Genomic DNA, 127,479 nt, shown 5'->3' with positions numbered 1-127,479 from the left:
TTTGGTGGGGGGGCTGGGCAGGGGACTCCCTTTATGGTGTGTTTTCCCATCCAACAGCCAGCATCTACTGAGTCTCCTTTTGCAGAGGACTGCCCTCCAAGACACATCCCCCATCCTAAGTTTTTCAGCAGCTCTCTTGCCCCTGTTTTCATAACTCTAAGGCATAACTTACCAGAGTCCCCTGCAGGTTAAGCCTGAGATCACTTTCTGTGGGATTTTGCCTGAGCTCATACCCTTGCTTGGCTTCCTCCACTTCTCTGTTCAGTCTTCCCCCACTCTGTTGCCAATTTCCTCTAGAGAACCTCCTTCATAGAAACTATCTCTGAATCCTCATCTCACATGTCTGCTTCAAAGGACCGGGACCCAACACATTGCTGTGGGATTCCCGCAGGAAAATAAACAAGCACCTCTAAAGATAAACTCAAGAAAATAATTGCAATATGTACAAGGGAAAAAATTCATCTAAGACAGTCTGCAGAAACAATAAGCTGTATTAATGCAACCAAGAACTTCATGTAGTAGAAAAATAACTTGACAAAATGTATAAATTATCCAGGATACAGATGGAGAGAACCAAAAATGGAAAGTTTGACAGAGAGTTTAATATATACAGGGATGTAATGATAAGGTTTGACATAGATCTAACAGTAGTTCCTAAGAAGAGAGAAGAAAGAAATGGAAAGGGACTCTCTGAGGCAATATGTATAAGGAGTTCACAGAAATTATGAAATACAAGCAAACATACAATTCCTAAGTAGAGTAAATAAAAATTAAATCCACATGAAAGAAAGGTTGCACAACACAAAAGTAGAGAAAACATCTTGAAAGCAACCGGAGAGAAAAGACAGATAACCTGTAAAGAAACAAGAATTAAACTACTAGGAATATATTATCAATAGTAACAGCAGATACCAGAAGATGGCAAGATAATGTCTTCGAAGGGAAAAATAACTGTCAACATAAAGTAAATTAACTAAAATATTACTCAGGAAGGAGGATAAAATAAAGACATTTTTAGTTGATAACTGTGAGATTTCATAATATAATAAATTTTCACTGAAGAAAGAAATTGACCTCAGAAGGAAGAAGTGAGAGGCAAGAAACAAGGTGGAATAAACCAACAATGGGTAACATATGTGGGCTCAACTAAATTAGCATCAACTCTAAAAAAAATAACAATCCCCGTAACAAAAATGGTTAATTTGGAAACATGGGTGCTTAAAAGCAAGATTAAATTTAGAAGCAATGACATGTGAGTAGAATGCAGAGATGAGAGCTAATGCATTCTACCAATTAGATATTGTCTGAGAGGAGAGTAAAGATACCACTTATCTTTATCCTCTGCACATAATATATGAACATTACAGATTTATCTACTTGAAGCATAATGACTTAAGCTATTCTTACTTCTGGAAAAGAGGCCTCGTCCTAGATCCCAAGGGCAGGTTCTTGGATTTTGTGCAGGAAAGAATTCAGGGTGAGTCACAGTGTACAATAAAGTTAAAATAGCTTGTTAGAAACTACTCCAATACAGAGTAGAGTGTCCTCAGAAAGCAAGAGGAGGAATGCCCCTACCTCAAATGTAACTCTTGCTTATATCGGATATTACAGATAAGAACAGTGTACTTTATTATAAACGCTTGTGATTAGCTTGTGACAGACTGTTAGTATTGTTTTCTCTTTTGTAATTATTAATTTCAGGAAGAATTTATGAGTGTACTATTATCTTTAGAGCCAAAGTTATTTTTTATTTATTTATTTTTTGAGACGGAGTCTAGCTCTGTCACCCAGGCTGGAGTGCAGTGGCGCAATCTCGGCTCACTGCAAGGCAAGAACCTCCTGGGTTGATGCCATTCTCCTGCCTCAGCCTCCTGAGTAGCTGGGACTACAGGCGCCCACCACCACGCCCGGCTAATTTTTTATATTTTTTGTAGAGACAGGGTTTCACCATGTTAGCCACGACGGTCTCAATCTCCTGACCTCGTGATCCACCCACCTTGGCCTCCCGAAGTGCTGGGATTACAGGCATGAGCCACTGCTCCAGGCCGAGCAAAACTTATTTTAAACTGAGAGTGCCTTTTTCCATTAACTCGTTTCTTCAACCAGAAGCATCTTGTGATCAAGACTGCCTAACTTTCTGGGAATGTAACCCAGCAGGTATTGCTTTCTCCAGACTTTATTCAAGATGGGGTCACTCTGGTTTAGACGTCTCTGACATTCTCACTGTACAATTACAATAAAAGGAGATTTTGAAAAATCATCATTTATCCAATAGGAAGAGAGAAGAAAGGACACAAAGTAAAATACAGGAAGTAGAAAAACAGAATGATATGTGTGGGCCAGCTAATCAGGTGATAGTGGCAGCGACAAAATAGACAATTGGGTGGGAGGAAGCATTGTTATTTGTAAACAGGGTTGTTACACCATGATAAAAGGAGCTATTCATTAGAAAAATACGTTAATTCTAAATCTGTATATGCACCTGACAATATATAAATTACAATAATATGAAAAGCAAAAACTGACACAATTACCAGGAGAAAGTGACAAGTCTACAATCATGATTATAAACTCTAGAACAGTTCCTTCAGTAATTGATAGAACAGATAAAAAATGAGTCAAGAGGTGATTTGAACAACAGTTCACATACTTGATTTCTATATTGCACATAAAGAAACATTATTTGAAGTACAGAAAGAATATATACAGTCATACTCCACATAACAACATTTTGGTCAATGATAGATTGCATATTTGAAGATGGTTTCATAAGATTAGAATACGGCTGAAAAATTACTATCACCTAGTGACACCTTGTGACACTGAAGCCATTGTAACATCATAACACAAGGCATTACTGACCTGTTTGTGGTGATACTGGTGTAAACCTACTGCACTGCCAGTCCTATAAAAGTATAGCACATACAATTATGTACAGTACATAATAGTTGATAGTGATAATAAATGACTTGCTGGTTTATATATTTACTATACTTTTTATAGTTACTTCAAAGTGTACTTCTTCTTATTAAAAAAAAAAAAAGCTAATTGTAAAATATCCTTAGGCAATTCCTTCAGAACTTCCTTCTTATTCCAGAAGCAGCCATTGTTATCATAGAAGATGACATGGGTGTTATTGCTCCTAAAGACCTTCCAATGGGTCTTCCAGTGGGGCACGATGTGGAGGTGGCAGACAGTTATATTGATGCTCCTGATGCTGTGTAGGCCTAGGCTAATGTGTGTGTTTTTGTCTTAGTTTTTAGCCAAAAAGTTTTAAAAGTAAAATAAATTTTAAAATAGGAAAAGCTTTTACAGGTATAAAGAAAGAAAATAGTTTTGTATAGCTATACAATGTGTTTTAAATATCATTGCAAAAGAGTCAAAAAGTTAAAAAAAGATTGAAACGTTTGTAAAAGTAAAAAAGTCAGCTAAGATTAATTTACTATTGAAGAAACAATTTCAAAAATAAATTTAGTACAGCCTAAATGTACAGTGTTTATAAAGTCTGCAGTAGTATACAATAATGTCCTAGGCTTTCACATTCACTCATCACTCACTCACTGACTCACCCAGAGCAAATCCAGTCCTGCAAGCTCCATTCATGATAAGTGCCCTAAAGAGGTCTACCGTTTTTTATCTTTTATACTGTATTTTTACTGTACTTTTTCTATTTTAGATATGTTTACATACATTAGTACTTACCATTGTGTTACAATTACCTACAGTATTCAGTATAATAATATGCTGTACAGATTTGTAGCCTAGGAGAAATAGACTATACCATATAGCTTAGGTGTGTAAGACGCTACACTATCTAGGTTTGTGGAAGATCACTCTACGATGTTCACACAATTAGAAAATCACCTACGGATGAATTTCTCAGAATGTATCTCTATTGTTAAGTAAAGCATGACTGTATAAAAGTTGACTTCGTATTAGGCTACAAAGCAAATCTTAACAAGTGCCACAGAATTTATATATCTTGCAGAAGCACATTTTCTTACCATAACAAAATTAAAAATTAAACCGAGGTAATTAAGAGTCCATATACTTGGAGATTTAAAAGTACACTTTTAAAACTTCAATTGTCAAAGAAATCTTTTTTTTTTTTTTCCCCCTAGAGTCTGCATCTCACTCTGTCACCCAGCCTGGAGTGCACTGGTGTGATCATAGTTCACTGCCACTTTGAACTCCTGGGCTCAAGTGATCCTCCTGCTTCAGTCCCCCAAGTAGCTAGGACTACAGGCATACCACCACACCTGGCTAATTTTTAAGGTTTTTTTTGTAGAGACATGGTCTTTCTATGTTGCTCAGGCTGGTCTCAAACTCCTGGACTCAAATGATCCTCCCACCTTGACCTCTCAAAGTGCTGAGATTACCGGTGTGAGCCACCATGCCCAACCTCAAAGAAGAAATCTTAATTATGATAAAAACATACTTCATGTTTTACAAAAACACTGCACGTCAAAACACAGAATAAAGTTGAAGCAATCCTTAGATGAATTTTATAGTGTATATTCACATATTACAGATGAGGAAATATTAAAAATGGGTTATCTAAACATCAAAATCAGGAGTGAAAAAAATGTAAACCCAACGAAAGCGGCTTACAAAAAAAAATAAAGAGCAAATAATAATAACAGTGAAAAAAAACAGACTCAACAGGGTAGATCAAGAAATTATAGCACAACATGATAACTTATGAGGAAAGTATGTGCAAGTTTCCTCCTGTGCGCAGCGGCTTCCTAGAGTCCTTCGTGCCGAGTCCTGTCTCCCTGTCTAACCCCACTTCCTTCTACTCTTCCTCTCTCTCTCCTCTTCTCTTTCTTTTCCTCAAACATGCCAACCTCCTTCCACCTATTTAAGACCTTTGCACTTGCTCTTTTCTCTGCCTGGAGCACTCTGCTCTGTTTTTGCATTCATCCCAAACTTCTTTGTTGCATTCACATTTGCATCAAAAAAGTGTTTACTGAAAATCAGTGATGTTCCTGACAGTAGGCATACAGCAGTGAACAGAATAAACAAAAATATCTGTAATTATGGAATGTATGTTCTAGTAGCTGGCAAATTTTCACTCAGTAAGGTCTTCCCTGACCGCCAATATCAATGTCAATGTTACTTATTTTCCTGTTTTCCTATTTATTATGTTTCTTTGCACTAGTGCGCCACATCTTTGAGAGAAGAGACCTTGTCTATCTTGTTTGTCACTTTACTCTGAGGGCATGGAATGATACCTAAAACAATTATGTGTTCAAGAGCTATTAGGTGAAAGAATGAATGCATGAATAGGGGATTCATGGAAGGTGTCTCCTCAATTATATTTGAGGAAAACATTTGCCTGAAGCAAAGGGGTGTGTGTGTGTGTGTGTGTGTGTGTGTGTCACCAAGCAGAACAAAGATGCTGTGTAAACTCAAGAGAATGGATACTGTGGCATTAGAATGAGAGGTTAGATGGGCAGGCAGGGACCAGATGCAAATAGTCTGGTTGCTATGCAAAAAGAGTGGACATTTCATCTTACAAATAACAGTGCGCATGATGGCCATTTGTTTCAACACAAGATGGGAAATTTAAATCTCCTTTGGGGATTTAATTTTAAAAGTAAAGAATGTTTCTATTTGGTTTGAAAACAACAACTCTTTGGTTGTAATTATTTTTATGAGCTCAGTTTTAGTTAACATATAATATATAACTGCAAACACTATACAGTTGATAAAGGACATTTCATTAATAATCAACTTTACATGGTGCTTTATTGGAACACTGAAATAGGTGTAGATCAAGCACTGGAACTTAGTTATGTACAAACTTAGAATGTATTTTCCCATAACTGGTGTCAAGTTTACTTTCAGTGTGCCCACTTGTGCCATCATCACCATCAACATCAGATCTCACATGGATTGCATGGCTCTTATATTCAAGACACTGTTCTAATCCATTTAATTTTCTCAAAAACTCTCGGTGCAGGGACAATGAGTTGCTCTAAGTCCCATAGCTAGCACATGGAGTAAGCAGGATTCAAAATGTGGTAGTTCAGCTCTGCAGCCTGTGCTCTTAACCCTTATTCCCCACTGCTTCCGTCCTTCCTGAATTCCATCCCACCCACTGAGTTTTGTCACCTAATCTTATGGAAACATGTACTCTGCAGATTTAGGTCATCTTCCCATGCCCTCCTTCTCCGCCTCACTGATTTTCTTTGCCTACCTCCAATCCTGTTCCTCCTCACAAGCTTCTGCCACTGATGCCATCCCTGGTCTGACCCCTGGAATGGAAGGTCCTGGTGAAAGACAAAAGTCATAGTCGGGTGCTTTCAAAGGGATGGGAGTCTGTGTTCTCAATCAGATTCAGTCTGTCAGTTGTCTCTAGGGATGTGGGATCTTCATGTAGGTGGCATATGGAATTTTCTAATCAATGTTTATCTTCCCCTGACCCCTCATCAGTGGTGCACACACCTTCCTCTGTGTACATTCTCCTGAGCAATCTGAGTGGCTCCTGTCCCTCTGTTCAACTCTTGGCTCTCTCATGTGGAATCCTGAGAACTAGCCTCCGTGAACTCTGGGAACTGGGATATAGTGGCCCTCAGCTCTCATCTTCATAGGAACACTGTGATACTCTCATGCTCTGCTGGCTTCTGGCATCAGAGGATCTCCTCGGCAGTGGGGTTTCTGCCTTCACGAGTCTCCAGATGAAAAGTCAGTGGCATTCTCCAATTTTTAGAACCCTTCATATTTTAGAATATATAAATCTAGTGCCTCCTTCAATCTAGGGGTTGGGGGAGAAGTTAAATGCTTTAGAAATTGTGTTCTCAAGAAAGTGATCGCAAGACTCCACCTCAAAAAAAAAAGAAGAAAGTGACAATTTTTACCCTTCAGGGTGCTGTGAGAACCCACCATTTTATGAACGCAATGGTGGGTATCTCATACTACGGGAGTGGGGAACAGTAGACATTGTTCATGTTAAAAGGTGAACTCCCAGTGCATTTTGTTCTCAGCTATTAGTTTAGCAAGTCCTACACAAAAGCAGTAACACCAGGGAGCTGGAAAGAATCTAAGTTGGTACATCACATCCCATTGTCCACATCAACACACTCATGACATAAAACCTTGCAAAGAAAGTGATATCAACACCACTTGAATCAGTATAAGGAATTACAAGGACTTTATAGAGTTTAAGTGACTTCTGACAATAAGCACTTCTATGTATTAGCTCAAATATGTTAAGATTTAAACCATCACTTAAAATTCAAGAACAATATGACCTAGGCCTTTTATTTTGGTAATAAGATATATAGTTTACTTCTGAATGATTAATATTTCTACTAAATGTCAAAAGCCAAAAGCTACAAATTTTTCTTAGATAATACACATTTTTAGGTCTTTATATTAAATCAAATAATAAATTTTTAGCCATACTTTGTATCAATCCTAATCATATTCCTGACTACCAATATGAATGTTAATCTTACTTATTTTCAGTATTATATATTACATAAATATAGTGTGATGATCCAGTAATTATTTCTTTAACACTTGGCTTATATTAAGCCTATTTTCCAATATGAGAAATACAGTTGGAACTACCTACCTCATTAGGGTCATAATAAACTGTACATAACAATATATTTAAAGCCAAGGACAGGCACTTAGTACATGGTAGTTATCATTCTGTCCTCAGTACTGAAATTTTTGCATAATTCTTTGTCTTCCATTCAAAATTCTTTGAATTTTTCAAAAAATTCTTATCAGAAAATAACACAGCATGTCCTGTGCATTATATAGTTATTCATTCTAAAAGTACTGTGTTTTCAAGGGTCTGGTCATTGACCAGGTCAAAATTGTATTGCTTGTGGCCAAATATGTTTCTACCCACTTATTCTTGTCTTATCCTTGCTGATTGGTGGCACTTGTCAATAAATATTGGCAGTAAAGTCTTTGAGAGTGATGTCTCCTAGTCTCCTAGATACTGTTTAATGTAGATTTCAAGCCCTATTCTTGGAAAAAAATCCCTCAAAAAGATTTCAGATCTCCAAAGCGGTATCTCCAGCTTTCCCTAGCTTCACTTAAAATGTGCTTTACTGACGGGTTAGCCACTCACCTCCACACACTGTTAGACATTCTACCTCCTTTCAGCCATATTTTTTTTCTGAAATTTTGTGATTTTCAATATTGCTATAATAATAGTGAAGCTCACATTTTCATAGCTTTTCTTCTGCACTGTTGCTCCCTCTAGTGCTGAGTTGAGAGACTGGATATTCGTAAGACAATGTAAAAATTTTCCTAATTTAACTAATAGAAAAGTTAACTGTGGAAAAAAAAATATGTTATTAACACATTGAAAGTATTTCTACATGCCAGGGCTAGGGTACTATTCGTTACCATATCTCCAGCAGCCAGTGCAGCATTGACTCCTAACAAATATGCTTTGAACCAAACTGCTGAAAGAATACATAGGATGGAAAAAAAATTAAGACTCTATCTCTATCTTAACTTTTTTAATTCAAGATGTGCCTTTTATAGTGACACCTAAAGTTTTAGAAAGATCTTATCATAGAACAGCATTATTTAGCTAGCTATGAAAAATGAAATAATGCCAGGCACAGTGGCTCACACCTGTAATCCTAGCACTTTGGGAGACCGAGGCAGGCAGAACACAAAGTCAGGAGCTCAAGACCAGCCTGCCCAACATGGTGAAACCCTGTCTCTACTAAAAATACAAAAATTAGCCGGGCGTGGTGGCATGCGCCTGTAATCCCAGCTACTCAGGAGGCTGAGGCAGGAGAACTGCTTGAACCTGGGAGGCAGAGGTTGCAGTGAGCCGAGATCGCGCCACTGTACTCCAGCCTGGGTGACAGAGTGAGACTCCATCTCAAAAGAAAAAGAAAAATGAAATAAGTAATTCTTCAGAATATTTGTCGTAAGAATAAGGTATGTGATTCAAATATATGTAGAAAGAAGCAACTTAGCAGTTTCTAACTTAGCGGGAATTCTGACATTTGGACGTTGTGAACACAGACTTTTGAGGAATTCTTCTGCATACCACAAGCTAGAGCTACTAAACTTCTGTGAATCCCACAGTCTGTTGTTGGGGATAGCTGCTGGCAAAGCTTACTTCACTCAATGCGATCTACCGAATCAGAGTTATCTTCAACTCTTGTCTCAATAGTCAGCCATTTGCTTCCAGTATTGTCTTTACTTTTCACCTCTCCTGCTTAATGCTCCCAAATCCAAACAGCTCCATTTTACAGCTGAGCATACTTTACTCACTTTACTCTTTAACCTGCAGGTTGTTGGCTAGGATCCTCTCTACAATACTCACTTCAGATTTGGAGCAGGATTCTCCATTTAAAGCAACAGGGGCAGGAAGACATCCACGTTTTGCATGACAGGTCATATACTATTCAATATGTTATAAGATACCTATATACATCTAACAGGCATTCTATTGATTTTTATAATACAGTCTACAGAAAGTAAATTTAACAAAATTGCCTTCGCTGGTGAGAAAACATAGATTCCCCAGTGACTTTCAACTATGCCCTCAAGGGCCATGTCAAAATCCCTGAAAGTGGATGGTCATAAAATTTTCGTGTTAATCCATGGGTTTTCAATAGTTGAGAAGTATGGGTCTAATTTAGAGGGGACTGTCTAAAGAGGTATGAAGGTTTAAGTCTATGACCTTATTAAACTCTAAGACTGATTGCTCACAATTACACAATCCAGCTACCAAAAAGTAATTTCAGAATAACTCAATATCTTTACTTTTATTTCACAAACACTGTGAAGTTTATACATAGACCTCTCTTCTTTTCCATCTTTCTTTCCTCCATTCCACAGTCTTTCATATTATTTGTCCTGCGCCTGTCACTTTTTTCCTTATTCTGCAAAGCTCAGAAGAACCCAGATGGCAAAAAGCAGAACTATTCACAGAAGGTGAAGGAAAGAAGACTTGGCAGATTGGTAGACAGTTAGAATCTCTTAGGTCAGCAAAAGTTAAAAAAAAAAAAAAGGTTAAGAACACACACACATATTTGCACATATGTTAAAATGTTTTGACCCATCACATAAATGTGTGTGAATTGGGGGTGAGGACAAAAAAAAGATGGAAAGACGCATTTCTGTCTCTTACACGATGGAGGAAACAAAATACCTCTGGTCATTTCTATTCTGATTATTCACTGAATGTTTAAATAAGGTTTAAAGAGACTCTCAATGCCTCTCTAAATTATGGAAGCAAGTAGCTGATTCTTAGCTTTCTTGTAAATTTCACAAAGACTCCTTTGAGGGAAAGCTACAGTCTCCTAGAAGCTGTTAACTTGCTTTAAACCAATTGCATTAAACCAATTGCATGAGCAATTGGTTTAGAGTTAGGAAATTTTATTATCGCTTTAACCACAGGAGTATGCAAAAAGATAAGACAAGATTCTAGTGTAATACAGATTCCTACCTAGCAGGCTAGTAACCTATATAGAAGAATTAGATAAGATTATTTCCAGTGTTAAATAATGCAAAATTTCAAAAATATTGCTGAAGCACATTTGGGAATCCCATACTTACCTGTGCCTCACTGTTGTTTAGACAGTTAACACTTCATCAAATGTGCTTCCTGGATTGCAAGTCCAACTATCATATTAGTTGATGCTGGATAATTTTGGTTTACTAATGCACCATTCTATGCTAGCATAAGGAGCCCTACATTTCTTAGGATGCAAGCAACTGGTTTGGAAAGGATAATTTTCCTATTTATAAGAATATAGTAATAAAACACAGTGAATGTTTGTCTTAGAGAATTTGTCTTTTCCAATGCACAGGACAAAGAATCTTTCCCACTGTTATCTTTGAGATCCTTCTTCAGAATGTGGTTTCTACCTAGAATTCTGCTGCTACTTTCCTGTGGCTTCTGATTCTTGAAATTGCTTGCCATATAACCAAGAGAAGGAAAGCGTATCAGTTAGGATTTGGTTCAGCTTCATAGAACAGAGACCCTACTATGGAAGCTTAAATGCGCAGGTTTATGCTCTCAAGTTTAATGAAGATTAGAGAATGCAGCTGGGGCCTGATACAGTGGCTTCCTAGAGTCGTAGGGGCCCACAGAGATCTCTGAGCTCTCCCATCCACAGTGCTTACAAATGCATTGCATCTGCATCTTAAGCAGCAGGAAGGAGGAAGTAGCAGAGAGGCCAAAGGGCACCCTCCAGCTGTCTTTTATGAAAATTTCTCAGAAGTTACACACTTCCACTTCCACTTCATTGATGGTGCTGAATAAGATCAAGGCATAAGGAAAGAGAAAGATATAGGGGCAGACAAACAACAGTCTCTGTAGCAGAACATGACGATGACACAGCATATCATCTTTTCTGATTTTAAAGCAATCAACTTAGTATTTAAATTCAATCACTCAAGATTTTCCTTTGTATCTTTACTTTTCCTCCCTTTTCTTAAAGTAAACTTAAATTTCCAGAGAACTTACATATTATGCTGCAATCAGAAGAAGGGTCTCTGCCTTAGCTATAGTGTTGCTGATCACAGCAAGACTTTTTATTGCCATCATGAGGCCGGTATTACTGCTGAGTCTATGCTTTCTCTGTGGTCCTTGGTCGTGAAGTTCATACACTCCAAATCCTACTCATTCCAACCTCAGGTCTCTTTAGGGCCTCCAATCTTCTGCCGTTTGTAAGGTTGGAGATTCTGCCCTTGCCCATGGTTAGGATAGGACAGGCTATGCTGCAGAGAAAAGAAAAGAAAAGAAAAGAAAAGAAAAGAAAAGAAAAGAAAAGAGAAAAGAAAGGGAGGGAGGGAGGGGAGGGGAGGGGAGGGAAGGGAAGGGAAAGGAAGGGAAGGGAAGGGAGACTATCCCCAAATCTTAGTGATTGAACACACAAAAGTTTATTTCTAACTCACACTGCATGTCTGTCGAGGTTTCTGGAAGCCTCTGTATAGTCACTCAGAAGCCTAGTCACTGTGCATAGTCACTCAGTTGGTTTGTAGAACCTTCCTCAGCATGGCCTCTGCTGTAGTGGGGTCTTTGAGTGACTATGCAGTCACTCAGAGGCCATGCTGAGGAAGATTCTGCCAACCAACTTGTAGTCATCTTATCTAGACCATGTGGTCTTCTCTGTCACTATGGTAGGGGAAGAGAGACTGGAGAATCACCTTGGGTTTTTGCTATCAGCTCGCTAATTGATACAGCATCACTTCCTGCCAGGGATTGAATGTTTGTGTCCCCCAACATTCATATGTTGGAACCCTCCCCCCTAAAGTGATAATATTTAGAAGTGAGGACTATGGAGGCTAATTATATCTAGATGAGGCCACGAAGCTGGGGTCCTCATGATGGGATTGATGTCTTTATAAGAAGAGACCAGAGCCAACTTCCTCTCTGCCTCTGCCATGTGAGGATACAGCAGAATGGTGGCCATCTGCAAACCAGAAAGAGGGCTCTCACCAGACACCAAATATGCTTGCACCTTGATCTTGGACCTTCCAGCCTGAGAACTGTGAGAAATAAATGCTTGTTGTTCAAGCCACCAATATACAGTATTCTATTATAGCAGCCAAACTGACTAAGACACTTCCAATCTCATTTTATTGATCAAATTAAGATATGGTCCACCTAATTGCAAGAGTAGAGGAAAATGTTTCTTTCAATGCCTGTGAAGAAAGAAGAAAGGAGTAATGGATAGAATTGATAATGTCTATCTATCTCTCGAGCTGACTATGACTCTGTAAGTCCACCCTCAGGCCCCTCAGTCTAGTCAACTCACTCGATCACTGCTGATCTACCTGTAAGGCACAGTGTTTGACATGGAACTTCTCTGTGAAGTTTGTGGTCTCCTAGGCCACTTTCCAGAGTCCAGAAAATGGTTAACATTTGCTCTTTAATACTTTCAAATGTATCTGGGATTTCAATTCTTTCTTTCCAGGAGTGGGTAGGAAAGGATGTTTCTTAGAAACCAGCTTGTTCTAACCTCTCAATACATCACCTCTATTTTCTTCTTTCATTTGGTCAAACTCATCTCTCTCTTTTCCTGTGGGTAATATAACTTATTCTTTGGTGTCATGTCGTATATACAATAATCTTCTTCAAGTCACAATGGCTCAGTCATGTCAGAATTCACTTACCTTTTTTCTCTCAATAGAGCCTTGCTCTCACAAATGAAAGCTATGTTTTCGAGATTATTTGTTTCTGCTATAGATTTATAAGTCTCATTTAGAATTTTAATTAGCTTATTTGCTGTACACTGTCCTATCTACCCAACCCTCGAGGGTGGTGCATATAGAAAGCTGTTTTTAGCACTTGGAGGATAACAATAAATGCAAAGATAGGGGGAGGGTGCAAATAATTTAAAAATTTTAAGTCTATTATACCAATATATCTACAAAGTTAGGAAAACTACTATTATATCAGGTATAATATCTGGAAAACTTTAAGCACAAGTACACTCATTTCATTTACACTGTGATTCTTTGTGATTCTTCATCCTTTAAATTATGTGCATGATTAGGGAACCATGCACTTCCTAATCAGCTTTGATTATCTCATTAGATTTTTTTATTATTTACTCTTTAGAGAGAGACTTGATTTAAGAGCCAGACTATATAAAGAGAAAGGGCATTCCTAAACTCCAAAACGCCATTTACAAATTACAAGGCAAATCTCGTGGACTTTGACAGTGGAGCTATTCTACAATTCAGAGTGAAGAGTGCTCAGAGAACATGGCATTAGTAATGCTATCAACTCGATAGGAAGGCAAGATGCAGGTGGGGTGGAGGAAGAAGTTAGACTCAAGGGGTCCTACTCCTTTTCTCAAGATTGAAATATTTTAAAGTGTTCTTGAGATAGTAAAAAAAAAAAAAAAAAAGTAAGCATGTCAATAAGGGAGCCAAAGCAGATCCTCTTGGTGCTCCGACAGGAGATCGTTTCATAGAAATAGATACCGTTTTGCCATCACAATGCATTTACTGCAAAGGAGAATGATATTAAAGCATGTGTAAGAAGAGAGTACTAGAGATAGCCCCAGCCACCCCACATGCCTTTGCCCACTGCTATGGTCTGAATGTCTGTAATCCTAACCTCCCAATGTGACGGTGTTAGAAGGTAGGGCCTTTTGGAGTGATTAGGATATAAAGATGGAGCCCTCATGAATGGGAGTAGTGCCCTTGTAAAATAAACCCCAGAGAGCTACTCATCCCTTCTACCATGTAAGAACTCAGCAAGAAGGTGCCATCTATAAACCGGAAAGTAGACCCCCACCAGACACTGGATCTACCTGTACCTTGATCTTGGAATTCCCAATCTCCCGAAATGTGAGAAATACATTTCTGGCCTTTATAAGATACCTAGTTTACAGTATTTTGTTACCGCAGTTCAAATGACTATGAGACCCACATTCCTGGCTGAAATGGGATATTTCCAGAAGTTTCCTCATGCTGTCAGTAATGGACACAGTGTACCACCAATATATCCTTCATGAATAAAAAATTTATTTTCCTAACTGCTGGAAGGATTCCCAGCAGATAGCCCAGCTATCCATTCTGTTTAGTGAGTTCCTCTGCTGAAGAGTCCCAGCTCCCCGATGGTCATGATTTCTTCCAAGCGTGGTCTATATTCACTGATTGATTCAGGGACATAAATATCTGTCCCTTTGCCCTAAGTTGAGACAACTCTAAAGGGCTATCTGTCCCAGTTTCAGAACTCCCCATGGAGTCAGTTGAGGCCTCTGTTGAGACTATGTTGCAGCCCAATTTATTCCTCTGCCCAATCCTGTCTCCTGTCTTGCTTTTCCATTCCACACATACTGATTCCAAGCGCATTTCCAAAGGAACTTCCTGCTCTGCAATCTCTGAGTCTGCTTCATAGGGAACTAACCATGCAATATTACCAGAAGCATAGTACCAGTACCAATAGTACCAGAAGTGGAGTCAAGAAAGCAGACATTAAAATGGACTTTTGAAGTTGAATTACCCACCACTCAGCTGGTAATGAGGATTTCAGCACTGGTAATAGTTGAAACACAGATGGTCCCTGCACTTGATCTTAGCCAAAAGGCTGAGAAGTAATACAGATAGTCCCTGGCATAAAGTCTCCATGCTACTGCTAAAACTCATCGATGGTGAACTGCAATGATATTTTGGTGAAAGAAAGTACACTAGCATGTGTGATGTTTCTGGTATTTGAAAAATACTGGGTAAGTAATAGCTATAAGGACAGAACAATTGGATGCTATATTCTATGGGCACTTTAGGAAAAAATTAAATGATGAGGGTGATTAATAGGCAATTAAAAGTTAAGTTTGTTAGCCAGGGTACCTCCTTTGTACCACGCAAAATATATTTTGATCTTCTACAGTTAGTGGGCAATAAAAGCTGAAGACCAAGCCCAGCACATAGTAAGAGTAGTGGAACTTCAGGTTCTGCTGCTATGCCTGCTGTGCCAAGATCAGGCCTTGCATGGGAAAGAATGGGGTCCTGACTCACGGAATCGTGACATCCAAAATCCTTGAATCCCCAGATTCCCCTTCTTTGAGAGCCTCAGAAGTGGTCTACTCCTTTCTATTAAAAGTCTGAATTTCCCCTTTACTTGAAGATAATGCAGACAGGTCATCCCTTGCAGCACAGTAGAAGCTACAACCAGGATCTCCGCAACTTCCCCTCCTTGTCACTGGGACAATAATGGCCCTGCTGGAACATGATGGAACATCCTGATAAAGAAGAAAACGGACTCTACCCCAAAGGAGCTGTAGGACCTAGCCAACATATACTGGCAGAGGCTGGGAAAATTCACATGGTGCTGGATTCTGAGAGTGCTAGATCAAGAGGGGTAGAACATAAATTTGAATAAGAGAGAGCATTCTCCTGACATACATGCTTTCAAATTCTGGCAAAGACCTAAGGAGATGGTGTAAACATGATGTTAAGATGGTTCCTAGAAGCATAGGAAAAGTGATGGCCCAAAGTACACGAGGTAAAAATAGACTTAGAATTATTAGTTCCCATAGAACTATATAAATGGTATGGCTACCTATAAAAATAATAAATTCCATGCAACTGGAATAACTGAATATTACAAAATTCAGATTACATAGTTATTTGCATAACAATGTTTTATTCTCTGTCAGTAGATTTGAAGCTGTTTGAGGTCAGAGACCATATATTTTGTTCAGAACTCCACACCCAGTGCTTACCAGAAATTAATAGACTTCTAAATATCAGCTAAGCAAATAAATTAAGGAATGTAATTAAGAGAAATTATATTTCACATAAGTAGACTAGAGATATGCAAGATATCTTTGAGATATTTTTCCACCTCTGACATTTTAATTTTTAAATCTTGATTCCACAAAATTTTTCTATAGTGTTAGTCAACATCTCAGAGCATTTAAAGAGAATGCTTTTGCTTTTTAAAAGGCCTTTTGCTAAACCAGTTCTTCCTTTGTCTTTTTTGGGGGCATAATTATTTTGGGTACAATATTACAGGATGGTTTTTAAAGGAGCCAAAATAACATAGGTTTGAGTTGGCCTGAGGAGAGCTCTTATCTGTAGAAAGTCATCAAAAACCTGATCTAAAAAGAACATACTGACAGTCTTTTGGTTATTGTCCTCTTTCAGTTCTTCTTGTGGTGATGGGAATGGCTAAAATTTTACACAAGTGATGACGGGAGGTACACACAGTGTTAGCCCTTGAGTGGTTATAACAGCAAAGACAGAAGACAGGAGGGAGACACTGGTTATTGTCCAATAGTTTTTGACACCTACGTTTATCCTCTACTAAGGAATTTTTTTTGTCTTGCCACATTACTTCTGGCAATAAAAACCCACTAATGACAATAAAGAGTAAGTCTAAAAAGCTCCCTCCATTTTGAGAAAGTTTCTGGAAAGGGCAATAAGGAAGAAGCATTAGTTGAGGCTTGTCTCAAAATAACTGAAGTGTTGCTACTGGTTGGTTCTTTTTCCTTTCACATTCCTCTTTACAAAATAAGGTTTATGTTCATTGATCAAAGTATTTCTTTTCTCTAAACCCAAGAATTTTCAAGTTGTTAGATTGTTTTCCTCAATTCATTTGTTTCCATTACATTCTCCATATGAAAAACTCATTATACTTTTTGCTACCGTGGGAATGTCTTATTGCTTAAAACAGATGTTAATGACAATTTGATTAGAATGAGATGTCAGAAAAGTCAAAGTGACTGTGGGAAAGAGTGTTAACACTCTCTGGGGTTAAGAAAATATCTCCATGTTGTATTGACACACTTGGAGGACTAATGTCACAATTCTTTTTTTGGTTATTTGTTCATGTGAAACAGATTTGTAAGCCAACCTCGAAGGTTTCTCCACTCAAGAGACATTTTCCTAAATGATTAGTTTTGAAATTTTTCTGGAGAGGAATAGTAAAAATATTCTTCCTAGTTATCCCACACTATTTCTCCCCGCTCACCCCCACCCCACCTCCTTGTATCAACAACTGAAGTACCAGGTGGTCTCTGTACTTGCTCTAGCATGAAGGTGTGGAATAAAGAAGGGGGAGAACCCAGATGGGGCTGAATGAAATACCTGCTCAGGACATAGATTCTGTTTTGTCTTCTGAGATGTTGTTAATTATGCTATATCAGAGGCCCTTATTTCCAATCAGTGTGTGACTCTTGTGAACTATAACTCATTTGCTCCATCTCTGCTCAATTACCTAGGGCCTCTACTGTGGACTTCAGATGGGATGCAGGGGTTTCTATTCTTGCTTTAGCTTGATGTATTCATGGATTCTTTCCTTGCACTGTTCTCTTGCCTTCTGACTGCATTAGCCAGCTTCTCTTCAAAGTGAAGGATGTTGGTGATGCTTCTTAGGATCTTATCAGTTCCTCTTTTGTCCTCAGTACTGCTCTTGGATGAGGGTGCTGGGAAAAAAATGTCGCAGCATCAGAAACTTCAATTTCTGTTATTAAAAAAAAAAGAATTTGAAATGTGTGTCCTGATGTCATTCTCTATTCCTTCATTGGTTTCTTCTGGTGAATTCTTAGCTTTGCTTAACGTGGTTATTATTGTTGCCTACTTTCATTGGGTACTGGGGAGATTTTAGGCCACTATAGCACTATGCTATCCTAACTTGCAAATGTTTCCGCTTAACACATAGCATGCAAGAAATCTGAACTTTGTGGGGAGACTTAACTAGGGGATGCAGAAAGAACCAGGACCCATTGATAATCTATCTGGACAGATTATCTTCTTTAATAAGATGACAAACTGAGGTGACTAAGTCCATGTCTTGTTAATCACTGATCCTTAAATAAAAGAGGAAACATAAGAGCAAGTTTGTATGCTAGGTGTTTGACATGCTCCTCTTCAGCAACATATTTTGGCACACTTCAGTCAAATCTATACTATGTAAGCAAGGAAAAATAAAAATATGAGCAATTATTATTTGAGCTTAGGCAATGAATAAACTAGATGTAATTAGCAGCCTTAGCTATTTCCTTTGGTTAAATTCATGAAAAAGTTTCCTGATGTTTCTTTTTAAAATTAGCTTGCTTCATTTGGATTTCCAAAGAATTCGAATGTGATTCATAATTTAAAAGTCTGATTTTAAACACACACACACACACACACACACACATACATACAGCCATGCATCACATAACAAGAGGAATACATTCTGAGAAATGCATCATTAGGCAATTTCACCATTGTGTGAACATTATCAAGTGCACTTACACAAATGTAAACGATACAGCCTACTACAAGCCTAGGTTATACGGTGTAGTGTATTGCTCCTAGGCTACTACACGGCACAGCGTGTTGTTCTATCAAATATTGTAGGCAATATTAAGTTTTGTGTATCTAAACATATTTAAACATAGAAAAGGTACAATCATCGATGATCTTTTATATCATAGAAATATGATATAAAAGATTAAAATGTTACACCTGTAGAGGGCACTTACCATGAATGAACTTTGGAGGACTGGAAGTTACTTTGAATGAGTCTGTGAGTGGTGAATGAATGTGAAGGCCTAGGACATTACTGTACGCTGCTGTAGACATTATAAACATTGTACACTTAGGCCACACTAAATTTTAAAAAAACACCCTTTCTTCAATAATAAATTAACCTCAGCTTACTTTAAATTTTTGTTTTATAAAGTTTTTAATTTTTTACCTTTTAAAATTCTTTTGTAATAACACTTAAAACACAAACACATTGTACAGCTGTACAAAAATATTTTCTTCCTTTATATCCTCTTTCTATAAGCTTTTTTATTAAAAATATTTTTGTTTCTGTTTTTACTTTTAAAACTTTTTGTTAAAAACTGGGACACAAAAATGCACATTAGGCTAGGCCTACACAGGGTCAGGATCATCAATATCACTGTTTTCCACTTCCACATCTTGTCCCACTGGAAGGTCTTCAGAGGCAATAACATGCATGGAGCTGTCACCTCCTGTGACAACAATGCCTTTTTCTGGAATACCTCCTGAAGGACCCGCCTGAGACTGTCTACATTTAACTTTCCTTTTTAACAAGTAGAAAGAATATGCTCTAAAATAATGATAAAAAGTACAGTGTGTATATATATATATATAAATATATATATATAAAACAGTAACATAGTTGTTTATGATCATTATCAAGTATTATGTATTATACATAATTATATGTGCTATACTTTTATACTATCAACAGCACAGTAGGTTTGCTTATACCAGCACTACCACAAACATGTGAGTAATGCATTGTACTACAATGTTAGGACAGCTACAGAGTCACAAGGTGATAGAAAATGTTCAGCTCCATTGTATTCTTATAGGACTACCATCTTATATGTGGTCCATCATTGACCGAAAAATTGTTAGGTGGTACCTGAGTGTATACATACACAGAGACAGAGACATTTTGAAACTAGGATTAAAAAGTAAGCCTCTATACAGTCCTTCACTTCTTTAAAAGATAAATTCTATCTAGATTCCTTGCTTAATGCCAGGAAAAATATCTATATATATAAAGAATTCAACCCATAAAATTAAATTAGAAAATTATTGGCGTACTTAACTTGTATCATCTCTTTTAAAAATTCTGAAGATCTTTCAGTATTTAAAAAATTTTTTCAAGTCAATGAGAGGATAGGATTGACAGGAGGAAATATAAGGAATTAGCTTTGCATTTTGAGTATCTATTTATTTATTAAACATTTTGTATATAGAAGGTATTTAAGGTTTAGTTTCTCCAAAGATACCTATAATTATCTCATATGGAATGTTCCATTCTGCTTTGTTCTTATTTGTCAACAAATAAATTATTCACTTAAAAATATATGTATGTATATTTTAGCACCTACTATCTTTTCCATTTTCAAATATGCACAACAAAAATTCCAAGCCAAAAACACAACAAACAAGAAGTTATATGATCTGCATAAGTGATATAAAATACACATATTACAGCTGAATTTATGAAATGGTTGCTTTCAGGCACATTACTCTTAAAATAATGACTCAATTTCGAAGTAGATGCTGATTCTCCTTTCATAGATTGTGTCTTTCGGGTTTCAGGTAGTCAGTGATGGTAAATGTCAACTAACATCTTTTTCAAAATTACATGTCCTTTGTGAACTTTCTTAATAATTAGAAATTAAGTATTTAATTTTTCAAAAGATAGGCACTTTTGTCTTTTGGAGCTCCCTATTGCCTAAAATTATGACAAAATATAAAAACACTACCAAACAATAATATATAAATAGTTGCAAATTTCTACTATACAACAAATGACCAAAAAAACTATAAGAAACAGTGCATTATGTATGACTGAAGACTGCCCAATTACAATTTCCTGTATATATTTCATATAGACCTAAGCTGTGATTTCCTACAATTCACCCTAACCCTAGCAACTGGTGGTCTGGCAGCTTCCTGCCTCTTGCAGACTGTGGCATAGACTGGTGGGTCCTTTAGTGGTGGCAAGAGCAGTGAGTGTGAACACTTCTCTACCACCGCCGAAGACTTGCAGGATTTTTCTGTCTTTATATACACCTTTAGGCATTCTGTATACTGCCATTTAAAGAGAAGTGTTAGTTACACTGCATGTGAGAAGGGTTACAAAAGAGAGAGCGTGTTGCTTGCTGTCTTTCACACTTAATCCCATGTGAAATAGAATCTTCACTGCTTATACTTCTCACACACTACCTAGGACCAGTGCAGAAAATAGAAATAAAAAGTGGAGCTCTATCAGATCCATGCTGGATTATTTTACTGCAACTATTAATAATAATGCTTAATTGGAAAATAAAAACTGAGACAAATGCTAAGCCAGACAGGAGATTAGGACAGATGGTATAATCTGAGATTTTCTGGGCAAACTAGAATATATGGCCTTTACCTCTTAGTTAACATTATTATCATGGCCTCTCCTCAGCCATTTAATATGCACCTGAAAACTATTTCGTAGGCTAGGGGCAATACCCTGTGTGTAGTCTTTTGCTTCTTGGTTATAGAATGTGGGTTTCAGACTGTCCTTCAGCCTTTGAGATGAAAAGATCACTGTATGTAAAAGGACTCTGCACTGGACTAGTGTTTATGTCCCTCAAATTCGTACATTGAAATCCTAACTCCCAAAGTGATGGTATTAAAAGATGGGGCTTTTGGGAGATGATTAGGTCTTAAGGACAGAGACCTTATGAACAGGACTAGACTAGTGTCCTCATAAAAAAGGCCTCAGAGAGCTTGATCACCCCTTTTGCCATGTGAGGACACAGCAAGAGGGCACCATCAATGAATCAGAAAGCAGGCTCTTGCCAGATGTCAAATCTGCTGGCACCTTGATGGTAGAATTCCCAGCTTCCAGAACTTTAAGAAATAAATTTCTGCTTTTTATAAGCTATCCAGTTTATGGTATTTTGTTGTAGGCATCAGAGCAGCCTCAGGTCCCTCAGGGAATAGAACCAGGAATTAAGGGCACATTAATTCTCTCTCTCTCTCTTACAGAAACACACACACACACACACACACACACACTTTTTCATCTTTCTGTGTGTTGGGTTTATTTCCCCCACCTGTGAACCAGTTCTTTTCACATGGCCATATGGTTGAGTCATAGCCTGTGGCTGCTGTACTACGAAAGCAAAAAATCTTCTCGCCTAATTTATTTTTTATGTCTTTTTATTGATACATAATATTTGTACATATTTATGGGGTGCACATGATATTTTGTTACATGCATAAAGTGTGTAGTGATCAAGTCACAGTATTTAGGGTATCCATGGCCTTGAGTATTTATCCTTTCTATGTGTTGGGAACACTTCAAATCCTCTCTTTTAGTTATTTTTAAATATACATTATGTTATTGTTAACTATAGTCACCCTACTCTACTGTTGGACTTTAGAACTTATTCCTTCTATCGAACTATATGTTCTTACCCATTAACCGAGCTCTCTTCATTTGCCCCTCCCACCCTTACATCCTCCCTGCCTCTGGTATCTATCTTTCTACCCTCTACCTCATGAAATCGACTTTTTGCATTTGTCTTTCTGTCCCTAGTTTATTTTACTTAACCTAATGACCTGCAGTTCCCTCCATATTTTTGCTAATGACATAGTTTTATTGTTCTTATAGCTGAATAATATTCAATTGTGCATATATACCACATTTTCCTTATTCATTCATATGTTGGTGGATGCTTGGGTTGATTCTGTATCTTTGCTATTGTAAATAGTGCTGCAATAAACATGAGGACGCAGGTATCCCTTTGGTATGTTGATATCCTTTCCTTTGTATAAATACCCAGTAGTGGGATTGTGGGATCATATGGTAGTTCTAGTTTTAGTTTCTTCAGAAATCTCCACACCGTTTTCCATACTGGTTGTAGTAATTTACATTCCCACCAACAGTGTATAAGAGTTCCCTTTTCTCTGCATCCTTGCCAACATCTGTTATTTTTTTTGTCTCTTTAATATCCATTCTAAATGGGGTAAAATGACATCTCATTGTGGTTTTGATTTGCTTTTTCCTAATGATTAGTGATGCTGAGCATTTTTTTTCATCTGTCTGTTGGCCATTTGTATGTCTTCTTTTGAGAAATGTCTATTTATTTTCTTTGCCCACTTTTCTTTTTTCAAGACATGGTCTCATTCTGTCACCCAGGCTGGAGTGCAGTGGCACAATCATGGCTCACTGCAGCCTCCATCTCCCAGGATCAAGCAATCCTGCCACCTCAGTCTCCCAAGTAGCTGGGACTGCAGGCATGTACTGCCACACCTGGTTAATCTTTTTATTTTATTTTTGCCAAGACAGGGTCTCACTATATACAAGGCTATCTTTTGTCCAATTTTAAAAGGGTTGTTTTCTTACTATTGTGATGTTTGAGTTCCTTGTGTATTCTGAACATTAGTCCCTTGTCAGATGAATAGTTTACAAGTATTTTCTCCCATTCTACATATTGTCCCTTCATTCTGTTGACTGTTTCCTTTGCTGTGCAAAACCTTTTTAAATTGACATAGTCTCATCTGTCTATTTTTGTTTCTGATGCCTGTGTTTTTGAGATCTTAGCCATAAAATTTTTGTCTAGACCAACGTCCTGAAGTATTTCCTTTATGTTTTCTTCTAGTATAACTTTCTTTTATAGTTTCTAGTCTTACATTTAAACTTTTAATCCATTTTGAGTTGATTTTTGTATATGGTGAGAGATAGAGATCCAGTTTCATTGTTCTGCATATAGATATTCAGTTTTTCCAGCACCATTTATTGAAGACGATGTCTTTTCCACAGTGCATATTCTTGGTGCCTTTGTCAGAAATTAGTTGGTTGTAAATATGTGGATTTATGTCTGGGTTCTCTATTATATTCCATTGATCTATGTGTCTATTTTTTTTTTTTTTTTTTTTTTTTTTTTTTTTTTTTTTTTTGAGAAGGAGTCTTGCTCTGTCGCCAGGCTAGAGTGCAGGAGCATGATCTTGGCTCACTGCGACCTTCGCCTCCTGAGTTCAAGCGATTCTCGTGCCTCAGCCTGCAGAGTAGCTGTGATTACAGGCATGCACCACCACACCCAGCTAATTTTTTTGGATTTTTAGTAGAGACAGGGTTTCGGCATGCTGGCCAGGATGGTCTCAATCTCCTGACCTCTAAATCATTTACCCAAATAAAGTATAGGTGATAGAAATTGTATCTTGACGCAATAGATATAGTACTGCAAGGGAAAGATGACAAAACATAACCAAGCATAAAATAGGGCAGAGTGCGTGATCCGCCCACCTCTACCTCCCAAAGTGCTGGGATTACAGGCATAAGCCACCATGCCCGGCCTATGTGTGTATTTTTATACCAATACCATGATGTTTTGGTTATCATAGCCCTGTAATATATTTTGAATTCTGGTAGTATGATGCCTCCAGCTTTATTCTTTTTGCTCAGAATTGCTTTGACTATTCAAGCTCTTTTATGGTTTAGGATATTTACTATTTCTGTGAGAAATGGCATTGATATTTTGATAGAGATTGCATTGAATCTGTAGATTGCTTTGGGTAGTATGGTCATTTCAACAGTATTAATTATTCTAATCCATGAGCATGCTCTTTCCTTTTTTTTTTCTGAGACAGAGTCTCACTCTGTTGCCCAGGCTGGAGTGCAGTGGCACAGTGGTACAATGTCGGGTCACTGCACTGCAACCTCCACCTCCCAGCTTCAAGTGATTCTCCTGCCTCAGCCTCCTGAGTAGCTGGGATTGTAGGCACATGCCACCACACCCAACTAATTTTTGTATTTTTAGTAGAGACGGGGTTTCATCACGTTGGTCAGGCTGGTCTTGAATTCCTGACCTCAAGTGATCTGCCTGACTCGACCTCCCAAAGTGCTGGGATTACAGGCATGAACCACCATGCCCAGGCTTCTTTTCATGTTTGTGTGTGTGTGTGTGTGTGTATGTGTGTGTGTGTGTGTCTTCTTCAATTTATTTCATCTGCGTTTTGTGGTTTTGTTTTTTGGTGTATTTTGTTTTTTGTTTTTGTTTTTGTAAAGGTCTTTCACCTCCTTGTTTAAATTTATTCATAGGTATTTTACATTTTTTGGCTATTGTAAATAGAATTGTCTTCTTGATTTCTTTTTCAGATAGCTCATCATTGGTGTAAAGAAATACTACTAATTTGTGTATGTTGATTTTGTGTTGTGCACCTTTGCAGAATTTTTTAACCAGTTCTAAGAGTTTTTTGGAGTAGTCTTTTGGTTTTCCTAAATATAAGATCATGTCATCTACAAAGAGGGACAATTCTAGTTCCTCTTTTCCAAGTTGGATGTTGACATGGTTTGGCTGTGTCCCCACCCAAATCTCATCTTGAATTATAGCTTCCATAATTCTTATGTGTTGTGGGAGGGACCTGGTGGGAGGTAATTGAATCATGGCGGCAGTTCTCCTCATACTGTTCTCATGGTAGTGAATAAGTCTCATGAGATCTGATGGTTTTATAAGGGGGAAACTCCTTTTGCCTGGTTCTTATTTTCTCTCTTGTCTGTTGCCATGTAAGATGTGCCTTTCACTTTCTGCCATGACTGTGAGGCTTCCCTAGCCACGTGGAACTGTGAGTTCATGAAGCCTCTTTTTTTGTCATAAATTACCCAGATTGGGTAGGTCTTTAAAAGCAGCATGAAAACAGACAAATACAGTAAATCGATACCAGTAGAGTGGGGCACTGTGGTAAAGATATACACAAATGTGGAAGTGACTTTGGAACTGGGTAGTAGGCAGAGGTTGGAACAGTTTGGAAGGCTCAGAAGAAGACAGAAAAATGTGGGAAAGTGTAGAACTTCCTAGAGAACTTGGTCAAATCAGCATTTCACTAAAATGCTGATAATGACATGGACAATGAAATCCAGGCTGTGGTGGTCTCAGATGGAGATAAGGAATTTGTTGGGAATTGGAGTAAAAGTGACTCTTGCTTTATTTTAGCAAAGAGACTGGTGGCATTTTGCCCCTGACCTATAGATTCGTGGAACTTGGAATTTGAGGGAGATGATTTAGGGTATCTGGTGGAAGAAATTTCTAAGTAACAAAGCAGTCAAGATATGACTTGGGTGCTGTTAAAGGTATTCAGTTTTCAAAAGGGAAACAGAGCATAAAAGTTTGAAAAATTTGCAGCCTGATGATGTGATAGAAAAGAAAAACCCATTTTCTAAGGAGAAATTCAAGCCAGGTGCAGAAAATTGCACAAGTAACGAGGAGCCAAATGTTAATCGCCAAGACAACGGGAAAAATGTCTCCAGGGCATTTCAGAGACCTTTGAGCCAGCCCCTCCCATCACAGACCAGAGGCCTAGGAGGAAGAAATGGTTTCCAGGGCTGGGCCCAGGGCCCCCTTGCTGTTTGCAGCCTACAGACTTGGTGCCCTGCATCCCAACTGCTCTAGCCATGGCTAAAAGGGGCCAAGATACAGCTTGGGCTGTTGCTTCAGAGGGTACAAGCCCCAAGCCTTGGCAGCTTCCATGTGGTGTTGTTCTGTGGGTGCACAGAGGTCAAGAATTGAGGTTTGGGAACCTCTGCCTAGATTTCAGAGGATTTATAGAAATACCTGGATGTCGGGTAGTGTTCACTGTCCAGGGCTAGAGTAAGTGCGGCCCCCCGGCCCTCGTGGCCCAGAGCCATGCTGAGGAGCTGTGCTGCGTGCCTCCGCATGCTGGGGTCCCTGCGCCCACCACCGGTAGGCCTGCCCCTGCCAGGTAGTGAGCCGTGACCTGCGCTGACCCAAAGCTTATGAAAGAAGAACAGATGTCACAGGCCCAGCTCTTCACCAGAAACTTTGATGATGGCCTGGGCTTTGAATACATGATGTTCTACAATGACGTTGAGAAAAGGATGGTTTGCTTATTTCAAGGAGGCCCTTACCTGGAAGGACCACCTGGATTCGTTCATGGAGATGCCATTGCAACGACGATTGATGCTACTGTTGGTATGTGTGCAATGATGGCTGGGGGAATTGTCATGACTGCCAATCTCAACATCAATTACAAAAGACCTATCCCTCTTTGTTCTGTTGTTATGATAAATTGCCAACTTGATAAAGTTGAAGGAAGAAAATTTTTTGTTTCCTGTAATGTTCAGAGTGTTGATGAGAAGACCTCATACTCAGAGGCAACAAGCTTATTTATAAAGCTGAATCCTGCTAAAAGTCTGACATAAAGAGCTGCTGGTGAACTCCATCTCATTCTCTCCCCTCCAGAAGAAGCAGTTGTCCCCTGAATACTCTGCTCCCTCACTGCTGAATCCCTGTAGGGAGAAGCCTGCCAACAGTGACCTTCTGAAACAGCCTTCTGAATACGAGGATTCACTTTCCATCTTCTCAACTTTTTAACACAGAAACACTTCCTGCGAGCATATCAACAACTCTTAGGCTGGGCACTATGGCTCACACCTATAATCCCAGCACTTTAGGAGGCCGAGGCAGGCGGATTGCCTGAGCTCAGGAGTTCAAGATCAGTCTGGGCAACACGATGAAACCCCATCTCTACTAAAATACAAAAAATTAGCTGGGCATGGGGCGTGCGCCTGTAGTCCCAGCTACTCAGGAGGCTGAGGCAGGAGAATTGCTTGAACCCGGGAGGCAGAGGTTGCAGTGAGCCAAGATCATGCCACATCACTCCAGCCTGGGCAACAGAACAAGAACCCATCTCAAAAAAAACAACAAAACAAAAAAAACTCTGTCTCCTTAGGATATGTTACCTGCTCAACTGCGGACTAGAGAAATAAATGTGTATTGAAACTTTTACTGCAAACTTCAAAATGCCAGAAAACCAAGCATGAAGAATAAATACATGGCGGGGAACACACAGGCATGTGCATATGCATATACATTGTAAGTTAGTAAGTTAGAAAGCTAGCTTTGTTGTATCTGAACACATGAATCTTTTTGATCAGAGTAGGAGGCACAGCCAGATCCTATAGGAATGAATACCTCAAATCTGTTGTCTGGGATTCTAGAGATTAAACCACTGTGCCATTTAAAAAAAAAAAAAATACCTGGTTGTCCAGGCAGAAGTTTGCTGCAGGGGTCAGGCCCTTATTGAGAACCTCTGCTTAGGCAGTGCAGAAGGGAAATGTGGAGTTGAAGCCCCTACACAGAGTCCCCACTGGGGCACTGCTTACTGGAGCTGTGAGAAGAGAGTCATCGTCCTCCAGACCCCAGAATGATAGATCCACTGCTAGCTTGCACTGTGCACCTGGAAAAGCCACAGAAACTGAATGCCAGCCCATGAAAGCAGCCAGGAGACAGACTGAACCCTGAAAAGTCACAGGGGTAGAGCTGCCCAAGACCATGGGAAACCACCTCTTGCATCAGCATAACCTGGATGTGAGACATGGAGTCAAAAGAGATCATTTTGGAACTTTATGGTTTAATAACTGCCCTATTGGTTTTCGGATTTGCACAGGGCCTATAGCCCCTTCATTTTGGCCAATTTCTCCCATTTGGAATTGCTGTATTTATCCAATGCCTCTATCTCCATTGTGTCTAGGAAGTAACTAACTTGTTTTTGATTTTTCAGGCTTATAGGTGGAAGAGACTTGCCTTGTCTCAGATGAGACCTTGGACTGTGGACTTTGAGTTAATGCTGAAGTGAGTTAAGAGTTTGGGGGACTGTTGGGAAGGCATAATTGGTTTTGAAATGTGAGGACATGAGATTTGGGAGGAGCCAGAAGCAGAATGATATTGTTTGGCCGTGTCCCCACCCAAATCTCATCTTGAATTTTAGTTCTTATAATTTCCATGTGTTGTGGGAGGTACCCAATGGGAGTGAATAAGTCTCATGAGATCTGATGGTTTTATAAGGGGAAAACCCTTTCACTTGGTTCTTATTTTCTCTCTTGTCTGCTGCCATGTAAGACATGACTTTCACCTTCTGCCATGATTGTGAGGCCTCCCCAACCACGTGGAACTGTGGGTTCATTAAGCCTCTTTTTCTTTATAAATTACCCAGTCTCAGGTATATCTTTGTCAGCAGTTGAAAACAGACAAGTACAGATGTCTTTCATTTTGTCTTGCCTGATTGCTCTGGCTAAAACTTCCAGTATTGTGTTGAATAGTAGTAGTGAAAGTGGGCATCCTTGTCTTGTGCCAGTTCTTAGAGGAAAGGCTTTCAGCTTTTCCCCACTTGGTATGATTTTACCTTTAGCTGTGGGTTGGTCATAGATGGCCTTCACTCTGTTGAGGTATGTTTCTTCTATTGTGAGTTTGTTGAGAGGTTTTATTATGAAGGTTTTCTGAATTTTATCAAATGCTTTTTATGTGTCTATTGAGATGATCATATAGTTTTTGTCCTTTATTCTGTTGATGTGATATATCATGTTTATTTATTTGCATATGTTGTGCATCCTTGCATTCCTGGAATAAATCCCACTTGACCATGTCATATTATCTTTTTCATTGTGCTGCTGAATTTGACTTGCTAGTATTTTGCTGAGGACTTTCCTTCTAATCTCAGTTTAAATATCACAGGAGCATCTCCTCAGAGATAAAACACCTAACTACATTACAAGGTCATTGATACCATTACCATTAAAATGACAATAAACAGGCTGAGCGCTGTGGCTTATGCCTGTAATTCTAGCACTTTGGGAGACCAAAGCGGGTGGATCACTTGAGCCCAGGAGTTCAAGACCAGCCTAGGCAACATGGTGAAACCCCATCTCTATAAAAAATACAAAAATTAGCCGGGTGTGGTGTTGAATGTCTGTAGTCCCAGCTACTCGGGAGGCTGAGGTGGTAGGATCATTTGAGCCCAGGAGGTTGAGGCCGCAGTGAGCCATGGTCATGCCACTGCACTCCAGCCTGGGTGACAGAAGTGAGACCCTGTCTCAAAAAATAAATAAATAAATAAATAAAAATAAACATACACTTTCCCTATACTTTGGAATCACACAGGTATTCATAGCTATAGAACCTCAAAATGAAGTTTAGTTTTTGTGTTTTTTAATGTTATGAAAGCTTTGAAATGAGATGATAAACCAAGTGACACACAACTAAATAGACCTCCCAAAACAAACTTTGAGACTGAGTTTGTTTGCAGCCATTCCCATTCCAACATCAGTAGGTATTAAAAACAGAACAAACAAGCTGGGTGTGGTGGCTCATACCTGTAATCCCAGAACGTTGGGAGGCTGAAGTGGGTAGATTGCTTGAGCCCAAAAGTTCAAGACCAGCCTGGGTAACATGGTAAAACCCCATCTCTACAAAAAATACAAAAATTAGCCAAGCATGGTGGCATGCCTGTAGTCCCAGCTACTCGGGAGGCTGAGGTGGGAGGATCGTTTGAGCCTACAAGGTAGAGGTTGCAGTGAGCCATGATCACATCACCGCACTCCAGCCTGGGTGACAGAGCAAGACCCTGTCTCAAAAACAACAACAACAACAAAAAACATCCCAAAAAAAAAAAAAAAAAAAAGAAAGAAAAAAACGGTGATAATTCAGGTCATGTACAAAGCTGATTTGTTTGACATTATATGCTTTTCAAATGATATATATGTGTATGTATGTATATATATATGCATGTGTGTGTATATATTTGTATGTGTGTGTTATAAATTTTGTTCTGTAGAATTTTATTACTGCATAAATAATTCTTACCTGCATTTCTACAAAAATACTTTCTTTACAATGCAAAAGCAAATTATGAACTAGAACAAGAATAAAGAAGGTTATTAAGCCATAACAAGAGAAAAAGCATGTTTTATGTTTTGAGGCTAATTGAATCATACAACCTAACTCTACATGCATGCCTAGTTTCTATTTTCCATTCAAACAGCACTACTTAAACATCTCTCTTTTCCCTGTCTGTTCCACTGAGCATACCTGTTCTATATTTATGGTACTTTTAAATATCTTGGCAGAAATCATGTCAATGAGAATGTACTGGTTAATTTCCAGAAAAAGAAAGATAAAAAAAAAACACAGATTGTTCTTAACTATCCAGCTTTTTTCCCCAAATCATTTGTTTGAGAAAAATATTTCACCTGACGTTGTCAAAATCTTGTTCTTTCAAGTGGAATTAAAGTTTGCAAAGTTTGTCCAGGCACAGTGGCTCATGCCTGTAATCCCAGCACTTTGGGAGGCCAAGGTGGGTGGATAGCTTGAAGTCAGGAGTTCATGCCTCTAATCTCAGCTACTCAGGAGGCTGAGGCAGGAGAATCACTTGAACCTGGCGGGGCCAAAGTTGCAGTGAGCTGAAATCACACCACTGTACTCCAGCCTGGGCAACAGAGAGAGACCCTGTCTCAAAAAAAAAAAAAAAAAAAAAAGCTTTGCAAAATTCAAGGCTACTCTGGAAAATGCAAATATATTCTCAGCAATTACATGTATGTAAAAAATCTTTATTGTTAACAAATTATATTTTTGATGAATTTTTAAAATTTGAGCACAATACTATTTCATTGTATTTGGCCATTATTTACAACACTTTGGCTCTGAATTCTGGCTCCACCACTCCATCACAGGTTAATTGATGAGTAATCTTCAGCAAGTTATGTAACCTCTAGCAATTTCTTCCTCCAGAATAACAGAAATAATATTAACTTTCTCAGAATTGTTACAAAGAATAAAAGAGATGGGATATAGAAAGCACTTAATATAGAACCTGGCATATAGTAACATTCAATAAATTCTTCAGTAGGCTTTGCTATAGGTTGAAGTCTGCTCAAAAGATAGCTAATCAAGGTTTTATGCGAAGTAAAGTTATTCCTCGTAGCATAAGAATCAGTTCTTCCTCAGTCTTAGAAATACGAGGGCTGGGGAGCCCTACTGGACTTTGATAATATAATAACTAAGACAACACTTAACAAAGAAACAGAAAACCTCCCCAAACCTTTCCAACTTTATCCATACACCAAATTTTTTTCTGTTTGGCAGGGAACATAATTTGAATTTCACAGGAGTATAACAGAACTACATAACAAAATAAATGACTTCCTGCTGTTAGGTAAACTGCTGCTCTATTTCAATTGCTTTGGATGCTTCATTAATATGGGGCTGAAACTGCTAATTCATTTTATCCCTGTGATTGGTAGTGGCCAACAAGAGTAGTATCACTGTGTTGAAAGAAATTGTAAAGTGATAGATAATATCCCCTTGCTGTAGTTGAGATTCTTGCTTTTGGTTTGTGAGGTACCAGGTTTAAATTATAGCCCTTTCTTTCTGCTGGACGCTCATGGCAAAGATTGAATGTAACTTGCCTTTGAACCTTCAGTTTAATTCCTAGCATATCAATCATGATATGTGGTTGTTGATCTGAGCTGCACCACATCATATCTCAGTCCTCCTCCTTGTCTTTTCTGTTGTATCACCAGGGCTTTGTGTTGGCATGAGCAAGAATAGTATGAAGGTAACACTAAGCCCAAAGCCACAGAGAATGGTCTTTTATTAACTCATAGATATTGGGGGTTTACGATTCTCCCTCTCCTTCCCCCACAGAATGGCATATGAGGACGTCTGGTGTTATATTACCTCAGCTACTCAGCTACTTTACATAACCTTAAATTGGCCCTTCAGGCTACCAGAGAACCGAATTGACTCTCATAAGCAAGGAAGCTGTTCACGTGGGAAGTGTTATTCCCATGGGATCTTTTGCAGAACTGTTCAAATTTAAACAATATATCTGGGGAAAATAAAGAATGTGGGAAAGAAATATAGTAAATTGTTCCTGCATGTTTGTATAATTTCTGCTTTTTGGCCAAAAGGAGTAATATGTAATCAATGGTTTTACGTTTTTTTGGCACTTGGTCCTGAGCCAAATTGAAAAATAGCTCCTCTCCCACTGAGGATTATTCTAAGGCTTTAGTGTCTCCTTTGTGTTGTGAGAACCACAACCCAGGATGTTTCCCTTGTTGGGAAATGGGGAGAGTGGACGTGCAGACCTGAGCGCTGTGGCCTGGTCATTAACACTCACCAGCTGTGTCAAGACATGTGATCTCAAAATAAAAGTCATGCAGAACATCCTCCAGCCTCAAAAGTCACTCGACTAACACTGGGGCATGAGAGAGAAAAGAACTTTCTGAGACTCTGAGTTATAGCTTAAGTGCCAAGGGAACACTTTCCCTGGTGGTATTTCCACAAAACGGGTATGGGGAGAATCTGGGCTCCGTTTGATCATTAGCCGTCTCCAGAAAGCAGGGGTGGGGAGCAAATGTGTGAGTTAGGCGACTTCATTTCATTTCAAAACAACAGATGACCCTTGCATGCACTTTACTTATGTTTTGCCCTTTGAGTCATTATCATCCGGAGGCTGGGACCGGAAGCAGAATCTACTTCAGACAGAAGAACTTTGTTCTATTTTTTTTTTCCCATCCAAGTTTAGGAGAGGAGATAGATAGGTTAATTTTTTATGGGAATCAACCCAAAATCTAGCTTGGCTGCCAGAGTGGTCAGAATAATCAAATTGGCTATGTCCCGGTCAGGTTGATTTTATTATATAGATTACTTTGCTTTGTCCTTAATGATGGAACTAAAGAGGTGAATGTACAATAAGACTTGAAAAACACTATCTTCAGTTATCCAGATATAGAGTATGAAGGGACCTAACATCAGTGTTTCTTTTTAATCTATCTCTTATCTAAATCAAAATAAAATAAAATAAAATTGATCCTGGACCAAGGTTGAAATTGGAGGTGGGTCTAGAAGTTGAGGTCTCTCTGGGCTATAAATGTTCATAAATCACCGGTTTGTCTATCTGATTTTTTATTTACCTGTACTTGGCCTTGGCACAACAAATACATTCTGTTAAAGATTTAAATATATTTCCTCTTAAAGAATAGTGAGGCAGAATCATGTCATTAATGACCATGAGCTTAGGAATCAAAACTGGATTTGAATCCCAACTGTGCTCCCAAGTAGTATGTGACGGTGGCCAAGTAATTATATGTTCCCAAGCCAAAACCTCCAAGTCAGGAAAATTAGGGCAATACCTACATCCCAGAGTTGCAAGGAGTAAATGATAATATGTATGTGAAAGACTTGTATGTTAATAGCCTGATTAATGTCAATTTCCTTTCTTACTGGGCAATCTAGATATTCAATATATTAAATATTTCTCAAATCTTAGACACTTTCTTATTATACCTTAAACTGTGTGAATTATATTTTTAACTAGGCCAGCTGTATCATATTTTGAAATTTCATTCTAGTTAAGTCCACCACTGGTTCAATCAGCTTTAAAGGAAAAAACAACTATTATATCAGTGAATCATCCTTAAAAATCCGAGTGATCATTTCTAAATTAACAATCTAAGCAATCTTTAAAGACCCTGAATACTGAAAATGTATGGTGCACTATCTTCCCACCATTCATTCATTTATTCATAATTTAATAAGTATTTATTGATTACCTACAATATTTATTGATTACCTATAATTAGGCGTTGTTCTAATCGCTAACAGAGGAGTGATTCAAAAAGACAATCTCTGTTCATATGAAGCTTATATTTTAGTGCAGAAAATAATAAATATAATAAGCCATTATATAATTCCTATATTAGCTATAAATGTATCTATATTATTTCTAAAATATATTTATATTTTTATATACTATATAAAAATGATATATACATTATACCAAAGATGATATATTATTTGGAGAAAATAGAGAGTAGGGTAAGAGAGATGGGATGCTGGGGCCAGTGACAAAGTTTGAAACTGTAAGTAGTAACTTCACTGTACCCCTCAATGTGAGAGGAGAAGAGAACAAGGAAGGGAGAGAGCAAGCCACAGAAAGAGTAAGAGGATGGCCACGCACAGTGGCTCACGCCTGTAATCCCAGCCCTTTGGGATGCGAAGGTGGGCAGATCACCTGAGGTCAGGAGGTCGAGATCAGCCTGGCCAACATGGTAAAACGCCGTTTCTACTAAAAATACAAAAATTAGCCAGGCGTGGTGGCCTGTAATCCGAGCTACTCGGGAGGCTGAGGCAGGAGGATCACTTGAACCTGGGAGGCAGAGGTTGCAGTGCCTGAGATTGTACCACTGCACTCCAGCCTGGGCAACAGAGTGAGTGAGACTCTATCAAAAATAAAATAAATAAATAAGAATAAGAGGAAAGCCTTTCAGGTAAAGGAGACACTTCGTACAAAGGCCCTGAGATAGGAGTGCACCTGCCGTGTTTGTGGAACAATAAGAGAGGCCAGTATAGTTTAAGTGGATGAAATGGAGTGAGAGAAGGGAAGAGCAGTAAGAGATGAGCTTAAAGAGGTAATGAGGACTAGGTCATGTTAGACCTTAGAGTATATTCCAAGGACTTTGATTTTTATTCTGCATGAAAAGTGGAGTCACTACAGAATTTTGAGCAAGGATGAAATAAACTGACTTCCACTTTGAGAGCAACTCTGGCTGCTGTGTTGAAAGTGGATTGTAAGGCAGTCAGGATGGAGGTTGAGAGGCTAGTTGGAGGGCTAGTGCAATGACTCAAGTGAAATGTGATAATTGATTGGATGGTAGGAACAGTGGAGATAGTGAGAAGTGGTCAGATTCTGGGTATATGTGGAAGGTACAGTCAACAGGACTTCCTGGCAGGTTGAAAATAAGAGTCAAGAATGCTTTCAATGGTTTTGGCCTGAGCAATGGAAAATATATGTAGTTAACATTACCTGAGCTGAATAAGACTGAGGTGGAGGAGGTTTGGTGGTGGGGAAAAAAATCTGGGCACATTTAATTTGAGATGTTAATTAGGTATCCAAGTAGAATTGCCAAGTAGGCAGTTGAATTTATGTCTGGAATTCAGAGAGGAGGTCTAGGCTAGAGATATACATTTGGGAATCTTTGCCATAAGAATGATGGTACACAGAGGCTACCATAACACATCTCATGATTTTGTGGAACTTAAATGTGACTTGATTTGCAATCAGATTCTCCTTAAAATACTGTAATAGCTCCTTTCACACAACTGAAGCTTTTGAACTCCACTTAAAATATGAAAATTTTACTTATATTTAAAACCATAAATCTGGATGATATCAGTGAGGCAATGAGTATGGATAAGAAAAAAGTTGACCAAGAACCGATCTCTGGGGCATTCAACATTAGAAGATTCAGGGGAAGTCAAAAAAGCAAAGAAAACAGAGAAGGACCAGTCAGTGATGTAGAATGAATACTAGAAGGGTGTGGTGTCCTAAAAGCTAAGGGAGGAAAAAAAAGATGTTTTCAGGAGAAAAGAGTAGGGCCGGGAGCAATCGCTCACACCTGTAATCCCAGCACTTTGGGAGGCCGAGGCAGGTGGATCACTTGAGGTCAGCAGTTCAAGACCAGCTTGGCCAACATGGTGAAACCCTGTCTTTACTAAAAATAGAAAAAATTAGCCAAGTGTGGTGGCGGGCACCTGTAGTCCCAGCTACTGCAGAGGAAGAGGTGGAAGGATCACTTGGGCCTGGGAGGCGGAGGTTGCAGTGAGCCAAGATCGTGCCACTGCATTCCAGTCTGGAAAATAGAGACTGTCTCAAAAAAAAAAAAAAAAAAAAAAAAAAGAGTAATCTGCTGTGTGTGAAATACTGTTGATATGTCAAACATCATGAGGCCTGAGAATTGAAAACTGGATTTAGCAACATGGAGGTCACTGGTAACATTTTTTTAAAGCACGATTAAAAATTCAAAGTAAAAACAAATCATAATAAAAGTTAGGAAGACCAACAAAATTCTGATTTTGACATTAAATCTACTTTGTTTTTTTTCTTTCTTTCTTTCTTTTTTTTGAGACTGTCTCACTCTATCACCTAGGCTGGAGTAAGTGGCATCATCATGACTAGCGATTGAGCTCCTAGGCTCCTAGGGACTACAGACACATGTCACCACACCTGACTAATTTATTTATTTTTATTTTTTTGTAGTGATTGGATCCCATTATGTTTCCCAGGCTGGTCTCGGACTTCTGACCTCAAGCTATCCTCCTGCCTTGGCCTCCCAAACTGCATAGCTTATGGGCATGTGCCACCATGCCTGGCCTGATTTCCTTTTAAAAAAATCAGTATTTAAAAATTGAGGGAAAGGTAGCTCATTTGTCAGTGCCTAAGGAATATACTCAGTCTTTATTTTGGATAATGTAATACTGAAATGATTGACTCATTAAAATTATTCACTATACTAAATTAAACAATAATTTGGTATTGGAGTATCAGTAACATAATATTTTTCTACTGTCTCACAGACAGACACGCACACACCCTTAATAGCTATAACTGAAAGTATTTCAAATAAATTTTGGATATACATTCTAAATATATCAGAAATGTATTTCTAGGCATTAGACAATGGTCCATTTTTCGAACAACATTAAGCGCAACATCTTCAAGTATTAAATACAAATTACATGTCGGAGTTTATTATAAATTAATTTGGTCTCTAACAAATGCTTACTTATAGTGCCACCTACTGTCTGGTAGTAAAATTATAACATCAATCATCCATACAGGTGAATTAAGATAAAGAAATAAAATACATAATCCTCTTATTATCAGTAATCTCTTTTTGGAAATCAGACATTCTGTGCGACAACACTAACTTAGAGAACATATCACATTATTTCAATGAGGAAAAAGTATAACTAATACATTACTTATCAACCTGCAACTCCTACCAATTTTATAAAATATATGAAAGCCCACTAAAGCATACACACACACACACACACACACACACACACACACACACACATAACGAATCATTACGTTAGGATGTAAATGCTTAAAACATTACTTTTTGATTACCAATTACGATAGTTTTTAGTAAACAGCTGTTTCGTAGTGTGTGGTAACATTTGTTGACCATTGACATATATTCCAAAAGTCTACCAGTGATTGCAATTTTATTTGTGATGTTACTTTAGGCATTTTCCCTGATCATTTTGTTAAATATTTATATCTACTATAATACTATAGAGTTACCTGTAGGGTCTATCATTACACTTAAAAATGTAAGGTAGAAAACATTGGCTATAATCTATCATTTATTTAAGAAAAAGGGGGAAATATTATAATATACAGTGACCTTTGAGCAGCATGTGTTTGAACTGCAGGAATCCACTTAATGCATGGATTTTCTCTTCCCCTGCCATTTCTGAGACAGCAAAACCAGCCCTTTCTCTTCCTGTTCCTCCTCAGTCTACTCAACATAAAGACAATGAGGATTAAGACCTTTCTGCTGATCCACTTTCACTTAATAAACAGTAAATGTATTTTCTCTTCCTTATGATTTTCTTTCACATTTCCTTTTCTCTTGCTTACTTTTTTGTAAGATTACAATATACAATATATAGAATATACAAAATATGTGTTAATCAGCCATCTGTGTTCTTGATGGTTTAAGGCTTCTGGTCAACAGTAGGCTATTAGTAATTAAGTTTTGAAGGAGACAAAAATTATGCTTGGACTTCTGACTGCATGGGGGATCTGCATTCCTAACCCCCACATTGTGCAAGGGTCAATTATCTATATATAGTTATATAAATACGTAAGTATATATAGTTATATGTGTGTTAAGTGGTATCCCATAGAAGGATAAGGAGACTCGAGCAGAGAAAAAAAAAATTGAAACAAGGCTTCCTTAAATATACCTTGCTTAGTAGATTCAACTACATAATTATAAAGCACGATTAAATAGGACAAGCAATTCAATTAAATACAATGAAAGAAATTAAAAGCTGTATGGGGTTTTAGCAATGTAAATAGAAAATATATAAACTAGCAGAAAAATATTGCAATAAGGAATAAATATGTTCTATGAAGTTAGGGTATGAAACACCAACAGCCATTTTTAATAGGAAATTGTTGAATAGGGAGAGTTCTGTGGGGGCCTGTGGACTTTGGCACATTGAGAAGAGTAAGGACTAAATTTCTATTAACTAATGTCTGTATGTTGCACAGACTTGTCACATCTTTGATAGACAACAACCTGACCTGGATTCAAATATTATCACCTAATTTCAGATATTCACAAGCTTTAACAAAATTTTATATTCAACATTTTCTCACCTTATGCTCCCTTTTTAAAATTCCCTTTAAAATTACACAAAGATATTTTGTTTGATAAGATGACTTTAATTTTTAAACTACTAGGATATAAATCTTTGTGTTTTCATAATACAAGGTCATTGTTTGGCTCTTTTATTTTTCTCTGGGTTTTAAGTGCTCTGCATCTACAACGAAGTTAAGTGCCATTTTACCTGTCAACATTCTAATTATTCTACAATAAGTTTACAGAATAACTGGTAAACATTAAAGATGTGAAGTTAGTAAAATATCTTTATGCAGCTGAATGCGGTGGCTCATGCCTGTAGTCCTAGCACTTTGGGAGGCTGAGGCAGACAGATCGCTTGAGGTCAGGAGTTCAAGACCAGTCTGGCCAACGTGGTGAAACCCCGTCTCTACTAATAGAAAAATTAGCCAGGTATGGTGGTGCCTGTCTGTAATCCTGGCTACTCCAGAAGCTGAGGAAGGAAAATCACCTGAACCCAGGAGATGGAGGTTACAGTGAGCCGAAATCATGCTACAGCACTCCAGCCTGGGCGACAGAGCGAGACTCTTGTCTCAAAACAAACAAACAAAAAACCTTTAGGCTTTCCTCTGTTCCTTCCTCGCCTCTATACTTGCATTTGTTTAGTCATTCAGCAAATATTTATTGAATTCCTGCTACATGCAGGCTCTGGGTGTGCAATGGTGACACATGCAGGCTCTGGGTGTGCAGTGGTGACACATGCAAGCTCTGGGTGTGCAGTGGTGAGCAAACCTTGGTGCCATGAAACGAAGTGTGAATCATAGGAATAGAAATGGCAAGGAGGAAACAAAGACAGAAAGTATACATGCAGAAGGTCTCAGCAGGTTTTCATTTTATTTTAACCAGTTATTCTTCGGCCCATAGTAATACTCCATTGTGTTAAAAAGAAAGATGAACTCTCAAATTCACTGTGTCCTCAAATTCACTTAGTAGGCAAAGAAAAAGAGGCCTTGAAGGAAGAGGGCCAGAGAGAGAAAAGGGTAGTGATGAGAGAGAAATAAAAACACCTGTAGTATCTGATAGCATAAATTTTCCTGTCCCATCCCATCAATATCTGTTAAAATTGCCATATCTTTGTAGGGCTTATTTCAAAAGCCCATATAATCCTTGAAGTCTTTTCTGATCCTCCAAACTTGATGTAATTTCTCTGAACTCGATGTAATTTGTTTCTCCCTTTAAACAGCCAAACTCTATTATTCGTCTTTTGGTACTTAGGTTTCTCCGCTTATCTTCTGTTAAATCTGTTTGTATAATGCCCTTCAATAATTCCTTTAGTAGAGAAACTGTCTCTTATTCACGCTAGTGTCTTCTACATAACATGAGCTTAATAAATGTTGATTTGATTGAACCTTAAAAAGTTATAATTCATCTGCCTATAAGCACGTTACTCAAAGCAAACTGACTTGTTTACCACCTATTGTCATCACACAGCTTGGAATGTAAACGTCCTCATTTCAAAACTGTGTACACTCACACACATATATACATATATGGTCACATATATTTATAAAATTATATATTTGTATTTATTTAGTGAAATGTTTCAGTCTATATGCTATTCTATTGCATTTCCTAAGGGATCTCTTTAAATTTGAAAGGTTACTTCTTCAGCACTTCCAAACTGATCTCTTTTAAATAAATAAAATCATTTTCCAGGTTACTGAGCTATTTTTCATCTTCAATTCGTAACCTTTTATATGAAAGTAAAAGTTATGATAAAAATTCTTTGTTCATTTGAAACCTCGTAGGATATAACCCCCCAACACTGTGTGAGGTCTACAAAAGAGTATTTGTGATTGAAAGATCAAATCAAAAGGAGACAACAAAGGTAAAAGTAACATTTACACAATTTTGTTTACTTAGCAAAGTGAACAATGTTACAAAATCTGTCATGTCATTCAGGAATTGAGCATAATGCAATAATGACGTTTTGTAGTCATCTCCGGGGAAGGCTTCTTTCCAAATTTTCTGAAAATAAAATGCCTATGAATTAATTTAACACAGACCCAAAAGAAAGTAGCAGGTTACAATGTAGGTAGCCAGAGAAACAGTCCAGGCTATTAGAAGAACCATTAAGATGCTTAGTGCTAGAACCCAAAAGGTTCAAAATAGATTTAGAATTAGAATCATGGCGACTAAGGTACCAGACATATAAAATATGACACCAGAACAAATGCTTCCTACAGGTACTCCTTTGATTCACCTCTATAGTGGAGACAAACATCTACTCAAGCAATAGTTTTTGTTAGGATTTTTAATCTTCATTAAAAGATTATTACAAATAACTGATAAGAGTAGTTTAGCATGTAGGTAGTAAATTAAGGCAAAATAGTAGCATGATTGTTAATTTTATTTGTCAATATAATGGGGCTAAGTGGTGCTCAAACAGCTGGTAAAATATTATCTGTGTGTCTGTGAGGATACTTCTGGGATAATCTGAATCAGCAGACTGAATAAAGATCACCCTTAGCAATGTGGGGGTTATCATCCAATCCATTGAGGGCCTGAATACAACATAAAGTTGGACCAGATCAAGTTTATTGATATGGGCCCACTAAGCAGATTCTGCATTTAATGTTGCAGCTACAGAAATCTGTATAAGTAATGAGGAGCCAAGTGTTAATCATCAAGAAAGTGGGGAAAATGTCTCCAGGGCATGTCACAGATCTTTGCAGCTGCCCCTCCCATTGCAGGCCTGGAGGCCGAGAAGGAAAAAAATGGTTTTGTTGGCCCCCTTGCTGTGTGCAGCATAGAGACTTAGTGCCCTGCATCCTAGCCACTCTAGCCATGGCTAAAAGGGATCAAGGTACAGCTTGGGCCATGGCTTCAGAGGGTGCAAGCCCCAAACCTTGGCAGCTTCCATGTGGTGTTAAGCCTGTAGGTGCACAGAAGTCAAGAATTGGGATTTGGGAACCTCTGCCAAGATTTCAGAGGATGTATGGAAATGCCTGGATGTCCAGACAGAAGTTTGCTGCAGGGGTGGGTCCCTCATGGAGAACCTCTGATAGGGGAGGGCAGAAGAGAAATGTGGAGTGGGCACCCCCACACAGAGTCCCCACTGGGGCACTGCCTAATAGAGCTGTGAAAAGAGGGCCACTGTCCTCCAGATCCTAGTATGGTAGATCTGCCAAGAGCTTGCACTGTGCGCCTGGGAAAGCAGCAGACACTCAATGCCAGCCCATGAAAGCAGCCAGGAGGGAGGTTGCATTCTGCAAAGCCATGGGAGGTGCTGCCCAAGACCACGGGAACCCACATCTTGCAGCAATGTGACCTGGATGTGAGACATGGAGTCAAAGGAGATCATTTTGGAGCTTTAAGATTTGACTGCCTTGCTGGATTTCAGACTTACATGGGGCCTGTTGTCCCTTTGTTTTGGCCAGTTTCTCCCATTTGGAACAGCTGTATTTATGCCTGTACCTCCATTGTACCTAGGAAGTAACTAACTTGCTTTTGATTTTACAGGCTCATAGGTGGAAAGGACTTGCCTTGTCTAAGATGAGACTTTGGGCTGTGAACTTTGAGTTAATACTGAAATGAGTTAAGACATTGGGGGACTGTTGGGAAGGCATGATTGGTTTTGAAATGTGAGGATATGAGATTTGTGAGGGGCCAAGGATGGAATGATGTGGTCTGGCTCTGTCCCCACCTAAATCTCATCTTTAATTGTAGCTTCCAGAATTCCCATGTGTTGTGGGAGGGACCTGGTGGGAGATAATTGAATCATGGGGGCAGTTTCCCCATACTGTTCTAGTGGTAGTGAATAAGTCTCATGAGATCTGATGATTTTATAAGGGGAAACCTTTTTCACTAGGATCTCATTCTGTCTCTTGCCTGCCAGCATGTTAGATGTGACTTTTGCCTCCCACCATGATTGTGAGGCATCCTCAGCCACGTGGAATTGTGAGTCCATTAAACCTCTTTTTCTTTATAAATTACCCAGTCTCAGGTATGTCCTGATCAGCAGCATAAAAATGCACTAATATAGCCAGGCAGGTCTTGAACTCCTGACTTCAAGTAATCTGCCCACCTCTGCCTCCCAATGTCCTGAGATTACAGGCATGAGCCACCATGCCTGGCTATGTGATGGTTAATTTTATGCGTTAACTGGGCTAAGGAATGCTCAGATAGCTTGTAAAACATTATTCCTGGGCTTGTCTGTGAAAGCATTTCTAGAAAAGATTAGAATTTGAATCAATAGACTGAATAAAGATCACCCTCACTAATGTGGGTGGGCATCATCTAATTTTTTTAGGGCCTACAAACAGAACAAAAAAGCAGAAGCAGGGTTAATTTTCCCTCTGCTTCAGCTGGGACATCCTCTTTTCAGACATCAGTGCTCCTGGGACTTAAACTATTGGCTCCATTCTCAGGCCTTTGTGTTTGGACAGAGACAAAATCACAGGTTTTTCAGGGTCTCCAGCTTACAGATATCAGATGGACTTTTCAGACTCCATAGTAATATAGGCCAATTCCTCATAATAAGTATTTTTCTATTTCTTATGGTAGCAATATTTATAATAGTAAAGACATGGAAACAAAACAAATGTTCATGAAGAGTTCACTGGATAGAGAAAATGTAGTATACACTGCAATGGAATGTTAATCAGCCTTTTTAAAAAAGGAGGGAATCCTACCATTTGTGACATCACAGAAAAACCTAGAGGTTATTACACTACATGAAATAAGCCAGTCACAAAAAGACAAATGCTCATGATTTCACTTATATAGGGTACCTGAAATAATCAAACTCATAAAAGCAAAGAATAAGTGGTGATTGCCAGGGGGTGGGGGAAAGGGAAAATGGGAAATTATTTTCAATAGGTATAAAGGTACAAAGTTGTAATAGGTATAAAGTTTTAGTCATGCTAGATAAATAAGTCCTAGAGATCTTGTGTACAACATAGTGCCATAGTTAACAATACAGTATTGTGCACTTTAAAATGTGTTGAGGATAGATCTTATGTTAAGTGTTCTTACCAAAACACACACACACACACACACACACACACACACACTTTTGGAGGTGATGGATATATTCAGTACCTTGGTTGTGGTGATGATATCACAGGTTTATGCATACATTCACATTCATCAAATCGTATACATTAAATATGTGCATTTTTTGTATATCAAATATACCTCATTAAAGCGTTTAAAAACACTGATATGATACTAAAATATATTCACATTGAAAAATATTAAAAATAAATGCAAACCATTCTGTTATATAATGAATACTTGAAGTTATTAGCATTATTAAGTATTTGCATGTTTAATTAAAGATTATATTTTATTATTATGGGTCTAAGTAAGCCAAAATTAAATAGGCCAGGCAGAATAAACATTCTCAAGTAATACAAGGTTTTTCTATACCTCATCAACTTGCAGAGGATTATAATTTTAGAGCAAGCAGTTATTTTATATATCAGCAAACACATGAGGAAACTTTCATGCAAATGCTGAAGGAAAAGTTTATAGTGCTAAATGCCCACATCAAAAAGTCTGACTAACCTGCACAATGTGCACATGTACCCTAAAACTTAAAGTATAATTAAAAAAAAAAAAAAAAGTCTGACAAATCACAAACTGACAACCTAACAGCATACCTCAAGGAACTAGAAAAACGAGAACAAACCGAAACCCAAAGCTAGTAGAAGGAAAGAAATAAAAAATATCAGAGCAGAACTCAATGAAATTGTAACCAAGAAATAATACAAAAGATTAATGAAGCAAGGAGTTTATTCCTTGAAAAGATAAACAAACTGACAGACCATTAGCTAGATTAACCAAGAAAAGAAGAGAGAAGTTTCAAATAAGTTCAATTAGAAATGAAAATGTAGACATTATGACCAACACTACAGACATACAAAATATCATTCGAGCCTACTATGAATACCTCTATGCATACAAACTGAAAAATCTAGAGGAAATGGATAAATTCCTGGAAACATACAACCCTCCTACCTTGAATCAGGAAGAAATAAAAACCTTGAACAGACCAGTAACAAGCAATGAGATTGAATCAGTAATTTAAAAATTGTCACAACAACTAAAAAAGTCTAGGGCCATACAGATTCACAGCCAAACTCTACCAGACGTTTAAGAAAAATTGGTACTGATCTTACTGAAACTATTCCAAAAGACTGAGAAAAAGAGAATCCTCTCTAACTCATTCTATGAAGTTTTACTCTGATACCAAAGCCAGGAAAGGACATAACAACAAAAAAAAAAAAAAAAAAAAAAAAAGAAAGCTACAGAACACACTAATATCCCCGATGAACATGGATGAAAAAATCTTCAATAAAATACTAGCAAACTGAATCCAACAGCACATCAACAAGATAATACAACATGATCAAGTGGGTTTCATCCCAGGAATGCAGGGAGGGTTCAACATATTCAGCTCAATAAATATGATTCATCACATAAACAGAAGTAAAAACAGAAACCGTATAATCATCTCAATAGATGCAGAAAAAGTATTCAATAAAATCTGGTTTCATTTTATGATTAAAAAAAAACCTCAACAAACTAGGAATAGGAGGAAAATAACTCAAAATAATAAAAGCCATGTATGACAGACTCACAACCAACATCATACTGAGTGGGGAAAGGTTGAAAGCATTCCCCCTAAAAACTGGAACAAGACAAGGATGCCCACTTTTACCACTTATTTTCAATATATTACTGGAAGTCTTAGCCAGGGAATTGGGCAAGAGAAAGAAATAAATGGAATCTAAGTTGGAAAAGATGAAGTCAAATTATATGTTTGCTGATGATATGATCATATACCTATAGAATCCTAAAAACTCTTCCAAAAGACTCCTAGATTTGATAAAGGGATTCAATAAAGTACCAGATTACAAAATCAATGTACGCAAATTAGTAGCACTGCAATACATCAATAATGACCAAGCTGAGAATCAAATAAAAAACTTAGCTCCTTTTACAATAGCTGGAAAAATAAAATAAAACAGAATACCTAGGAATATACTAAGTCAAGGAGGTAAAAGATCTTTACAAGCAAAACTACAAAACACTGCCAAAAGAAATCACAGATGACACAAACAAATGGAAATACATACCATGCTCATGGATTAGAAGGATCAATATTACAAAAATGACCATGCTGCCCAAAGCAACCTATGGATTCAATGCAATTCCTAGCAAACTACCAAAATCATTTTTCTTGAAATTAGAAAAAACAATCCAAAAATTTATATGGAACCCCAAAAAAGAGCCCAGATAGCCAAAGCAATCCTAAGCAAAAAGAACAAACTTGGAGGCGTCACATTACCCAACTACAAATTATACTATAAGGCTATAGTAACCAAATCAACATGATACTGGTATAAATGTAGATACACAGACCAATGGAACAGAAAAAAGAGAATGCAGAAATAGAGCCAAATACTTATAACCAACAGATCTTTGACAAAGCATGCAGAAACATAAATTGGGGAAACGACACCCTATTCAATAAATGGTTTTGGGAAAACTGGATAGCCATCTGTAGAAGAATTAAACTAGATCCCTATCTATCACCATATACAAAAGTTAACTCAAGATTGATAAAAGATTTAAATCTAAGACCTGACACCATAAAAATTCTAGAAGAAAATCAAAAAAACTCTTCTGGACATTGGCCTAGAGCAAGAATTTATTACTAAGACCCCAAAAGCAAGACAACAAAAATAAAAATAAATAAATGTGATCTGATTAAATGAAAATGCTTCTGCACAGGAAAAGAAATAATCATCAAAGTATACAGACAACCCACAGAATGGGAGAAAATATTTGCAAACTATACATCTGGCAAAGGACTAATATTTAAAATCTACAAGGAACTCGAACAAATTAGCAAGGAAAAAATCCCATCAAAAAGTGGGCAAATCATATGAATAAATATTTCTCAAAATAAGACATACAAATGGCCGAAAAACATATAAAAAAATCAACATTACTAATTATCAGGGAAATGCAAATTAAAAACCCAACGAGATGCCACCTTACTCCAGCCAGAATGGCTATTAATAAAAAGTCAAAAAATAAGAGATGTTGGCATGGATGTGGTAAAAAAAAAAAAAAATGGAACACTTATGCTCTGCTGGTAGGAATGCAGATTAGTACAAACTCCGCAACAAAAAGCAGTATGGAGGTTTCTTGAAGAACTAAAAGTAGATCTACCATTTTATCCAGCAGTATCAAAGGAAAAAGAAAAGAAGTCATTACATCAAGAGGACACCTATATGCACATATTCATCACAGCACAATCCACAATAGCAAAGATGTTGAACCAAGCTAAGTGCCCATCAACCAGTGAGTGCATAAATAAAATGTGGTGTATAGACACCATGGAATACTAGTCAGCCATAAAAAGAATCACATTATATTTTCACTATAAGTGGGAATGCAGAGGCATACAGAGTGGTATAATGGACATTGGAGACTCAGAAAGGGGGAGAAGAGGAGTGGGTGAGGAATTAAAAAAAACATATATTGGGTACAATGTAGACTACTCAGGTAACTAGTGCAGTAAAATCACGGACTTTACCACTGTATAATTCATCCATGTAACCAAAAGCCACTGTACCCCTAAAGCTATCAAAATTTTTTTTAAAAAGAGAAAGAGACTTGGCCAAATTATCAAAGCTGGGTAAGTTAAGAACCAGGACAAAGTATTGAATTGATATTGAGGTGATGAAGCTAAAATATGACATTTGACTGAGTTTTAAGTTCTCTTTTTTAACCAGTTTTATTAAGGTGTAATTGACAAATGAAAATGACATATATTCAAAGTGTACAAAATGATGCTTTGATATATGTATACACTGTGAAATGATTACTGCAATAAAGCAAATTAACATATTCATCAAATTTGGGTCTGGGTAAGGGAATTAAGAAGGAAAACTTGGTATGATAAACATGCAAGAGTAGCATAAGGGACGGAGTCTGCATGTCTTGTTCCAATGGCTATCTTGAGTTATCGTCAGTCTGGTACACACTTGTATCATCTTGACAATGGCTGTGTTGTTAATGAACCAGCCTGAGGTAATCTCTAGATGGGGAGGATTCCACAGCCGGATCTCCATGCTGGGTTTATTTCAAGATTAGCCCCTGTCATTTCTAAACAAGTACATAATTAGATAAACTAGCCCAGTGCAAAAAGTACCCAGTGGGAGGGGAGGGAAATAAAAGGCTTCAAAGAACATTCCAAGGCCAGAGAGAAGAAAAGAAGCATTTTAAAATGAATTATGAAGCTAAGTTACTTGGTTATGTTATTATGCATTATAAACTGAAATTCAATGGAATACTTAAAAATATTTTATTAGTAAAATCAAAATTACAAAAATCTTTAAATAAATACAGATTAAAGCCAGGCATGGTGGCTCATACCTGTAATTCCAACACTTGGAGGCCAAGGCAGGCAGATCACTTGACTCCAGGAGTTCAAGACACCTGGATATCATGGTGAAACCCCATCTCTACAAAAAAAAAAAATGATACAGAAGGGGGTCAGGGAAGTGCTGGGTAGAGAGGGTGAGGTCTCTGGCAAGCAGTCCACACTTGGGCCTGTGCCAACAGACTTAAGTGAGAACAGGCACTCCTGATTTCATGCCCAAATGTTGCATTTTCCAAGACCATTCTGGCCTACCATGCCCCCCATCCTATGCCCATATAAACCCAAGACCTTAGTGGGCACACATGCAAGTGGCTGAACGTCGAGACCAGCAGGCCAGCAGACCAGACATGGCAGAATGACATGACAAGAAAGAGAGAAGAGGAGGGATGTCTGGATGCTGAGGGGAGTTTGGCTGGGGGCGTTCATAGAAGAGTCTGGCCACTGGGCAGCCCGACTCCAAGGAAAGACCACCATCCCACTCCACCCCTGCTTCTGGCTTCCCATCCTTCTCATTGAGAGCCACCTCCACTACTCAATAAAGCCTTGCACTCATCCTTTAAGCCCATGTATGATCCAATTCTTTTGGGACACTGGGCAAGAGCTCAGGATACCGAAGGCTGTCACACTGGCCCTCTGCCCTTGTGATAAGGCAGAAGGTCCATTGAGCTGATTAACATACAGGCTGTCTGCAGACAGGAAATCTGAAAGAGCCATGCCCATGCCCACTTGGGCTTCTGGAATTGCAGACACCCACCCCTAGACACTGCCATGGGGCCAGAGCCCAAAAGCACTTGCCCTGGCCTCTGCACCTGCCTGTCTGCATGCTCTCCCTACCCGCTACGGGTTTGAGCTTTGGGGCAACCAAGCAGGTGAGCCACACCCCTGTCACATGCCCTGAGAGGGGAATAAAAATCTCTTCTGTTTCAAAAATACAAAAAAATTAGTAGGGTGTGGTGGTGCGTGCCTGTAGTCCCAGCCACTCAGGAGACTGAGGTGGGAGGATCACCCCAACCTGAGGCCGAGGCTGCAGTGAGCTGAGATCATGCTAGTGCACTCCAGCCTGGGTGACAGAGTGAGACCCTGTCTCAAAAAATAAAACAATAAATATAGATTTGTTGCTTTCAAAGACTACAATTACTATAAATTAAATATTGCTATGGCTTAATTAAATGTTTATGTCCCCTCAAAATCCATATATTGAATTCCTGCCAAGCTGTCTCTTGTGGAGAAAATCTACAATCTGAAGAGAATCCCCTTTTTTTTGAGGTCTTTTTCCCTGATTCAGGAGAAAATTAACTAAGAGTTTGGCTCCCTTTTAAGTCTGATAAGAAACACAATTTATTCTCTCTGAAGCCTGCTACCTGGAGTCTTAATTTGCATAAAAAAACTCTTGGTCTCTACAAGCCCTTATCTTAACATAGACACTCAACACTATTGATTCCAGGTCTTTAGATAAACTCTCTCTACCAATTGCCCTGTGAATCCACCTGGAAACTCCCACTTCAAGTTGTCCCGCCTTTTCAGATCAAACCAATATACATCTTACATGTATTGATTGATGTCTTATGTTTCCCTAAAATGCATAAAACCAAGCTGTAGCCTGACCTCCGTGGGCACATGTTCTCAGGATCTCCTGAGGGCTATGTCACAAGCCATTGGGTGGCCATATTTGGTTCAGAATACATTTCTTCAAATATATTTTTTAAATCTATATATTGAAATTCTAATCACCAAGTTGATGGTATTAGAAGGTCGAGCCTTTGAGAGATGACTAGGTTGTGAGGCTTCTGTCTTCATGAATGGGATTGGTGCACTTATAGCTAGTCCCTTCCACCATATGAGGGTGAGGCGAGAAGACTTCTTCTCTGAGCCAGATGGTCCTCACCAGACACCAAATCCACGGACTCCTTGATCTCAAACTTCCAGCCTCCAGAACTATCAAAAATAAATTTCCATTTTCTTGATGTATTGCATTTTATTATAGCAGCTCTAAAAAAAGTACTTTATATTTGTTTCATTTTATTAGAGCTACTATAAAATAGCAATATAATAAAATTATTTGGTTTTATATGTATATATAAAATTGGTCAGTTATATATATATGAAACAATTTTACATGATTTGAGATATATATTCACACTATATATATAAAATACTTGAATATTTTGGATATATATTTTGGATATATATCCAAAATATTTATATATTTATTTATATATATATATATATATTCAAAGTCAAATACAATCAGTAGGATACACTACAAATATATATTAGCACAACTTACTTAAATTCAAATCAAAGAATCGTATACACTCTGCAAGAACCTGTGTTATGTAATGTGGTTAATATAAGCTGAAAAAGGCATGGCTCCTGTGCTTCAGGAAATCCAAAAGTAATGAGGAAGGCAGACACATACATGGCATGCATAGATGGGTATAACACATAAGTTGAGAAAAGGAAAAAGAAGAATTCCAGATGCGGTGGCTCACACCTGTAATCCTAGGCCTTTGAGAGGCCGAGGCAGGCAGATCACTCGAGCTCAGAATTTCGAGACCAGCCTGAGCAACATGGTGAGACCCCCATCTCTACTAAAAATGCCAAAAATTAGCCAGGTGTGGTGGTGCACGCCTGTGGTCCCAGTGACTCCAGAGGCTGACGTGACAGAATCGCTTGAGCCCGGGATACAAATGTTGCAGCCAGCCAAGATCACACCATTGCACTTCAGCCTTGGCAACAGAGTAAGAACCTGTCACAAAAAAAAAAAAAAAGAAAGAAAAAGGAAAGAAAAGAAAGAGAGAGAGAGAGAAAGGAAGGAAGGAAAGAGAAGGGAAGGAAAGGGAAGGGAAGAGAGGGAGAGAGAGAGAAAGAGAGAAGGAAGGAAGGAAGGAAGGAAAGAAAGAAAGAAAGAAAGAAAGAAAGAAAGAAAGAAAGAAAGAAAAGAAAAGAAAAAAACAAAGAAAGAGGAGGAAGGGAGGAAAGGAAGGAAGGAAGGAAGGAAAGAAGGAAGGAAGGAAAGAAAGAAGGAAGGAAAGGAAGGAGAGTGTGAGGAAAGGAGTGACTAGCAAATGGATATTTTGAAAGGTCCTCTTTAAGCAGAACCTTGAATTAGCTTGATTCAATCATTCTGTATTGTACACACATGTCATAATATCCTTGCATAGCCCATATTTATATGCAATTATAATTTATCAAAAAAATAAAAATAATTGTTTTTAAAAAGAAGATCCTTGGCAGCTAATCATAACATCAGCAAATGGGGATGAATAAATAGTCCTATCAGGAAAAGAATGAAAAATAAAAAAGCTATGGCAATCAATGAATGAAGGGTAGAAAACAACCAATAATTCTATGTTAGTAGAGAATTTGGATGTCAGTTTATGGAAGGTTAAAGAGATTATTCTGTTTGTGTTGGGAAAGCAGTAACATGATCATATATATATTATATATTTTATATATATAATATATATTATATATTTTATGTATATAATATATTATAGATTTATATTGTATATAATATATACTATATATTTATATTGTATATATTATATATTTATATATTCATATTGTATATAATATATAATATATTCATATTGTATATAATATATAATATATTCATATTGTATATAATATATAATATATTCATATTGTATATAATATATAATATATTTATATTGTATATAATATAAATATATACATATATTTTTTCTGTCATCCAGGCTAGAGTGCAATGGCATGATCTTGGCTTACTGCAACCTCTGCCTCCCAGGTTCAAGCGATTCTCCTGCCTCAGCCTCCCAAGTAGCCAGGATTACAGGCACCTGCCACCATGCCCAGCTAAGTTTTTGTATTTTTGGTGGAGTTGGGGTTTCACTATGTTGGCCAGGCTGGTCTTAAACTCCTAACCTTGTGATCCACCCGTCTCAGCCTCCCAGAGTGCTGGGATTACAGGCGTGAGCCACCACGCCCAGCCGGATCGGATATATTTAAGGAAGTTGACATGGTACAATAAGCAGGCTAACTAGATAAGACAACCAAGAATATTAGGTATGGTATCCAGATGCGGGGTCCAGACTAGGGTCTTATTAGCACAAATAAAAAGGAGACAATGAGGCAAGAGATATTTTGAAAACAGAATGAACAGAAAAATGGCACCAAATAGGATTCCAGTCGTTTCAGCCAGGTTAGCTGGGAGAACCTGTGATGCCATTGATATAGAGAATGACAATAATGGAAGTCTCTTGGGAATATCCATGTGAAACTGATAGTAGGCCAAAAAAGAGACTAACCAATAGGAGAAAAGCAAGAAAAAGATGGTGATTCAATAGTTATTTCATTTAGATGAAACTGTGAGCACAGATGAAACTACAAAGAAGAGTATAAAGTGAAAGAAGACGGGGAAGAAAAGCAAGTGCAAGAAATGTACAAATTCAAGAAAGAGACATTTGTTTCAAAACAGTAGCGTCGAGTTGGCATTTCTGACTTTTCCTGGAACTCATCCAAAAGCAATGAGGAAAAAGAAGAATAAAAGACTAAAGCTATTTTTGGCAAGACGAGAAGTCAGTTAAAACTTCACCATAATATAGGTGAAACGAAGTTCAAACAGCAAATTCTTACAAGGAAGCAGAGAAAAAACATGCTGCTGCTGTTCACCTCAGAAGGAGCCAGAATGAAAGGACATTTCATGAAACACGGTGACACCCTAAAGTGCAAAAATCTATGTCCCTGGTCCACAATGGTAGGAAGAAAAAGCATGCACTAAATATAAGAAGTCAGTTTGTTTTCAAATGGTGCAGGCTAGGCCACATGAGGAACCACACACAGGGGCCATTTTGGTTGAAGCAGGCCTTCTCTGTGGCAGTAGAGGAGAGACTTTGCCTTGTTAAAGAAACAAACAAAACTTAGCTTGCCTATCCAGCTATTCTGACACAAGACCTTGGTGCTCCCTCACACCCACAAATTCCTGTAGCTATCTGGAGGAATGTACTTGTTTCAGTGATAAATAATAAGAAGGAAGTCTGTTCAGAACCCACATAAAGATTCTAGAAGGAGGGGGAAAATAAGAATGGGGCGGGGGAATAGGAAGAAACAGGAAAATCAACTGACACATTAGGGACACTCAGCAGAATAATTTTGCAAAGGATTAAATAAAAATTCTTGCCGGATGTTTGATATAAATGAGAAAATCTTAATGTAGCAATTGCCTCTGTGGGAAAAAAAAAAAAAAGCAGCAGCAGCAGCAGCAAAGATCCACCAACTCAGCAAAGATTTAGTGAGAAAATAGAATGAGATGAAATAAAAGCTGGGAGGAATCAGAAATGAGGGGAATACATAGAATCATTACAGAACAAATATGAGGTGGAAGAGACACGGGGAAACAGGTACTGGTGAAAGTACAGCAAGTGACATCAAAGATAAAAATCAAGTGAGCTCACAAAATTAAATAAAAATGAAGAGTTACAAATAATTAGAGAAAAAGTAGTAGAAATTGACAAAAGGCAAAGACAGATAACACACGTCACCAAAATTCCCATGTTAAATAAAACTTCAATAATAGGACAGAAGATGCATTTGAAGTGACAGATGACCCTTGAACAACACGTTTGAACTGCGAAGTCCACTTATATGCAGACTTTCTTCCACCTCTGCCACCCCTGAAACAGAAGATCAACTGTTCTTCTTTCTCCTCCTCCTCAGTCTACTCAGTGTGAAGACAATGAGGATAAAGACCTTTACAATGATCCACTTTCACTTAATAAAAGGTAAATATAGTTTTCTGTTACGATTTTCTTAACAACATTGTCTTTTCTCTAGCTTACTTTATTGTAAGAATACACTGTAAACACATGGAACATACAAAATAAATGTTAATAGGTGGTTGACGTTATCAGTGAGTCTTCCAGTCAACAGTAGGCTGTTAAGTAGTTAAGTTTTGGGGGAGCAAAAATTTATACACAGATTTTTGACTGCACAAGGGGTTAGCACTCCTAACCCCAACGTTGTTCAAAGGTCAACTGTATACTAACAAAATTTCCTGAAATAAAAGTGGGTATGAATCTCTTCAGGGAAGCAATCAACCCTAGCTCTGAAGCCTTACCATTTCCCCAGTCTCTGCTTAGGAACAGGGCATTGGTCTCTTCTGCTTTCGGAGTCTTCAAGGTTACCTGGTATTTTTGCTCCCCTCCTTATACCAGTAGCCTGGTATATATTCTGGACACACTTAAGTGAAAAGAGGAGTTTTCTTTTAGTACATAGTACTTTTAAAATACACGAACCAAAGCTACATCCGTACACACGTACATGTGTACATGTATATGTACACATATACATGCGTAACCAAAGACATATATGAATCATAATAGGGTAAGTGTCTGTGAACAGGAAGAGAAAGTTAGTGGCGAGTAAGAATGAAAGGGAAGGCCGGACGCGGTGGCTCATGCCTGTAATCCCAGCACTTTGCGAGGCCGAGGCGGGCAGATCAGGAGGTCAGGAGATCGAGACCATCCTGGCTAACACGGTAAAACCCCGTCTCCACTAAAAATACAAAAAATTAGCCGGGCGTGGTGGCAGGCTCTTGTAGTCCCAGCTGCTCAGGAGCCTGAGGCAGGAGAATGGCGCAAACCGGGGAGGCGGAGCTTGCAGTGAACCGAGATCACAATAACAGAATGTAATAAACAAGACGGTTATCTCAAATCTCATCACCTTAACTTAGGAAACAAAACAAAACCTGCTGCCCAAACAGTGAAAAGGACAACCAGGTAATAGGGAGAATACATTAGTATTTTTCAAATATTATTAGTATTTCAAAATATTATTCTACTACAATATTTTTACTTGTTTCCATTTCATTTTTGATTGGTCATTTAGAGAACAAAGTAAAATTCTCTATTTTTCCCATTTCCTGGACTTTCTAATGATTTCAGATCAATTTTATGGATACTTGTCATTTCTCTTAGGTCTAGGGATATGAATGCTGAATTTATAATGGCTGTGTTTCAAGATTTTATTTTTTGTCAGTTGTTTGGAAGCTCAAACACATTTTCCTAGTGTCATAATATTATAAATGTTAGTGAAAGGAAGTGGCAATGTATCAAGTATAAAAATAAAGAATGTCTGACAGTTGAATGCATGAAGATTGAAGACAGCTTATATTATATATTTTATTTCCCATATGTCATATTTAATAATTTACATATCTGTTTTCTTCCATGAAATCTTAAGGTTCTTTACAGTTAGAGCTGTGGGTTTTCAAAAAGAATGTATATAACCTAGCACAATACTTAGTGAATGTGTTTTGCTCAGAATAGGCCTTCAATAAATGTTTGTTTGATGAAGAGATGGATGAATATATCGTTGTTAACAACATTTAAAGTGAAAAACAGTTAAATTCATTTGTATTCTATCCTTCTATCCTTCTCAAAAGGAGAAAGAAATTAAACATTTGAAACAAGATTAATTTCAGTGTTTTTCCCTCCTACATTTCAAGCCTACTAGGTAACATAGAATGATATGACTTCATAGATAAGAAGTTCCTGTTCATCGTGCAAGTGACCAAACACTTGTAAGTAAAAGAGAGTGAAAAACAGGAGCTTGTGCATTAATCTAACCCTGTAAAACAAACAAACGAAAATAGTACCCACAGACTATAAGTGCTCAGGTTATTGCTCTGGCATACCATAGCGATGTGCAATAGGCTGAAGCCAGCCCCCAGGGCTCAAATCAAGGCATCCACAGTCCTGAGTTCCTTCTGGAGGCTCCAGGGGGAAATTATATCCTTCCCTTTTCAAGCTTTTAGAGGCTGCCTGCATCCTTTGGCTAATGGCCCCTTTCTCTGTCTTCAAAGCCAGCATCTTCTCTCCTCCATGACCCCTGCTTTCCATTTTTACAAGGTCTCTGATTCTGACCCTACTGTCTCCCTCTTTAAGGGCCTTTGTGATTACACTGAGTACATTGTCCTCACCTGGATAAAACCCAGGGTCATCTTGTCATCTCAAGATCCCTAACTTAAATGCCTCTGCGAAGCCCCTTTTACCATGTAAGGTAACACAGTCACAGGTTCTAGGGATTCAAATTTGGAGATTTTTGGAGAGCCAATATTCAGCCTACTGTACTGTCCTTCAGCCTTCATGAAAACAAAGGTAATTGAGTAATTCAAGACCCATCACCATGTTTGCCAATCATTTGCCAACATTATTAAGTTTGGAATCAAACTAGTAATAATTGTAACCTAAGTATCAGTTGTGTATAAGTCCTCAGAGTCCTTGAGCCTGGTGTGGTTACAACTGAAGTACAATTTTACTAAAAGATTTAAAGAAAATTTCCTCCAACTCCTGCGTTACATATAATTGGGTAGCCATTATCTCTCCATGTTTCTCAGAGCACTTGGGAGGCTTGCTCTTCTGCTCATCAGTAGTTCTGACTTCTTGCTTTTGCAGTATTCACAATCCTACTCACATCTGGTATCCTGTGCTTTCTATGCCCCTTTAACATGCTCTCCCACATGCTGGACATAGCCCTGAGGACTGTATTTCCTTAACCCTGACCCTAATCCAGACAGAGGCTATCTGGATAGCTGATTCTAGTTGAAACAGGAAGGCACAGAAGGTGTTTACAGCAAAGCACAGCAGGAACACAGCAAACATCTTAAAATGCCCTAATTCTAGCTCATCCTGGCCATGCCCTCCACCTCTTTTATATGGAGCCTCTCTTGGTATTATGCTTTAAGAAAATCAAGCACTTCAATTATTTTCTTATGAAATATGTTATTTTGCTCTGCTTATAAACTACACTTTGTTGACATACAAATATTTTAATAACTCCATTTGTTGGACTCTTATTATATGCTATTCACTGTGCTAAATCCTTTTTATGCATTGTCACTTAGTCTTCGAAACAACCTTATGATGTGATCATTATTATTATCATATCTATGAGACAGATGAGAAAATTTAGACTCATAGAGGATAAGTAATTTTCCCAAGGTCAGTTCACTCATAAGTGGTTAAGGAAAGATCTGAACACATAGGCCATTGAGCACAATGCATGCACACGTCACATCGTGGCAGTTGGAGAAATGGACAATGTGTTAACTAGGACAATCTGGTATTTCTGGCTTCTTCCCAGGGTCACAGATTCCTACTTATTTGAAAGGAGCAATGCTATCCAGTCCCATTCCCACGTTGACAAGCAGCAGCACAAGTAGGCAGGGACACGGGGCAACTTTGTGACATTTCCTATAGATAATTCACCTTTGTCTAGAGCCTCCTTTTCCCCAACATGGGCTCCTTCAGCAATGGGGCTGGCCTCTGTTGATATGTTTCTGTGTGACTTGGGGCTAGTAGCTGTCTTCTGCTCAAGACATCTGGGGACATAGATCTGGTAAGATGACCCACCCTCTTCATCCTTCGATGAGGGGTTACACTTTTGTCTTTACATCCTTGGTGGTTCCAATTGGAACAATTCCTTCCTACCCTACTCCAGCCTTAATGCCTCTCTAGTGTGTGTGTGGTGAACAGTGGAATTCTCCATCAGCACCCTTCTAGGAAGTAACCTGGGAGGATATTTGATATTAACAGTACCAACTCTCTTCTTGGCCTCACTCCTGAAATCTCATCTACTATCTTGCCCAAGGGCCCCATCTATCTAAAAGAAGAGAACATGCTATAAAGATATCTCTCAGTAGATTATATCTATTCTGAGTCTGGGTAGATGCTAGATGCCTCTATTTTTTTCTCTCCCCATCAAATTCAACTTTACTAAATCATTCAAGCTGGTTTTCATAGCATAAGGGCTTAGAATGCTGCGTCTAGGGCTTAAGACTACATTCAAATGAAACCCCGTCTCTACTAAAAATACAAAAATTAACCGAGTATGATGGCAAGTGCTTGTAATCCTAGCTACCTGGAGGCTGAGGCAGGAGAATCGCTTGAACCCAGGAGGCGGAGGTTGCATTGAGCAGAGACCACGCCATTGCACTTCAGCCTGGGCAACAAGAGAGAAACTCTGTCTCAAAAAAAAAAAAATATTCCCTTGACCACTTGCCAGCTGTGGGGATTTGAATAGGAGTTAAACATCTCGAAATGAGGCTCGGTTTTTTATCTGTAATTGGGGATGAAGTTAAGTGGTTAAGAGTTGTTACAGGGATAAAATGAGACAATGCATGTAAACACTGAGCAGTCTGAATGCCATATAAGTTCTCCATAAAGGTAAACTGAAAATGTTTAGGTATCTCTAGAAAATGACCTTTCTCCATTAATATTATCAAAGCAGTGAGCATTTTTCATTCATCGTATCGCAGGGTATTGTTCTGGAGGCATTCTTTTTCCAGGGCTGCTAGGCAGAACTTTTTCTGGTTTTGGTGGTCTTAAATCAGTTTGAGGGCTCGGTTCTATAGCTTCATGCCCAGAAAGTTCATCTTTTCTATTACTAGCCAAAGCCAGTCCTTCCACCTAGAATTAGATTACATCCCCTATGGTCTAATCAAGGAAATTGCTTCAGCAGTTCTTCCTTCTCTTCTCTGTTATCATTAATTTTCCCCCTCTCTATTGGATTACTTTTATCAACACACAAAGATAGTATCATTTCCCACCTCTTAAAAAAAAACAACTCTTTTGACACCCATTTAATCCTTCAACTACTATCCCTTTCCTCTTTTAACCAAAACTCTTCAGTTGTCTATACTCCTGATCTCCACATTCTCTCTTCTCATTCCCTCCTCTTTTTCCCTCCTTAATCCATTCTAATCAGGTTTTTGGCCACCACAAAACCAGTGGACTTACTTTTCTTAAGATCAACAATGAGTCCTCGTTCCTAAATACAACAACACATGACAATAGATTGTTCCTTTTTAGGTTGACACCATGTAAGAGGGAGAATATATTGCCATGTGCTGTTGTGTTTAGGAATGTGGACTCACTGTTGCTGTTAAGAAAAGTAAGTCCACTGGTTTTGTGGTGGCCAAAAAACCTGATTAGAGTGGATTAAGGAGGGAATGTGAGGAGAGAATGTGGAATCATGATTATAGACAACTAAAGAGTTTTTTTGGTGTAAAGAAAAAAGAGAAAAGGGATAGTAGTTGAGGGATTAAATGGGTGCCAAAAGAAAGAGCTTACTTGGTATTAGGAGAGAATTACAAGTCAGGATATGCAACTTATGGTGGTTCATAGGCACATCCAATATTGTGGTAAGGGTAAGGTTCTAAAGACAAAAGAGAGAAAGAAGGCCAGGCACGGTGACTCTGGCCTGTAATCCCAGCACTTTGGGAGGCCAAGGTGGGCAGATCACGAGGTCAAGAGTTCGAGACCAGCCTGGCCAACATGGTGAAACACTGTCTCTACTAAAAATACAAAAATTAGCCAGGTGCAGTGGTGGGCACCTGTAATCCCAGCTACTTGAGAGGCTGAGGCAGGAGAACTGCTTGAACCCGGGAGGCGGAGGTTGCAGTGAGCCGAGATCGTGCCACTGCACTCCAGCCTGGGTGACAGAGCAAGACCCTGTCTCAAAAAAAAAAAAAAAAGACAGAGAGAGAGAAAGAAGTACATATAAGTTGTTTCGAAACAGAAAACATTGGTTACAGAGTCTTACGGCAGAAACTGACATCTGTTTATTAGTGGAGACAGGCAAGTGTTCTTATGCAAGCAGCTAGCTGTCCTTGTGTGGCTAGCTTTGTGTCCTTGTGTGGCTGCTAGCTCTCATTGTATGACTCATGTAGCAAGCTGCACTTTGAAAAAATTTCCTGTGGTATTTTTTTGGTGGAAGCATAGTGCATGAGTGCCCCTCCCTCATGGCCTTCTGGCTCTATTATCTTAGGGTTAGACATAAGCAACTTCATTTTGGTATTGATAACTTTCACAGTGACAATCACAGCATTTGATATAATTGATCACTTTTCCCTCCTTCCATTACTTTTATTCGCATAGATTTCAGGGTACCCTATTGGCTTCTGTTTTGCATTCTGTCTCAGTCTCTTTTGCCATGTCTTCTCATTTCGTTAACCTCTAAGTGTTGGAGACCCCCAGGGCGCAGTCTTCGGACTTGTTTTCTCTTCTGTTAACTTTTCAATCTTAGCTGATCTCATCTAGTTTCTTCTCTTTTCTGTCTGCCATCACCTCTCTTTCTCATCTAGTCCTATGGCTGAGAATAGTACCCATATGCTGATGACTCCCAAGCTATATTCATATCCTAGACCCCTCCTATGAACTCTAGGCTAACATATTCAATAGCCCACTGTTTATTTCCCTTTGGATAGCTAATAGATATTTCACACATGGCATTTATAAAACAGAATTCATAATTTTGTCTCCAAACCTTAGTCCTTCTTATCTTTTCCATCTCGGTTAATAGCAACTCCCTCCTATTAATGGTCAGGCCAAAGATCCTGGAATCACACCAATTTTCCTGTTTCTCTCATGCATTTCACCTAGTCTGTCAGAAAATCCTGTTAGCTATACTTTTAAGATATATCCGGAAAATCTGAGCACTTTTCATCACCTCAGTATATTTTCAGTGCCCAGCAAAGTGCCTGACACAGTTGTCATGCAATAACGATTTGTTGAAAGAATGGCGTGAATCAAGTTATATCCCTTCTATCTGTAACTTCCTTAACAAAGCTGAACACATAAGGTCTTTATGTGCTGTAATCTGGCCCACGCGTTCCTCTCTATTTTCATCTTCCGCCACTAACCAACCAGTATATTCTGCTTCAGTCATAGTGACTCACTTCAAGTTTCCTAAATCATCATGTAGTCTCATTCCTCTGCACCTTGCACAATGCCATTCCCTCAGCTGAGGTCTTTTTTGTACTTTAACAATCTTTCAAGAGTCATCTCAGCAAAGAAGAGTCTTACTCTAGCCGAAATACCTCCCTCTGTGCTTGCCTACCTCATGTACACTCTTTCACAGCACAAATCACACTCTACTGGGGTGTGCCTGTTTCCCTGTCATAATGCTAAGTTCGCTGCCTTTCACCTCTTGGTTTGGTATTTCTAATGTGTAGCACAGAGCCTGGCTTTTGGAATGCAGTGAATGTGAACAAATGAGTGAGTCAAAGGACTCCTCTGTGTACAAAGTTTGTTTACATATAAAATCATAAAACAAGAGATAATATAAGGATATATTCTTTCACAATAAATACGAATGAATTATTCTTCAGCAGCAACACTTCATACTGATCTTTAAAGGAAAGATGACCGAATATTTGCTTTGAGAGTAGTTTATTTTATTCCTCAAAACGAATCCAAAGAAAAAGACAGGATAACCCATCCTCTTCCTCTTCCTGGAACAATCATTCTCTCTTTGGACTAAGTAAAAATATTGTAAAAGAGTAAACTCTAATTTCATTTTTTAAAATTCATCAAATTTCTGTGTGCCATATGCTGAACTAGATTCATCACCTTCCCCTTTTACTACCACCACCTCTCTCTCTTCCTTTGTCTCCCTCTCTCAAGATTGGGAGTAGCCAAGTGTCAGGTCTAATCAAAATTGTGCTATAACCATACAAAGGATATAAAATGCTTTATTATCATAAGTTTGCAACTATATTTTAAAAAGCATGCGTGGGCAGAGACTGAAAAAGTAATATGAGAGGCAGTTCACCAATGTTTACTGAGCAGTACTGTGACCCATGCATTGTTCTGGATGAGAAGATTACAAAGAAGGAACAGTCCCTCTCCTGGAAGAGTTCAAAGTCTCTTGGTATTTATGTAAATTGCTATAATGTCATTTGATAAGTAACAGTGGTGCCACTTGCTCTGTTCCCAGCTTAGAGGACACCAATATGCCCCAGCAGTCAAAACTACTCAGGTGTCTGTGGTCCACTAGGATTTATGGGCCTGTAGGGAATTACTGTGGAGAAGGGCAACTAAAACATTAATAGGAATCAAGATTGTTATTGGGGTGTAGTAGGGGTCCTCACATGATTACCAAAAGCTCAGTGCTGGTGTCTCTGAAGCACAGCAACTGCAAAGGCCCTACTCAAACAGCCAGTGTATGGGGGCAAGTTGTCCCCTTGCCCTTCAGTGCTGGAATGGCTCATAGAGCCTGCCCCTTTCCCAGGCATGGCATTGATGTCTGTTCACAGCCTCCCTTATCTGTGTCTGCATGAAGCACCTTCTTCCAGCACCAGTCCCAGGAAGGGCTGGGCCCTCAGTTAATTCACAGACTAAGAGATGTAAAGTATCCAGTACCTCTCATAGGACCCAAAACATCAAAGACTTCTTCTCTCCCCTCAAAAATGGCCAAGACCTGAGAAGTACAAAATCCTTTTACCCTCTGGGAGAAGGCAAGCCGACACACTACAATCCATTCCTTCTGTTTGTATCAGCCTCCATCTCAGAAATGTAAAAGACTCTACTTCCAAATATAGGCTTGCAAACATGCTGAAAGACAAAATGCATGCTAGGTCAGAGATGCCTGCTTTAAAGTCTTTTTTTTTTTTTTTTTTTTTTTTCCTAAGAGAGGTGTGTGTGGGTGTATATGTCTTTGAGCCTCTTGGCTGGATCAGGGTTTAAATGCTCAGGCGTGGTGGCTCATGCCTATAATCCCAGCACTTTGAGAGGCTGAGGCGGGCAGATCACTTGAGGTCAGGAGTTCAAGACCAGCCTGGCCAACCTGGTGAAACCCCCAACTCAACTAAAAATACAAAAATTATCTGGGTGTGGTGGTGCCCCTCTGTAATCCCAGCTACTCAGGACGCTTGAGAATGGGTGGCAGAGGGTTGCAGTGAGCTGAGATTGTGCCACTGTACTCCAGCCTCCTGGGGGACACAGTGAGAATCTGTCTCAAAAAAAAAAAAAAAAAAAGAGTTTAAATGATGCCTCCAGAGTTCTTTCTCTTTAATCCCTACATGTCATTGTTCTGCTTCCTCAGGGAGAACATCAGTCTTCCAGCCCATTTCAGAACAGCAAAGCCCCCCTGCCACCCTACCCTACCCTTGCCCTGAGGCTTCAGGTTAACAAGGTCCTTAGCACCCAGTCCTTTCTTTCCAAGACTCTCTGGAAAGGACTCCAGTGGGCTCTGCTTGGTCATATGCCTGTCCCTAGACCACAGCTGTGTTAAGGAAAATGGGGTGCTTAGATGGACCAGCTTGGGTCACACACAGTGCAGAGAATGTGAGGGAAACCCTCACCGGATGAGAGAGGGATCAATTCCTAAAAGGAAAAGATTTTTAGCAGACAACAAAACAAAACCAAAAAACCAAGTGTCGGCTACACTAGAGGTGACCAGTAAAGCTGACTTCCAAATTTCTGCTGCTAGGGAATGCTGATTGATCAAAGTGCAGAGAGCATATGAAAAATGGAGTTTTTAAAACGTTGAGTTTAAGGCGCCTGTAGGATATTTGAATGAGCTGGTCAGTAATTTCTTGGAAAAAATGACCCAGGGGCATTAAAAAAAGGTGTATGTTTAAAATGTACATTTTAAAATATAAAATGGATTCGTGTCAGTGTGCATCAAGGTATGCAACGGGAAACCCACCACAATTCTAAAGTGGGGAAGTTCTTTAGCAATTATAAATAATTTTTTTTAATTTTAGAAATTTACAGACACTTGCAAGCACCCCAAAAGCCGCACTTCCTCCAAATATCTCTGGACTCCCACTGCTTGACTTAGTTTTGGGGTCACCTCATCAGAGCCTACTTGGCCTACTGGCCCCAGACGAGGCGGCCGCGGACTACAATTCCCAGCGAGCACCGCGAGGGGCGGGGAGGGGGCGGGGCGAGGGACGGCCGCGCGCGCCAGCTGCCAGGCGGGGATCGGGCGGCGCCGAGCTGAGGTGGTGAGGGACTAGCTCCCGGATGTGGAGAAGCTGGGGAGAAGGCGTGGGAGGAAGATGGACTCGGTGGAGAAGGGGGCCGCCACCTCCGTCTCCAACCCGCGGGGGCGACCGTCCCGGGGCCGGCCGCCGAAGCTCCAGCGCAACTCTCGCGGCGGCCAGGGCCGAGGTGTGGAGAAGCCGCCGCACCTGGCAGCCCTAATTCTGGCCCGGGGAGGCAGCAAAGGCATCCCCCTGAAGAACATTAAGCACCTGGCGGGGGTCCCGCTCATTGGCTGGGTCCTGCGTGCGGCCCTGGATTCAGGGGCCTTCCAGAGGTGCGCATGTGCGAGAGTGGGCGGCGCGGCCTGGGCGGGGGTCGGGAGAGGGAGTCGGGCTGCTGGAGGGGCTGGGGCCTCCGGGGCCACCGCTCTTGGAAGGGGGCCATCTCTCATGCCAGGGATGTGCAAGATCCGGGGTGCCTGGGGCCGGGCTGAGAGCCCAGGAGGAAGGGCTCCAGCTCCTTCCTTGTTCCGTAGCTGCCAATGGTCATAACCTGGGACAGTTTCTGTCTCCGCCCTTGAGAATCATCCGTAAAAGGGGAGATTACACCTCCCCAACCGTCCTCTCCTCCCGGGTTGACCTTACGGGGAAAAGTAAAGGAGGCCACCCCGGTGCAACATCTGTGATAATATGTGAACTTCTTTGGATGGGGGCCATCGAAGCTCCCCTGTTGCTCAGCCTCTGAACTGCTTGGTCCTGCTCGATTAGGGAGGCATCAGGTTCATGAATGGAGTTGAGTGTCGGGGTGTCAGAGCTGAATTTCAAGCTCAGCTTGGAGATCTTTTCCTAACCTTTGAAAAATACTCTAGCTATCTGCCTGTGAGTCAGCACAATCTAGAAAACTCCCTACATTTATAAATACGTGAGACTCAGTGGGAAGGTGTACAACTGACTGTTTTATGATATATTAATACTTATAAATCATTTAATCATACCTTTGGAACCTCACCTGCCCTAAGGACAGTTTTAATTATGCATAATTTAGATACATTGCCAAATTGGTCAGGAGTTACAAGCTGATGTCATTCATAAAAGAAGGGAGATCGAATTCTGTGCCAAGAATGAATTTACACATATAGCTTCAACCTAACTACATTTGAATGTGTCGTTATTGTGGAAATTAATTTATGTTAACCTTTTGATGTTTCGATTTTTAAAGAGAGGACTGTTTTTGAAGTCATCTCTTTTTCTTTTTGAACCTGTATTTGCTTACCCATATTAATATATGGGTAAATGATTTTCATTTAACCAGTCTTGTTCAAAAAAGGGAGATGCCAAAAAAGTATAAATATACGAATTTTTTTAATGTTTCAACCCAAAAGAAGTCCTGGATGGACCAAGGCAAATAGGAGCCACCACTCAGAAGATAACACTAGTGCAATAGGAAGTGTGCGAAGGAGAGATAGGGAAGGACCTGGGGATTTTGTTCAATTCAGTAGCTATTTACTGAGCCCTAATTTCTGCTATACATGTCCAAGGGAATACCAAGATGATTGGGACACAGTTTTTGTCCTTGTGAAGCTCACAGACTTTAGGATATTTTTACATTCTTAGGGTACAAACTAAAAAGGACTGAGAGAAGTAGGTGCATCCAGCCTGCAGTAATATAGTGAAATATCATTTTTGTGAAATGAACTAGAGATCAAAATCATATTCACAGTAAATGGAGAACAAAACTGTTAATACCATTTACAACTCTTAGGTTGTATATATCAGGAAACCCTGTTCAAACTGGCATAATAAAAGAGGGAAAGGCTTATTAAGGTACAGTCAGATTCAAGGACAAAAAAATGATTCATTCATTCAGCATACTTACTGCCTCCCTACTATGTAACAGGCACTGTTGTATGTACCGAACCAGGTGTAGTAGCAGTAGAGACAGCCCTTAGTCTCATAGAGCTTACGTTATAATAAGGAAAGACATGCAGTATACAAGAACATTAATGTGTGTTGTATCACGTTATGATAAATGTTTTTAAGAAAAAGTAAAGCAGGATAAGAGGATGGTGCACTTTGTTGCCAGAATCCTCAATTTCTTAGCTCTGGATAGACCCTTTATGGTTTCAAGGTGGTTGTACTGAGAACTGTAGAACTCTCAGGGTACCTAATGACTTGCTCCAAACCTCTGCTCCAAGAGACTTGACCAAGCCCTAGCATGGCTTCTAGCAGCTTAAGGCCATGTCCCTAGGATGATCTCAGGTTCCCTTAAAATGGCTTCCTGAAGAGGCTCAAAGCTGCCAGCATTTCCTGATTGTTCCAGGAAAAACCTGGTGATAGGCCCCTGAACCCTCTTTTAGAGCAATTAGTTTAGAAAGCTTGCAATTATAAAAACTTTCCCTGCCTTTTGAGATGTAAATCTACCACACAAAACTGTTTCCTCAAGGACCTGAGAGCCCCAGAACCCTGTCAGTGAAATGCAAACATTCTAGGAAATAACTCTTACTCTCCTTCCCAGTCCCTCTGGGAAGATAAAGGGCAAAGTTCAGTGGACACCTTGCTTCAACTTGCTCAGTTGCCTTGTCTCATAAAGATAGAAGATTGTTTCTCTTCAGATAAGCACCAGTTAACAAATCCATATGGCCTAGTCACACGGACTAAGCCCTGTTAGCACCCCTCAGTGCCTTTCCCTTAGCACAACTCAGCCTTTAAAGTCTCCAGCCTTTCGTTTTCTGGGGCTGTGAATGCAATTCACGTTGGACTCTTTTCCCTATTGCAGTAGTAACAGAATACAATCTGTCCTTAACACTTTAGTCGCCGATTTTGTGTGTCTTTGATAGCAGTCCTCATATTCTTACAGGTTTAAATGTAAGTCAGAAGGAGTGTTCTCCTCGAAGCTGGAAGTTTCATTGTGCCTCATTGGGTGCCTTGCTCATTCTTCAACCAGTCACTATGGCAAGAGGAACATAGTGCTTGTATTGCTACAGTATAGCTTCATCTTCCACTCTTGAAACCAGCGATGGAGCCCCCACTGAAAAACATGACAGGTTCATCAAGCGGAAAATTGGAGTACAATTACCAAAAGTGAGGGGGAATAGATTCTGTTGGTCAGAACCCAACAACCAACCATTACAGCAGGCATTGGGGATTTTGCTATGAAATGATTGGAAAATATATATATATATTGACCAATGATTTTCCCATTTCCACATTTTAGCATTTGTACAAAACTTCTTTTAAAAAAAAGACTCTAGTATCAACCTTTTCTGTATCAAGTAGTTTTATTTAATACTTCTAGACTAGAGTGTAAACTCATTGACCACAGGGATAATGTTTTATACTTCTTCAAGCCACCTATGGTATCTGTCACTATATCAGTGGTGGCGATTAGAAGAAATAAAATTGGCTGGGCACGACGGCTCACACCTGTAATCCCAGCACTTTAGGAGGCCGAAGGCAGGCGGAGGCCAGGAGTTGAAGACCAGCCTGGCCAACATGGCGAAACCCCATCTCTACCAAAAATACAAAAATTAGCCAGTTGTGGTGGTGTATGCATGTAATCCCAGCTACTCAGGAGGCTGAGGCAGGGGAATCACCTGAACCCGGGAGGCGGAGGTTGCAGTGAGCCGAGATTGGACCACTGCACTCTAGCCTGGGCAACAGAGCAAGACTCTGTCTTAAAATATATATATATATATATTTTTTCTAAACTAGCAAAATGAATGTATTTCTAACTTAACAGTATCATGTAACAATGTGAATTTACTCTGTTCAAGTTTTGTGGCTATGTGCTATTTGTCATCCTTTCCAGGCATCTGGAGAGATTAGGTCAAAAGGTAATAGAAGGGACCAGCACTTCTTCCTCCATGAAGCCTTTACTGATCCCCTCAGTGAAAAGTAATTGTGCCTTTGTTTTCCCATACATAGCTACGTCGTTTGTACCTTCATTTAGTGCATGCCCTATGCAGGGAGATAAGATCACAGACTCTGAAATCAAACTGTGGATTTGAATTCCAGCATCACCATGTGTTAACTGTGCAAACTTGGGTAAATCGCTTAACCTCTCTGTGCCTCAGTCTCTTCATCTGCAAAATGTACTGAAGTGTCTGCCTCACAGGCTTGTGGAGGGAATTAAGTGAGATAATGTATGTGCAGCCCTTAGAATAGTGCCTGGCACATAGTATGTATCTGTTATTGACATTTTCCTCCTATGTAGAAGGTTTTTACTATCTTCCATGCTTGTAAAATGGGAAACTCTCCCATTGCTTGTAAAACGGGAAAGTTGTAATGATCTTTAAAATTATTTCTGGTGCTAACATTCTTTGACTTTGAAGAGTTAGTGGAAAGATGTCTTTATTCTCTTTTTCAGTTTCAGTGGCCAGAGCAGACTTTTTCTGTAAAGGGCCAGATAGTAAATATTTTAGGTTTTGTAAGCCAGATGGTCTTTGTTGCAACCACTCAGCTCTGCTGTTGTGTATGTTGTGAAGGTGGCCATGACAATACATAAATGAAAGAGTGTGGCTGTATTCCAATAAAATGTTACAGAAACAGGCTGAGGAGTGGGCAGAATTTGGCCTGGGGAGACTCCTGCCATACTAGGTGAGAAGCTAAGCTTCTTATGAGCAGGTACCCTCTTATTCATCATGGTATGCTTTATATACTAGACCATTAAAATGTGTTGACTTATATTCAATTGACTTACTATGAAGCTGTAAGAGGACTTTGGAGCACCCTTCCTGCCTCCTACCCTCTCTTTTGTTTCTTCAAAAAATGTTTACCTTAGGAGAGAGCTGAAGAAAATTGCAGCTGTCTGATTTGTGTTTTTCAGGGCTCAAAGATACCTTTGAGATTATTTTGTTCAAAACCACGATTTGACTTAATTGAGGCAGATTTCTCTGGCCAGCTCAGAATCAAAGCTAACAGTACTTTTCAAGGTTGCTAACTTTGCATACTAACTAGGCTAGTTAGTAGTTAAGAAAAATGCTGAGATAATTTTTTTTCCTTTAGTAAAGAGTTATTGCCAGAGTTGATTTTGTAAGAGCTTAATTTTCAACAGTGGTTCCGTGCTGTGTAAGTAAACCTCAGAACAAATTGATTTGTAAGTGTTGCCTAACATACTTAGGAAAAGTAAACATGTTTTAGTTTTATGCTTAGGGTATAGACTTTTGATTAATGAAAGGCCTATGCTGTTATTATCCCTAAAATGGCAGCTTCTGATTTAAAATAGTTATCACAGGCACCATGGTTGATATTCCTGTTGGTCCTGTTAGATGTGGTGTGACTTCATTTGAGGCTAAAGCCATTGGCATTAGACTTTGACATTCACTCTGCTTGACTGGCCTGTTTGTTCACTTGCTCATTTTCTCTTTTGCCTAGCCCCATCTTATGTCCCTAAACCAAAGGAAAATTATCTACTCAGTCTCTTTCATAGGTTATGATCATAGTATTTTAAGTGTACATATGGGATACTGTTTTCATATTTTTTTCACGGTGTAATTGCTTAACATAACATACAAATTAGACATTTGGACCTTTGAAGGTCTGGAAGCAGAACTTCTGAAGATTGAGTGTGAGGATTAAATGAGACAGAGTAGATGTTACTTTATTACCATTCCTATTTTGGTATTTTGAATAGCTAACATTTATTAAATGTTTATTCTGTAGTAAATGGTTTATATTTAATCCTCTAAACCATATGAGGTACCCACTATTATTACTTACCTCCATTTTACTGAAAATTGAGGCATAGGGAGATATGGATTTTTCCCATGGTCATATAGCTAGCATGTGGTGGAGCCAGAATTGAACCTCTTCCTTCAGAAACCATCCTTTTAATCCCTTACTGTTTCATTCATTCAACAGATCTATATTGAGCACCTGATATGTAGCAGGCACTGTGAAAGTACTTTGTAAAAAGTAAAGCACTGAAAAGAGCGTAGTTACTTAATTGATCCCTCGCTTCTCTTTTCCTAATGGTTTAAAGAGAATTACACCGCTATATTGGCCTCAGTCTCTGTCAATAGGCCAAGACTTTCTCAAGAAAATAAACTATGCTCTATATGTTATTACATCCCTAGTGTCCAGAATCGTGCGTGGGACAGAATAAGCACTTAGTAAATAGTTCATAAATTAAGGATGAATGAATGAAAGAAGGAAGGAAGGAAGGAAGAAAAGCAAACCTCCTCCAAAATTCTATTTTTTTTTTCTTGCTTTGTAAACATTACTTAAAGACCACTGAACCCTCTGGTATTGAATTTTCATTGCAGTAAAAATCAGGATAATGAAGTAAATGGCTTCAGCAATTTATTTCAATTAATGTAAATTAGATGCCAAATTACCATGTCTTTTGCCCTGTTTATTTTTTATTGTATTCTAATTTCATCTTATCCTCTCGTCACCTCTATTTTAAAAATGCACTAGGTTTTCATTGCTACTTTACTTTGTTATATACCTTTGACTATGACATTTCCCAAGAGAACATTTTTTTCCCACTATTTCAGATTTCAAGATGGAGGAAAATGGGGGCTCCTGCGTTCGCCCTGCATAGAGTGACATAAGTAGATATCACGGGATTCTTGACCCCTAGCCAGTGGCTCATCTTGTTTGCTAGGCTTTCTTTGATTATTTTTTCTTACTGACTTTATCCCTTGATTTAAATCCTTCTATAAATATTAAAGGGAATAAACGAAATAAATAAATGAAATCCAGGGATGTTAGAAGATTTTCTTTAGTTTTTCACTTTCTTTCCACTCATGATAATTGAGCATAGACAAACATGCAGTTCAGCCGAGCGTGGTGGCTTACACCTGTAATCCTAGCATTTTGGGAGGCTGAGGTGGGAGGGTCACTTGAGGTCAGGAGTTTGAGACCATCCTGGCCAACATGGCAAAACCCCATCTTTACTAAAAATTGGTCGGGTGTGGTGACAAATGCCTGTAATCCCAGCTACTCAGGAGCCTAAGGCATGAGAATTGCTTGAACCTGGGAGGTGGAGGTTGCAGTGAGCAGATAATGGGCCACTGTACTTCCAGCCTGGGTGATAGAGCAAGACTCTGTCAAAAAAACAAACAAACAAAACATGCAGTTCATCTTTCCCTCAGTAGATATCGAAAGAGTGGGATAAAAGGAAAAATATATATGTGTGTGTGTATATGTATACATATACACACACACATATACACATTATGTATATACGTTGTATATAATTTTGTATGTATATAAAATAATGTGTATATATGTTTGTGTGTGTGTATATATATATATATATATACCAAGTATATATATATACACACACGTACACCAAAGACTATAAGTCATTAAGATATCTTTGCATAAATCACTATTAAAACATGGTGGGGTTTTGTTGTTGTTTTTTGTCTTTTTTTTGAGACAGGGTCTTGCTGTGTCTCTCAGGCTGGAGTGCAGTGGCGCGATCTCGGCTCACTGCAACCTCTGCCTCCCAGGTTCAAGCGATCCTCCTGTCTCAGCCTCTCTAGTAGCTGGGATTACAGGTGTGCATCACCATGCCCAGCTAATTTTTGTATGTTTAGTAGAGTCTGGGTTTCACCGTGTTGGCCAGGCTGGTCTCCATCTCATGACCTCAGGTGATCCACCCGCCTCGGCTTCCCAAAGTGTTGGGATTACAGGTGTGAGACTCCAGGCCTGACCAAACATTGTGGCTAGAGTAGTATTTACATCTTCTGCATCTAGCAGTGGGAATTTGTGACTGTCCAGGAAACAAAACTTCAATAGAAACTGGTACCCCTCTCCAAAACAGCATTTTGCCTACTCATCATTTTGTAAAGGCTAAATAGGCAACCTTGTAACCTGCGGTTAATAGAGTATTAAGTTAAATTCTTTTGAGCCAATGAAGTCATGTTCTTCATGTTTGTTGTTATCAATGGCTATAACCCAGCTGATTCTACATCTATATACCCATTGTTTGTTGTTTAAAAAAGAAAGAGTTGTTTCATCTGATTTTTTTTGAGCCCAGACTTGGGCATTTATTATCTTCGAAGCTTGAAACTGTTTCACCTTTAGGGTTTGGCTAAGCCAAGTCCATTTTTTTTTTTTTAGCAAGCATATTAAAATATTTTATACAATATTTTGGATTTGGATGGAGAATAGGCAAGATCTTTAATTTTCTTTAGATTTGACTTCTAGTGCCTTTTAAAAAACGTTTATTTTAGGTTCAGGGGTACATGGCAGGCTTGTTACAGAGGTAAGTTGCATGTTGCAGGGGTTCGGTGTACAGATTATTTCGTCATCCAGGTAGTAAGCATAGTACCTGATAGGTAGTTTTTTGATCCTCACCCTCCTCCCACCCTCTACCCTCAAGTAGGCCCCAGTGTCTGTTGTTCCTTTCTTTATATAAAGCATATCTAGGACTGCATTTTTATTCATTAATATATTTATATACAAAATACTTTATAATTTCTTACATTTTATACTCCTTTGGATCTGTAACATTATCATTGTGCAAAAAATATTCTCACATTATATAAGCTGTATTTTATGGTTACAGAGCTCCATTTTATTGTTAATGATTTCTTTTGATTTGGCTGTTAATTTCTTTTGATATCTGAACAGTGTATGGGTTTCGACAGACCATGATGAAATTGAGAATGTGGCCAAACAATTTGGTGCACAAGTTCATCGAAGAAGTTCTGAAGTTTCAAAAGACAGCTCTACCTCACTAGATGCCATCATAGAATTTCTTAATTATCATAATGGTATGAATTTGATTAATAGTTTTTTCAAACCCTTATGTACTTTTCTACTTCCTTTATTATCTTATAAGACTTGTTTTAACATTTGAATTCCAAACCTTAATATTACTTGCTTGCAAGGAACTTTTTTTTTTAATATCCTTTTCATTTCTCTTGTCTTTTTAAGAGGTTGACATTGTAGGAAATATTCAAGCTACTTCTCCATGTTTACATCCTACTGATCTTCAAAAAGTTGCAGAAATGATTCGAGAAGAAGGATATGATTCTGTTTTCTCTGTTGTGAGACGCCATCAGTTTCGATGGAGTGAAATTCAGAAAGGAGGTAATCCCTTTTCAGTCTTTATTTTAGCTCATTTTATTGAGAATCAATTTTTTTGTATATAAATATCCTTTAGGCATGAGGAGAGTAAAAGGGGAGCTGTAAAAGAGAGTATTTGACTCATTACTTTAGTAGGTAATGACATTTACAATCAGCTGTAAATCTGTTGTCGAGCCAACACAGCTAGACCAAATTAATTCTTTGCTTTACTCTTTACAAAGGGACATTCTAATCCTCTTATTTCTATTTGCCTTTCGAGGCAGATATGCTGTTTTTCTAGATGAAATACTTTTATGTTTGTTCTAGACATGTTTGATGAACTCCATACAAATCATATGGAGATAGAAAGCATCCACCAAAGTGTTCTGAAGGATCTCAAGAATGACATTTTGAAGTTCTTCCCCAAATTCCTAACTCCATATATAAGAAGGGTTCCCTAGGGTTTACTAGGCATTTTGCCTGCCATGTCCAGTGTGCTATAAATCTTATCCGGAGAATTGTTATAAACACTGTGTTTTTCCATTCAGTAATGTACATTTTAGTTGTTTCTTAGGAATTCCATTTTCTGTTGAAATTTTCCATTTTTTTATCCATTTTAAAAAAAGGTCATTTCCTCTAATTTAACATATTTTTGATAGCTATTTGAAAGTCCTCGATTGCAGATTTCAACATCTAGTCACTTACAGTTCTGTACTCTGCTTCTCTCTTGATTGTGAGTCACCTATTTCTGCCTCATTTGGCTCATGTTTAATTGTATATCTGGCATAGACACTTGAGTACATATTTTCCTCCAGAGAGGGTACACCTTTTCTTCTATCAGGAAGATAGGATAAGGGGCTGATCACTTTGATTCAATTAGGAGTTGGGCTGGGTTGAAACTTTAATTTCATCTCACCTCTTAGTATAGGTGTCTTATTAGAAGATACATCTTGTATGTGTTACTGACACTCACATCCATACCCTACTCTTGCTAACAAGACCAAGGGATCTAATGACCACAATACTATTATGATGTCTCCCTGCTTTCCAGCCCATTCCCAGCTTCCCACACAGTACACTCAGCCAAAGTCTTGTAGGGGGGAAGCATTAGGTGGGGAAAAACTAGCTATATGTTTGTGGTTCCTACAGATGACAATCTGTAACTCAAGTCCACAGGGTCATTGAAAGCCCTTCTAGTTTTTGCCTACCTCAGCAGAGTCCCTCTGATTATGCAAAGCTTGATCTTTCTTGTACCTTCTCCTCATACTCAGCAGATATGCCCAGGGAGAAAGCAGCCACTGATACTAGGAAAGATTTGTCCCTCTCTTTTCTTCAAAGTACCACTTGAATTATCTAGTTGGTTTATTACCTGTCTCTACCCCTAGATTGTATACTTTTTGAGAGTAGAGAGAGTTCTGGTCACTACTCTGTAGCCAGTGCCCATAAAGCTATGTTATCTCTAGCTATTTAATTTGTATTTGCTAAGGTTTTTTCCTGGGTTATTTCAAACACTGGGGTGGAATTGAACAGGGGATGGTTTCGTTAAACAAGTAAGTAGAGGTTATTCCTAGAAGCCTGTATAAACACAGAAATGGCAGCAAAAAGTGAAGAAAGATTCTGGAGAGTAACCAGCTATTACACACACACACACACACACACACACACACATACACATACACACATTTGAGGAAAACTCAGTGGAAAGGCAAAGGAATCTCTACATGACAGTACCAAAGTCTTCATTGATTACATTATGTTCTATTCATTAATGTTGACATTGCTGAGCCTTTATTATCAGGTATACTCATAAACATAATTTATTATTATGTTTAGTATATTTTTAACTAATGGTAAGAATGTATAATATGTTACATAAACATTTTCATCAATATAAAATCTTCAATAATTTAATGGAGAAATCTTTACTTTTCAGCAATAATTGTATAAAAACTTCTCAACCACATTAGATAAATAAAACTTATTTCTGTATATGCAAACAATGAGAACTAGATTAAAGGGCCCAAATATTAATATAGGTATTTTATGACAAATTCAGTTCTTTTAAAGCTACTTTAAGGTTGTCTTGATGTCCTCCCAAAGCATAATATTTGTATGAATACCTTAATTGTTCCACATTTCATTATAAAATACTTTAGTTTTCTAGTAGCTATTGGAAAGCAAAGATAAATCATCAGAATTATTACAGATTTTATTCCTTTAAAAAAGTTCTTTTCTTTTTTTTGAGACAGAGTCTCACTCTGTTGCCCAGGCTGGATGGAGTACAGTGGTGCAATCTCGGCTCACTGCAATCTCCACCCCCCGGGTTCAAGCGATTCTCCTGCCTCAGCCTCCCAAGTAGCTGGGATTACAGGTACCCACCACCATGCCTGGCTCAATTTGTGTTTTTAGTGGAGATGGCGTTTCACTATGTTGGCTGGGCTGCTCTCGAACTCCTGACCTCAAGTGATCCGCCCGCCTTGGCCTCCACAGTGCTGGGATTACAGGCGTGAATCACCACATTCAGCCTAAAAAAAGTTCTTTATCAGGCCGGGCGCAGTGGCTCATGCCTGTAATTCCAGCACTTTGGGAGGCCGAGGTGGGCAGATCACGAGGTCAGGAGTTCGAGACCAGCCCGGACAACATGGTGAAACTCCATCTCCACTAAAAATACAAAAATTAGCCAGGTGTGGTGGTGCATGCCTGTAGTCCCAGCTACTTGGGAGGCTGAGGCAGGAGAATCGCTTGAACCCAGGAGGCGGAGGTTGCAGTGAGCCAAGATCGCACCATTGCACTCCAGCCTGGGTGACAGAGCGAGACTCTGTCTCAAAAAAAAAAAAAAAAAGTTCTTTATCTAGATAAAGAAATGCTCTGCATTCTGAGTTCATTTTTATTAACTTTTTTAGTTACTAAATTAACACTTTCTATATTCAGGGCAACGTGGACTTACTCTAACTTTTTGCTTTTAGTTCGTGAAGTGACCGAACCTCTGAATTTAAATCCAGCTAAACGGCCTCGTCGACAAGACTGGGATGGAGAATTATATGAAAATGGCTCATTTTATTTTGCTAAAAGACATTTGATAGAGATGGGTTACTTGCAGGTTTGTACCTTCATTTTGCATAACCCTTTTAAGCGCTTTTGTAGGCATACTTTGAGTTCTAGGGAAGAAGTATGGTACAATTTCTTTATGATGAAGAAAAGTATCAACCTATAGAGGAAAGGTAATAGCTAACAACATTTGCTATCTGAGGCATTTATCCTGCAGGTTTACCCCAAAGTGATCTTTGGAATCCATTCAGTAAATATGCAAGGAATTCTGCTACAACGATAAAAAAATGAATCAAGTACTGCGTGTCTACACATGTCCTGGTACTCATATTATTCCACTCAAAACTATGTAATCCATGTTTGTGTTATAGTTATATTGTGGCTGTAGGGTTGAATAACTTCTATTGCTTTAAAAAGACAAATAATTTCATAGAGGTGAAAAGAGTTACGACCTGGGTGTCAGGAAACCCGGAATCTTTATATATATATATATATATATATATATTTATTATACTTTAAGTCAACTGCCTCTTACTATGTAAGCTTGAATATGTATCATTTTATCTGTCCTGACTCTCATTTCTCTCATTTTCAAATAACAGATTCAATGTCTCTCTCATTTTAGAGCCTGCAACATGGTTGCATCATATATTTCTTAACTTGTTAATTTTAGTTATCATTATTATTTATTATTTACTGTGTACTGCAGAGTAGGTGAAACACTTTGCATATGTTATGTAATCTGCATAGCGAATGAATGGACATTTCTACCCAGTTTTACAGAGGAGGAAAACTGCCTCACTGAAATATGAAGTAATTGACTCAAGGCAAAAACAGCTAATAAATGGTACTGTCAGGATTTGGATTCAGGTTCTTATGTTACTCAAGAAATAGCGGTTTTAAAGAGAGAGAGAGAGAAACCTCTCCATTGTGTAATAAAAATTCTAATGGGACTATTATTCTGAGCAAAAGAGAGAAAAACATTTTTACAAATCTTCTGGTCAATGTATAGGCAAACTATAGACTAGCTGTTTAGTTAAATTTAAGTGTTCAGACAAATTAGATTTGACACACATAGATATTACCATTTTTAAGCTTTTTTCTAAGGAGGACCATGATTAACCCATTCCTAAAGTGTGGAGAAAAATGTTTCTCATTAACACAAGGTTTATGAAGAGACTGACAATTCTGAAAAAAAAAATGAAATTGAAATTGTCCAGTAATTGATCTTGTCATTCAAATAATTACTATCAGAAGAAAGACCCTTTCTCTTGCTGACCCTTGCCTAGAATCAAGAGACTGCCCTTGCCTTTGCCCGCATGTGACTTGGATGACTATTAGTCATTTTCATCAGTAGCTCAGAGATCTAAGAAAACTCTGTACAACAGATGCTACAGTTATTTTTCCTCCCCTGTGTTGCCTGTTAGTTGCAAATTAGAACAGAAGTTCCAAAAACCTTTATACTGCTTTTGGATGATGACAGGAGAGACTTCTTGAAAAAAAGGAGGATATGATTAAGGGATTCCCACAAAATCCCTTGTGGTCAGAAACCTGGAGGATGTAATATTTCTGCTTTTTTCAATAGTAAAATAGAAATTTTCTTAAATAGGGAACTTGAACTGTTTAGAAAGAATTTGAAAAATGTTAAGGTTATTTCTTTTGTGTGAGCTTTCTCCTTAAAAAAAAAAAAAAAAAGCTGGGCATGGTGGCTGAAGCATGTCATCCCAGCAATTTGAGAGGCCAGCTTGAGGCCTCAAGGGGATAGCTTGAGGCCAGGTTTCCAAGACCAGCCTTGGCAACATAGCAAGATTTTATATCTACAAAAAACTTTAAAAATTTAGCCGGACATGGTGCTGTATACCTGTAGTACCAGATCCTTAGGAGGCTGAGGTGGGAGGATTGCTTGAGCCTAAGATTTCAAGGTTATAATGAGCTATGATTGCACCATTGCACTCCAGCCCGGGAGGCAGAGCGAAACCCTGACTCGAAAAAATAAAAAAGTAAAAATAAATTTAAAAATCATTTTTATGTGACTGATTTTTACTGGGTTATTCATTTTTCTCAGTACTGTAGAAATGAATTCATTGTTCTGTATTATAATAAAGTTTTGATATATGTGAATGAATATTAAAAACAGTATTCATGACATTTCTACTACCTTTAGGGTGGAAAAATGGCATACTACGAAATGCGAGCTGAACATAGTGTGGATATAGATGTGGATATTGATTGGCCTATTGCAGAGCAAAGAGTATTAAGGTAAAAACAAACCTTTATAACCTTTGTACTAAATCTTAATTATATTTCTAGATACTGATTTCTGATACTTCAAACATCTTAGGATCTTTGTAATTACTTTGTTCATGTGAGGAAGACATATGTAAAATATGTGTTTACATGGCTTCAATGAAGTGAGAAACATCTGGTTAGACCACACTACTTTTACTTACTGTACTATATGTTAAAATATATATGTGAAGTAAATTTGGAGAGTAATGTTTGAATAATTGAATGGAGGGTGACATTTCATGTATTGGTTTAGCCAGATGAGAGGGAGTGATTAGTACTGCACTTGTACTCAAAGGTCTATTTTGGTTTCTTTTAGATATGGCTATTTTGGCAAAGAGAAGCTTAAGGAAATAAAACTTTTGGTTTGCAATATTGATGGATGTCTCACCAATGGCCACATTTATGTATCAGGAGACCAAAAAGAAATAATATCTTATGATGTAAAAGATGCTATTGGGATAAGTTTATTAAAGAAAAGTGGTATTGAGGTATGTGCTCCCTGAATATAGCAGTATTTTATAATATTTTGATTCAGGGTCAAAGAACATGCAAGGAATTAAGAGATTTAAATTTTTAGTATTAACTCTTAAAATATCTGAAATCTGGCCTTCATACGCCTAGAAAATTATTATACTATTTAGTTTTAGATGAGTAGAATTAGGAATTTGTTAATCAGCAAATAATATTTCTTGTTTACTCAGTAAATATAAACATAACTACTTTTAAATGGGAGCTATCTAGTGTTTCCCAAAGGATCTTGCAGCAAGAAAGATTCCCTAGATAATAGGTGTACCATTTTAGAAAAGGACGATATCCTGTGGATTTTTAAAATCTAGCTTATTCTTATGAATGACATTTTTGATTCAAAATAACTTAACGTTTAAGTGTATTTTTTTAAATGAAAGCTAGCTAAGATAATTATAATTTACCAGAAATCCTAAATATGTATTGCTAAGCAGCACAAGAGAGAGGTTATAGACTTTCCTCTGGATAAATTGAATTATAGGAGAATCTTAGAGTAGTATCAGACAATATATGTTGTAATTTTTACCTGTAGATAGAATCCTTTCTATTGTAGAAAATAAAATACTGTGTCTCACCTTTATTGGGCTATGAGAAATAAAATGAGCTTTGTTTTAAAGCATCGTGATTTTAAAACGACAGTCAGTTTTCTTACTTGGACCTTCAGAAGGTCAAAAGATGACTCGTTTGTGATTTGGACTGTCTACAAGGTCAATTATTATGAAAGATTTCTGTTTTCTTCACTTTTTAAGTTTTCCCTTCTTCCTCCAATCCTTTTTTTTTTTTTTTAAGGTGAGGCTAATCTCAGAAAGGGCCTGTTCAAAGCAGACGCTGTCTTCTTTAAAACTGGATTGCAAAATGGAAGTCAGTGTATCAGACAAGCTAGCAGTTGTAGATGAATGGAGAAAAGAAATGGGCCTGTGCTGGAAAGAAGTGGCATATCTTGGTTGGTATCTTTTTATTCACCCATAGTAAAATGGACCAGGATTTATTTACTTATTTTTAAAGAAATACATAAATGACAAAGCACATCCTCCAAATGGGTATGATTGTAGGGAAATAGGAACTCTCTTAACACTGCTGATCAAACTGTTAAACTGGGACAGTCTTTCTGGAGGTTAGTTTGATAATAGGTATCAAATGTAGAATGATTATTAGCACAAGCTGTGAAGTCAGACTGTACCACTGATTAGCCAGTTGTGAAAAGATGAATGTTGTTTCCTCATCTGTAAACTGGAGATATCAAGAGTACCTATTACCGTAGGGCTCTGGAAGGGATTAATAAAATAATATGAGTAAAGCACTTAGCAGAATTTCTAGTACATAGGAATTACACTCTGAATATTTTTTTGCTGCTAATTGAATGTACATACTTTTTCCTCCAAATTCCAATTCCAGGAAAGAAATGAGACAAATGGGCCAATAGTGAAGTTAAAAGAACCCACTTAAATGTCCTGTGAAAAATAGAATATCCCTAAAAAGGATTACTATGCAACCATTACAAACAGTGCTGTGACCTGTATTTATTTGCATGAGCAAATATAACAATGTTTTTCACTTTGATATTAAGCAATACACTTACCAGGTACCTATGATGATACGCAGCATGGAACTGGTTGTGGGAACTGTAGGCTTTCTGCTTGCAGAGCTTACAGTCTGATGATGTCAACATTTTAAAATTGATAAGTTATTAAGATGCATAATAACTATAAATCATGTATGAAAGCAGTATTTACAAGGGTAATATGAGCCTCAAAATAAGAAGCACAGGAAAAACTTTGGGAGCATGTGATCTAGAGACTTCAGGAATAACCCTTAAACCACACATGAAGATTTAATGGACATAAATGCTGCAGAATGTTTGTTAAAGACAGATCCAATTTTTATTAGAAGAAAATTTTAATGGAATGTATAACAAATTCCAACTATACTTATTATCTTTGGGATGTTAAGCAAGCTTCTGTATACCTTAGTTTTCTACTTAGAATATAAACACAAACCAAATTTTATAAAGCCATTAGAAAGAAAAACAAAGATAATATAAAATGCTTAACATAGTGCCTACAGATAGTAATAAGTGTATCATTTATATAGGTAAAACTCTAGAATTATATGTGTCAAAATGTAGTGATTACAAATAGTGATAATTAGGATGATTGTGACTTTTTTGCTTCTATTTTTTAAAAAAATATTTCTACCACGAATACGCATTACTTATATGACATTAAAAAAAACACACACACACACTTTAAAAGGAGAGGTAAGAAAATGGAGAAGAGCATTTACATTTTTATTTAAAACTCACAGCAGGCCAGGCATGATGGCTCATGCCTACAATCCCACCACTTTGGGAAGCGGAGGCAGGCAGATCCCTGGAGCTCAGGAGTTTTAGACCAGCCTGTGAAACATAGTGAGGCCCCATGTCTACAAAAAAAAATAATAATAATAACTCACCAATGTTTTATATGGGTGACATAAGTGTATAAAAATGTATTTCTTAAAAAAATCAATACTTTTATAAGTAAAATTTAGTAAATAGAGCTTAAAGGCTGGATTATGCAAATACTAATTTTTTTTATTTTAGTGAAAACGATTCAAATTTCAACACATTTAATAATAAATGAGAAAATTTCAGTAGATAAGCATAGAACAAATGTAAAAGAAACTCTCTTCAACCAAGATTGTATTATTGTATGTGGTCTAAAGTATAGTAATAGTTTTACTCAGAATGGTGAATTAAAGATACTGGGAGCTTCTGAAATGCATCCTATTCCAAAAAAGGGGTTAACAGAGAGGGAGGAAAAGGATATCGTTATGTCAGTATGATTTAGTATCTATTTTTATTCTTTAAAAATGGTAATTTTTCAGCAAATATTAATAAATGGCATACCAATCAGAACCATTACAGATTAAAAGAGATTTAAGAGAGATATATATATATATATATATATATATAAACAAAAGACCATATGTTAACCTTATTTCATTCCTGATTCAAATAAATCAGCTATAAAAGGACAATTTTGAGACAGCTGGGGGTATCTCAACATATACTAGGTTATTAGAGGATATTAAGGAACTATTACTGATTTTGTGGGTTTAATGATATTCTGTCAGATAAAAAATTATATTTATCAGAGATAAATATTGAAGAGTTTTTGGATAAAATATTATGTCTGGGAATTCCTTCTTCTCCCTTTCCCCAAATAAACCAGGGGGCAGTGCATAGAAAACAATATTACTAAGTGATTTTAAATTCTGATAATTTTTCAATATAAAATTGGGGTTCTCGCATATGTTTGAAATTTTGCTTAATGAAAAATTTAAATAACTTAGAATTCATATATAAAATTTCTAACATTTGTAATATGCATGGCAGGTAGCAATTATGCTCCATTCTTCTTCTCTAGCTCATAAGAGTTTATTTTTGATTGCTTAGGGAAAACCCTGGACCTCAATTATACTGTAAAATATTTTTGTTCCATCTAATCTTTAGTATTCTTATATGCAGTGCCCCTAGGTCTTACTGAAGTTGCCAGAGTTACCTGTTGGTTGCTGTCTGCATTATTTAGCTAGAATATTGTCTCTTTAAATGTTTGCTCAGTATTTATTTTACTTGATAGGAAATGAAGTGTCTGATGAAGAGTGCTTGAAGAGAGTGGGCCTAAGTGGCGCTCCTGCTGATGCCTGTTCTACTGCCCAGAAGGCTGTTGGATACATTTGCAAATGTAATGGTGGCCGTGGTGCCATCCGAGAATTTGCAGAGCACATTTTCCTACTAATGGAAAAGGTTAATAATTCATGCCAAAAATAGAAATTAGCGTAATATTGAGAAAAAAATGATACAGCCTTCTTCAGCCAGTTTGCTTTTATTTTTGATTAAGTAAATTCCATGTTGTAATGTTACAGAGAGTGTGATTTGGTTTGTGATATATATATATTGTGCTCTACTTTTCTCTTTACGCAAGATAATTATTTAGAGACTGATTACAGTCTTTCTCAGATTTTTAGTAAATGCAAGTAAGAACATCATCAAAATTCACTTTGTATTGTACCCTGTAAAACTGTGTGTTTGTGTGCTTTCAAAGATGTTGGGATTTTATTTATCTGGGGACAGTGTGTATGGTAAGACATGCCCTTCTATTAATAAAATTACATTTCTCAAACTTGATGAAAACTGCCTTGTTGCTCTAGAAGAAATTTACCATGCATTTTCTTTCTTTCCTTTAAACATTAACCAATCTTAGTGAGAAACAAGCCACTTGATGCCGGGGTAGAGCATCTGATTGTACTTCACATATGTATACGTAACAGCATATGGTCTATGTGGGGGTTGGTTCCAGGACCACCCACATATACCAAAATCTGTGCATACTCAAGTACCACAGTCAACACTGTTGAACCCACATATACAAAAAGTGGGCCCTCCATATACTGCATGATTCACATGCATTTTTGATCTGCACATGGTTAAAAAAATTCACGTAAAAGTGGACCACACAATTCAAACCCATGTTGTTCAAGGATCAGCAGTATACACAAAGACAAATATCCAAATAAATTTATATATTATGAAGATTATGTATTTATTTGGAGGAAGCAAATTATTTGCAGTTACCCCTGAGAGATAATGGTAATTTTGCATACAGGAATATCTTAGAGATATTACGGGTTTGGTTCCAGACCGTTGCAATAAAGCGAGTCATAGGAATTTTTTGGATGCCAGGTACATAAAATGTTATGTTTAAAGTAAACTGTAGTCTATTAAGTGTGCAGTAGCATTATGCCCAGATAAACAATGTATATACCTTAATTTAAAAATATTGCTTAAAAATGCTAACAATTACCTGAGCCTACAGCGAGTCAATCTTTCTGCTGCTGAAGGATGTTGCCTTGAACAGTGGTGGTTGCTGAAGGTTGAGGTGGCTGTGACGGTTCCTTAAAATAAGACAACAATGAAGTTTACCACATCAATTGACTCATGAAAGATTTCTCTCTAGTGTGTGATGCTGTTTGATAGCATTTTACTCACAATTGAACATCTTTCAAAATTGAAGTCAGTTCTCTCAAGCCACTGTTTTATCAGCTACATTTATGTAATTTTCTAAATTATTGGTTGTCACTTTGTGTTCATAGCATCTTTACCAAGAGTAGATTCTATCTCATGAAACCACATTTTTTGCTTATCCGTAAGAAGCAACTCCTCATCTATTCAAGTTTATCATGAGATTGCAGTGATTCAGTTACATCTTCAGGCTCCACATCTAACTTCATTCTCTTACTATTTATACCGTATCTACAGTTACTTCCTCCACTGAAATCTTGAGCCCCTCAAAGTCATCCATGAGGGTTTGGAATCAACTTCCAAACTCTCATTAATGTTGATATTTTGACCTCCTTCTATGAATCATGAATTCTGTTTTTTTGTTTGTTTGTTTGTTTTGAGATGGAGTCTCGCTCTGTCGCCCAGGCTGGAGTGCAGTGATGCAATCTTGGCTCACTGCAAGCTCCACCTCCTGGGTTCACGCCATTCTCCTGCCTCAGCCTCCCAAGTAGCTGGGACTACAGGCGCCCACCACCATACCCAGCTCATTTTTGGTATTTTCAGTAGAGACGGGGTTTCACCATGTTAGCCAGGATGGTCTCGATCTCCTGACCTCGTGATCCACCCGCCTTGGCCTCCCAGAATCATGAATGTTCTTAATGGCATCTAGAATAGTGAATACTTTCCAGAAAGTTTTCGATTTACCTATTTCCAACAGAGGAATCACTATTGATGGCAGCAATACCCCTAGAACTGTATTTTTTAAATAACAAGACTTGAAAGTTGAAATTATGCATTGATCCATGGCTTCAGAATGGATGTTGTATTAGCAGGCATGAAAACAACATGAATCTCCTAGTACATCTCCATCAGAACACGTGGGTGACCGGGTGCATTGTTCATAAGCAGTAACATTTTGAAGGAATCTCTTTTTCTGAGCAGTAGGTTTCAACAGTTGGCTTAAAATATCCAGTAAACCATGTTATAAACGGTTGTGCTATCACCCAGGCTTTTCTGTTTCATTTATACTGCACAGGCGTGGTAGATTTAGCATTATTCTTAAGGGTCCTAGGGTTTTTAGAATGGTATTGAGGATCAGCTTCAATGTAAAATCATGGCTGCTTTAACATTCTAACAAAAGGATCAGCCTGTCCTTTGAAGATTTGAAGCCAGACACTGACTTTTTTCTAGCTATGAAAATCCTAGATGGCATCTTCCAACAGAAGGCTGTTTGGTCAACACTGAAAATCTGTTGTTGAGTGTAGCCACCTTCGTCAATCATCTTAGCTAGATCTTCTGGATAACATGCTGCAGCTTGTACAACAGCACTTGCTGCTTTTCACCTTGCATTTTTATGTAATGGAGATGCTTCATTCCTTAAACCTCATGAACCAACATCTGCTAGCTACCTGCTTTTCTCCTGTAGCTTCTCCATCTCTCTCAGCCTTCATAGAATTGAAGTGAGTTAGGGCCTTGCTCTGGATTAGGCTTTGGCTTAAGGTAGTGTTGTGGCCTGTTTGATCTTCTTTCCAGACCACTTGAACTGTCTTCATCTCAGAAAGAAGGCTGTTTGACTTTCTTATTATTTGTGTGTTCACTTAAGTAGCACTTTGAGTTTCCTTCTATAACTTTTTCTTTGTATTTAAAACTTTGCTGACCATTTGGCACAAGAGGCCCAGCTTTCAGCCTATTTTGGCTTTTGACATGCTTTCCTCACTAAGCTTAATCATTGCTAGCTTTTGATTTACAGTGAGTGATGTGTGACTCTTCCTTTCACATGAGTACTTAGGGGCCATTGTAAGCTTATTAATTGACCTAATTTCAATATTGTTGTGTCTCGGGGAATAGGGAGGCCCAAGAAGAGGAAGAGAGATGAGGGAGCAGGTGGTTGGTGGAGCAGTCAGAACACACACAATATTTATGGATTAAGTTTTCTGTCTCTATGAGCATAGTTCACAACCCCCAAAACAATTACAACAGTAACATGAAAGATCACAGATTCACAGACCATCATAACAGATATAATAATAATGAAAAAGTTTGAACTATTGTGAGAATTACTAAATTGTGACACAAAGACATGAAATCAGTAAATGCTGTTGGACAAATTGTGCCAATAGACTTGCTTGATGCAAAGTTGCCACAAACCTTCAATTTCTAATAAACAGTATCTGTGAAGTACAATAAAGCAAAGCTCAATAAAACATGGTATGCCTGTATTATATATGGTTATCGTCACAACTTTACAGCTGACATAAATCACTCTTCTACCTGATTAGATTCTAATAGTGGAGCATTATCTCATAAATGTGGATATTTACCTGATAAAAATCATTTTTGGTGGAACATTTACATCTATTTCCACCATAAAAATAATTCATGTAAAACTCTGACAAGAAGTTGACCTTCCAGGTCAACTATACAGGAAGCTGCTTTCCTCTGTCAGGACTGTTGGATTTGGGTACTCCAGAGTATGCCCCTGTAGAACAGACATAAGTTGGAGAAAAAAAAAAAAAAAACACCAATTTATTTTAAAAACTTTAAATTAATGGTTTATTTTAAATTAAACCATTAAACCAAAATTAATGGTTTATTTATTTTAAAGCTATTAAAATAAATTAATGGCTTATTAATTTTCTTTACATCTTGTCCTAGTTTTACTCTCATCCTTCCGGTTTTCCTGCTATTAAGTTTATTTTTTCCCACCCCTTTACATTTACACATCCACAAAGGTTCTAACCCCACTTCTTGTTCTTTCCCAGGTATCACATCTTTATTCAAGGTTTCAGCTACAATCTCCATGCAGACGAAACTCAAATATAATCTTCAACCCCAATACTCTGTTGTGAGTTCTAGTCACATCTCAAATTCTTCATATTGTAGGCCAGGCTCCTGGACTTCATCCCTCAAGTTTCTGATTTTATCATTATTAAAATCTTATAGCTTTTCAGTTTCTCCTTTTTATCTCTATTCAGATACCAAAGCTTGAGTTTGATACTACTAACCCAGTGTCCTTTCAATTTATTCAGTACTGTCACCAGATTACTTGTTCAGATTTTTGCTAGTTGTTAACCTTTTTGAGATCTTTTAGTGACTCCATGCTGACGACCACAGAATAAAACATACTTCAAACGAAACACTGTAGCCTGGTCACAACCTAATATTTCCAGCCGTCGTTCCTACAAGTTATTGTGGGCCTCTTCACCCCAGTCATAGCTTATTCTCAAGTCCTACCTTTATCAGCATGAACAATTCATTCCTCAAAAAACTTCTGCTAAAATACCTCCGAAATCAATTTCTCTGTATGAGTATAAACCATATTGGAGTCCTTGTTTCGTTTCAATGACTCCAAGCCAAGTACAAGGAGATAATTCAGTTCTCACTGTTACAACTACTTCCTGTGTTCCTAGTAGTAGGAAATCTTACTCAAGAAAATATCACATGTTCAGCTCCAATATGTAAGGAACTTAGAAGTTGCCATTCCCATCCTTACATCCAGAAAAACTGGACAAACTGGATTTTGTCCCATCCTTACATCCAGAAAAACTGGATTTTGGTAAGTCCAAAAATCAATGGCTTTTGGACCTACCAGAGAACCAAGGACTCAGGGCAAACAGCCACCCATCTGGAGAGATATGCACATCCAGTGAGATACAAGAGCATCTGATACTTGCTTACTTTTGCCACACATCCAGCAGAAGCTCCTGGATGCCCTAAGCTGATAGGAACACTTAACTAGTAATTTTCATGAATTGCTAGACCCTGAGTATGGTCTAATGTGAGAGTGAGAAACTCCTCGTGGTTGCTGTCATGCAGGGGGCAGGCGTGGAAATACTGGAAATACTGGTATTTCCAGAAATACCAGTGGGTTCTCACAGGGAGGTTCTGAGGATTCAAGAATAATCTTCCAACGGCCCTGGTAGGAGGAGGTAAAGAATAGTCGTTGTTAAATCCTGCCAGCCCCTTCTCCCTCACAAAGAACTTGTCTCCAGTAGAAAGGACTTCTCCCCAGAGGGCAATACTGAAAACTCACCTAGCTAGGAGAACTCTGAACTCTGCTCAACTCCAGCCCACTTTCCCGTCTCACCTAAGGGACAAAAAAAATCCATAGTCAGCAGGGGAGAAGGCGGCAAGGAAGTCGATTGAGAATGCCACAGCCAGGGAAAATGGGGAGCAATGAGAAAAAAAACTATCCCCCTGGAGGAGAAATTGAAACACTTGCGAAGGTCATCTCCCAAGACACAAGCCCACTAAAAGACCAAGACACAGATGATTTTAGAGTGCTCCCTCTGTTCCACACCATACACTACACCAATAAGTCTCCAATGTAATAAAAGTGGATTTCAGCCAAAAAAGCTACAAGACACAGATTTTCTCTAAGGAAAAAATACAAAAGGAAGTCTTAAAGCCAAAAACAAGGACACTGAAAGAATTTGAAATCTCTGGTATCTATAGCTATAAGAAAGATTAAATCGCATTTTAACTCCGAGCAAGATTAATATAATTTTTCACACTAAAGACTTCTCTTGGTACCTATTACCTTAGGCAATATATCTGGTTTTCAACAACAATAACAACAGAAATTGTAAGATATACCAAAAACAAGAAAAAGCAGGGTCTGAAGAGACAAAATAGTCGTCAGGTTCAGACTCAGATATGACACAGATTCTGGTACTATCAGGCAGGCAATTTAAAATGCCATGGTAACCAAAACACAGGTTCAGCCACTTGCCACGTGCAGAGTCCAATTAACAAAAGCAACTTCTGGTATAAAGAAAGTGACTTTTTATTCCAAAACTTGCTTAGGGGAAGAAGTATAGGCTCTTGCCTTTAAGAGTACTGCTTTGCTTTTGGAGCAGAAAGCAAGTGGTTTTAAAGGGGGCCTGGCATGCTAGCATGAATGGCATCCAGAGGAGAAGGAGCAGGTGTGTATTAGTTTCAGCGGCTTATTGACCCCTGGGCAGTTTAGCAGGTGGCTGCTGGCCCCTTCATGGGAAGATCTAGGTAGTAAAAGCTTTTGAAAATTCTCCAGGTGAGAGAGAGTTTTGCAGCAGGCACACTTTGGATTGTAGATGGACTGTTTTTCGAGGCAGCCTCCTGGTGGAGAGTTCTGCTCTTGAGCTTCTGAGCACATAGTTAAATGAACGTGCCCTGTAGGGAGTATCTGATGAAGTGGTTGTAAAGACTATACTTCCATTTCTAAAGAGTTAACTAGAGAAATGGGGAAATGGAAGAAAGAGAAGAGAGTGAGAAAATAAACTATCTCTTAGAAAAATGGGAGTATAGCTGGGCGTGGTGGCTCACGCTCGTAATCCCAGCACTTTGGGAGGCCAAGGTGGGCGGATCATGAGGTCAGGAGTTCTAGACCAGCCTGACCAACACAGTGAAACCCCATCTCTACTAAAAATATAGAAATTAGCTGGGCGTGGTGGTGGGCGCTTGTAATCCCAGCTACTTGGGAGGCTGAGGCAGGAGAATCACTTGAACCCGGGAGGCAGAAGTTGCAGTTAGCCGAGATCGTGCCATTGCACTCCAGCCTGGGCGACAGAGCTAGGCTCCATCTCAAAAAAAAAAAAAAGAAAAAAGAAAAGAAAAATGGGAGTATTGGGTTACGATTCCCCACTGCCAAGTTCCATTTCATTTCTATGGGATTTAGGTGCCATATTCATTCTGGCTGCTTCCTGCTGAAAGGGGCATAGTCATTGTGCATCAGAATGGAACTGATCTATTTGGAACTGGAAATATTCATGAGTACCCGGATTTACAGACGATATTGGTTGGAACATTATACTGTGAGGTCTGGAAAGTATATGAAAAATCCTGTCTTGCATTTCTCTACACAGGGTGCAACAGTAGTAAAATCCAAAGCAGAGAAGTATGCCTATTCTTGCAGCCAGGGCTAAACTGATAAGTAGCTTCCACCACCAGGACAATCCTGACCTGAAACTGAATGCTAACTATTGATCTAGCAATATGTGGGGTTAGAAATAGCTTTGATTTGTTGGTTTGTGTCTTGCAGGCTATCAAGACATTTCCTGTATTATCTTGGATCTTTATGTAGCATTTAGTCTTAATTGTCATGCAGATTCCCCACTGCCAATTATAACCAGATATGTTAACAGGTTGGTTAAATATGTGTTCAACGGATTATAGGAAGAGCTGTGAATATTCACAAAAGTGATCATAAATCCTGTCTAGTTTCTGAGAATGAATCAGTTTAGTTAGCTAGCTGTGTCTCATCTAGGAGGTGGCATTGCAGATGGGTTAGTCCTCTGTATGTGATGAAGGCAAACATATTTTTAATAAGAGGCATTTCTATAGAAACAGAAGAAAAACAAAGGTTAATGTTGGGCACAATTTATCTAGATGTTAGACTCAAAGCATCTTTAGTTACAGAGGAGGGCGGTAGCAGGCTGACACATTTTTCTCTCCTGTATTATGAGGAATAAGGTAGTAGTGATTTCACCAAGTCCAAATCAGAAAAATGGAAGAAGGCCAGGCACAGTCTTACACCTGTAATCCCAGCAATTTGGGAGGCTGAGGCAGGTGACCACTTGAGGTCAGGAGTTCAAGACCAGCCTGGCCAACATGGTGAAACTCTGTCTCTACTAAAAATACAAAAGTTAGCTAGGTACATTGGTGCTCACCTGTTGTCCCAGCTACTCAGGAGGTTGAGGTAGGAGAATTGCTTGAACCTGGGAGGTAGAGTTTGCAGTGAGCCAAGATCATGCCAAAGATCACTTTGTTACTCCAGCCTGGGTAACAAAGTGAGAGTTTGTCTTAAAAAAAAAATGGAAAAGGAATTTGAAAGCATTCGTTTAGGGACCTGTAACCCAGAAAGAATTCAGGATTTAGTCCAAATTGCAGAAAATAATACAAACTCTAAAACAAAGGACAAAACTAGAATCAAACAACAGGTGTACTATAGTTTTTTCTGAAATATAATTTTTTCTCTCTCCAGTTCCTGTTATACTAAAGACAAATCATAATAGGACAAATTTATTTGCAAAATAAGTTTTAGTCTTATTTATACTTGGCCTGATTATTTGCAGAAAGTGCAGCAAGAATAATTATTTGTCATATTTGCTCCTTTTAAAACTGGCTTTGCTGAAATTTTTACTTATAAGAAATCTTAAATTGACCTTTTAAAACCTTGAGCACAGCCACAGACTCATCTGTACTTGCAAATACTTGTATGAATTGGGTGAATTCCTCTTCTTGAGGTCTCAAGATAATTTGGGGCTCTTGGGCGTGTCACAAAGTGACATTCTTACTTACTACAGGTCAGGAAATCCTGTGCAGGGACTGCATGGACAAGGTATGAGGCCAGTTTTTTCCAAGAGGCTTTAATTGGCTCTATAAGTCAACTTTGATTCCTTAAAGCAGTCTATTTATACCTGGAAGTATGCCATTTCAGTCAAAGCCTTGGTAAAATAACTGGTGTCTCCAATGGTGTCCTTTCACAGAAGAAAACAGATTCTTCTTGAACATATGCAGGTAACTATACTGCCATAAATTAAGTATACTTACAAATAGTTTTCAAATTCTGGAGAAATCAGGTAAAAACAAAGAAAAATTATCCGAATTTTGCTCAGGGGAGTGTACTTTACTCAACTGTTAAAAGCTGTAAATAGCTCAAAAGGAAAAAGGATTTTTGGACTCTGAAAAAATCAAAGAATTAGCAGTGTTTCAAACAAAGTGTCATAAAGATTATTTCAGTCTTCCATTAGTTCAGTCTATGTAATTTATTCCTGTTCTGTTTGATATTCATAAATGCATTAGCTTTTTATGGGAGTTTTGGAAGTTTTTTTTTCTTTATTCTAATGTCAAAATCTCCAGTTATTAGAAACCTGCCTTCAAGAGCACCTCTCAGAGTCCTATAGCTGGTTATAAAACCACCTTTGAAAAGAATCAGAGTAAAATAACAATTATGGATGACAAAAGTCTCAGAATAGCCACAAAGACACAATCAACAAGGAAATCTGGCTATGTGGCACATAGTAATTTAGCATAACTATCATAATTATTACTGATAACATATGTTAAGACATATCATAATTACAGGAATCTTATACAATTTTGGAACACATGCTCAAAACATATTTATATGACTATAACTCAAAGAACTGTAAACACCATTTTATATTTGACAATGTTTCCTGCATGGTTTTTATATACCAAATAAGCCAAATATGTCTCTTTTAGACTTTAAGGGACCTGATATCTGAAAAGGTTAAACAGGTTAAAAAAAAAAAAAAGAACTTAATTTAGAATTTGACTTTTGAAAGTTTGTCAAATATCAAAGGTTTAAACACTTGGTATTACAAAATAAAATCTCATGTCACTATAAGTAAAAGGGAAAAATCTTTACTTATTGATAGAGGATAGACAGCTTTTCAAATAAAACCCAGTAAAGACAGTATGAGGCCAACTGAATCTGTCTCTTCTTTCCTTTCTTTTTTCTGTCATTTATTCAAAAGGCAAACAAAATATTTTTATTATTTTTTAATATTACACAAAAATTTACTCAAAAGAGAAAGCCAAATTTCACCTTTGCATTAGTGTACTATTAATGTTAAACCCAATTTTCAATAAAACCTTATAAACAAATCTATCCAATCTTAATTAATTTGACCATAAAGTAAAATTTTCATAAATTTTTTATAATCCTTTACAATGTTGTGTTAAAGAGCAGATCAACTTTCTAAGAAAGCCTTATTATTCAGACACATGGGCCCAGATTCTGGTCCTGCATCAGTGTGCTTTTATTTTAATGTTTGATTTATGGAAAAACTAAATAATCCCTTTCAAATTTTAGCCAGCTTTCTCACACTCGTAGAACTTCTTTTACAAGATTAATCTCTCACAAATCTTTCACAATTTGTTTAAATTTTCAGTTTTGTTCTATCGTTCTTTTAGCTTAGGCCAATCCTTAAAAACCTCGGAATTAGACAAAATTACATTCCCTTTAACAAAAACCATATCATACTTATATGCCTTCTTATAACCTTTTACCAAAACCACATTCTACTTTCCTTGTATATCTTGCGTATGAAACTGTTTCTCCAGTAGTCTCAATTACATGTTACAATGTTAACTCTCAGCAACTTTTATTTTTTGTGAAAAATCTGGTAAGTAAGTAATTTTAACCATATATTGGATTGTAAAGCCCAGGACAAGGGACAGAGCTGCAGACAACCGTCTGACTCTTCCAGCCTAGGTAGGGAACCTACCTAACTCAGTATGTCCTTAGACCTTACCTAGAATCTAATAGCTGTAAAACAGGCAAGTCAAATTATTATTATAACTCATAAAAGTATTTTATGACCTTAAAGCATCTAGCATCAGGTGAGCACTCACAGTACCTGGTTTTAACTTTGTATCACTGAAAAAGGAACTGAACAGGTAGAAAAAACACTCTTGAATCACCAATGCCACCCCTTGCCCCCTGCCCTGACCCACTGTGGCAGCAGCAGTGTGGGGCAAAGAGTGTCTCTGAGTCCTGGGGGAGGGAGAGCATTCCAATTGTAAGGCATTGAACTCAGTGCTGCCCTGTTATAGCAGAAAGAAAAAAATCAGAGCAAATTCAGCTGATGCCTGTCTATGGAGGGAGCATTTAAACCAGCCCTAGCCAGAGGGAAATCACTGATCCCAATTGTCAGACCTTGAGTTCCTACAAGCCTTGCCACCACGAGCTAAAGTGTTCTGAGGCTCTAAATAAACGTGAAAGGCAGTTGAGGCCACAAGGACTGCAACACCTAGGAGAGTCCTAGTGCTGGACTCGATCAAGAGACAGTGGACTGGAGGGGCACGTGACCTACTAGACACCAGCTGGGGCGGCTAAAGGAGTTCTGGCATCCCCGCTCCCCTAACCCCAGGTGGTTGCATAGCTCCTGGCTCCAAAAGAAACCCCTTCCTTATAAAAAAGAAGAAGAAAACCCAAACTCATCTTTTCTTCCCTCAGTTTCAAAACAGTTTCCAACGTTTACATTCTAGTTAGACCACATGAGTCCTATCTCAGCACCAGCAGCTTAGTAACAGCATATTTAAAGTAGGGAGAAAAGAAGAGAGAGGGAAAGACAGCCTGCACAGGAGCCAGGCCTATGCCCCTATGAAGTTCGTACTGGGCATAAGAGCCAGGTTTCACAAGTGGGGTGTGAGAAAGAAAGGAGGAGAAGAAAAAAAAAGGTAAAGTGACCAGATGGAAACTTGGGAACCTTCCAACTATTACACAGTGTGGGGGCACCAGGCCCACCCTTCTCATTTATCAGGGAGAGTCTCAGCACCCTAGGTGGGCAGCTCTCCGAGATAGTCAGGAGGGTGAAATGGGAGGTAGAGAGCAAAGAAAGGTAATAGGGCCCATACAAAAAGTCATTCATTCACACACGCAAATGATGTGCTTCCAAATGAGTCCCCAGTCAAGGGTCTGGGTGAAGTCCTGAATCCCCCGCCCCAGTTCCAAATGGCTCCTCAGGAAGCTGAGTCTGAGCCAAGTTCCTATGGAACTTCATATTCAAATAAATACAAATGCATAAAATGCTCAAATGCTATCACTAGCAGCCAAGTCTTAAATACAGTAGGGCCTTGGGCCAGGCGCAGTGGCTCATGCCTGTAATCCTAGCACTTTGGGAGGCCAAGGTGGGCGGATCACCTGAGGTCAGGAGTTCAAGACCAGCCTCATCAACATGGAGAAACCCCATCTCTTCTAAAATACAAAAATTAGTGGGGCATGATGGCGGGTGCCTGTAATCCCAGCTACTTGGGAGGCTGAGACAGGAGAATCGCTTGAACCTGGGAGATGGTGGTTGCAGTGAGCCGAGATTGGGCCACTGCACTCCAGCCTGGGCAGCTGAGCAAGACTCCATCTCAAAAAATAATAATATATATATATAGCAGGGCCCCAGTGACACCCCAAAAGAGCCAAGTCTTAAATAGGGCAAGGCCACCCAGTTTGGGTACACTCCAACTACTCACTCAATTTCAAAGTTTGTCAGCGTCTTAAGAGGCCATTTTGCTTGTACCAGTGAAGCACCAAAGGCAGCAGTTGTCATGCCATGAGTCAAAAGGTAGCTTCCCCCAAAACAAATTCATTTTTGGCAGCTTCTGGGAAGTTTCCTAATGTTCCCATTATGGGGTCTGCTAGCCATGAGCAGCTGGCACTCACAGGTGACCCCACACCTCACCTGGTAGTGAAACTGGGCTGACAAAGTTAGCTCACCCAGGGCATGAAGTACTTCCCCATATGACCCACAAAAATTGTAACCAAAACACAAGTCCAGTCACTCCCCACTCCACATTTTGTAACCAAAACACAAGTCCAGTCACTCCAATTAACAGGAGCAAGATATAAAGAAAGTGACATTTTATTCCAAAGCTTGCTTAGGGGAAGCGGAGCAGGATCTTGTCTTTATGGGTACCACTTCACTTTTGGAGCAGAAAGTGGGGTGCTTTTAAAGGGGGCCCAGCATGCTGGCATGAATGACATGCAGAGGAGGCAGTGAGCAGGTAGGGGGTCTGCATACTAGCCTCGGTGCCTTATCTACCGGGTGGTCAAGCTGGTAACTGCTGGTCCCTTTGTGGACAAGACTAGGTTGTAAAAGCAGCAGAAAATTCTCCAGGTGGGAGAGAGTTTCACAGTGGAAATACTTTAGGTAGTAGATGGACTGTTGTTTCTTTAGGCAGCCTCCTGGTAGGAGAGTTTCACTCTGGAGCTTCTAACAACCTAATTAAATAAACTTGCCCTCTAGGGAGTGTCTGGTGAAGAGAAGGTAAAGGCTATAACTGCATTTCTAAAGACCTAAGTAGGAAGTGGGGAAAAGAAGGAGAGCGAGAAGAAGAAAGATAGTAAAAAACTATCTCTTAGAAAAATGAGGGTACACAGTTACACTATGATTAATAAAAAAAGGATGGAAAAAAGTACACAACATGCAAAATCAGATAGATAATGTCAATACAGACAGAAACTAAAAGAATCAAAAGGAAATGCTAGAAATCAAAGAAACAGTAGCAGAAATGAGGAATGCCTTTTGGTGGTTTATCAGTAGACTTGAGATAGCTAAGGAAAGAATAGGTAAACTTGAATATTGGTCAATTTTTTTTTTTTTTTCCTGAAACGGGGTCTCACTCTGTTGCCCAGGCTGGAGTGCAGTGGCGTGATCTTGGCTCACTGCAACCTCCACCTCCCAGGTTCAAGTGATTCTCCTGCCTCAGCCTCCCAAGTAACTGGGATTACAGGTACGCACCACCATGCCCGGCTAATTTTTGTATTTTTAGTAGAGACGGGGTTTCACCATGTTGGTCAGCTGGTCTCGAACTCCTGACCTCGTGATCCACCCGCCTCGGCCTCCCAAAGTGCTGGGGTTACAGGCATGAGCCACTGCGCCCGGCCAGAATATTGCTCAATTTTAAAAGTTCCCAAACTGAAAAACAGAAGGAAAATAAATTTTAAAAAAGAATAGAATATGCAAGAACTGTGGGCCAATATCAAAAGGTATAACTGAATACCAGAAGGATAAGAAATAGAACAGGACAGAAGAAATATTTGAAATAATACATGGCTAAGAACTCCCAAAACTAATGACAAACACCAAAGCCAACCTTTCTGTGGCTAAGCTTCCTGGCTCTAATTGAAGATAATAACGGTATCATCAAACTACAAATCCAGGAAGCTCAGAGAAGTCCAAAACAAACAATTAAAAATAAAATCCTACAACCAGGCATTTCATATTCAAACTGCAGCAAATCAAAGACAAAGAAAATCTTGAAGGAAGCCAGAAGGAAAAAAAAAAAAAAAACAACCAGAAGTAAGGATACAGATTATATCAGATTTGGCTTCAGAAACCATGTGAGCAAGAAGAGTGAGGTGAAATCTTTGAAATGCTGAAACAAACCCTGTCAATCTATATTTCTATATTCAGCAAAATTTTCCTTCAACGGTGAAAAATAAAGCCTTTTGTGGAGAAAACTGAGGGATTTCATTGCCAGCAGACCTGCCCTGCAAAAATGTTAAAGATATTCTTCAGAGAGAAAAAAAAATGATATAGGTCAAAAATTATACAAAGAAAAGCATTAGAAAAGGAACAAGTGAAATTAAAATAATATTTTTAATTGATCTAAAAGATAGCTATTTAAAGTAATAATAGTAACAATGTATAGGGTGACTATAGCATATGGACAAGTGAAATAATTGACACCAATGTCACAAGGAATGGGAGGAATGAATCGGGAGTACAGTCTTATAAAGTTATATAATGTTATTTGAAGGTGGACTTATTTTAAAATATATATTGTAAACCCTAGGGATATTACTAAATTTTTTATAAAAGATATATGATATACCAAGTAAAGATATAAAATCAAATCATAAAAATGCTTAATTAACCCCAGAGAAGTCAGAAAAACAGCAGGAGAAAGAAATAAAGAACAAATGCAATGAATAGAAAACAATTACAAAGATGGTAAATTTTAATGCAACTATATCAATAATCACTTTAAATATGAATGTTCTAAACACACCAGAGACTGTCAGTTGAATTAAATAAAAAAAAAAAACTAGACTTACCTGTGTGCTGGCTACCACAAACCTACTTTAAATTTAAAGACTCAGAAAAGTTAAAAACAAAATGATAGGAAGAGAAATTCCACGGTAAATCGATCAAACAACAATATCATATGCTCTGTCAGTTATCAATTACTATATAACAAATAGCTTCAAAGCATGTTTACTTGAAAAACTAACTACTTTTTCATAATTCTGTGGATCAGCAATTTGGGCTAAGGTAAGTAGAGTTGTTTTCATGGTCTCACTCTGTGGTTGCAGTCAGTTGATGGTGGGAATCGATGAACAGTCCAAGTCAATTTCCCTCACATATATCTACTGGTGTCTGGGCTGTTCTCTTCTTGCAGTCTTTCAACTTTAAGGAAACTAGTTTGAGTGTCTTAACATGACAGTCTCTGAGCAGCTGGAAGGTGAGATTGGATGCTGCAACACTTTTTGATAACTTCCCCAGAAGTCACACAATGTTACTTCAGCCTCAATTTTACTGGTCAAAGTGAGTCAAGTTACTGACCATCCAGCTCAGATCAAGGGGTCAGAAGATGGAGTCTACTTTCTAATGGAAGGAGTTTAATTTTTAATGCATTATATATGTTGATACATCTGGGTTTGGAAATTTGAGAAGGTGAAAAGAGAAAGATCTTTTTGAGGGTTTTTATTATAATTATTTTGCATTTTGGAATTTGGACAAGTTTAGCCAACCTTTCCGTGGCTAAGCTTCTTTGCTCTAACTGAAGATAATAACAGTATCACCTCACAGGATTGTGAAGATTCAATGAGATAATATACATAGCATGTCTAGAGGAGTACCTGGCTCATGTAGGGCCTCTAAATGTTTATTATTATTGGCAATAAATGAACTTAGTTTCTAGCTTCAACATTGTCACGAACTAGCTAAGGTATGCTTTTCAAGACATTTAACACCCCCAAGCCAGTTTATGTGACTATAATCTGAGGCGCTTAAAATAGATGATCTCTATTGTCCCTTTTAATTGTCCCTTCTAATTCTACAGATGTAAATGTACTAATGTTTTACTTAGAAGAAATATTTCACATAGAAGAAACATATGTCATATTTATGATTAACATGGGCATTTAAGGCTCTGGGGATGATTGGCTACAAATTATAGTGCAGAAGTCTTAAATTTCTTAGTAATCAGTGAACTTAGAAAAGAAATATTCTTTATTATTATGTATGTATTTATTTGTAGAGATGAGGTCTCACTACATTACCAGGCTGGTCTTGAACTCCTGTGCTGGAGCCATCCATCCGCCTTGGCCTCCTGAGGAGCTGGGAGCAGAGGCATGAGCCACTGCACCCAGCCAATACTCTGTATTAAACCATGATTCTTTGAAGGGGAAGAGCTATCAAAAGTAAGTAATTTTATTTGTGAAGATTGTTTACCTTTTCTCAATTTAACAATGAATAGCATTTAGCATGTCAAAGATTATTATATTTCCTGAAATTGTTAGGTTGGTGCAAATGTAATTGTGGTTAATGGCAAAAACCACAATTACTTTTGCCCCAACCTAATAAAAAGCCAAATAAGGCACAAGCTCACCACCTCGGCAAACAAACATAGGGGAATGGGATGATATGAGTCTGGCGAGGTGAATAAACAGAGGCCAGATTGTACTGGTTTTTGTGAGTTACATTAAGACATTTTTGCTTTATCCTGAAAATAAGGGTAGAGAGAGACCCTTAAAGGGCTTGAAGCAGAAAAATCTTTTCAAGTGGAGGTGAAATTTGAGCTGGATCTTAAACTAGAAAATTTCATTGGTGTCAAAGGACAATATCAAAAAAAATGGAGTTAACGTTTGTGTTCAGATAATGGAAGAGGTCGTTATCTGTATAGGCCTGAAAGGATCTACAAGGTAATGGTAAGAAATGAGACCAGAAACACAGGACCAAATTGGAGATGACCTTCAAAAGAAAATGCTTGATTCCTGTGTTGACTTTGAAATGCTTAATTTCCTTCTAATCCAATCTATTCCACTACCACTTTACTTGTCTACTTTATGCTTTCTGTTCCCTTTGTAAAACTCTCAGTGACTCCATGCTGCCCACAGAATAAGGTAAACAATTCCCAGTCCAAGTGTTATAGTTCTCTTTTGTATCCTTCCTGCCACTCCGCCCTGATTATGAAACCAGCAGACAGCCAGGCGTTAGCCCTCCTCTCCTTCCCCCAACCCCTGCCCTTTCTTCTCTTAAAGCCCTCTCTTCCTTCACAGCCTTAAGTATATATCGAAGTGTTCATTGGCTTAATACTTACCTTCAAGTTACAGAAGATCGAAAAGCCTGTTTATTTTGTCGGCATCATATTGCGTCAGCGTGGTGGACGCTATGTTGGGCCGTAGAGCTCACCCTTGAGCCTGGAGGTCTTATCCCCCTCAGCTGCTGGGAGTGTTGTCAGTAGACAAGCCTCAGCTGTCAGACCTCTTCAGCGCTGCCTCACCTAAGGTTACTCCCTTTCTGGGAGTAGCCCACATCCAATGACTGGATGGAGGCAGAGGATAAAAGCCCTGCTTCATTACCCCAAGAATGGACAACAGCTGAGAGGCCAGGCTAGCTTCAGCGCTCTCTGTGAGTCAACTGAGGCTGTATAGGAACCATCTCCTCTCTCTCCACAATCCTCCTCCTTCGTTTTCCATCTACAAGTGCGATCCCAGGAGCCTGCCTTCACAAACATCATGGACATTAATCTCCCTCCCCAAGTCTGCTTCTCAACCCAGGACACCAGGAAATATTTTTGAATGAGCAAGTGAAAGAATGTCCAAAATACCCTATACCTTTTGGGATGGGTACTGGCTAAAGTAATTACTGTTATCTGAATTGCCAAGCTAAGCATGTTAATGATTTTCTAATTATTTAAAGGACCATGTGTGAAGTCTTAATAATGTCTGTTGTACTCTCCTGCATTTGGTCATTGGTTCTTTGCTATATACTGATCCAAATTACTTTTTCCAAGTTTAAAAGCTTTTTTTTTTTTTTTTTTTTTTTTTTTTTTTTTTTTTTTAGGAATATGTCACCTTTGATAACCTGGTGCTTTTATCTGCCTGAACTGGTTGGGAAAGTTCTACTAAATACAGTACTAAAGAAAGTTGGTTTGTCCACATTTCATTGGTGACATTCCAAGTGTAGAACCTTTTCATGCTTTGTTATTGAATAGCTCTCAAAATTTAAAGTTGATGCAATATTATTTGTATGCTGATGAAAATACTTGATGTATTTTTAAAATTTCAGTGGTTGACATTTTGGCCACTGGGTGTCATCACAGATCTAGGTTTTAAAATGTGCAGTTGTCACTTGCTAACTGAAATTAATAGAGTCTGATGACACTTAACGGTACATCTTCATCGTTTGACCTTCATATATCGAGTGTCAATCTCCACTATAGGAAATTGTTTATAAAGTACAATTTGGATACTTTTTAGTCTTTCTTTACAACAAAGCACATGGATAGAAGGAAAACTTCTAACAATGTCTGGAGTGAGCCTTGAGTGGGGAAGTGTGGTGGGAAGGCTGAGATAGAAAGAGGACACATAAATGATTAAGCTACTGCCTTACTAGAGGACAAGCACCAACCGAAAAGAAAGATGTATTCCCAGCCTGGCACGGTGGCTCAAGCCTGTAATCCCAGCGCTTTGGGAGGCCAAGGCAGGTGGATCACTTAAGGCCAGGGCTGTGAGACCAGCCTGGCCAACATGATGAAACCCCATCTCTACTAAAAATACAAAAACAATTAGCCAGGCATGGTGGCGCACGCCTCTAATCTCAGCTGCTTGGGAGTCTGAGGCACAAGAATCGCTTGAATCCGGGAGAGAGAGGTTGCAGTGAGCCGAGATCGTGCCACTGCACTCCAGCCTGGGTAACAGAGCAAGACTGTCTCAAAACACACACACACACACACACACACAGACACACGCACACACATGTATTCCCTAAGCTACCCAGATCTATCACCTGGTTACCTCAGGCCATTACCATGACCTCTATCTTAATTTCTTTTAATCCTCACAACCTCTATAAAGCACTTTTATTTCATTTATTTTATGGATGTGGAAATTGAGGCACAGAAAGGTTAATGATTATGCCCAGGGCCAGACACTAGGTGCTAGATCCAAAATTTAAGACAGGGAACATTCCCAAGTGTAGCAGATTATACCTTGGCGAAGGCTTAGGCAGTGTTTCCTCAAAGATGGTCCCTCAACCACTTTCATCAAAATCATATAGTAATTGCTAAAATATATATTCCAGCACCTTCCCAGTGCTACTAAATCAGAACTTCTGGGATAACGTCTGGGAATTGGCATGTTAGTAAAATTCCATCAGATGACTTTTATGCACACTGAATTGTGAGAATCTATTAGAGGAATGAAATTGTGAAGGCCCCCTTTTCTGGAAAGGAAGGAGAGAGAGCAGCCCTCTGAAAGCACAGCAGAATGGAATCCAGGCTCAGGAACCATCCTATAGTCTCTTTAATAGATACTCCGTGTGCATTGGAGACCTTCTTCCTGATTACCAACAGGCCTCAGGTGGCCTCATCCCACCCACCTGCCTCCAGACATACACCTGTTCGTTGGTAGAGACTCTAACTCACTCAAGTCACTGTGGGGAGCTTCCAGCACATTCAGATGCCTAGAATAACCCAGACCAATCAAACCAGTGTCTTTTGGTATGAGGCCCAGATAATTGCTATTAAAAATATTTTTCCCCTGTGATTCTCATGTGCAGCCGGAGTTGACTACTACTCTTCTTGAGCAACAATTCCCAAATGGAATTTTAAATAATTACTTCAGAGGTAATTAGCATGCTGATATTTTGCAAAATGTGCTTTGAGAAACGGTCTAAAAGAATACGAATGTACAACTGGGAAAATAATGCCAATGAAGTTAAAAATGTTGGACTATGACCCCTCTAGGCAACATTAAACTAAGGCTGGTTTTGTTGCTCTGGAGACTGGGCAGCTTTGGACCATAAAGAGGATGAGGGGTCTGTCAAGGAGCCATCAAGTTCAGCCATAGTCTCTCTGCTCATGCCTGACCCACCTGGCCAGAGGGTCATATTTTGCAAAAGATGAGACCCAGCTGGCTATGTGGGCATGCTGGACACATGCCCACCAGAACAACTGTACATTAGGTGTACCTATTGTGTCCGAGGGAACATTGCTTACCTATTGCAGCCTCTGAGGCTTCATTTTGAGCCCCATTCCTGGGTGCCCCAACACACAGATTCATATCTGCAGACCTCTATCGTCACACTTTTCTTATTTAATTGTCACCCTTCACTTCTGTATGGAGGCTCAGAAGAGATGACCCCATCTGGCTTAATCATCAGTATTTTCAGAGTTTGGTACAGCTCCTGGAGTCCCTTCTAAAGGACTTCCTATCCTTCCTTCATCACTGTAAAAAATAGTGGGATAATTCTTCAAAATGAAACCCCTTTGTGCCTGCTTAGCAGAAAACCTGAAGTACCTATGAGAGCCAGAGTAGATGACTGTGGCTGGGGAGTGACCTCACATCTCTTTATCCTGTTCCATACACTTGCACCGCATTCCTTATTCTCTGTGTTTCCAAGGGGTGGTGTCCCTGAGGGAGGCATTTCAGGGCATGGAAATGGTACTGACCTGGATGGGCCCTCAAGGGGTCTTTCTGTACTACTTCCTCATTTTATGGAAATAAATATATTACTTCTTAAGTTTACTTCAAGTTTCATGTCTTGTATTTTATAGCAGAAACCCAGGCCTAGAAAAGCCTTTGTAGAGCCAACACTTTATGAATGAGGCCAAGAGTTCACATGAGCCTACAGATTACCCTTCGTATATCAAATGAGGCCCGACTAGCCCACTGACTAGGTGTCCTTCCTGCCATACTTGTCCCTTTGCTGATTGGCATCCTAGAAGGAGTACTGTGGCAAGGGCTGTCACTACAGCCTCATTACTCTTTGGGCCTCAGCTTTATTTACATTTTGTAGAGGACTCAAGGAATTCCTATTTAGGTTTTATGAATCTCAGGGAGGATATCCATTAGGTACAGAAGCATTATAACCTCAGTTGAAATTAGAAGCTGAACTCTCATAAGATGGGATAGTTGGCCTTTATTGTATGAGCAAAAGAATGAAATATTTATTGAATTGTCTAGAACTGCCTTTTGAAGCAAAATTAACATTATTAGTTTATATATTTACCCGATGCCTTTAAAATATTTCTGTCTGGAGCAAATAAACTTCTCTATATCATTTTCCAGCTCAGCTGTATACTACCTAGCAAGATTTAGCTGGTCACACTAATTTACTTTAATTAAAATTCCCTTGGACCAATTACTCAGAAGTATGCTCTCTTTCTAAAACCCAGTTAGTCATCACTAGGATGTTCTCTCCCTACCTGCCTGAATCTCCCTTCGGCTGTCATTTATGCAGACCCGGTAGACTGTGAAACTTTCACAAAATGAAGGAGCAATCTAACTAATGGAGAACATCTAAAGACCTATGTCTTCTCATCTCTATTAAGTCAAATTGATACTGTAAACTGATATGATCCATTGAAAGAAATAGCAAATTTGAATTGAGTAAGAGGACATTTTTAGAAATATACATACAAATACGTGTTTATCGTAGATACAAATTGTCTCAGATGTGTACTGCAGTTACTAATTGCAGCTTGAGAATTTCCTTTTCATCCCAACAATAATATACAGCCAGTCAACAATTAGGGATGAGTAAACTCTCATAGCTACACAGCAAGAGTCATGATTATTTAAAATTACTAATGATTATATTGCAATTGAACCAAAACTGCTCAAATTTATTTACCTAAAAATCTGTTTAGTTATACCTTGTGTTCCTCATACTTTGGAAATGTGGCAATCCACTCTTCTTATCTAAATGGGGCACAGCATTTGCCTGTAATTAGTTTCCTAACTGGTTACTCATGGGGCTAGGTGTGTGGATGACTCCTTATTTATCAAGTGTCATGTTGCTTTTCATCGAAAGTGGCCACAAGGGCCATTTCCTCTGCTAAATGGAAATTCCACCTAGGCCTGTACCTGTGCATCTAGGAAAAAAACCAACAATTCTTTTATTAAACTAAAGTATAAAAATAAATAAAACCAATGTGAACATTGTTTAAATGCTACATTATCCTTCTTTAACACTGATTTCCAACTACATGATATGGTTTGGCTCTGTGTCCCCACCCAAATCTCATGTCAAATTGTAATCCTCATGTGTCAGGGGAGGCATCTGGTGGGAAGTGACTGGATTATGGGGGCGGATTTCCCCCATGCTGTTCTCATAATAGTGAGTGAGTTCTCATGAGATCTGATGGTTTAAAAGTATGGCACTTCCCCCCTCGCTCACTCTGTCAAGCATAAGACGTGCTTGCTTCCCTTTTGCTCTCCGCCATGATTGTAAGTTTCCTGAGGCCTCCCAGTAATGCTTCCTGTTAAACCTGTGGAACCGTGAGTCCATTAAACCTCTTTTCTTTATAAATTACCCAGTCTCAGGTAGTTCTTTATAGCAGCGTGAAAACGACTAATACACCTAACTTTAATTGGTATCTTATAAATCTGTGAATGAGCTGCTTAAAGGCAGAAAGAGGTTCTGTTCTATAGTCTTACACATTACAAGGAGAAATTATCAAAGAGAAAAGGCTAAAATACATTGAATGAAACCCACCAACCTCTCTGCCAGATGTGTTTATCATATAGGTAGTAGCTACAGGCTAGTTTTATAACTTATAACTGATTTTTGCTTACCTTTATGTTTGAAGGAGGATGGGTAAAATTTCTTATTACACTCAGAATGGATTAAGAGGCACTGAAAGGCAAGAATCAATAACATATTGTGACTGGTTTGATTTGGAAAGTGGAGGAAAAGCAAAGAATTAGGTGACACTAAGCATTCATGCCTACAGGATCAGGAAGCTGCACAGTAGATAAAAAGACAGGAGTGTGTTTATTCATTCTTCAAATCATGCATTAATTCATTCATTCTTCCATGCAACACACATTTATTGAACAATTTCTGTGGAAAATACACTGCATCAGTCCCCGAAGAGGCTGGTTATGAGCTCTCTGTATGTTTACAATAAAATGAGGGAAAAAAGGTTTACACAATGTGAAACAGCTAAATGATAATGGAAGAGAACATATGATTAGGTTAAAAACAAAGAATTGACTAATGCAGACATGAAGTACTAGGAGAATACAAAAATAGGATCAATGTGGGTTGCAGTATTGGAACTGAGTTTTTCCAGAAGACATAGAATTTAAGTTGGTCCATGAGCTCATTCACAATGAACATTTGTTAAACATCTATTATGAGTGCTGTGCTTGGCTAGGTGTGCTGAAGGATGCAAAAATGAACAGCACGTGAACTCTGATTGGCAAGAACTTTACAAACTGGAATGGCAGGTGGACATTTACTTAATAACACAGGCTCAAATGATAAAATATGAAAAGTAAAATATAAGCGAAGAGTCTATGGAGAGTCAATGAGGAAGAAATGAAAAATAACAGGGGCAAGGACTGGGGACTATCAGAGCAGGTTGTCATAGAACTGGTGTTAATCTACTATGGGATGAAATGCCTGTGAGCCACAAACAAATGCTTGGGTGGGAGAAAGTGCTGGTTGATAAAACTTAGAAGAATCATTCACATTTAGCAGTTACTCATTGACAACAAAGGGGCAAGGGTAGAGCAGAGAAAGGAAGAGAAGAGTGGAACATATAAATGACAGAGAGAATCAGTAGGGGAATAGTGGAAGGTAGCTTGGATGGGGAAATGCATATTGAGTTGCTCTTAGGAAATGAAAAAGCAAAGCCAGAGTTTGTGGGGAGAGATCAGGGAGAAATCCTTTCTGAAAAGGGAAAAACCCCAGTGGGCACGGACATCAGGAAGTCAGTCTGCAGCAGTCTCCAGGACTGCCAGGATAGATTTAACCTACCTGGCTGGCTTGACTGGCAATTTCTTTCATTCTCTGGGCAATGATCCAGGAGATGAATGAAGGATGAGTAGTAAGACTTGAAAGAACTTACCCAAGTCTATTTGTACATTCTCGGACCTTGCTCTGCCCTCCAAAAGCAGAGCCCCTCCCCTTCCCAATGGGTGTAAGTTAAAGTTAGGGAAGATGGCATTCTCACTAGAATCTAGATACCCAGTGACTAGGTACCTTGTACCTGATATCTACAAGTAAAGAAAAAAAATAAGTGACCCCTTAGGATATTTTAGCTTTATTTGGCCTCTTTAATGAAAGAACCAACAATTTACAATTTATATTGTTGTATTTGTGTGCACTAAGACACAACTCCTGGGTGGTGTTTATTATTGAAGTATTGAACTCATGGGTACAGAATAAACTTTGACAAAATGATTCTTCCAAAGTTTCATTTTAGAAAGATTAACCACGAAAATGATTTTAAAACTGGTTATTAAAATTTTTTATGAAAAAGAAAAAGCTAAAGATAATTCTCGACATCATATACAGTTGGGTATCATTAAACTGTCTCAATGGAAGCAAGCCAAGTAAGGACCAGCATCTACATCTATTGTATGCTCTGACTTGCAGGATCAATATGTCTTAATTTATATCCTAAGCTATGTCAGCCACTATCAGAAGTCCAAGATTCCCAGGTCATTCATCATCATACAGATGCTCATTACCATAATCTTCTATAAATCTTCTAATCTGATGCAACTTCCCACTGGAACCCAGCAAAAACTGCAGCAGTCAGAAAGATTCTTATATACAACAAACTATCTGGTGTCTAATAGACACTTCAAAGAGCATAGCCAAAACAGAAGTCTTTAATCACTTGCTTCCTACCCACCCACTAAAATCATTCTGCTATCAAGCCTTCTGATATGGTCTGGCTCTGTGTCCCCACCCAAATCTCACCTTGAATTGTAATCCCCACATGTCAGAAGGGGGGTCTGGTGAGAGGTGATTGGATCATGGGGATGAATATCTCCCTTGCTGTTCTTGTGATAGTGAGTTCTCATGAGATCTGATGATTTAAAAGTGTGGCACTTCCCTCTTCACTCTCTCTCTCCTGCTCCACCATGGTAAGATGTGCCTTGCTTCCCCTTCCGCCATGATTACAAGTTTCCTGAGGCTTCCCCAGTCATGTGGAACTGTGAGTCAATTAAACCTCTTTTCTATACAAGTTACCCAGTCTCAGGTAGTTCTTCATAGTAGTGTGAAAATGGACTAATACACCTTCACACCTAAATAAGTGCCATCCTCAGATATTCAGTTGATGAGCCAAAAATCTAGTCTTTATCATCTATTTCTTTCTGTCTCTTACATCTATTATAGGTTCACCAGCTCAATATCCATATTATATCCTGAAAATGTCCATTTCTCACCATCTCCACTGCTCTAATAGCCCAAGATGCCTCTTCTCTCACCTATACCATTGCAATAGGCTTTTATCCCTGCACCACTGCCCTTGACCCCTTAGGTCCATCTTCCATCTAGCCGTTGATTAATCTTTCAAAAGTGTCTATTAGAATGTCTCACTCCCTTGCGGAAAATCCTCCACCTAGAATAAAATCCAAACTCTTTGCCACGCCTCCAAGCTCATCCAGACCCATTTATCATCCACATTGGATTTCCTAGGTCACCTTAAGGTCTTTGGCCAAACACACCAGCTAAAGCGGTCACTGTCTACTGCATTAACCTTATTTTATCTTCTTTATAGCACATATTGGTACCTAGCATATCTCATATGTCTACTTTTAAAAATTATTTTTATTTTTTGAGACAGAGTCTCACTCTATCACCCAGGCTGGAGTGCAGTGGCATGATCTCAGCTCACTGAAACCTTTGCTTCCTGGGTTCAAATAAGTCTCATGCCTCAGCCTCCTGAGTAGCTGGGACTATGGGCACATGCCACCATGCCTGACTAATTTTTGTAGTTTTAGTAGAGACAAGATTTTGCCATATTGGCCAGGCTGGTCTGGAACTCCTGACCTCAAGTGATCCACCCACCTCAGCCTCCCAAAGTGCTGGGATTACAGGCCTGAGACACCATGTCCAGTCTCATACGTTTACTTTTTAAAAAAACAACTACATATCTACCTCCTCTAGAATGTAAGCATCTTGACAGCAGAGACTCCAAGTTTTTCATGTGCCCATACAATCTAAAATAGAGCCTGGAACATAAAATGTGCTCAACAATATTTTTGACTCATGGATAATGTACTGGAAATTAAGGTTCTTGGCTACACCTTTATATTTTTTACCTTAAGCAATTTTTTATCAAAATTGGATTACAACATCTCAAAGTTACCTTACAGATCTAAAATACTATAATGTCATCAAATATAGTCCTATTTCAGTTTTTTCAATTTCAAAATTATTATAATGTTGAGAGAAGATGATATAGACTCATAGGATTTGGTTCCTTTAACACTACTTTCATTTTTTTTTACTTGCCAGCCTCATTAGATCTCCTTTGCCTTACTCGGATGGCTTTGTCATTCTCTGAACACCAACGTCAGGTGTGATTTCAGCTCCAACATGAAGACTTCACCAGATCACATTTGATTACCTTTCTCATCTACTAACCTCATTTATTTGGGAAGGGAGATGTCTAAGCAAATCTCTATGAATGTTAATTTTGAAGGGAAAAAACTGAATTGCATGAAGTCAATAGGAGAACACTTTATTTATAACAAAATATACATATAAGATTTACAAGGATCTAATTGCTTATTGAATTGTGAACTCGATACAAAAGACTCCAATAGATTTGTTACTAAACATAAATTTCACCATGCATTAAGATACAAAACCAAAGTGTTTGACTGAATTAACTAATTCAGCCCATTGCTTTGAGTTCAGAGCTCAGTGTTATATACAAAATACAATTTTGATTTCCCATTAAGCCTTGAGTTAGCTATGACATATGGAAACAATCTGACATAATTTTTATATTGTCATCTAGGTAATAAATAACCCTAAAATAAGTGTTTTCATTACAAGGTCCTCTAGGCTAACACTAATGCAATAGAAAAGTATTGATTACAGGAGAGAGAGAATTCTAGAAATTAGATTAATGTTGGGAATTGTTTTGGAGAAAAGCACACATATTCAAAATACTGTAAAGAATCATAAACATCTCAAGAAAAATTGCGCTTTTCAAAACTGGAAAATAGGAAATTTTGTGATTGAACTAATGTCATTAAAAATAAAGAAAATACTGCTGGAATGCCAAGCCGAGACTTTTTTTTTTTTTTTTTTTTTTTTGAGACTGAGTCTTGCTCTGTCACCAGGTGGGAGTGCAGTAATGTGATCTTGGCTCACTGCAACCTCTGCCTCCTAGGTTCAAGTGATTCTCCTGCCTCAGCCTCCTGAGTAGCTGGGACTACAGGCATGTGCCACCACGCCCAGCTAATTTTTGTATTTTTAGTAGAGACAGGGTTTAACCATTTTGGCCAGGATGGTCTTTATCTCCTGACCTCGTGATTCACCCGCCTTGGCCTCCCAAAGTTCTGGGATTACAGGCGTGAGCCGCCATGCCTGGCTTCTTTTTGTTGTTGTTGTTGTTGTTGTTGTTGTTGTTGTTATTACAGGGTCAAGCTCTGTTGCCCAGGCTGGAGTGCAGTGGCACGATCATGGCTCACTGCAGCATTGACCTCCTGGGCACAAGTGATCTTCCCACCTCAGCCTCCTGAGTAGTTGGGACCACAGGCGCATGCCACCATGCCCAGTTAATTTTTGTAGAGATGGGGTTTCGCCATATTGCCAACTGGTCTCAAACTGCTGGGCTCAAGCAAACCAACTGCCTCAGCCTCCCAAAGTGTTGGGACTACAGGCGTGAGCCACTTTGCCTGGCGTAGACTATTTTTTCATATTTTATTCTCACCTCTGTACTGGAATATAGTTATTTGATATAATCTATTAAGTGTTTCCACGTTAGTAAGATTATGTTTGTCATTGTTATGACACTGGAGGCTATTTCTACACAAACGTCAGGGAATGTTGAAGTAAAAATATTTGTCTAGAGGTCATAATCATCCAAATAGGCAGAAAATAAATTGTCAGATATTTGTTATTTTAGAAAATCCTTCACGTTTTTTGTTGGACATTAATGCAGCTTGAACACCCACAGTGATATGCTCTTCCTGAATAGAAGTATTCTTGCCTTATTGAATATCCTGAACAATTTGGCCATTCAAAAAATTTATGTGTTCTTTTTTTTAATTTAAAAGATGTATTTATTTTTTATTAAAAGAATTCATTCATTAAAATCATTAGTGATATTTCTCAGCATGACTGCCATGAATACGAGCAAAAGATGGAAATTTAATTTCAAATTGTATAAGATTTGCTGAAATTAGTCGTATTTGCATATTGCATTTCTTCGTATGGTCTTTTTGCAAACCTAAAATAAGTTTAGAAGATCTAAAGACAAATCTCAAAAATATGTATAATTAGATTAGCTCATGCATCTGGTTTAACACAGTATACTGTTTTCAAACTCAGAATGTAAGGAGAAATCTCACATGGATAGGTAGACATCTTTCTAAACTCTTTGGACTGCCAACATTTGAGGCATTCAATAATCTGGCCTTATGCTCAGGTCTAAGCCTACATTGTTCTATGTGCACTCAAAATTTCAGTCAGACTAGACCTCCTGATTAGCATGAGGAAGAGAGAGAAAGATTTTCAACCTGCTGCTTTACAACCAAAACATTGCAGCAAGGGCTGCAAGCCAAGCAGACTGCTTTCCAGCACTGATGCATTTGTCTATGCTCTTCCTCCCTCCCAGAAAGGCCTCCCCATGGGCACACTGCACTTGTTAAAAATCTTACCCACCTTATTCTAAGGCACAACTCAAATGTCTTTTACTCTGTAAAGTATTCCTTGACTTTGAGGCTTACCCAGTAAAGTATGATCTCTTATTTTTCTGGACACATAGCATTTTGGCCTTTTTCATCGTGATAAGACTCATAGCACCTGGCATCATGTCTTGTCTATGGTAGGCATACTAATATCTGCTGAATGAATAAATGAATAATTATGGTGATTCAAACAGAAAATCTCTCAACTAATACGTCTTGTTCATAGCGCTTCACCCATATGTAGTAGTGTGCCTTTGATTTGTTAGAAGAAGAGAAACAACAGAAAAAAAATTCGACTAATATATCGTTTTTTGTTTTTTTTTTTTTTCGAGACGGAGTCTCGCTCTGTTGCCCAGGCTGGAGTGCAGTGGGGCGATCTCGGCTCACTGCAAGCTCCGTCTCCCGGGTTCACACCATTCTCCTGCTTCAGCCTCCCGAGTAGCTGGGACTACAGGGGCCCGCTACCACGCCCAGCTAATTTTTTGTATTTTTAGTAGAGACGGGGTCTCACCTTGTTAGCCAGGATGGTCTTGATCTCCTGACCTAGTGATCTGCCCGCCTTGGCCTCCCAAAATGCTGGGATTACAGGCGTGAGCCACCGCGCCCGGCCGACTAATATATCTTTTAACCGCAGAATGGAAACGCATTCAAATAGAAGTGTCAACAGTTAATTACAAGAGAAAAATAATTTTCAGTGAAGTGGTGTTATCAATTGATCAATGGTACCCTGGCTATTACCTTCTTTTGCTCAAAATAAAGGCAATTTTAATTGATTTAAAAATATAGAAACTGAGGCCCAGAGAAAAGAAGAAAAGCAGGGAAAGACCACCGGTCTCATTCAAAATGTATTATTCTGCTAGACCCTATCACTTCTTGCCCATTAATAATGGGTTTCTTTGTCAACCTAGACACAGCACAAATGTGAATCATCTGCCAAAAACTATAAAAAAACTACCCACATTACTTCATTATTGATAAATAATACATTTTAACAATTATAAAAGATTTTCTTTACATGACTGGGTTTTTTCCCCGCCACTTAAAAACAAAAGGAGTGTGGGGGTGGAGATAAACTGGCTACACAAATGCATGGGGATTAATTTATTAGAATCATAAACCAGTCTATTAGAGACTCATTATCAGTAAGAGGCATGCAAGTATAAACAAAATTAGTTATATAAAAAGAAGTAAATTGGACATTTATGGGGAAACTCATTTGGCCATATTCATCTTCTCATGTAAAAATAGCTTTGCAATAATAACCAAAATTATCTACTAGTCTATTGCCATATGTGGCTTCTTCATTGATGACACTCAATGCTTCTTGAATTTTTTTTTCTGATCCCAATAAGATCATCTTTTTCATTAAAGCAAGCACAAACAATTCACTCACTTACTCTCCAAAAAAGTGAGTTACATTTGGTTTCTTTCTTCAGAGATAAGAAGTTGATGTAACCTATTTCTATATAAATCATTGAAGATACTTATTCTTCTAGGATTGCTTGCATTTACAATTAAAACGAGAGAAAAGTGACACCTAACATTTATAGAGCTTTGAATAGAAGGGCCAAGAGTCTCACAGTTTGCATTTTGGTGTAGTGTTGCCATCTTTATAAGTTTCTATTTTTTTTTAACTTTTATTTTATTTTAGGTTCAGGGTTTAGGGGTATGTGTGCAGGTTACTTATATAGGTAAACTCATGTCATAAGGGTTTGTGTACAGATTATTTTGACATCCAGGTATAAAACCTAGTACTCAATAATTATTTTTTCTGATCCTCTCTTTTCTCCTGCTCTTCACTTTCAACTAGGCACTAGTGTCTGTTGTTTCCTTCTTTGTGTCCATGTGTTCTCATCATTTAGCTCCCACTTATAAGTGAGAATGTGGCATTTGGTTTTCTGTTCCTGCATTAGTTTGCTAAGGAAAATGGTCTCCGGCTTCATCCATGTTTCTTCAAAGGACATGATCTTATTCTTTTATATGATTGCATGGTATTCCATGGTGTATATGTATCACATTTCCTTTATCCAGTCTGTCATCGATGGTCATTTAGGTTGACTCTATGTCTTCACTATTGTGAACAGTGCTGCAATGAACATATGCATGCATCTATCTCCATGATAGAATGATTTTTATTTCTTTGGGTATATACTCAGTAATGAGATTGCTGGGTCAAATAGTAGTTCTGTTTTTAGCTCTTTGAGGAATTGCCACACTGCTTTCCACAATTGTTGAAATAACTTACACCCCCACTAACAGTGTACATGTGTTTTTTTCTTCTCTGCAACCTCACCAGCATCTGTTATTTCTTGACTTTTTAATAATAGCTATCCTGACTGGTGTGAGACAGTATCTTGTTGTGGTTTTGATTTGCATTTTTCTAATGATCAGTAATGTTGAACTTTTTTTCATATGCTTGTTGGTCACATGTACATCTTATTCTGAAAAGTGACTGTTCATGTCCTTGGCCCACTTTTTAATGGGGTTGTTTTTTTCTTTTAAATTTAAGTTCCTTATTGATGCTGAATGTTAGAACTTTGTCAGAAGCACAGTTTGCAAATATTTTCTCCCCTTCTGTAGGCTGGCTGTTTACTCTGTTGATAATTTCTTTGCAGATGCTCTTAAGTTTAATTAGATTCCATTTTTCAATTTTTGTTTTTGTTGCAATTAATTCTGGTGCCTTCATGAAATCTTTGCCAGTTCCTATGCCCTGAATGGTATTGCCTATTCCATTGTCTTCCAGGGGTTTTATAATTTTAGGTTTAACATTTAAGTCTTCAATTCATCTTGAATTGATTTTTTTGTATATGGTATAAAGAAGGGGTCCCATTTTGGTATTCTTTATATGATTACCCTGTTATCCAGGCACCATTTATTGAATAGGGAGTCTTTCCCCATTGCTTTTTCTTGTCAGCTTTGTCAAAGATCAGATGGTCATAGGTGTGTGTTCTTATATCTGGGCTCACTATTCTGTTCCATTTATCTACATTTCTGTTTTTGTAACAGTACCATGCTGTTTTAGTTACTGTAGCCCTGTAGTATAGCTTGAAGTTGGGTAACAAGATACTATCAGCTTTGTTCTTTTTGCTTAGGATTGCCTTGGCTATTCAGGCTTATTTTGGTTCCATATGAATTTTAAAATAGTTTTTTCTAGTTCTGTGAAGAATGTTATTGAATTTGTAAATTGCTTTGGGCAGTATGACTTTTATTTATTATTCCTATCCATGAGCATGAGATGTTTTTCCATTTGTTTGTGTCATCTCTGATTTCTTTGAGCAGTGTTTTGTCATTCTCATTGCAGAGACCTTTCACCTCCCTGGTTAGCCGTATTCCTCAGTATTTTATTCTTTTTGTGGCAATTGCGAATGGGATTGCCTTTCTGATTTGGTTCTGAGTTAGGTTGTTGTCGGTGTATAGAAATGTTAGTGATTTTTGTGCATTAATTTTGTATCCTGAGACTTTGCTGAAGTTGTTTATCAGCTGAAGGAGCATTCAGACTGAGACTATGGGGTTTTCTAGACATAGAATCATGTAGTCTGCAAAAAGGAATAGTTTGACTTTCCCTCTTTCTATTTGGATGTGCTTTATTTCTTTCTCTTGCCTAATTGTTCTGGCCAGGACTTCCAATGCTATGTTGAATAACAGTAGTGAGAGAGGGCATCTTGTCTTGTGCCGCTTTTCAATGGGAATACTTCCAGCTTTTGCTAACTCAGTATGATGTTGGCTGTGGGTTTGTCATAGATGGCTCTTATTATATTGAGGTATGTTCTTACAATATTTAATTCACTGAGAGGTTTTAAGGGATGTTGAATTTTATCAAAACCCTTTTCTGTATCGAGATAATCATGTGGATTTTGTCTTTAGCTCTGTTTATGTGATGAATCACATTAATTTGCATATGTTAAACCAACCTTGCATCCCTAGGATAAAGCCTACTTGATCATGGTGGTTTAGGTTTTTGGTGTGCTGCTAGAATAGGTTTGCAAGTATTTTGTTGAGGATTTTTACATCCGTGTTCATTAGGCATATTGGCCTGAAATTTCCTTTTTTTTTGTTGGATCTCTGGTAAGTTTTGGTATCAGGATGATACTGGCCTCACAGAATGAGTTAGGGAGGAATTCTTCCTCCTCAATATTTTGGAATAGTTTTAGTGGGAACAGTACCAGACTTCTTTCTCCATCTGGTAGAATTTGGCTGTGGATCTGTCTGGTCCTGGGCTTTTTTGGTTAGTAGGCTGTTTATTACAGATTCAATTTTGGGACTTGTTATTGGTCTGCTCAGGGAATCAACTTCTTCCTGGTTCAGTTCTAGGAGGGTGTATGTGTCCAGGAATTTATAAATCTCTTCTAGGCTTTCTAGTTGGTGTGCATGGAGGTGTTTGTAGCAGTCTCTGATGGTTATTTGTATTTTTGTGGGGTCAGTGGTAATATCCCCTTTGTCATTTCTAATTATGCTTATTTGGACCTCCTCTCTTTTCTTCTTTATTAATCTAGCTAGTGGCTGATCTTATTAAATTTTTTCAAAAAGCCTACTCTTGGATTTGATGATCCTTTGAATGTTTTTTTGTGTCTCAATCTCCTTCAGTTCAGCTCTGATTTTCATTATTTCTTCTCTTCTGCTAGTTTTGGGATTGGTTTGTTCTTGCTTCTCTAGTTATTTAGTTGTAATGGTAGGTTGTTAATTTGAGATCTTTCTAACTTTTTGATATGGGCATTCAGTGATATAAATTTCCCTCTTAACACTGCTTTAGCTGTGTCCCAGAGATTCTGGTATCTTTGTTCTCATTAGTTTCAAAGAATTTCTTGATTTCTCACTTAATTTCATTATTTACCCAAAACTTGTTTAGGAGCAGGTTAATTTCCATGTAATTGCATGGTTTTGAGTGATTTATTTTTAAGTCTTTACTTCTATTTTGTACTGTGGTCTGAGAGTGTGTTTGGTATTATTTCAGTTTCTTTGCATTTGCTGAGGATTGTTTTATGTCCAACTGTGTGGCCAGTTTTAGAATATGTGCCATGTGGTGATAAGAAAAGTGTATATTTGGTTTTTGGGTACAGAGTTCTGTAAAGGTCTATCAGATCCATTGGTCCAATATTGAGTCCAGGTCCTGAAATGTTGTTGTTAATTTTCTGCCTCAATGATCTATCTGATACTGTCAGTGGAGTAAGGAAGTTTTCCACTATTATTGTGTGGAAGTCTAAGTCTCTTTGTAGGTCTCTAAGAACTTGCTTTTTGAATCTGAGTGCTCCTGTATTGGGTGCATATATATTTAGGATAGTTAAGTCTTCTTGTCGAATTGAACCCTTTATGATTATGTAATGCCCTTCTTTGTCTGTTTGGATTTTTGTTGGTTTAAAGTCTGTTTTGCCTGAAATTAGGATTACAACTCATGCTTTTTGCTGGTTTCCATTTGCTTGGTATATTTTCCTCTATCCCTTTATTTTGAGCCTATGGGTGTCATCGTGTATGAGATGGGTCTCTTGAAGACAGCATATCTGGGTTTTGCTTTATTATCCAGCTGACCATTCTGAGCCTTTTAAATGGGGCATTTAGCCTGTTTACCTTCAAGGTTAGTACTGATATGTGTGAATTTGATCTTGTCATTGTGTTGCTATCTGGTTATTGTGCCAGCTTGTTTGTGTGGTTGCTGTATAGTGTCATTGGTCTGTGTCCTTAAGTGTGTTTTTCTATTGGCTGGTAATGGTCTTTCTTTTCCATATTTAGTGCTCCTTTCAAGATCTCTTCTTAGACACATCTGGTGGCAATGAACTCCCTCAGCATTTGCTTATCTGAAAAGGTTCTTCTTTCTTTTTTACTTAGAAGAAGCTTAGTTTGGCTGGATATAATATGCTTGGTTGAAGATTATTTTTTCCTTAAGAATGTTGAATATAGGCCCCCAATCTCTACTGGCTTGTAGTGTTTCTGCTGAGAGGTCTGCTGTTAGCCTGATGGGGTTCCCTTTGTAGGTGACATGCTCTTTCTCTCTAGCTGCCTTTAACATTTTTTCATTTCAACCTTGGAAAATCTGATTGTGTTTTTTGGGGATGATCTTCTTGTACAGAATCTTGCAGGGCTCTCCGTATTTCCAGAATTTCACTCTCAGCCTCTATAGTGAGGTTGGGGACATTTTCATGGATGATATCCTGAAATATGTTTTCCATGTTGTCTGCTTTCTCCCCATCCCTTTTCAGGATGCCAATCATTTTTATATTTGGCGTGTTTACATAATCCCACATTTCTTGGAGGTTTATTCATTCCTTTTTATTTTCTTTTAATTTTTGCCTGACTGTCCTATTTCAGAGAACCAGTCTTCAAGTTCTGAGATTCTTTCCTCAGCTTGGTGTATTCTGCTGTTAACACTTGCAACTGCATTGTGAAATTCTTGTAGTGTGTTTTTCAGCTCTGTCAGATCAGTTAGGTTCTTTTTTATGCTGGCTATTTTGTCTGTCAGCTCCTGTATAGTTTTATTGTGGTTCTTATTTTCCTTGGATTGGGGTTTGCCATCCTCCTGAATTTTAATTTTAATTATCTTTGTTTTTCCTATATTCTGAATTCTATTTTTGTCATTTCAGCCAGATCAGTCTGGTTAAGAATCCTTGTTGGAAAATTAGTGTGGTCATTTGGAGGACATATGGCACTCTGGCCATTGAGTTACTGGAGTTCTTGTATTGCATTCCTTCTCATCTCTGCATGTGGGTGTTCCTTTAACTGCAGCGTAGGTTGAGTATAGTCAATAGACTTCTCTTCTGGATGTTTTCACAGGGCTGAAGCTTTGTGCAGGGTTTTTATTTGTGGCTAACTTATTGTCTTTGGTTTTACAGGGGAGTATGTTACCTAGACATTTTTGGTGTTGAAGCTTTGGGGTGTGATCCAGTAGGTGGCGCTTAGGCATAGTGTTCAGTTGGTAGGCTCTTGCTCAGTTGTGTGGTTCCCCTGTATTTCCTCACAGTTGCAGCCATGTTCCCTCTCAATGCTCTGAAATCGTGGGCTCCTCTTCCACTTGAGCGCTGGCTGTAAATTGTGGCTTGGCACTCCCGGGCTGTCCACCAGAGCTCTGGGGTGAACTCAAGGTTTATGTTTCCTCCCCAACTTAGAGGCAGCAGAGGAAGGAACCTTAGCAGTGGTTGTAGCTGATGGTCTTTTATTTGTATCCTAGGGACTCCACCCCAGAGAAATGCAGGTCAGCAATCGCTCAGTGCAATCAGCCTAGGATGGGTCTGTGCTGTGGGCCCAAGCCTGGAGTTCCCTTTCCTGCACTCCATCTTTCTTGTAGGTGGAACCCCCAGGGGCAACCAAAGCCTCTCTGCCACTGCTTCTGCCTTTGTTACTCTGAGAGTGGCAGGGGTAATACCACTGCAGAGGCAGTGGCAGAGAGGTTTTTGGTTGCCCCTGGGGGTTCCACCTCTGTGAAGCAGAGCTGCTCTTATTGGGAGTGTTCAGCCAGTGGGGAGGGGCAGGTGCAGTGCTGGCACATGAGCTTGAGGCTCTGCTTGTTTGGCAGCAGGGGGTCAACGGTTCAGGGGGAGGAGAGACTGGTTTCCTCTCCATATGACTGTGGCATGCTGTAAGCTCAGATGTAGCCCTCAGGTTCTTTGTTTCTTCTTCAGACTGAGGGCAGCAGGGATAGAACCAGTGACAAAGGGGCTGTAACATGTCTCCACAAGCCTCTCCTCAGGCCACTACCAGTGGATATGTTCAGCCATGGGTGGAGTGGCTGTTCTGCAGTCATGAGCCAGGGGCCCTGCCTGGTGAAGAGTGTGGGGTGGGGGTTCCCCTGGAAGAGGGGCTGGGCTCCTCTCTATAGCGTGGCTGTGGTGTGCTGGAAGTGCCAGCATAATGACTAAGCCCCTTGTTCCTTTCCAAGCACAAGGGCTGTTGGAACTGTACCACTGCAGCTGCAGCGAAGGAGGGTTTGTGGGTTGGCTCTGGGATTTCCTCCTGGGAGAAGTGCTGAGCTGGCTCTGATTGAAGTGATCAGGCAGGGTCAGGGTGGTTGTGTTGGGGGTTGGATAGACCTGCCCAGTGAGAAGCGAGGACTGGCACCTGTATGGGGAACAATCTGATCATTTTTCCATGGGGTTGGTGCTCTGTGCTGGGGGTCTGGACCAGTCCCTGATCCTCGCAGACTCTCCAGAGCCTGGAGACACCAAGGGCAAGGGCTGCAAGACAGCCACCATGGCAACCTGCCCCTACCATGGGGAGCTCTGCCCAGGGAGTTACACAGCTGCTATTGGCTCTATAGCCTCAGCAGAGGGTAGTTGGAGACCCAAGCCAAGAGGACCTGCCCAGTGAGGAGCTACATGATTGGGGACCCACATAACAGTCTGGTCACTTTTCCACAGGGCTGCTGCAGTATGCTGGGGGTCCACTCCAGTCCCCAGTGGCCTTGAATTTTCCAGTATCTAAAGATATCAACAGTGAAGGCTGCAAAACAGCAAAAAGGTGGCCTGCCCCTCCCTCTGGGAGCTCCATCCCAGGGAGGTCGGACCTGTTACCAACCTGAACACACCTGCAAGAAGTGATTGGAGACCCCAATCGGGAGATCCCACCCAGTAAGGAGGTATAGGATCAGGGACCCATGTAAAAAAGCAGCCTGGCTGCTTTTCCTCAGGATAGTTGTGCTTTTCTGGGGATCCACTACAGCCCCTGGTCACCATGGACTCTCTAATGCCTGAAGGCAGCAATGGCTAAGGCTGCTAAAGAGCAAAGATGATGGCCTGCCCCTCCCTTTGGGAGCTACATCTCAGGGAGGGGTTGGAACTGCTGTCAGCCAGAAAACACCAGTGGGGGTGACAGGAGGTCCTGGTCAGGAGATTCTACCCAGTGAAGAGAAATGGGATTTGGGATCCACATGAAAAGCAGTCGGCTGCTGCTTTGCAGAGTTGCTATGCTGGACTGGGGGTCCGCTCCAGCCTCCAGTCACTTCAGACTCCCTAGAGTCCAAAGGCAACAATTGCTAAGGCTGTAAAACAGCAAAGATGTGGCCCACCCCGCCCTCTGGGAGCTTCATCTCAGGGAGGTGTAACTGTTGTTATTGGTGACTGGCTGGGTTCCCAAGCCGGTGGGTCTTATCCCGTGAGGTGCCTGTAGTCCATCGCTGCTCACTCCCCTGGATTCAGCCCCTTTCCTACGGGTAGGTACGAGGATCTAATCTCTCACTTTGAAAGAGCTGCAGCTAATTTTTGACAGGAAGCTGGATATCTAAGTCTCCCAGGGCTCCACATGTGCCTGAGTGGCTACTCTGCAGAGACATTATGTAGCTCTGCATGTCAAACTGAAGGTTTGGGTAGAGTGGGTCCATGAAGGGATCTCCTGACCTGAGGGTTGCAAAGATCTGTGGTAGAACAGTGGGTCTCTGCAGTCACTTCCTCATTCAGTCAACACTTCTCTAGGCAAGGGAGGCTCCCCTGGTTCCATGGCACTCCTGGGTGGGCAGTTACCCTGCCTTGCTTTTCTCCATTCTTCATGAGTCAAATTGTTTCCTTGACGAATCCCAATGTGTGTACCTGGATGCTTCTGGTGTACACATTGTACCGGAAGTACAATGTGCTGTATTTACTCACCCCTTCTATTTCTCTTAGATTGGCACAACGTAGCTGCTTCTAGTCAGTCATCTTGGCTAACCCCCTCACCACCACTTTTTTTTTACTAATAATTCTCTGCTATCACAAAATATGAAATAGTATATCACACATGACATTTTTGACACATTTATAAAGTGTCTGTTTTGCACTGAAAAAAAATCTGCTTTCTATAATGGTGAAAAATATTTATGTTTTCCCCAAGCACTGCACTGCATAAAATAAAAATTGGTTTCATTTCCCATTTGTACTGAGTGATCTTCAAAGTGTCTTACCAGTTCACTGTGTTTCATCTTCTCTGTGAATAGTTCATTAAATACTCTTCTGCTCTGAAGTAGTTTATCCAATCATCCACCGCTCCTGGATAGATTGGAAATGTATTAGACAAGAACCAATTTAAATGTATTGTATTCACAAAAGAAATCTGCCAGTTTTAAAATAAAATGTGAACATCTTGTATCTCTTGGTGCCAAGATGATAGGGGATTATTCTTTATTTACTTATCTGTTGTTTCTAATTTCTTCTGTAATGGTTGTATATTATGCAGTTTAAAAAGTTATTTCTGGAAAAAAAGGCGGATTAAAAATACATGAATGTCATAGGTTTTACTCTAGCAGGCAAAGTTTCTCACCTAAACTTAATAAAATCATAAAGCGGGCAATATGGACATAATGATGTTTCGTTTATTTCCCAACTTGCACATCTCCACAGCAGAAGCTGTGCTGATGACTGGAGGGTGGCGGTAATTAGTCTAATTTTAAAGACATTTATTTTACAACATGATATTGAAAACATAAGTGCCAAGTTATATAAACACAAACAAAATTTACTTGTGTGATATCCTCACTTTCAATATAAGGTGTTGGGTGATTGAGATAAGATATACACTTCACATAGTCCATCAGCCTCTCTTGATCATACAAATCATCTCTCTCAGCCTTGGCCACAGGGTCAACCACACAGGACTGCCTTTTTTGCCCCCATTATGCGCACAATGCCAAACCCCAACCCTGGATCTTGCCCACAATGGTCTTTTGCCACTTCTAGCCTCAAACTTCATCTCTGGGGTCTACCTGTACTGGAGCCAGTGATACGTTTTATCCATCCATTACAGAACATCTTCTGTTGTTCTCTATCATCTTTTCTTTCCAAATAGCTTATACGTTCATTCATGTTAGGAACTGTGATGTGCTGTTCGTGTGTAATCCTGCAGAACCTCTCATCCAGTGCTGACCAGCAGCCAGCCGGTCCTCAGTAAATACCTGTGTTTTGACTGAGTGTCAGACAATTTCCCACAGCAAAAAAATACAGTAAAATCTAGGAATTTTTGATGTCGTTGATTCCGGGTTCAAAAAACTGAGTTTAAGAAGAAGCAGAGAGAAATGACAAAAAGTAGTACCAGAGAGATCTCAGAGTAAGGAAGTGACATTGCTCCTAAAATGCACGAATTGGGAGACAAGGCCAACTTCATGAGGTCAAAGTGCCTGGCCCATAGAAGATTAATATTAATGTCAAAGGCATACTTCAGAGATATGGCAGGTTCAGTCCCAGACCACCCCAATAAAGTGAATATTACAATAGAGTGAGTCACTTGAATTGTTTTGTTTCCCAGTGTATAAAAAGTTATATTTACACTATACTATAGTCTATTAAGTGTGCAATAGCATTTTGTCTAATAATAAACCATGAACATACCTTAATTAAAAATACTTTATTGCTAAAAATTACTAACAAACACCTGGGCCTTCAGCAAGTTGTAATCTTTTCACTGATAGAGGGTTTTGACTCCATGTTGATGGCTGTTAACTGAACAGAGTGGTAATTGCTGAAGTTGAAATAGCAGTGGCATTTTCTTAAAATAAAACACTGAGTTTACACATCAATTGACTCATCCTTTCAGTAAAGATTTCTCTGAGGCATGCAATGCTATCCAATAGCATTTTATCCACAGTAGAACTTTCAAAACTGGAGTCAATTCTCTTAAGCCCTGCTAGTGATTTGTCAGCTAAGTATATGTAATATTCTAAATTCTTGGTTGTCATTTAAACAATGTTCACAACATCTTCACCAGGAAAAACCTCTTTTTTTCTCATCCATAAGAAGCAACTCTTCATCTGTATTATCTTTTTTATATAATGCAGCTGGAGGCTACAATATTCTGACCCTTCCTAAATTGCTCCTAAGGTCAGTACTTGAGATATTATGCAGACGCTGCATTGACGGGTCAGCTGGCACCACCCAGATCGATAACTGGCTCATCTGATCTTGTGCCCCCCACCCAGGAACTGATTCAGTGCAAGAGGACAGATTCAATTCCCTATGATTTCATCTCTGACCCAATTTGCATGACTTCATACTGAGTCCCTATATGGTTGTGTCTTAACAGTTTTTGATTAATGGTCATTTAAGTGCATTCTAGGTTTTCATTGTTAAGAGCAATATTGCAAGATGCATCCATTCAGCACTCTCGACTCACTGGCTTTCCCCCAACCCACCAAATTACCTTTAAAACTTTAATTCCCAAATTTTCAGGGAGACTGATTTGAGTAATAATAAAACTCCACTCTGCCGTAAAATCAAACAAAGAAACAACTACTTGGAAGAGCAGTCCTTATTGCTGCTCCCCTCTTCACATCTCATCTCTTCAAACTCCTCAACCTGGCTTCCATCTCTATTGCTGTAGATGCTGTGCTCTCAGAATTCAGGAATGATAAACCAATAGCCATATGTGATCCTGGTTTTCCTCCTAATTCTGGCTGATCTTTTCTTCTTGAAGCTTTTCTTGGACTGTTTCATTCCCATTGACGTTAGGGTCTCCAGCGCTCCATCTTCTATCACATTCTTCACTAGCTCTTCCCACTTGCCTTGACAATTTTACCTAATTCCACGACAAGCTGATGGCTCCTAAATTCACTTTTCAGCTGAGCTCCACCCAACAGTGATTCCACTGTCACTGCTCTAATTATGACCCTCGATGTTTCCCACCCAAAACTATTACAACAACATCTTAATCAGACGTTCTGCTTTGGCTTTCACCCTCTTCTAATCAGTTTTCTACCCTGACTCTATTCTTTTCCAGCACATAGTTTTGGTCATGTCAGGTCCCTTCTTTTAGCAACAAACCAAGGGGAGAAAAGAGCTCCTCATGCTGTCCACCAAAGCTCTCAGGCATCAGTCTTTATCTACCTCATTCTGTTTCACACATCATATAACACTCCAGCCCACGAGACTACCTGCTATTTCTAGAAAATGCCATTGAGCTTTTCTTCTTTCTATTAGCTCTTGCTGGAATGTATTTCTTCCCCATCATTTTCCTAGTAAAATCCTGCTCATTCTTTCAGTTTGAGATCCAATATGATCTCATCACCCTACTTTGCTGGGGTAAAATGATCTCTCTTTTACCCATGTTCCCATCCACATTTGCTCATACCGCCTTTTATTACTTGTATTATCATCTTGTATTACTATGTAGATTATGATCCTCTGAAGCAATGGGCTGTGTTTTGTTCAATTTTTGAATGGTAGTTCCTAGAAGTAATCATGAACTAATAAATATTGGTTGAATTGAATTCTCAAGTCCCTCTAGCCCTTTTGCAACCATAAGGAAATAAAAAATGAGCGCCAAAAGGGAAAATCGTAATTTGCAAAATTAAGACAATATCTGTTCTACATGAGTTGGCAAATATATGCTTTGGAGTGAATTCAATCCAGTTGGGGCAAAGAAGGGAAATAAATGTGTATTTTCTGGTAAGAAACCCAGTTTGCCTTTGTGATTATATTAAAATATTTGCCTCCACATCTAGATAAAAATTCACAGACTTTAAAACAATTCTATATTCAGATGTATCCAACTTCCTTTTTTTTTTTTTTTTTTTGAGACGGAGTCTCGCTCTGTTGCCCAGGCTGGAGTGCAGTGGCACAATCTTGGCTCACTGCAACCTCCACCTCCCTGGTTCAAGCCATTCTCCTGCCTCAGCCTCCCGAGTAGCTGGGACTACAAGCATCTGCCACCATGCCCGGCTAATTTTTTTGTATTTTTAGTAGAGACAGGATTTTGCCATGTTGGCCAGGCAGGTCTTGAACTCCTGACCTCAGGTGATCCACCCACCTTAGCCTCCCAAAGTGCTGAGATTACAGGCGTGGTAATTAGTGTAATCTCAGGAATTAGTTAAACCTCAGGAATTAGTGAGAACGATTTATTTCCTTCTCTTTGTGTTTTCATGCAGAGGAACTTCCCTAGATAGCAATCCCAGCTTTTCTCCTAACCTCTACTTATTTCTGGAGGGTAATTTTGCAAGTTGGTGAGTTGAGGGAAATGTACCATTCATACTCCTCAGCTCCCTTCTGTCTCCTGAAAAACAAGTGTCTTATAGGGCTCCCTACCACAGTCTGGTGACTGGCCCCAGTGGGAGAAAGGCCTGCATTCAATTGACTGTAACTAAGTGGATATGTTTGTAAAATTCAGGGTAAACGATAAGCAAACACACTAGGCTGCAGACTTGAGGCATAGAATTCAATAGCTTTATCATTTCCATCTTTTTGACTCCTGTGCCTCCCTCTCAATTGGTTTCTAACTGGGCATAGAAATCTCAACTCTGGAAAGAATGCAACTCAAGAATTTCATTTAATAAACATTCACTGAAGGGTGACAATGTGGAATCCATTGCACAAGATATGGGGTGTATGAAGATGAAACGAGAAATTAAAAAGGGCAAAACTCTGGAACTGAAATGGGAGAGTTCCCTTATCCCCTTTGCAGGACATGCAGCAGGGGTGTGGCTTGCTTGTTCAGTTGCCTCTGCTGCTCAAACCTCCAACAGGAGAGAGAACACATAGATAGGCAGGTGCAGAAGCCAAGGCAAGTGCTGTGGGCTCCAGCCCCATGGTAGTGTCTAAGGGTGGGTGCCTGCAGCCCCAGTGTTACAATGCTCTTTTAGCTCTGCCGTCTGTAGATGGCTTAAGTTTTAACCAGCCCAACGGACCCTCTGTCTTTTCACAAGGGTGGGGGGCTAGTGTGACAGTTTTCTGTATCCCGAGCTCTTGCCCAGCATCCCGGAAGAATCGGGTAATGGACGGGCTTGAAGGATGAATGTGAGGTTTTATTGAGTGGTGGAGGTTGCTCAGCGGGATGGATGACGAGTTGGCAGGGGGATGGAGTGGGAAAATGATCTTCCCCTGGACTTTGGCCATCCAGCTGCCGAACTCCCCTCCGACTGTCCCCAGCCGAATTCCTCTTTGCCTTCAGACATTCCTTCTCTTCTCCCTTTCTCTGCCATGCCGTTCTGCTATCCATCTGCTTGCCTGCTTGTCTCCTTGTCTCCTCGTCTGCTTCTGGAGCCTTGGGGTTTATATGGGTACGGGATAGTGGGGGCATGGTGGGCTAAAAGGCAACTTTTTGGGCACGAAAACAACAATGCCTGTTCTCACTTAGGGCTGCAGATCTTCAAGCTTGAGGATGGGGCGTTTGCCAGGGAACCACCCTCTTCTACCCAGTATCTCCCTGTCTCCTGTCCATATCAGAACTGCTTCCAAATATAGGCTGCAGACAAAGCACCACATGGCTTTCTGGCTTACCTTTCCTAAATACCAGGTTCCTGCTAGATGTGAGGCACAGATGGTATGATTTGGATCACAATTTTCCTTGGCTGCGTCATTTCTCATTTCACTGAATGATATTTTCTAAGCAATTTTATTAATTTCACGTTTATACTGAGGAAAGCAGTTATTTTCTTTATGCTTTCAGAAAGATCCTGAGCAATAATTGAATTAAAACAGTAAGTGCAACTCTTGTCAAAATGCCAAATTAATTCCCTGAAACCTAAATTCATTGACAAATTTTGTGTTTTAACTTAATTTGATTTAAATTTTGGTTGTTGGAACATTGGGAAGGACTTACTTTTTTTCATTTCTTCATGAAATATAATTTTTTTGTCACTCTTGTACTCTTTCCTTAAATATGATCAAACCAGGATCCATATACAACTGGAAGAAAAGTGAATTGTTCATATTAAACATTATGGGTTTGCATCCCTGAGTTCTTCCCACTTCAGCGCAAAGTGAGACAGTTTCCTTAGAAGAGCTCAATTTCACTATTGTTTCAACTAAATACAATGTTGCGATATGAAACCAGATGGCCATATCTTTTATTAAGGCTATTAGTGTTTTTTTCTATTTCTAGTTAATATTATCTTATTGTAAGCAAAAGTGGCAACAGAAATACAGAGCTACACATTTTTCCTAATAACTGTGTTCTGATTACTGCTTTAGTTTTTGAGAGAAATAGACAAACATTGAGAATTTATCATTTTCTTTCTGAAAGTGACGTGCTTTTCATAATTGTAGGCTCACCACAAAAAGTTTACAGACTTCAAATAAAAGATTCTATTCACTTATCTCAGTTCAAGGCTGAAAAATACAGTCCTAGGGATTTATCTGTAGCTGAT

At 38.8% G+C, this 127,479-nt stretch overlaps 1 protein-coding gene, 1 long non-coding RNA gene and 1 pseudogene across 2 annotated transcripts; 2 read left to right on the top strand and 1 right to left on the bottom strand.

Moving 5' to 3' along the window:
• The first annotated feature begins 26,514 nt into the window (after window positions 1-26,514).
• LOC129393519 (acyl-coenzyme A thioesterase THEM4-like) lies at window positions 26,515-28,430 on the top strand (annotated as a pseudogene).
• A 35,642-nt stretch (window positions 28,431-64,072) lies between these two features.
• On the top strand, window positions 64,073-83,185 carry CMAS (cytidine monophosphate N-acetylneuraminic acid synthetase). Its single transcript, XM_003828888.6, has 8 exons — window positions 64,073-64,460; window positions 72,712-72,854; window positions 73,018-73,173; window positions 76,116-76,249; window positions 78,362-78,456; window positions 78,803-78,974; window positions 79,801-79,954; window positions 82,632-83,185. The coding sequence occupies exons 1-8, from the start codon at window positions 64,201-64,203 to the stop codon at window positions 82,820-82,822; spliced, it is 1,305 nt and encodes a 434-aa protein (XP_003828936.1). The 5' UTR covers window positions 64,073-64,200; the 3' UTR covers window positions 82,823-83,185.
• LOC117975476 (uncharacterized) lies at window positions 79,963-121,389 on the bottom strand. The gene is made up of 6 exons (XR_004665738.4): window positions 121,312-121,389; window positions 105,363-105,423; window positions 88,086-88,139; window positions 86,374-86,531; window positions 83,856-83,946; window positions 79,963-81,432 (listed from the first exon to the last, which is right to left on the bottom strand). It is a non-coding gene; the product is annotated as an uncharacterized LOC117975476 (long non-coding RNA).
• Window positions 121,390-127,479: the final 6,090 nt, after the last annotated feature.

Source organism: Pan paniscus, chromosome 10, assembly GCF_029289425.2.
Source record: "Pan paniscus chromosome 10, NHGRI_mPanPan1-v2.0_pri, whole genome shotgun sequence".
NCBI lineage: Eukaryota > Metazoa > Chordata > Mammalia > Primates > Hominidae > Pan > Pan paniscus.
The sequence above is the reverse complement of the archived record's forward strand: the minus strand, read 5'-3'. Positions and strand labels throughout refer to the sequence as shown.

Excerpts from the sequence above, each read along its gene's own strand:
- CMAS (XM_003828888.6), top strand. The coding sequence starts at position 64,201 with ATGGACTCGGTGGAGAAGGGGGCCGCCACCTCCGTCTCCAACCCGCGG. Across the intron at positions 64,461-72,711 it reads GATTCAGGGGCCTTCCAGAG|TGTATGGGTTTCGACAGACC; the intron begins GTGCGCATGTGC and ends ATATCTGAACAG. Across the intron at positions 78,975-79,800 it reads TAAAGAAAAGTGGTATTGAG|GTGAGGCTAATCTCAGAAAG; the intron begins GTATGTGCTCCC and ends TTTTTTTTTAAG.